The sequence below is a fragment of the Xiphias gladius genome, chromosome 11 (assembly GCF_016859285.1).
Source record: "Xiphias gladius isolate SHS-SW01 ecotype Sanya breed wild chromosome 11, ASM1685928v1, whole genome shotgun sequence".
Classification (NCBI taxonomy): Eukaryota; Metazoa; Chordata; class Actinopteri; order Istiophoriformes; family Xiphiidae; genus Xiphias; species Xiphias gladius.
The window spans coordinates 25,170,630-25,314,808 of NC_053410.1; the positions used below are offsets into that span (position 1 = coordinate 25,170,630).

General features: G+C 40.1%; 4 protein-coding genes across 10 annotated transcripts in view; all 4 read left to right on the forward strand.

Moving 5' to 3' along the window:
- Window positions 1-29,933: 29,933 nt before the first annotated feature.
- fgf8a (fibroblast growth factor 8a) lies at window positions 29,934-38,524 on the forward strand. Its single transcript, XM_040139766.1, has 8 exons — window positions 29,934-29,946; window positions 30,136-30,190; window positions 31,739-31,815; window positions 32,461-32,593; window positions 32,695-32,731; window positions 33,639-33,819; window positions 35,837-35,943; window positions 37,446-38,524. The coding sequence occupies exons 1-8, from the start codon at window positions 29,934-29,936 to the stop codon at window positions 37,728-37,730; spliced, it is 888 nt and encodes a 295-aa protein (XP_039995700.1). The 3' UTR covers window positions 37,731-38,524.
- Window positions 38,525-54,925: 16,401 nt separating this feature from the next.
- Window positions 54,926-112,736, forward strand: fbxw4 (F-box and WD repeat domain containing 4). 3 transcript variants are annotated; one of them, XM_040140070.1, is made up of 9 exons: window positions 54,926-55,296; window positions 58,017-58,112; window positions 59,307-59,492; window positions 59,834-59,966; window positions 60,231-60,316; window positions 85,832-85,897; window positions 105,708-105,848; window positions 112,215-112,356; window positions 112,537-112,735. In XM_040140070.1, exons 1-9 carry the CDS (start codon window positions 55,112-55,114, stop codon window positions 112,669-112,671), a joined length of 1,170 nt encoding a protein of 389 aa, XP_039996004.1. In that variant the 5' UTR covers window positions 54,926-55,111; the 3' UTR covers window positions 112,672-112,735. The 3 variants fall into 3 exon arrangements, with proteins under 3 accessions (XP_039996004.1, XP_039996006.1, XP_039996005.1); XM_040140072.1 differs by lacking the exon at window positions 112,537-112,735 and adding an exon at window positions 110,019-110,074 and having other exon boundaries at window positions 112,215-112,322; XM_040140071.1 differs by lacking the exon at window positions 85,832-85,897 and having other exon boundaries at window positions 112,537-112,736.
- A 16,036-nt stretch (window positions 112,737-128,772) lies between these two features.
- Window positions 128,773-136,777, forward strand: wbp1la (WW domain binding protein 1-like a). Its single transcript, XM_040140176.1, has 4 exons — window positions 128,773-128,980; window positions 130,633-130,735; window positions 131,516-131,677; window positions 134,263-136,777. Exons 1-4 carry the CDS (start codon window positions 128,918-128,920, stop codon window positions 134,736-134,738), a joined length of 804 nt encoding a protein of 267 aa, XP_039996110.1. The 5' UTR covers window positions 128,773-128,917; the 3' UTR covers window positions 134,739-136,777.
- A 5,235-nt stretch (window positions 136,778-142,012) lies between these two features.
- The window catches only part of nt5c2a (5'-nucleotidase, cytosolic IIa), a 22,568-nt gene continuing 20,401 nt past the window's right edge, over window positions 142,013-144,179 (forward strand). For 2 of the 5 annotated variants that reach the window (XM_040139050.1, XM_040139054.1), the window contains exon 1: window positions 142,013-142,123. The gene's annotated coding sequence lies outside the window, so the exon portion shown is untranslated. Of the gene's footprint in view, window positions 142,124-142,149; window positions 142,241-144,179 lie in introns of those variants that run through there. The other 3 variants (XM_040139051.1, XM_040139052.1, XM_040139053.1) reach the window with 3 other exon arrangements.

Below are 144,179 nucleotides of genomic sequence, written 5' to 3' on the forward strand. Positions count from 1 at the left end.
GTTTACCTTGAAACCTATTTGAAGTCATTGTACCCTTCAGCAGTTCATTGTGTACTAGGCCCTCATCTCAACAAGTAGTGACACTTCACAACTACCTGTAATGGTGGATCCCCCAACAACCTTAAAAGGGAGACCTGAGTGTCTGCCTCTATGAATAACAATACAACTGTTTCCCAGTTGTGGCCCCAGTGTTTAGTCCCTGGGATCCCACAGAGGGTCTATTGGGTCCTATGAAGGGTCTTTACGGTCAACTAATACATGAAACACAACAACAGCAACTTTTCCAGATGCTACTATGATTGGCTGAGCTGTGACTTGAGCCAGGGTGTAAAAATACAATCAGCTCTTTGGGTTTTGGGGAGCAGAATAGCAGTTTGATTGGGTGTTAATAGTGATTAGGTTACTAGAGGTGCATGTTTGAGGTAATTGTCCAGAATGGACTAAGTTGTAACTGGGATTTGCTGATTAGATGGCTTTGGTTTCTGAGCAGTTACGATTCATTCATAATGTTTAATGTCACACTCTACAAAACACCTTTAATGTCAGCTACTGCTCAGTTTACTGTTCCAGGAACTAAAGTGGAGCAGTGGAACTAAAACAGGGTTGAGAGTGTCAATCTTTCATGTCGATCTCTCAGAATCAGAGGGCTTCTTCCAATAGCAACAAGTCCTCCAACCTAAACCACCATATAGGTTGTTTGTCTCTACCCTCTGATACAACAGATAGGTGCATTTCCTGAAATAGCACCCCTAAGCAGCAGGCGAGCCAGACCTTTGTTGTCAGGGTAACAATAATTAACTCATGGTTAAACTCACCGAGCGGTCACAGTTTGGTTAGGTTTAGGAAAAGACCATGGTTTGGGTTAAAATAAGTACTTCCTTTAGGTTACAGGGCCCTCGTCCTCATGGTTATAATAACTATATACCTATAACTATATACTATAAATAATTAAAATAAAACATACCTATGGGTCATAATAAGCTGCTGTACAGACAACCTCTGGGCTTGTTTTTATAGGAGGACAGTCTCTCCTATCGGGAGATTACATTGACATTCGGAATGTAACCACGATCAACAGTATGTCGTAGGGTTCACTCCATTTGTCTGGACAGGAATAGTCCAGACAAATGGAGTAGTAACAATGGAGTATTGTTTTTTATTTAATATTTATGTTTTTAGTGGAGATTAATTGACACAGTTTCCTAAAAGCCCAAGACCAATGCCCGGTCACCAGCCTGACAAACTGAGGCCAGTCAAGTGGTAAACTATGAAAGTGAACAGGGAGGTCTGAACAACTTAGAGGTTTTTTGGGCAGCAGCAATTAAAGCTAAAATTTTGAGAAGAGAACATCAGAAAATAGCGTAGGAAGAAACAGCGATCGTGACATGTAGTTCCCCACTGGTAAAACTTCCAATTGCATTTTGATCCATGTATGTCATACTGGGAAATTCGTGAGCTTGTGAAGAAAAGAGCACACCACCCCCAGTAAAACATGGTGGAGGTTCTATCATGCTGTGGGGCTCCTTTGCTGCCTCTGGTACTGGAGGCATTGAATGTATCGAAGGAATGATGACATCAGTAGATTACCAAGGCATTTTTGAGCAAATTGTGTTACCCATTGTCAGAAAACTAGGTTTTAGGCAGGTCTTGGGTCTTTCAGCAGGACAACAACCTAAGGCCCACATCCAGCAGCACAAATGAATGGTTGAAAAGGAAAAGACGGACCGGTGTAAACAGGCCATCAATGAGTCCTAAACTAAATCCAATTGAAAACCTTTGGAGAGAGCTCGAATCTGCCATGGCAAAAAGGACTCCTGTAAACCTAGAAGAGCTTGAATGAATAGCAATGGAAGAGTGGCAAAAAATACCAGCACACTGGTAGTCGTTGTTGCCATTGGTTCTTTAAAATACTTGATTATACAAAATTAGTTAATTTGCATTTATATCTGAAGATATTCTAAATTCTGTGCTTAAAATTGAGGGGAGCCAATTGTTTCAACCAGGACTGTATATTTGTGGCAGTTTGTTAACAAGTGAACCCGTATACAAACACAACAGTTCCTTTTTACTTAGCAGAATCAGTTGTATTAGTGTTTCTATGGGATTGTATTTTGCTGTAACTGCCAGCAACAGTGGCTTTACAGCCATTTCACTGTGCACTCTTGATGATATTGTAGCTGTCAGAGATTCAAGACATTTCCAACACAGAATCAAAACTAGGAAGCTGACGTGAACATTTTTTTCTCACTATTATCCATGAGAACTATGATCTGTATGATAATGACATAAATGCAGAATAATACAGAATTAGCCTATCTGTCCTTTACAAGTCAAGCTAGCACCAGTAGTCCAGGTGAGCTAGTTGGCGAGCCAAATGAACATCAAGAACCATAATTACAGTCTGAAAAGGATTTTTGACCAGACTTAATTCTTTATAGGTCAGGTTACAGCTAGGTAGTTTTAATGTGTTTAGCTCCAAGCAATGTCCACATGTGATATGTGACACACAGATGCACCTCGTAAACGTACTGCAGAAGCGCACATGAAATGGCAGTATGAATGTATTCAAAGCTGCAGTATTCTGTCAGAATATTCAGTAAGGACTGTGTGACTCTGATATTTGCGTAACTCATGTCTTCTCTACAACAATCACAAGAGCTGAAGTTTAAAAAGAAATCACATTCTTCATCTTTCACTGACAAAGAGAATATTTCCTTCATCCACGTTCTTTATTCCTGATCCAGCTCTCCCAACCCGTGTCTTTCACCCTTGGAGGAGTAGAGGACATCTCATCGCAATTCGTCCAAATCACGTCACAGCCCTGGAGTAATGAGCGGGCTACCACAGCTATGATGATTACAGCGTAAGCAGTGGGTAGCAGGCCACAATAATAACTAGTGGGAGGTGGCAGGATGGGTAGGAAGGGAGGGAGAGCAGGAGAGAGTATGAATGGACAGATGAGGGAAAGAAAAATGTGCTGTAGGAGGAGCTTTACGTTTTCATGTTTTCATTCAAAGATTAGTCTTCGTTATCAATTCTAACATATTTATAATGTAATTAAGGGGGCACTGCACTGATTTTACATATAAAATTCAGTTTGTCACAAGGAGTACTACTCATTATGAGATAACAATAATTTGTAACAGAAAGGCTGAGTTGTGAAAAGGCAGAGAGGGTCTACCAAAAAGATTTTGTTGGTTGCATCATGGGAAATGTAGGATTCCATGTTTTTGGAGTTTGACCCATACTAAGGACTAAAAGTCTGAATATTGCAGCCTCTGATGTATGAATTTTGACCATTTTTTTGTAATCTGTCTCTTCAGATGCCTCCAACTTCCTGCAGTTGTAAATCCCTGACATACACCTTTATATCTTATTCTTTGTGAAACCAGTACCAGCTGAAAAGCTATTAAGTACACAATCCCGTTCCTATGAGCTTTATCCACATGCGACTATTCTATATTAGTGATTTACTGTCAACTGCAATGCTCAGTGCCATTGTAGTCCAGTCTAATGTTCGTGCAGAGCAGTGTAAGGTCAGCATAGTGTTGAAGGCAGTAACTTCCACACTCTGTATTCATGTAGAGTCCCATACTCGTAGTCAGTGTTGTTCACTATATTGAACTAGTGTTGATGTGGAGATGTGAAAAAAGAGCTTTGAATTGCTCCAGAGACACTGCAGGAGAGGAGGAGGAGGTGAGACGCAGGGCCGGAGAGGAGGATGAAGAGTGAGAGACAGAGGAGGAGTGGAAAGAGAGACAGGACAGAGGACATGGAAAATCCACAGAGGCTGGTGGAGCTCCACAGATGGGAGACAACAGCAGAGAGTGGCAATACCTCACGACAAACAAATGACCACACACACACACACACACACACACACACATTTACACAAACAAGTCAACAGCTAGTTCAGCTATGTATGCTATGCTCTGTGTCTCTCCTCCATCTCACTTTCATTCACACTCTCCCTCTCTCTGTCTCTCTCTTCTATGTCTTTCTGTCTTGCTCTGACTCTCTGCTGTTAGCACTCATGGACACTGTTCCTGATCCGACACACTGAGGCCATGATTCACAATGTATCCTTAGCACAATGACATAAATCACATAAAGTCACATTCTTCCTTGCATGGGACTTCAAGATTAGATTTCCTATGAAGCATTAGACCACATCTCATGGCTTTCCTCAGTGGATAGAGATTGCTCAGTTGTTATAGCGATGGTTCAGTTGCAATCACGTGACCTAAGCATGGAACTTTGGTCTACTGTATGGGAGAGAGAGACCACCCTAGACACTGTTGATGAGGACAGACGGGTCATGAATGAACGTACCTTAGCATGTGTTGGCCAAGGCCGAAGAGAAGCACGACTCTGATGAAAGTCTGAAATCTGGTGGAGGAAATCATAACAGCTGCTGAGCTCATGTCAACAGATTAAAGGGCACCTTTTACAAGGGGATATAACTAGGATTTTGGTAAAGCCAAGCCAACCAAAATCAAACATCTTACAGAAAAGCTCTGACAGATCACGAAAAAAGATGATTCCATCACCATCGTACAGGCAGATGACAACCTAGCTCGCAAGATGTGGCTGAAAACTGTGGAAGAAATCTAGTAAGTGGACTTTGAGTTATGAATTTGTTTCATCTCCAAATATCTAAATGTTATCACTCATGTTAAAGGCTCAGTTCACCCAAATTACAAAAAAAACATACAGTATTTTCTCACTTCCCTCCCGTTAAATCTGTCCATGCACATAGTTTAATTTGTCCAGGTTTTGAAATATCTGTCTCTGAGGCTTCTGTCTCCACCCCAGCACAATGGAGATGAAAGGAATTTACTTTGCTCAATTAACATCATTGGAAAATGACATTTAAAGAGTAAAACATAGCTTCACTGGCCTCTGCGGTTTGAAAGCTATAAATTGGTTGAACCTTTGGCCACAGTACATCACAGCCGCACATGATGTGGGAAAAGCATGTTGTCACTACTGGTTGACAATGTGGGCCAGATTATCAGACTCTGTGTAAGTTGCGCTTTAAAAATTCAGCCGTAACATTTCCCTTACTCGTACTGTGGACAATCCACAGAACAGGGTGTCAACACCTTTGACTGGAACTGTTTAACCAGAAATGTACATCGGCAGGCACAAATGGGGGATGATTTAACATAACGTTGGATGCTAACGAAAAGCAAAGTGGTGGCTAATACGAAAGGAAGTCATGTGACAGTCCCAAAGATGTTAGACAGGATGATGTTATAACCCCGTGTGGCTGGCAGAGGGTGAAACCTTATACACACCTGCAGAAAGACTCTGAGGTAGCTGAATGATAGAATCCAACAACTACTACAATGAGCTGCTGTGCCAAAATATGCCAAATAAAATCATAAAATGTAAAAAAAACCACAAAAAAAACATCTCAGTAAATTGGAAAACTATGATGATGGTATGGTGAAAAGAGTATTAATTTTACATTAAGTTTGTCTAAGTAATATTTTTTAAATTAATATCTGTATCATATTTATTCTCCAAATTTATTGAGATGAAGGCATTGTGATTCCAGGTCAAATAAGTGTTTTTCCCAACTGTCTGTAAATGAGTCGTATGAAGGGTGGGGACTACCACAGAGAAACTTCTGAGTACATTCACATTAAACCAGTTAAATCTGTAATCGCATCTTTTTCTCTCTGTTTTAGACCTCTGTCCAGACTGAAATAGCATTTTTTTTCCCAGCTTGGTGTGGCAGTGTGTATGTAGGTAAACTGAGACGTTAATAAACAATGCTGTAAGCTGCTCAGTGGGGGTCGGAGCTGTGTGACAGTAACGTTAAGAAGACAACCTTTAGTCCTCTCTAATCGCTTTTTTTTTTTTTTAAATGTCACTATACCTGAATACACAGTAGAGTTGTATGCCTTAACCTGGATTCATGTTGATTTTGTCAGACAATGCCACAAAGTCTGAAAATAATAATTTTACCACTGCAGTGGAGCAGTGTGGGAATGATGGAATGATTGGTTAGTTCACTACTTCACCCTGATTCAGTTGTCTGATAACAAAAATAGGAATATATGTACATGATAACAATTGTATGGTGAATTCAGCTGCATTAAGAGACAGCAAGGGTGATCACAGACAGCAGGAAGAGACTGAAGGCAGGTGTAACTGTCTGTGGCTATATAGCACGTCGACTATGTGACAGCAAAGTTAAGAAAACAAGTTTCTCTTGTAGATCCCTCATTGTAAACATCAATATAGCCAAATATACAACTGAGCTGTTGTCATTAACCTGGATTTATGCTGAATCTGTCAGACGACATCCCACCTATAAAATACATATGTTATCAGACAGCTGTCTTTCTCATTCCTCACCCAATGTGGTCTGTGATGCAGTTTTGTTGTTTTTTTAACTGAAAAGAGGATGAAGAAACAGAAATGAACTGTTTTTATGTTGTTCAGGTATTTCACTGTGGACAGAGACCTCTACTAAAACCACCAAGTGACACTAATGCAGATGCCAATTGTTGTCACACAAAAATAGTGTTTTAAAATTTAGATGGTTTCATGTAAATCTGAGAAAAGTTGTTAATTCTCTTAAATCACTCCTTTGTGCAGCCTTCAGGAGAAAAATGTACATACGAGTGGTTCTTGTATGTTGCCCAGTATGTTTCATAAAATGTAAATGTACTATCAATCAGATATGGTGATGAAAGGTAGAATCAATCTGATTCAATTTTTAATAAATAGCAGATGTCAATATTAGATGTTGTTCTAACCTTACTTTAGAAATCATGATGTACATTCATCCCGCAGCAGCAGCTGAAGTGTGTGTGTTTGAGTGGGTGCATATGCGTGTGTGTGTGTGTGTGTGTGTGTGTGTGTGTGTGTGTGTGTGTGTGTGTGTGTGTGTGTGTGTGTGTGTGTGTGTGTGTGTGTGTGTGTGTGTGTGCGTGTGTGTGTTTGTAATGACGCAGTAACTCCTCTCATTAGCATACAGCTTCAGCCATAGATGGATTGCTCTTCTGTTGGTCTCATCCTACAGGTGATTGATCTGTTAACAACTATTTCCCTTACAGACCTTTGATTGAGTGCTGCTTGTCTTTGCCTGAAAGGACCAGTGTGTGTGTGTGTGTGTGAGTGTGTGTGTGTGTGTGTGTGTGTGTGTGTGTGTGTGTGTGTGTGTGTGTGTGTGTGTGTGTGTGTGTGTGTGTGTGTCTGTGTGCGTGCGTGTGTGTGTATGTGTGTGTGTTTGTGTTTGCGTGTGTGGCTGGAGGCCGGCCCAGAGCAGCCTCAGCTGGGGGTTTTTCAGCTCTCTATTTATGAGCTCTTCTTTACATATTCATTCTGCTGCTGTTAAACAAAGGCCTCAGGTTGCCTTGCTCCCTCTGTGACTGTGGTGCAGTGTGTCAGTGTGTATGAATGTGTGTGTTGATGACAGAAAAGAATGAGAATAGAGAGAAACAGTTAGCCATATTTCTCTACCTTTTTGTCTTTCACTCTGTCATTCATTTGTTGGTTAAGCAGATGCAGTCAATGTTTGATTCTGATGTTTGCGGATTCATGTTGCAGATAATATTTTGGACCATAATTAACATCCCTTAGTATCAGTTCTTTTTTAATTCCTCCAGAATTATTCTTGGCAGTGTGGAATAGAAACGGAACCTAATGGGTCATTCAGAATCTAATGGGTCATTAAAACTCTCCATGCAGTGAATGATGAGTCTTTAAGATGAGTTATCAGCTTGCCACCACAACATGATTGGGAAAATAGTTTAGTTGTAGTTGAACGTCATTTCTAGGAGACAGGGTTGCATCCACTCCAGCTGTGTGAATATGAGCTGACTGGTTGATGGAGATAAATAATTGTTGGAGCTAATTCTCCAGTTGGTGACATTAAACCACGGAAGAGGACACGACGAGAATAGGTCATTAAAGGGGCTGCAGTCAACCCTCAAACGATGGAAAATCATATGGAAAACATTTCATGTATTAATGTGAGGAAGGTTACAGTCTCCAGACAGATCTGATGTTTTCATCTCTTCACTGGAAGTGACGAGTTATGTTTAGGTCACATTCTTCATATGCATCAGTATTTATTCACTAAGTCTGCTTCCATTGCACTTCGTCACATTTTGTCTTATTGATATACCAAAGTTTCTAGCCCAGCCAAGCATAAAAACCGTTGTGATTTTTTTGTCTTTTTTGTTTTTTAATTTCCACTCAGGCTTGTTTATGTGCAAATTGAAAATCTACATAACAACAGGTGGATGAAAACCCACTTACTGCCACTCTTCAGACTTGCCTGTGAGAGTAAGGTAACACAAGCTTCTACATTCTTATACAGATGGTCTGTTTCAGACTTTAAGGTGTGTTTGATTATTCTTATCCTACACTGGATGAGGGAGCCTGCAAATCATGAGGCTGACTGTATCCAAATCTTCCGGCAACTTAAGTGCATCTAGTCTTGAACTGATTCATCTGAGGAAACGCAAACAACTTAAAAAAGGACAGGAACCGGAAATACACAATCCAGATCCTTTACTTGCCCTGCTGTATCATGCTGCATCAGTGACAGCATCAACCTTGACAAGAAAAATTTAACTCAAGGTCCACTTACGAGCTGTTTTTCCTTGAGTTCTCAGCTGAATCTCGTGGCTTTTTTTTATCGTGCAGTGTTCAAAAACAGGATTTGGATGTGCTAATGTTGGCAACACAGTATTGTGACTTTCACCTCTAGTATGATGAAGTTTTGGAAATTGGAATAATTTCAAGCACAAAGTAATATACCCACAGGGTTGTGGACCAATCAGCTTTGTTGATTCATTCCCACTTTGGTCATTCTTCATGCTCAGCATCTGCAATATGTTTGTTTTTTTTTCAAATGTAGACACAAGTGGGACCGAGAACAGCCTTCCAGGTAAAAACATGAAGACACAGTTGCTGTGACAGGCCCAGAGGGAAGCTGTACCATCATTTTCTACATTTAGTTTCTTAAACTTTTCTACCCATATAAGTGTGATTCTACTCTGATTCAGATATTTCGTCCTTTTCGGGACAAAACTTAAACTCAGAGAGAGAGAGAGAGAGAGAGAGCTGACAGCTGTGTAGATAACAGAGCCTTGGTTGCCATGGTGAGAGCATTTGATTGGCGGCTGGGGGGGGGCTGATTGATAAGGACCCCCCTGCTATTCCAGTGACAGCTCCTGTCAGAGAGCCAGCTCGTCTCACATCAGATGTATCAACTGGTACAGCCCGCTCCCACCCCCAACACAAAAACACACACACAGGCGCGCACACACACACACACACGCACACAAACACACACACACACACACACACACACACACACACACACACACACACACACACACACACACACACACACACACACACTTATCTGTTTGTACTGATCTTAAAGGATTGAGGAATATTGCTACTTTTGCTGCAACAAATCAACAAACAAATATAGGCATGAACATCAATACTGTAATGCCTCAGGGCTCTAGGAAGCATTTGGATCCTTCATTTAATGAAAATACTAATACCACACTGTAAAAAATACTTCATTACAAGTAACAATCACTGAAATGCACCAAAAAAGTTACTTAAGTGAAGGTTTTTAAGTAGAATCTGGAAAATGTACAGAAAGAAGCAGAAGAAGCATTGATTTGGAGAAGAATGTCCCCTGTCAGTGTTATTATATCATTACATTATCATTATTGATGCATTCATGTGTAAACATGCAAACAGCATTTTAATATTGCATTTTTATATGTATGTGTGTATATATATATATATATATATATATATATATAGAGAGAGAGAGAGAGAGAGAGAGAGAGAGATCTTGAAAATAGTGAGAAATGCACATCACAATTATCCAGAGCCCAAAGTGATACCTTCAAATGTCTTGTTTTGTCAACCAGTAGTTTTGTAATTGTAATTACTGAAATAATCACAAGGAAAACACAGACGTTTTGTATGTAAAATCTTAATTCGAAAAGTAACTAGTATCTAAAACAGAAAAAAAAATAGTACTTCCCTCTGAAATGTAGGGGATTAGAAGTATAAAGTTACAGGAAAAGAAAATACTCAAGTAAAAGTACAAGTACTTCAAATTTGTACTTAAGTACAGTACTGAGCAAATATACTTTAATATAATTAGGTATGTATACTTAATTACTTTCTAGCATTGTGCTTCACTTTATCTTACACTCTCCAATCAACAGGTGTAAGGGCCAGTAACCAAGAATGAGGACAAAGTCAGTTTTAACACAGTCATAATGGCAGCATATGATTCTTGGTTTGCTTTGGTAAAAAAAATCCAAATGAATGATTGAATTGATTGAATTGGTTTTCACTTCATGCCTCAAGTCAAACAATTAAAAGAATGTGTGTGCACTGGATGTTCCCTTTATGTATTCATGTTTTTAGAATTGTGAAGATGTGAGTTTTTAAGTGTTAAGAAGTCATTTTTTACATTAAAGCTGCTACTATTTTGTGTTAAAATGTGTTAGTATAGTACAAAGTCCATTGTGGGACACTAATATTGTCAGTCATGTCGGATGGATAGTGACTGACCAATATCCCATGTCCAACAAAAGAATGAATTTTCCCAGAACTTACAGCACACAGCCTCTCAGTGCACTGTCTATGAGGTCAGACAGGCCAGGTGTCAGACTGAGCTCCTTGTTAACCCTGGTAACTATTTCAGTCTTCTGATAAGCACAGACACACGCAGAGGGTCCTACAATATGTTGTGAGGAGGTGAAAAGAGTTCACTGTCCAAATTAGACCACAGTTGGCTGAGTGAAGACAGACTCAGTCCCACTTGTTCTGCTATCCTCATTTAACTTATTTCTGTCCACTATTTAATTATGATGATCATTACCGGCTTCATCGTCTGTATGCCCAGTATGACAGGACCAGGGTGTGTTCACCTTAGCTCAGGACAACAAGACACAATTTTGCAGTCGTACTAGTGTCTCTATGAGGCTGCACTTTAGCACGGTGGAGTTAAATGCTAAGGTTAGCATGCTAATGTTCTCACAATGACCAAGCTGTCATGATGATGTTGAGTAGGCATAACGTAATTAATCAATAAGGACATGTTGGACCAACATTAGCGCTGCACCCTTTTCTCAATGACACCGCTATGTTGGGTGTGGAAGTCGAGTTGGTGGATGAATGTGTTTTAGTTCACCTAACTCTAAGTCTAGTTTATCTGCCATAACTGTGGGCTTTCTCTGTTATCACACTGTAGTTGCCATTCAAAGATACTGTAGGAAGAAGTTATTTTGAAAGCAATAACACTGGACGTTAAAAAATGATATTTTCACTGTGTGTGGTGTTGAATCTACCTTCTTAGCATAACTGTGTATAACGCTAGGAGTGGTTGGAGTTTCAGCAGCTTCAAAATATGAAATATCTTCATGGACCTTTTAAATCAATATAGTTGGGTATATAAGACAGACTACTGTTCAGTTTGAGCACTCCCACACTGAGAAGAAGAGCAAGATGAGAAGGTGTGTCTGGAGGAGTGAATATGCTGTCAATCCATCTAGCTGGACATTGAGGGTCTCTGCTGTGTGAGTCTTCAGGGTTATCAGCCTTGCTCAGATATGAGCGACCTCCTCTGTCACCACTCAGGGGTGATAGGCCTGCCAACAGGGAGGAGCGGAGATAATGCGTCCGATTGACAGCCCCGTCTTCCCCCGCTAAACGGTCTCCCACCCTGCGAACTTCCCACACTCCTCAGGCATCACTCCCACCACGAAGCATTCCACTGTGACTCTAGTTCTGCCTAAATAGAGACTGGCAACCGAATAGGACATGCAAGGCGGGAGGAAAAATGACTGAAAATACTGTATGCTTTTAATATAACTGAGACAGAGAGGTCCTTCTGATGGTTTTAGCACCAAAATTACAGCTCAATTTCCTGAGGGGCACACCACTGTGACGGGCTCAAAGGTCAAGGCTGTGCAGGATACAGCATCATCATCATCCTCCTCATCATCATCATTATCTTTTATTTCACTGTCATCATTTTTATTCATTTAGTTTTTGCAAAACAAGTCATATCGATATGCAGCAATGTGCCAACGAAGGCAGGGAAGAAGAAGACCGCAACCTGGTGAGCATGGATGTAAACAATCCTGGATTCAAAATATTTTTAATAAACAAGCTTTGCAAATATTTTATGAAGAATTAAATACACTCAAAAAATGTGTTAAACCTTTAGGATTCACACACTGTTTTCTGGTGAGTAATAGTGAATTTAAACAGAAAGTTTGTTAACAAGAAAAGTCTATAGACCACCTTAAATTTCATTTACCTTTGTGCAGTGACATCGCTACCTATGTTAGAGTTCTTGAGGGACAACTGTTTTGCTATTTGATTTGGACAAAATCTGTTCTAGCTGCTAAAAAAAAAAATATCTTGAAAAAAATACTGTTATATCATCAGGAAGTTTTGACCATATTACTGTGCAGGTTGTTACCTGTTGGTTGGCTGCAGTGAGGTCACAGGACTTCCTGTTGCTGTGAGTTTTCACAGTCCAGTCATTTGCCATCACCACAACTGGAGCCATGAGAGAAAGACACTAGCTACCCCCCTCCTTTCTACAATAAAAGATGAACCCAACACTGAGTGTGAAGACAGCTTAAACCCCCGATGGCTGATAGCTAACCCTTTGTGAACTTGATGAAAAAGAGAACAAGCATCTTGTACTCAGTGTTTGCAGTGTACATACGATATGCGCACCACAGAAGGTGACAGTGCGAGTCCTAGCAACGTGCACAGCTGTCAATCCAGTGTTGCAAGTGGGAAACAGCCACTCAGAGGCTTGAGGCTTAGAAGCTGTTTCCACAAATATGTCCAAAAATGGTTTTATCCTCCAGTCCTTAAATGGAAAATATGAATAAGAGCTGTAGTACCTGTATAGTTCATATTTCCTTACACAAACATGAAGAGAATTCAAATTCCAGTTGAACTTTAAAGCAAGTCTACACTCTTAAAACAAATTTTTAAGCTCCACAAAAAAAAAAAAAAAAATAACACAACAGTTTGTATCAACTTCTAATGAAATTATGCTTTAGCAAAAAACTACATTGAGTTAGGGGAGACAAGCTTTTCCTCTACCACTTATTTTATAATTGGCAGCATAAAACACAAGTTTATAAGTTACTCATAAATATTAATTTGTTCCAACTGGTTTTTCCACATTATTTAAAAGGGATTTTTTTAAGCACTTAATTACCATAACTATGAACAGAAGTATTTAAGTTGACAACTGTTTAAAAAATTAACTTTCTCCAATTAGATTTGATTCAGTAGTTTAGCTTTTTCATGTTTTTGTTCATGTAGTATCTATTAAGAAATTAAAATTATCATTCAACAATGGAATTGTTATGCAATTACCTTTTTTATTTTGAACTACAGTTGTGTATTTGAACACACAATATTTTAATTTTGAAAAAAAAATACCCACAATTTTAAATTGCCAAACAAATTATAAATAAGCAAACTGGCCATATTGCCTTTGGGAAATTAAGTAGAAGGCATACTCAATTATGCCATCACAACAAATCAACTATGCCATCACAGCAAATTTATAGGCCTTTACATATTTAAAACCACAGTGCCAAACTTGTAAAATATGTAAAATGTTGTTAACTCTAGTTTTAAAATCATTTTTAAAACATTTGTAAACACTTGGTAAAACTACAATAACAAAGTTCCAAGCAAGTGCTCACTAGATATTAACTTTCAATGGCTACCAATCTTCTCAAGGTCCTACACCTTTTTTTTTTTTAGATCAATTTTAGAAAAACCATAATAAATGTATTTTCGCAGCAGACAGTCAGTATTTGAAACAGTATGAAAAAAGTTTACACAAAGTGCTTGCTCATTCATCAGTACACTACTGTGAGAATCAAATGCTGGCACGGTATAACAGATGGAGCCATTTCTAAGAGTAGCAAAGTACATTTAAGAACACATCTAAATAAATCTTAAACAACTGTGACCCGATCAAAACCTGAGTCTCCATGGAGCCAAAGCCATGTACACGTACAATGGAACTTTCCTAAAGATGCTATAACTAAGCTACATATGTTATTACATGAGAATGCCCAAAACATTCATACAAATTTCATTTCCAAAACACAACAACTGCATTCTCTGTAGCTTACCCTGTAGCAGTACCTCTGGGGGATAAAATATGTATTTCTTTGAACATCATTTTTGCTTTGTCAAGTGTCAAGACAAGATTTGTTGTACATACAGCCTATCCAAAGCAACGTAATAATCTCAAGTTTTGTCTTGTGTTTCCTTTTCTGTTACACATCAGTTTGTAGTCTCTTCATTGGACTTCACATTACAGAACATCGTAATCTGAATAACATCTAATAGTTCTCTGAAACAAGTGGAGTCTTCAGAAAGTTCTGTTCTTGAGACTCATTACTTCTACACTGGTTCTCAGTCCATCAAGTTCAATGAACAGCTTCTGAAACACTTCAGAAGTATATCTAAATTCCTTGCTCAGATTCAAAGCCTATATTATGCCCATCTGCAAAGTACAACCCCTTGGTGTATCCTTTTCCACCAGCATTTTGGTTCCCTCGACCTCGATGGCCATCGTCTTGTGATCAGATCCTTGGGTGGATTAGTCATTGATAATGTCCCTGAATGAAAGTAATTACACAATGCAGTTGCTGGTTACATGAATAAGCAAAAATTGAATCATGCTCCCCCCCCCCAATGATTCAATCCCCAAATGAAAAGCCTTCACCAGCCAAGCAGATTTGTCAAATGAAACATTATCGCCTTAACCACTTTATCATCTTATCCACTGCTATACTAAACTAAAGCTAATGTGGCCAAATTACACTGCTACACATGACTAGTGTTAGATACAAGTAGTAGTACAACATATTCCATCAACTGTATTAGCAGGTGTAGCCTAACCTCCGCAGACGAGTCCACTATTGGTCATATCCCAATTGAGAATATGCCCTAATTCATTAGTAGGATTTATTTGTAAATGAAATGATACTCACCTTGAAATGTCCTTTGTATCACATTTCCCAGGTCCGCTAACACACAGTCTTAACTGTCTGAATTTGCCGAGGCAGGTTAAGTGGGTATGGGAGGGGATCCTGAGCTCAAGGTGGAAAATAATTTAAAAGTTACAGTTGATAAGTTATCAAGCCAATTTCATTAAGTTATGACAACTTGAATTTAGTTTCAAATCAGTCAACACAGAAATTTCAGTTGAAATTACACACAAAATTATGTTGATGTAATTACCAATATTATTATGACAAGACAACTCATCAAAATAATGTTTGCAACTTAAAAGACTCAAAACAGTGTGTAAAATATGCTGAAATGGTGTCATGCTCCGCTGCCAGCTAACCAGTCTGAGCTGTCAATTACTATGGATGCAGATTTTCAAAGCCCATTGTATCACACCTTGTCACCTCTTCACTTGATTCATTTTGAAACATGCACTTAGTTCAGTGGAGCAGCGGTCATTCAGCCTCTCTGTCGTCAGCGGGCAGCCCTTCAGTGTGCCGCATGTCTGCAGGTTCACCTGCCATACTGGAGCTGCCCACGAAGCCCCGTCCTGTAGCTGTAGTCCTGCAGGTACTCTGCAGAGCTGTGCTCCAGCTCTAACCCCCAGAGCAACGTATGGTAAAGTCATCAGGGCCAGCGTCCCTTTGAAGAGGGGAACCGAAAGAAACACAACGGCTCTGAACACGATGCCGAGTCTCCCTTTTCCACCAGCCCCGCTTTTTTTTTTTCCTCCTTGAAAAAAATCCTACAAGACCCCGTATTACTCTCTGCTTTTTCAATTTATTTCCCCTCCTGCTCACTTCCCGATCTCTCCCTCCCTCCCTGTCTCTCACTCATTCCACTTAACCCTAACCTTCCTCTGGATTCTGCTCTTGCTTTCTATCTCAGTACCTTTCTCAGATCTTTTCCTCACAGGTGACGCAGACCAGCTGTTTTCTGATGAATGTAAACAGCAAAATGCTGCACTGAGGCACATTTTTTGTGACTATGTTTTCTGAGACCACTTAAAATTATACATTTCAGGTAATGGAAAGGTAGTAAGTGATTCTTTTTTTCTCAGTTTGTTTCATTTTAAGGATTTTTAGAGAAAAAAAAATAAAAAAAATATGGAGTATTTTGCAAAATGCACCCCTCCCCCAAAACATTTTTTTCTTTGTTCTTTAATAATCTTGAGACCACTTTGGGTTACCTTGAGGCCACACTGGGTGTCCCGACACCATTGTTTTGAAACCACAGATTTAGACCATTACAGAACACTAAAACTCCAAATACAAACTGACAACATTCTTTTTAAAGCAAAGCCAACTCAAAGAAAGTTAAGGTGAGTGCACGTGTGTATTTGTGTGTCTTGCATCTGTCAGAGATGTCACACATGCTGCTCCATTCAGCATCAAGCCCATTTGGTGGTCGTCCTCTTTGGAATGTGAAGACTTCAGTCACCTGATGTTGTCCTGTCTGCTAACTAATGTCATTGTCATGGCACATGGCAACATTAGGTTACTCTTACAGTATATGTCAATAAGTGCAAAATAATGAGAAGTCGACATCAGTGATAAAATTCTGCTGCTTACTTGTGTGTGTGTGTGTATGTGTGTGTGTGTGTGTGTGTGTGTGTGTGTGTGTGTGTGTGTGTGTGTGTGTGTGTGTGTGTGTGTGTGTGTGTGCTGATATTCACTGTGTTGGAATTTCTTCTGTCGCTAGAGATTCTAGATCTGTGACTGCAAACCACCTACAGCCCCCATGATCCTGCTCAACACCACTGCTGCAATTATAATGATTATCATTACTATTATCATATTTACTTTTATTAGAATTATTATTCACCCTATTATTATAATTATTCGTTTTATTATTATTATCATTATTGTTACACATCTTTATGTTATAACCGTACTTTGCTGTTCTTTCTCCCTCCCTTCTCTCTCAGCCCAGCCGGTTGAAGCAGACGACCGCCCACCATGAGCCGGGTTTTGTTCAAGGTTTCTGCCTGTTAAAAGGGAGTTTTTCCTTGCCGCTGTCGCCAAGAGCCTGCTCATGGGAGAATGCTGGGTCTCTGTAAATATAACTATAAAAAGTATATGAAAAGTGCCCTGAGATAACCTCTGTTAGGATTTGGCGCTTTATAAATAAAATTGAATTGAATTGAAGTAAAAAAACTCACAGCATAAGAGCTCGAATCTTGCCATTTCAGTTTATTTTACTGCACAGTGAGGTGGCTCAGGTTTTTAGTTCATTTAATCTTATAGCTCAGTCAGACCTACTGAGGAAGATTAATGGCATTCAATCTTCCTCCTCTCTGCTAGATGTTTTACCCATCAGATTTTTTAAGGAAGTTTCTGTCAATTTAGCATCAGATACTTTATCATTATTTAAGTCTTTATCTTCAGGGGTTTTCCATCTTTTAAAATCAGCTGTTGTTCAGCCCCTACATGTTACCACTTGGTCGAGTCAAATTTTTATCATGACGATACACAAATCTATTTATCCATAAATCCATCAGACCTATCCTTGGCTATCTCACTCACCTCCGGTCTTGCAGACATAAGATCCGGGATGACAAGTAACTTTCTAATGTTGAATGATGAGGAAACTGAATTAATGGTATTTAGTCCTAAAGCACACAGGGGTTCTTTAAATCAACATCTAGTTTCTTTTGGTTTGCACATATTAGGTGAGAAATCAAAGATTTCTATGATTCAGACCTGACCTTCTGTAAACATTTTAGTAATATCGCAAAGTCAGTTATCTGTCAAATAAGGGATATCGCCAAGATTAGATTGTTTGTTCCATTCAGAAATGAACGAACTCTCATGCATGCTTTTGTCTCTCGCCATCTAGATTACTGTAACTCATTATTTGCTGGACCGCTCCAGGAGTCAATCAACCGTCTCCAGCTTACAAAACACAGTAACTAGTATTTTTACAGGAACCAGAAAATATGAGCACATTACCCCTATTCTCGCCTCCTTGCAGTGGTTACCTGTGGCGTTCATAATTGGTTTTAAAATTCTGCTGCTTATCTTTAAGGCGCTGGTTGGCCCTGCCCCATCCCACATTGTTGACCTTCTTACCCCTTACACCCCAGCTCACAATTTCAGATCTGCTGACCAGCTATTGCTGTCTGTCCCCAGGACAAGGCTTGAGACAGGAGTTAAGTCATTTGCTATACAGTACAAGCCCCACATCTCTGGAATAGCCTTCTGTTGGGAATTAAACAAGCAAACTCAGTGTCCTTTTTTAAAACTCTTTTAAAGACAAATTTTTTTAAACTGGCTTTTAATTAGTTTTTTTAGTTAGTCTTCTTTTATAAATTGATTTATATATTTATTTATCTATTTTTCTAAGTTTTAATGGTTCTGTTTTTATGTCTGTGGAGTACTTTGTAAACCTGTTTTTGAGAACAGTATATAACAAATGATTATTATATTATCATGATGACTGTTCAGTGTGAGGTCCATGGATCATCCAGAGTAAAAGGGTCACTGATTGTGACAACAAATGCTGCTTTTGAATTTTTGTGAATGCTTGAGCACCACAAACTACATTGTGTTCTGGACAGATAAAACCAGAACTATCTGCATGGATGAAACTCAGCAAAACAATGTTGTTGTAGAAACGTAAATGATGCTGTCACATTATGAATTTACAGTGGACGCCATTGTAAGAGCCTGAGGCCAGGGTAATGTATTTCAGCTGGGACAGTTAAAGAGAGCAAGAGCAGTAAGTGAATAAAAATATGCAGTTATGATGTATCTGAAGGTGAATAAGAGTGTACAATTTCTTAGCCATTTTGCAGTGATGTCCACCAAACTTTACCTACTGAATGATACCCTTTTCCAGCAACACACAGGAGGCATCTGACACATGTCAAAATAGCCACAGCCAGTGTTTTCTATGTTGGCCCATACAGCAGCAGAACTGACACGAGTCTACTCGTTAGGATAAACCCCTGTCCTGTTTTATGACATGATAGTCCACCAAGTAGCTGGTGTATTTTGCACTTTGGTCAGTGACCTCTGTGGTGGACGTAGAGGCCAAGTAAATCTATTTTGATATGAAATACACAGCACAGTAATCCCTAGGTGTTACATCCATATTGTACATTCCAAGATTTAATATTTTCTTTTTTCACCTTTAAAATACTGTGGTTCCTACAGACGGTTACTGTGGAAAGAAAAAAAATAACAAGAATGGCAGTGGACAAGAATAAAACATAATGGGCATACTGTAAGGACAGGTGTGTGTGGATCCAAGTGCAAGAGAGAGAGAGTCAGGCCGAAGTACAATGTCCAAAATCCAAATCTTTAATCCGAGAGACGTAGCAGAGGTCAAAATACCAGGAGTCAGTTAAACCAGGCAACAAGGCAGATCAGGAACAGGCAGAATCGAGGGTCACAAAAATACCGGAAAAACAGATCATACACAGGGAATCAAAATCGGGACTAAATGCGAGAGAGCTTGAACACAATGGTAACAAAGACAATCTGGCAAGGCATGAGAAATGAGGCGGGGTTTAAATACACAGAAAACGAGACACAGGTGAAAGACATTAAGGTGGAGACAGTAATCAAAACAGGCGGGAAAAACCAGGAAGTAAAACAAACAGTAACAACAGAACCAAGACTTCAAAATAAAACAGGAAATGAATACAGATCCTGACACATACTTCATCCTGAACTCTACCATAGGACTAAATCATGAGGTGCAAAAACATCCAATATGGATGTAATTCCTAAGAACACTGTCCCGGTATATGGATGAAACTGAGGCGTTGTAAAACTTTTTGGGCTCTTTTTTTTGTGAACCCAGCGGACTGGCACAGAGTGCGGTCAATTGCTTCCTGCCTTGCATGCCAGTATTTTTGTGGCCGAACTCACCATGCTTGCCTGGCGCACCTGCAGCCCACTTGGAAACAGGGTGGGATCAGAAAGAATACATTATCATACATTATAGGTGGGCGTGTTAGAGGCTGTGATAGTCATGGCCAATCACATTCACTGCTCTCACTCCATTTGCACACAGGACTCTCCCCATCATATTGCACTGACAGTTTGACAATCCTGTGGATGGTTGTCAGCGACATGTCTAACTGTATTCTAATTAAACATGTGGACCTGCAGGTGCTACTTTAGCCAAACTCAGTAAGAAGAGGGTGGAGCAGAGCCATTGCCTTGGTTACCCAGTGTTTTTGAATGGAGATACCGGGGGAGGAGAAAGGAACAGACAGTCCTGACAGAGTTATTAGTAGAGGGTTAAGTGATCTAAGACTTTTCATGAGACTGTGTGAACTGTTTTCAGTTTATCAGTCTCCAACAGGCCTGTTGATTTGCAGTAGAAACTGTAGAATAATTAATCAAAACAAGTTTGATGTGCACATGAGCACAGTATCTGTGGTTATATTTCAACAATCTGGTGCTGGTTGCACAAAATGTAACCAGTGGATTTGCCACGTGTACTTGTGGTTTGACAGTGAAAGTTTATTAACAGTGTGCAACATCATTCCATTAGAGACTGCAGACGGAACAGATACCTGCTGCCTTCAGACGGCTGTAGAGAGAGGCACCGGAATAAAGGAAAGGTTGCTGTATAGACTACATATAAACATTACAGAGCTGGTAGGAATCGTTCATTAATCTTTCTTCTTTCTGGCTGCCATAATCAGAATACATTTTTTTGTCTACATGATCACATGTAAGCTGGTTGAAAACATAAAAGTGGAAAGACCAGCAAAACATGAATAAAGGCCATTGTGTGATTCTAAGGAGGTTTAAATGGGTGTGATTTCACTGAAAAAATAGTATGGAACAAAAGGACACTGAGCATTTTGCTTGTCCTAAACTCCTTTTATGCCAGTCATGTACCAGCCATGTACCAGTCCTCTTTTTTATCCATGCATTTATTTGGAACCCCAGATGGAGCCCCAGATACTCAAAGATGCCTGTCAAATGCGGTCCAACTAATAGTGAGAGAAACTTTTAAGCATATGCAATGGGTGAACAGCTTCCATTAGAATGGCTAGACTGCCAGGTTTGGACTGTATTAAAACATTTACTGATCTGGAGAATTTCTCACTTTTCTTGGCACCATGGATGTATGTAGTTGTCCTGAAGTTTTATGCAAAGGAAATTGCAGAAAACGGAGTGTGGCACATTCCAAGCAGAGGAGTCTTGAATCTCACCTGTAACTACTGGAACTGCTGCACCTCCCTCTCTGGAACTTCCTCCTCACTGATAGGTTGTGCTCTGTGTAGGAGGCCCCTCACTGCTGATTCTTGATGGTGTAAGTCCTGGTTAGAGTTTAAATAAAGACGTCGGTCTGTGTAACTGTACACAGTGGTCAGCCTTTACATGAACACAGGGAACCCACCATGTGTCAAACCCATAATACATCACATCTGTGATGCCATACACACACAAGTGTTATGACGCTTGATGACCTCAGCTGCCATATGAGGTGTCCTCTCTCCTGGACCCACTGTAATCTAATTTCATACACACTACTATGTGTATTTGTTTATGCTTTTTAGTTCTATATTTAAGAGCATATAAGAGTATGTGTGTGTGCTTTAATTGGATATTAAATATCTGTGTGTGGATACAATGGTTGATTATATTTCTTTGGTTATTGTGTACAGATAGTTTTTTTTGTGTATATGCATTTATGTGTACATGTAGACGTATAGTAGTAATTTATTTAGTAGTTTAGACACGTATGTTTTTGTGCTTTGAAGTCTGTTCATGCTACTGTGCATGTGAATTTTTTTGGGTGTCTTTGATTATCCATGTTCATTCGTTCCCACGAATGTACATGTACTTGTACATGTGACATGGTATGTAAGTGTGCGAGTGTGAATGTGCCCACAGTCTGCTCGCTGCAGCGCTCTCAGCTCAGCTAATTTCTCAGTTAAATTGTTGTCTTAGGGTTAATACTTGGTTTTAGAGTTCAGGTAAGAATTAGGTGTAGGCTACAGTTGGGGTAAGGGTTGGGGCTAGGCATTTAGTTTTGATGGTTAAGGTTAGGGTTAGGGGCTTGGGAATGCATTATGTCAATTATGTGTCCCCACAAATACAGTAAAACAAGGATGTGTGTGTGTGTGTGTGTGTGTGTGTGTGTGTGTGTGTGTGTGTGTGTGTGTGTGTGTGTGTGTGTGTGTGTGTGTGTGTGTGTGTGTGTGTGTGTGTGTGTGTGTCTTAGATGGTGTTAACAGATCATGGATGTGAAAAGCAGGCCAGTGACGTCCAGCAGATTTAAGTGAAGGCAGAAAATATGGCAAAGCCTGGAGCAAATCCAGAGGTACCACTCTCACCCGGAGCCATGGTGGAAGCGCTGCAAGGCCCTGTGTAATCAGTGATCACTGACATGCATACACACAAACCATGGTACAACACACATATGGCCACTCATATATAGCACGAGTTAAATTGTGCATTACAATTTCATAGAAATGCATTTCAGCTGTGTTGCATATAAGTGCTTCTCAAGGAGATAGAACATTACAAATCAGGTAAAAGGCAGGGTATACGGTGGCCCCTAAGAACAAAGCACATACAGGAGGAAAAGCACAAAGAAGAAAAAAAACACACTCCAATTCCAGAAATGTAACAAGTACCAAAGTACATACAATTAGGGTAAACACATGCAAAAAGAACTGCTACACTAAGCAGCAAAATACAGATACTTCTGCCTGTCCATCAGACTTTAAGTACCTAACCTAACACTTTATTAACTTTTAATATTATTCAGGTGAGAAAGCAACAATTTAGATTTCAAAGTCAGTTTTTCCGGATAATGCCTGTAATAAAAAAGAGATAAAAGCCAGATAAATCATCAAGTATCATTAAGACAAAATGTAATAGAGTTTTTGTCAACACATAAAAACAAAATCAGTATGTGCGAGCTGGACAAATGAACTAATTACTGTTTCAATACAAAGGCCAGCATGAGTTTGTGGAATCACACACTGTGTCCTCCTGGTTGGTAAAACATTATTCTCCTTTGCCCAAAATATCTCCTCTTTGCTTTAGCTATGTGACCTGTTGCACCAAAGCAGCCTTTTATACTTCAGCGATGCTCTGAAATGCAAGTAATGGCAACAAATGTTAGCGGTTCTTGGAAGGTAATACGTAACAGAATTATGGACTAAATTAATCTACAATCCACTGAGAATTAGACCAGAAATAACTGGAACAAACCATGAAAACATGCAGGCAGCATGCTGACAGTTAGACAAGGTCAGTTAGATAATGTCATCAATGTGACATTATCATTTGAACAGGAAGGAAGTTCTTTATTTTCCATGTTTAAAGACTATCAGGAACTAAATGAATGTTATTGTATTAATGTTATCCGACGTTTAGCTCATCTCAAGCTAAACCCAGACAGTGAACAGTATTTTAATAAACAATGTGAATGAATCTAACTTCCGGATGAATCGCCTGGAGAGAACAGCTAGCTGCCGTAGTACTAACATATTAGACTGTCAGAGAGTGAGCAGCTCTTTTCAAACAGCCAGAGTTTGGTAGGGAGTCAGTCTGCTGTGTTACAGTCTGGTAAACAGGTCAGCTGCATATGTGTTTGTGTGTTGTGGTCTATGTCAGTGAAGCAGAAACATAGTCATCTGCTCCGCTGTGCGCTCTCACAGTGACCGCTCAAGTCATGAAACACATGTGACACCCTCTGTAGAAACTCTGAGCTGACCTCTGCTTCAACATGACCCCGTACCACCAGGTCAGAGTCAGTCCAGCTTTGGCCCAGGTAAACTGTGTGTGTGTGTGTGTGTGTGTGTGTGTGTGTGTGTGTGTGTGTGTGTGTGTGTGTGTGTGTGTGTGTGTGTGTGTGTGTGTGTGTGTGTGTGTGTGTGTGTTGTGTGTCAAAGGACAACATCCATTTGAGGCCATTGTGCAGGTCTGGGTGTGTCATTAGATGAGTGTGTGTGTCAGAGAGTCACTGTGGTGGTCCTCAACCCTCCTGACAGGAACTAGATGACACCTACAGACTGGAAGAGCATCACAAAAATTTCCGCATGCATTTTTTCCATTAACCAGCAGCCGGTTTCAGTATTACAGGAGAATAATAGTTACTAAATCAGTGGAATAAGTCTGTTATTAGCTTATTGGCTTATTAGCTTCTCTAGTTAGTTTTCCTCCTTATGATCATCCTGTCAGACTGCTCTTTGGGTGACAGTGTTCCCACCACTTCGATGAGAAAAGGACTTAACTATTGCACACAGCTTTCTAACCTGTCAAGTCACATGCTGATTTTAACAAACATAATACACATCAATCAGCCACAACATTAAAACAAGTTACTGGTTTTAATGTTGTGGTTGAATTTTACTGGACTTCATGCCTCTTGGAGATTAGTTCATCTTTTACTCACTTAACTACCACAGTAACAGAAATTTTGACCAGGGGTGCCCAAACTTTTTCATGCCACTGTATACTGTATGTATACACACACACACACACACACACACACACACACACACACACACACACACACACACACACACACACACACACATATATATATATATATATACGCTGCTCTATATGAAAAGTGCTGTGAGATAACCTCTGTTATGATTTGACGCTACATAAATAAAACTGAATTCAATTCAATTGAATAGATTTTTAGTGTCCATTAATTAAAATTTAGCAATCTGGAAAAATTTTTATCTTATATGTTGTTTAATCTATTTTAATCTATGTCTCTATATGCTTGATATATCTATAGACATATACAGATATATCTCTATATATATAGATATATGTTACTGTGGTAGTTAAGTGAGTAAAAGATTAAAATATATGCTTAAAAATAACCTTCAGTATGTTTACAAAATGGACAAGTCAACTATAGCAGCTGTGTCAAGGCAGAAGTAACATGTACCATTGGACTGAATGGTTGTGCCAACAAAACCTTTAACACGGAGATTGTTGTTTTGTTTCTGTTTCCTACCAAGAGCGAATATTAGTTTTGTTTTAACAAAGACTATGATTGTTCCACAACCTTTAAAGTGTATTCCATAAGCAGGCATACTGGATAGTTCCCCTTTAACCAAATGGTTCTTCTTTGGATCCTGATGACAAGGGTTCCCCGACCTTGACAGCTGTTTTTAACACAAACCACAATATTTTCTTCAACTTAGTTCTTAACATTAGTTTTTGTGCATAAACCTAAGCCAATCTTAACCTCTTAACAGACACTCCTATTATTTTGTACAAGCCTGAAACTAATGTATCCAAAATAAAAAGGTTACTGTTCTTCAACCCTTTTAATTACAGACATAGTCCTGGTCTCATTTGAAAGGTAACTCTTCAAATTTTACAACCAAAAGTCAGAATGAGTATAAGAAATACTGAACCGAAGTTACAGAATCACAAACATGGTAGAAATCTAAGTTTTAAGCCTCGCCTACAAGGGAATATAAGGCCTGTTGTAGTACATTTTGTGCAGCCGTAACCACAGGTCTGAACTAATTGTGTGTCAACAGCTTTTGCCGTGATATGGGGACCCTAAAATGCTTTGCATAGATAGAATCAGAAGACTAGGACCATTCAAAAAAATTGTTATTTATCAAAGTTGACCAAAACGCAACTAAAGTAGCGCTACCAAGGCCAAGGTGTCCCACGGGTTTGGACATTGCATTTTAAATTTAACAATGATATGAATCATTTTGTGACTATGATTTGTAATGGTTTTGGATGACACTTACAGGGGCATCCCAACAGAAAACGCTCATAAGTGTCATTTTGAAAAGGCAATGTGAACTGTATGGTGTGTTTTTTGTTTGGAGGACTGGCTGGCCAGTCAGATTTGGGAGAAAGATACAGCACAGCCAGACACTCAGCTGGATTTATCATGGGAGAGTATGATCTTTGGCTGCATGGAGAGGAGTTGCAACAATCCTGTATGTAGGTGTAAGTAACATTCGCCACTATAAAAGTCCTTAGACAAGGCTTTCTTATTTAAAAAAAACTCATATAACATTGTTTGAGAAGGATTCATGTACACATAAATGCACATGAATCCATCTGGAAGAAACAGCCCCAGGCAGCTGAACACTATCGACAATGGAGATGCTCTGCAGATTCATTTCCTGCAAACATGGCTTCACTGTCTGACAGCGCTGAACACATTCAGGCGTCAGAGCAGATCCAAACGGGGTTGCTCCTGAAACCTCTGCGGGTTTAAGTGGTCATATGGAATGGGTATTACTAGCATGTGTTCCTTGAAGGAGGGTATAGTATTTGGTCAAACCCAGCAGGGCAATCAAAGAGACCCTGGATTTGAGACTGGAAATGTCTGTAAGTTCATAGATGCCAGGCGCTCTCTCTCTCTCTCTCTCTCCTCTCTCCCTCTCCCTCTCTCTCCATCCAGATGGATAAACAGTTGAAGGCACACACAACTAATGACTGGGGCCTGAGAAAGTGACTGGAGGACCACAGAATTACTTGAGACTTTTGGCTCGGCTCTGTCTATTATTAGGATGGCTGTAATTGTTTTTGAGGCAAAGCAGAACAACGAAACTTAAATCAACACAATTCACCTAGTGAAGTTAGCTGACAGTAACTGTGTATTATTAATGGGACACAAGGCCCCTTTAAACAGAGATCCCACTATATTGCTGTTAAGAAGACCCCTCATTATGCCAACTTTTATAAACAAGCAAAGCTGGCATAATGAGGGGTCTTCTGGCCCAGTATTTGATTGTAGATAGCATGCCGGTGTTCTGGAATCAGAGGCGTGACATGTAACACAACAGCATCGGCATTGGCATCTGTCCCACCATGTCAACTCTGCCTTTTACATAGATGTTGATCCAGCTCTGTGACTACCTCCGTTTGAATTTGAGGCTGGACCACAGTGCTGCTGAGATGTCATAAGGTTGGACCTATATCTGATTTACACTGCTACATACTCTGTTTAGTACAGTTATTTTAAAGGTGTTCACTAATGCTACAGAATATGACATCAGTGTGTGCGTATAAATGTATATGTCTTGTCATAATTATAAAGTAATGAGGGGTTACTTGGTAACTAGTCTGTATGATGTAACACTATACTTGAGGGGGCACAAAAAGAGTAACTGATGATGAAGTAATTAATAATGAATGAGTGGTTACTGGTTTGTGGACACAGGTTCAGAGTTCATGAGAAACGACTTGTGAAGAAAGGGGTTGTTATTCCGTTTCATAGATATTTTTATTAATATGGTATCTCCCAGTCTGTTCTCTAGTAATTCATCATTATGTACTATATAGTCCTCAATTCAGAGTTATTCAGTAACTACTCATGAACGATTCATTAATTATCAGGTCATTTCTGATTCATTCCTCACTCGTCCTTTATTAACTGCTCACAACTTTGTTTACTGTCTTGTAAAGTGTTACTGATACCTGATACTTTTTGATACATAATGTTGTATTTACATCTTTAGAACAGAGAGCATCTAGTACTGTCTTGTCTTTAACTGATTTTCAATTGTAGCGTCTTTTTAGGAGAACAATAAAAGTTGGTAACCTCAAGAACCTTCACCAATAAGGTAGTGCAGCCTCTCAAAAAGTAAGCTCCAAAGCATTCATTGCACCATTCACTGATGCTCACTAGGTTCATTGGAATGGGCAGCGGGTATGGTTACAACTGAAGGAGACTCAGATGAGTGTATCAACATCGCTCAGACCTTCTCTCATCTGGACTGTGGTGTCTAAACAGCCAGAGAACGAGGATCAGAGAGACCAGAAACCAGAAACTATAAAAGTGAGAGGGGATACGGGTGCTGTCACTAGAGATGCTGCTCTTTAATGGCGCAACAGTAACATTACCTTGTCCTAACTCGAGCTTTGTTCAGTCAGCATGAAGACCCAACAGGTGGAACAGGTGCATCACTAAGCAAAGTTCACCCCTGATTATTTTCTACGGAATAAAGTGATTCAATTTTAAAAGCGTTTTAGTCAGCACTGAATGATGAATTTCAAATCGCAAGCCTTTTGTTTTTTATGTGATTTCCTGCTCACCAGAGTAGACATGTGTCTACTCTCCAGAAAAGCAACAATCATGTCATATCTCCTCCCTGGGTCGTAACATCTCAGCTACTGTACCTCGACTACTTCTTCTGTCTGCACGAAGCGTCCGGTGTGCGCTACAGACATCAAGTGACACACATCCAATGTCACGACACAGCCCGATGGAGTCACTATGTGTTGCTCTGAAAGGAGGGAGTCCTCTTGTCAGCCGTTCTGAAGTACAACCGAGAGAAATCGTCAAAGAAGGAAAAGAAAAGACAAGATATAAAGCACCTGGCTAAGCAGTGAGCCCCTTTAAGAACCAAAAAGACAGAATAAATTCTGCATTTCAACAGAATTCAGTTGAACCGAATCATTCAGTCCTCGTCTGCTCCACAGAGTGGACTTGTTGGCTGTGCTTCTGTCACCGTCATTTTCTTTTGATCTTTACATGGTATAAATGTCTCTAAGTAGTGACTGTCTGACAGTGTGCTCCCCATTTATACACAATGGGACTACAAAAACATACACAAGCCTCTTTTACACAGGGACCCCCCTAAATTGCTGATAAGAAGACCCTTCATTATTGTGGCTTTGCTTGTTTACACTGAACCAAACAAAGCCAGCATTATGCCGCCCCAGTGTGTGATTTTTGATAGCATGCCGGCGTTCCGGAAGCAGAGGCGTGACGTGTAACACAACAGTGTTGTCATCTGTCCTGCCATGCCTACTCTCCCTTTTACACAGACGTTGATCTGGCTCTGTGACTACCTCTGCTCCTGCCTTATTGCCGTAACAGCAATGCCCCCCCATTCTGTGTTCATACCTTTGATACAGAACAGCGAGGTGGAATAAAGGCCTAACATTCCCGCCTTGAACCGGCTGTATGAAAGGGGCTAAAGCCACAGAGTTGTTGGAGAGAGATGTGGGGGCAGTGGGATGTAGTAGACTGTGACGGCAGACTTTTCACCACACTTTTCCACTGTAGTTAGTAGAAACAATTTGACTTTAGACGTTGACGGACGTCAAGTCATATGAACTAGTTAAATGAAAGTACAGTGAGTCCTGGAAACTAAAGTCCACCTCAGCTTAACGAGAAGAAGGGAACAGAGAGAGGAGAGATGGTGAAAGGAGGAAGAGCAGAGGGAGGAGGGGAGGTGGCAGATGGCTGCAGTGCAGGGACGATGGAGGGAGAGAGAGGTGTAACCAAGGTGGTGAAGTGAAGAAAGGGAAGTTACAGTGGAAAAGGAGGATGATATTCGTTAGATGGAGAGCCATATGAAACTTGAGTGTGAACAAATGTCATTGGAACTATTTTCTACCGAAGAAACAGTTCCGCTGAGATGTTTTCAGTGTGTCCTGTGGATTTTTCAGAGTAAGAGAGACAGTACCTCTTGAAAGAGATGTTGCCGCTGAATTTTCTAAAATATAATTTTTCAGTACTGCGAGCACCACTAGCTAAATTGCATTCACCTCCACTGTATTGGGGTGGAGGGAAGCATCTCAAATTATGCTGTGGCGTAGATCTTTGAATGCGCTTCTCAGCCTTTGGTTTCATTTAATTTCATTACAGCGGGAAATTCAGTTTGCTGAGATCAAACTGGTTTGACTGATATCAGCCATCATGGTCAGCATTTTGTCTGCTTTTATGTCAGTTACGTATTTTTTATGTATTATTGCAGCGTAGGCTTTTCAAATCAGTCTGCACTTGGCACTGCATTGTGTTTAAAGTTAGGGCTGGCCTATCTATCTATAGTTTCAAGTTGCTGATATATGATAGCAGTGACTGCCAACTAAAAAACATGTTAGGTAAAGTAAAGCATAAATAGTTGGTATTAACTGGCTACAAACATGCAGAACACTGGTATGTTAAAGGTATTAAGCTTCACTTAAGGTTTTAGTGTCCCATGATGGCCCAAGTGTTTGTGTACATATGTTGCTGTGTATTGAGAATTCCGGAGGAAACGCAAAAATACTTATTGAGGTTTTGGCATGACTACTATCAAATATTAATTTGTGTTTTATTTCCGGTGTAAAATATGTTTTTCCTTAGCCCACACTGGCGGAGCTCTGGTCATGAGTGGAGGAACAGAGAAGAGAGAGGGAGAGTAGGAGCAGAGGGGGAAGGGTGTTTGCCCCCCGCAGGGCTGCTGATGGATGCAGGGCTCCTGGGGTTAAGGGGAGGGCAGCCAGGCCCTGAGCCAGGGTACAGAGTGGCAGCTACCTGCCGCTCATCACACACACACACACACCAGTAGCTTTTATTACCGTTTTTAGTCAAACAACAACACTTTTATGTCATCATCTTACATCCACTGACTCATTTAATGTCTCACGTGGGGGTAACGTGTTTAACTTTAATCCACACACTCTCTCACACACGCACGCAGCCACACACCCACAGAGCAGGAGATGCTAATGGGAGGGAGGGAAGGGAACAGGAAAACAAACCATCTAACAACATGCATTCTGTCGGTGGAGCAGATAACAGATGAACTGACTCGAGTGTGTGATCCAGACAGAGCAGAGCTCCAGCCACAGCTCCCACTTTGCCTTTAATACTGTCACATTACACCATCAAGGACACTGGGGACAACTGGCTCAGCCTACGCCTAGTCATTCCTCTCTGGAGCTCCCACTGGTGGTTTGATCCTGTATTACCAGCTGACACTAAAACCATCCTCTCTGATGGTGAGGAGGCTGTCGGAGACGTCGCTTAAACCAGTGAGATATGGTCTACTATGTCCCATCGAGATGTGCCATAGCCAGTATAAACACGGTGTATTCATGACTCTGCAGCATTTCAAGTCATCCCAAAGAAACCCTTGCCGATGAAAAAGAGCCAGCCCTTGTACTTGTTTGGTTCCTGATCTGCTGGCCTGGTCCTTTCAAGTCCTTGAGTGGTGGTCTCAACTCTGCAGAATGACCTCCTTTTACACTGCAGGCAGACAGAGTGATGTTCTCAATGGGCCACTCACGGCCTTTCCAGCTACTTTAATGACATTTTATAGATGATGTTTGTTAATCTGACTGTGCTGATTGTCGTGGCCGATACTGAGCAGTCTAATTAAAGGTCAAATCAATCAATAAAGTCTAACTGATAATGGTCAATAGCTATTCTGTCATAAAAGGGCGCGGTTTGCAGATAATTAATGTCTTGTGTCAGACAGAAAATGCGCCCATTGACCAGGCCGTGGGTCCTCGTCCATACGTGCTTTGGCTTAATGAATTGATGTTTCACTCTCTCATCTTTAGCCGCTTTGCTTTCCAGGTGTTCGTGTATTACTGCGGGTAAATCCACGAACACGTCTTTAAAAGCCTGTTTGCTTCCGCGGTTGAGTCACCGTTGAGGCGAGACGAGGCCGCTCTCTTTATCAAATGAAGGGAGGGGTGTTTTAAAAACGCTAATCGCCTGTAATCCTTTTAATATGTCTCACACTTTGCCCTGTCAATACACAATGCGGCTCGGGCTCCACTACACTGGAAGACTTCGAACCGGAGAAGCGGAGCATTCACGGGCATGAGAGCAGAGGAGGGATGAGCAGGAGGGCCGGCGGGGTCACCGGGTTGCTGCTAACCATTCCTCACGAACAGATGATGCGGTCCGAGCCGCGTGTCGTTAAGACGCTCGTTTTCATTTTTTTGTGCTTTTGCAGAGTTGTGGGGCAGCGCGCACAGGGCAGCCCAGGCTCCTCCTCGCCCCCCCCCCAACCAAGTGTGGCCCGCTCCTCAGGTAAAGAGATGTTTAAATCAAGGGGGGGAGGAGGGGGAGTGGGGCTGGGGGTGTCCGCTTTTGTTCTACAGAAAAGGGGGCTTGTTCTTAGCAGACCAGCCTGCCATTTTAACCGGGGGTGTGCGAGCGCCGAGCGAGAGGCTTGACACGGGAGCCGTGTGGGATGGGAGCAGATAGAGGAGAGAAGAAGCGTCCTGCCTGCAGTCCTGCCACAGCCGAGCGGAGCAGCAGCATCGAGCCACTGCGCGGACACTGAGCAACCCGAGCCTCCGCCGAAGCGGGATCGCACTCACCTGGAGGCCGCTGAGGACCACCGGGATTACAAAGCAGGGGGAGAGCCTGACAGCCCGGACCAACTTTGTAGAAATAAAAGAACCCAATCCTGCAGCGCTTTTTTTCCCACAAACTTCAACGCACAGCTCAGCTCCTGCAAGTGCACTTAGACGTTTTGTAGCCTTCTTACAGAAACAGCCGGTCTTTATCTTAATGGTAAACTATCATTAATTACAGCCTTTCAGCTATTTCAACTGAGCAGGAGCCTGCCCGCGATGGGCATTGATTCGGCGAAGAATGCGTCCGCTGTGCGCGCGTGAGCCTCTCTGTCAGTGCCTCTGACCTTTTCCGGTGGATTTCGCTGAAATCTAGGGACTCGATCCTTTGAGTCTGAACGAGAAACAGCTGGACTTTGCGGCTCCGAAAGGACCCCGGTCAGAATTTACTGGAAGAGCGCTTCACCTCCATCCAACATGCGACCCATCCCATCCAGACTCAGCTATCTGTGAGCGCTCTCCCTCCTTCTCCTCCGCTCTTTACGCACTGTTAATGCTCCTTCACGCCACTTCCAAGTCACTTAATGCATGTTATTCTTCTTCTTCGCAGGTTTCTACACTTGTTTGCATTTTGCTACTATGCTCAGGTATGTCACTTCTTTAATTTCTTTTCATATGAATGTTTTCAATGTTCCTTTTTTTTTATTATGGGCGATTAAATAAGGATTATCTTCAACAACAACAAAAAAATCTCCAAAATATATGGCAGTGAAAAAGTGTGATGCACAGCGCAATAACAGCGCGAGGAGGAAAGGTGAGGGATCATCATAACATTATGTGATACAACGATATCGGATGACTCCCACGGTGCGCCGGGCAGCGGGGCGCGCGGCCTGCTGGCAGGTTGCTGATGAAACACGCCGGCCCTGGCACACGACGCACGGGCACAGACGGGGCATCGGGGCAGGGCGAAAAGCTTGCGAGTCCTGTGAAAAGTGTCGTGGGGCTGAAAGAGACCGAGGGCCAACGTTTCCATTGCAGCAGCCATTCCATCACACAGCTGAGCCGAGAGAAATACAAAAAAAAAAAAGTCTGCTCGATATAAAGTGAACGTGGATGTCGTATAGGTTTCCATCACGAAGACTGAGAGAGAGAAGGGGCTTTCTTCTTGCGTTCGTTGTGTTTTTGCACATTCTCCTGTCCGCACAACCTGTAATCACACCGTGCGTCTCTTGGAAGCGGTTAATTTTAATTTGGCAGCAGCTTTTTTCTGGAACTTGTCGCACACTTGTCACTAGGGAAAAAACACAACAACACGCTGCTCTCGCCTCAGAATATCTTTTCCCTCCGCGTTTAAGCACTTCAGTCCTTTCCTGCAGTAACCTGAAGACACACAATTGGCTTCTCTCTCGGCATCTTGAGTCCCGATCCTTTTTTTTTTTCCTCCGTTTTGCGAAGTTTAATGTCAGTGAAACAAAAATAAATAAATAAAACACACAAAAAGACAAAATTGCACACGTACTGATGATTGTGGTGACATCTAATTTCTGACAGGTAACCAATCAGTCCCCGCCTAATTTCACGCAGCATGTAAGCGAGCAGAGCAAAGTGACGGACCGCATGAGCCGCAGGTTGATCCGGATCTACCAGCTGTACAGCCGGACCAGCGGCAAGCACGTCCAGGTCCTGCCCAACAAGAAGATCAACGCCATGGCCGAGGATGGAGATGTGCACGGTAGGAGAAGCCCTGCAGTTTAATGAGCACAGAAACTCCTTCTGTAGTAACAACAGCGAAATACTCCGCTTTAAAACCCCGCCGAGGTCGTGTCAGTGTTCGGGGAAAGTGGCCCAGTTTGATTCATTTTTTTACTCATTTTATTAGATATTGTGATCTTACTTTGAAAGTCATTCCATATTTTCCGCGCAATTGCAAAACGTAGTCTGGATTTAATCCAGTTTATGGTCATTTACGCCACTTTACCTGAAGAGAAATCGTACACCTTCAGCACTTCAATGTCCCTGCAACCGGTTGAAATGTCAGGTTAAATCTCTGTCTCCGTTGGTCTGCACTTGTATACTATTTAATTTTTATTTTCAAAAAAATGTTTTATTATTAATTTATCTTTTTTTTTTTTTTTTTTTACTATTTAGTTTCCTGGATTAATTTTTCATCTAAATTTCTTTTTTGCTTTGCGACCGAAATGATCCCCGGGATTTTTTCCTAACATGGCTCAAAGCCAATATATTAATGTCTTTAAAATTACTAAATAGGGGCTGCAATTTATCAGGGCCTGAAGTGTTTAAAGATCAAAATATCTGAGATGTGAAAAGTATAAAATAAAAGTCATTCATTTAATTTAATGTTTTTATTTCTTTCATAAAGAGATGTAAATCAGCAAGTGCAATTGGAGGAGGTATTTCAAATGCAAATCGGCACATTTGCATAATTTGTTGAATGAATTACCAGTCGTTCAGCCCTTCAAATATTTGCAGATTTCTGCCCTTTCAAAATGCTGAAATTTCCAGACAAAATGTTGTTAAGCCTTTTTCTCCTAACCAAGCAATTTGACGGGTGGAGACCGTCATTCTCTGCACTGTTTGTGATCCCAGTCTGTAGTGTTGGAGGGAAAGAGTAACTCGGATCTCAGAGAAAGCATTGGGTGGACCTTAGTTGGTGCCGGAGGTGATCCTCCAGAGATCCCGCAGGTCTGGAAGAGCCATTAGAAGTCATCTTACTTCTACCTCCCGAACATTTTCTGCATAGCTCCTTCTCTCCCCTCCACCCCCACCTTCAACCTCACTCCGTCCAGCCTCAGAACCAAATAGGCCTTGGCAGCTACTCTGGCCCATGAACTTTGGTGTATTTAGACTATACTGAATTCTATAAAGAACATCGGCTCATCTGCTAAAATACTGTATCCGTTGATAACAGAGTGTTTGCTGTCTTGCTGTCTGTTCAGGGACCTCAGATTTAGTTGTTGCAGGATGTAATTGTATGCACGTGTGTGAACCCCAGAGTGTGCAAGGTATTCAGGTCACCTGAAGTCATTTTGAATGAAATAGGAGAGAAAGTGCGAGATAGGGAATCTGCCCGTTATTCAGCTCAGCTGTAACTGCTGGTTCTGACTACGACTATAACTGCCAAAGTTCAAAAATAATTAAGTCCGCCTCCATTGTCTTGTTTTTCATCTTGTTGGAAGCAACGTAAAAAAAATGCAAGAAGCTCCATGAACTCGTGCTCTGTGAACGGTCCACATTTCCTGTGTCTTTCAGTACTTCTCGGGATACAGAGATAAATGTGTAGCTTTATGTGTGAGGTCAATGCAGATTTATTTGAAAAGGAATTCTTGATGGGCCTGCCAGGATCGCCTCTTTAGCTTTCAAAGTATCAAGAGACACGTGGTTTTATCATTTTGCAAGAATTTCAGCTAGCATGAATCCTCAGGAATGGTCCTGCAGGTTTCACTGTGTGTGTGCGTGCGTGTGTGTGCGCGTGCGTGTGTGTGTGTGTGTGTGTGTAAGGAGAGTATGCATGCTTGGAAACAAACTCAAGCATTTGCATGTGTTGTTGATGCTTTTATGGCTACATGCGCTCCGTTATAAGTCATTGATTCAGGTTTTAATGTTTGAAGAATATTTCAGGCAAATACTAAAAAAGCCATCTTTTGCTAAAATCATTTCAAGCTTTTACCAATCATCCTGCTCGCAGTTGTAGTGGCTAACAAAATTATTTATTATTTTGTTTTCTTTAGCTAAACTCATTGTGGAAACTGACACATTTGGGAGCCGAGTGCGCATAAAGGGGGCTGAGACAGGCTTCTACATCTGCATGAACAAGAGGGGGAAGCTCATCGGCAAGGTGAGGATAAAAGTTCAACTCAGCAGAGGCAAAAGTTTAGGCTAGCTCATTGTAGTTTAGTCTACACTTGTGAAAAGTAAAAAAAAAAAAAAAAAAAAAGAAAGTAATGTAGAATGATTTGCAGCCAAGTCTGAGAGGTTTGTGTTGAAGGGAGGTCAAATTTGACAGTAAATCTATCAAACTGAAATAGCTGGGACTGTTTTCCCTAAGACCATATGTATCAAAAGGGGTGGATGATGAGAGACTGTGTACATAGATATCACTCCACAGTGCATGACTACGATTCCTCACCTAAAACACCTCCAGAAATAACCCAAGGTAAAAACATTAAGGTTGGTAATATTCTATATTTTTCTAATGTCCACAAACACCATTGACAGGCCAACACCAACAATGAATTGATCCTACTAACAAGTATAACCAAGTGTAACCAAACCCAGATATAGCTATATATGTGTATGTGTGTATATATACTCATTGCCCCTCTCACATTATGACAGCTAATAAACAGAGCTGCCCCCACGCCCCCACCCCCTTCACCAATCCCCCCACCCCACCCCACCACCACAACCACACACACACTCCCCTCCACCCACCCAGCACCCTGCCTCGTACACCATCTGCCCTTAGCTACCAGCCCAGTCACAGCCTGCCCCGGCCCTAGTGTGTGTGTGTGTGTGTGTGTGTGTGTGTGTGTGTGTGTGTGTGTGTGTGTCTGTGTGTGTGTCTGTGTGTGTGTTTTGAAGGTAGAAAGAATGAACACAGAGTGTGTCTTTCAGATGTATGCGTGCACTTGGGTGCATCATGACTATTTTTAACACACTATTTTTTCCAAAAAGGTGGGAGCTTGTTACAGTAGGCTAGCACTAAGTGTCCAAGTCCAGTTACTGCCATTTCAGCTGACCTTACTGTATATTTCATCACTAATGAAAAATGTTTTTGTCTCGATGATGTCACCAACTGGAGGTCACACTTCACCCACCTTTTATTTTATCGTTTTTACCATTTACTGTTACCGTTCATCCTTGAGCTGTACTGTTGATCTAACGGGGGCCTTACCTGAACCCGGCAGTGCACTGGTGAGATGTATTTCAGGATCTATCGATTGTTATTCAATTCAAGCAGACCTGGCTGGTTACATTTAAGCACAAATGCAACAGGAAATCAAACCAGGAGTGAAAGTGACCCTTGGGGGTTGATTAAGGCTTTATGGTTGGAGGATCCGTCCTGCGGCTACTGACCCTCGAGGGCTGCTGGATGTTTGCTGAAGGGAGAGAAGAGTCATCGCTTACTGTCATCCCCCTCTCTCTGATCTGTAATGACTGTAGCATATGCTGCATGTATGTGGGGAGGGCTGTGTGAGTGTGTGTGTGTGTGTGTGCAGGGGACAGGCTGCACAGGGAAGCCTTTATACATCTGATATTTCCCATCTGTAAATCTTCATCGAGGACTCTTCTCTGAACCTTCCTACTAACTGTTTTTCTGTGTGTGTGTTTCTGCAGAAAAATGGACAAGGCCGTGACTGTATCTTCACTGAGATTGTTCTGGAGAACAACTACACGGCGCTGAGGAACGCCCGCTACGAGGGCTGGTACATGGCCTTCACCAGGCGCGGACGGCCAAGGAAAGGCTCGCGGACGCGCCAGCACCAGCGCGAAGTCCATTTTATGAAGAGGTTGCCGAAGGGACAGCAGCCCGCCCACCCGAGCCATCCCCGGCCTTTTGACTTCATCCACTACCCCTTCAGTCAAAGGACTAAACGCACACGATACTCGTCAGAGCGCTGAGGAGGAGGAAGATAGAAAAGACAGAGAGAGAAAGAGGAGAAACTGACAGACTGACTGAAGTAGCAGCAGCTGACACATTCCTCTGCTCTCCACAAAAAACCTCGAGACATTTTTTATACTGAGCATTACTATATCTTAATATGTAGTTTGTTTTCTATTTTCTCAAAGAAAAAAAAACTGTACATAGACAAAAAAAGAGAAATCTATTTTTGTACTCCAGACTTTTAGTACTGACCTATGTAAAAAAAAAAAAAAAAGGAAAAAAAAGAAAAGTAAAGTTTGATTTTAGATGCACATAACTCATTGTCTGACTTGTCGGGGATATCTTAATGGAGTGCATTGTGTTGTTTTTTATGTCATTTTGACCAGTGGAGTCATTTTTTGGACTCTCACCTGCTGCTCAAGGAGACTTGAAGGGCCCTGATTGACCGCACTGCCAGGGAACGCTGCGTTCAGAGACACAAACTGTCACACACTGCGTAGGAGAGTGCCAGGGTCAGCAAACACTGCATAGGCACGTGATGTTATCGCTGCAGTGTTGAAGCTTTTTGCTAGATGCTGCCTCCTGACTGGGTTCATTCTGTATCTTTCTCACACAGTTCAAGCAAACAGAGCTTTAACGGCTTCTAATGGAAGAATGTGGCAGCTACATTTGATAATCACAGGTTTCCTGTTCTGACTGTAATGTTGATGTGTACAAAATGTATTGAAGTGTAAGGAACCCCTCAACACACCCACTACCCCATGTCCACTTGTGTTCTTGTTGCCCCCTTAATGTCTGTTTTTATACATATATAAATATATTTTTATTTGAGGATGTGTAAAATAATTTTAAGGATGGAATATTTATTTAAAATGTTTAATAAATGTACATTAGAATACTGATATTAAACTCTTGTTTGGTAAATGCTTGCTTTGGGCCCATCTGTGAAAGCCTGAAATGACACACACAAGTGTTCTGACCAGCCTTATCCTCTATGCATACGTAGCTGTTTGTGAATACATTTTAGTTCAGTGTTAGTCTGATAGCACCTGCACCGAGCCTTTACGTAGTTGTAGAGGAAACAAGAAACTCATTTCTGCACACAAATGACTGATTTCATGCCCTCAGATGAATAATGTGTGTGCAAACACATTGCTAACTCATTCTGATAAGATTTTAACAGCATGGTTAGGGGCTATCAAAGATAACACAACCTTTTACAAGCAAAACATAAAAAGTGACAGCTGTCGAACAGTCTAATCTAAATGAGCTGTTTGCATTTAATACAACATGTTTAATGCTACGTTCACTTTATTTGTGTGCACACATGATTAATTCAAAGGCACAAAAATAGTAATCTGTGCACATTAATTGTTAAATGGAGAGAAAGACTTATTATTTTGTGTGCACAAATTATTTTTTTTCATGCCAGACCCTGTATTCCTGCTCTAGGGGTTTTGTAATTTTTTTTAAAATGTAAAATGGTTCATTGAGCTTGTCCTGAAACACGGGCTAAAAATTGTTACGAAAAACTAAAAAGGGTGAAATTATTGGAAAGTACATATGTATTGTATGTGTGTTTCAGTTACTATACCATGTCTTCACTATTTCTTGACAAACAATACCCATCCACACAGCACTTACATGCAGTGTTCCCAGCTATCGAGGCTGCCAGATACAGTATGGTTGTTATGTCAGGTTCTGGTCTCTTATATTAAAAAAAATTAGATACAACATGTTCATCAGTGAGCTCTAGAGGTGTTGCTAGGTCAATTTCGGAACTTTCTGAACAGGGCCAGAGTTTGCCTCATCGTCCAGTCTTTATGCTAAGCTAGGCCTTCCCAAAATACCAAGAAGGTGCAGGTCACACATGTGGTTTGTCCCCAGAAGTAGACAACATGAAGATCGTAGTGTTATCACAAGGCTGTTTGTTTCAATATATACCATCCTATACTGAAGAAACATTTGTACCTCCTAAAAGTGAAGTCATGAGATTTGTGTACAAGCCACCAATGGCTATTCGTAATGCTAACTATGCTAGCCTTGGCTGTTAAATACTAGTGTGCAGGTAACACCTGCACATCTGACAGAGCTCTGGTTGTCAATTCTACATCACATATCATTAATGTAATGTTTCTGTACTGTCAGCTAGTTTGCTAGTTGGTTGTATGCGATCAGTTCTCCATCCCTGTCTTCTTGTTCTTTCCGCAGAAGCTGCGATTAAAGACAGTAGCACTTGCAGTATGTTCTAGTAATTACAGGACTTTGCATTTGTCCTCAGCCTGTAAATACTGTAGCTGAAACTGAAGTATGCCCAGCCATTCAAAAAATAAAAACTTAAATTGAAGAGACCAGCAACAAGTGGACCACCGCTGGACACAAAAAGACCCAAAGCTACCCGAGACCAGAAACCATTGTTAACACTGAAAGTCTGCTCATGCTCTTGCTCCAATTAAATTGAAGCCTGAGTCAAACACTTGCTCTGTGCTTGTTCGCTTGGAAAACCTTTAATTAAAGGTTGGCCCGACTTACAAAATATATTTTCTCTTCCCTCTTGTGGTGTGGCTCTGTGCAGATGGTTTTAGTTTTATTTGTCCAGGTTTGGAGATATCTGTCAGTACAATGGAGGTGAATAGAATTTTATTTGTTGCACTCACAGTATTGAAGTATGACATTTATAAAATTTAACAGTAAGAGTTCCCATTAATCTCGTTCAGTGTGCAAGGTCTCGATGGGTCTGACTCTCTAATTAACACACTGAACCCCCTGACAACCTCTAAATCAAATTCATTGGGAGTCTCATTAATTAAGCATTTATTCCCATGGCCATTGTGCGTCCCTATAACATGACACCCCTATTTTGCCTAATGTCTATTCCAACAAAAAGTTCTGATCCTATTTCATTACAGACTGGGTTGTGGCTCTTACATTATCTATTTAATATAACTAGAAAATGCGTTCAGTAGACCACAGACCTCTGCCAAGGCCAATGTCAAAAAAACAAGAATACAAAGTCATAGTAAAGGATCTGCCTCAAGAATTAATGGGTTCTTCCCTGGGCCATGTCCCATCCCTCCACCAAGTTCGGTGCAAATGGGTTCTGTACTTTTTGCGTAATTATGCTGACGAATAAACGAACCAACCAACCAACATACAAACAGACACGAGTGATTACAAAACCTCCTTGGCAGAGGTAATCAGGTCTTAAACACTGACTTAGACAAAATCCTAATTAGTACCATTATCTACTTTTTCATAGCATATGGATTTTAATTGCAGTGTTATTGTACAGCTATTTGAATTTCTGAGTGTATTCACATTAAGACGCTTAAATTTGTAAACACATTTTTCACCTCTCCATCCAGATTAATATGATGTTTTTCAACCCCCAAAACTGAGCTTATCCAAAATGGCCTCCTGAGTGTGTAAGGTTTTGCAAAATGATTATGTAAGCTGCTCAGTGAGAACTGTGAGGCAGTGACAATAAGAAGACAACATCAATCATTTATAATTTTGATCCATCAGTTTAAATGTCGACATATCTGAACAAACAGTACAGCTGTTGTCATTAACCTGGATTTATGCTGATTTTGTGAGAGACGCTACAACGTCTGATAATACAGATGTTATCAACCAGCTGTCTGTCTCAATCCTCGACAGATGCTGACTGTGACGCATTTTTGTTGTTTGGTAACTAAAAAGTGGACGAAGAAGAAGAGATTAACTGTTTTTATTTTGTTCATTTGTTTCAGATTGGACAGAGCTCTCTCGTAAAACCACCTGGAGAATCTGTCAGTGTGGACAAATTGTTTTCACGAGAAAACGCCGTTTTCTTCTTTATACTTTCTTTATAGTTTCTTTATACTTTCTACATCCCTGTGGCCACATGGGTCCACATGGGACCATGTGACAGAAATTTCATCGCCATTGAATTATGGTGGAGACTGAAATCTCAGAGAAAAATATCTTCAAACCTGTACAAATAAAATAGCATCTTTCTGCATGAAGAGATACCACTAGAGGGAAGTAAGAAAATATGTTTTATGTAGTTGTACCCTGTCTAATAGAATTATGTTTATATAAAACTAATTCGCAACAGCAAATACATTTTAAAAGAAACACACTAACTGGATTAAATTTTATATCAATATGATGAAGAGATGTTGTTAATTAATGAATTTGGAAATTCACAAAATGTTGATACTGAACATATCATTAAAATGATTGTTCACAGACAACATATTGCATTTGTTTTTGTACATTATCAACTCTTATGATACAAAATCTACTACTGGCAACTAATGCGTGGTTGTTGGGGTTTTTTATGGTTATGTTTAGGCCCCCAGCACTTGGTTATGGTTAGGGAAATAAAAAAGTTTAATAATGCTGTAGTCACTACAAGTGGATATTGTGCTGCAAGATCAGAGATTTTTGGTGTAAAATAAAAACGTTGTCTGCAAACATTTTACCGACATGATCATTATCAACATATTTGTGACTTGCCAAATACGTAAATTAACAATATTTGCTCCTTATGTTAATATAAAAGGTAATTCGGTCGCATTTAATTTTTCTTTAAAACTATTTCCTGTTGCAAATTCGTTTAATATAAACATAATTTCTAGGAGACAGGGCTGGCCTTACAGTTGAATGTCTCTGAACTGCATGTATGTACTTATGTACTTACTTATTTCTGTAAGTTGAAAAGAACTCATAAACGTTCATAAAAAGGCCTGCTAATTCAAGGAAAAGCTCACTAGCCAGCATAGCTGCCTCCAGGTCAAATCTGTCAGTAATTTGTTGCCTTTTGCCTGAAGATGGAGCAGATGCTGCTCATGTCAGACGTATCTCCAACCAAAACTGTGCACAGACCCAGGACCAGTAGCAATTCAAGTCTGAACCTGACCCACCTTACTGATGCCATGACCCAATGTACAGTATACCTCATCTGTCTAGTATATTACTGACAGGATCTTTTGGAGTTTTCTCCTATTTTTTCTTGGAGATTTGTTGAAAAATAAACATTCTTCTTCTCTAGTGTTTTAACCTTCTAACACCAGCACATCTTAACCGAACAGAGAGGAAACGCTGTGGCCTCTGTGGTTTCTCCCCGCATGAAACCTGACCAGGGAAAGCTAACAGGGAGGGTATTCTTAGACTGATCCCAACAGGGATAACAAGGTCATTTGAAGTCATGAAGACCCCCCCAGATAGCAGCATGTCAGTGTCAGAGCACTGTGCTGTTGTGGTGATGATACCACTCTGTTTGTTTTTGGGCTTTAGCTTCTTTCAGGTTCTGTAACTCTCAGTATGTCCACTGTTATTCTTTCATCTCCCGCCTTTTAACACTCCAGCTTTTAATCTGATTGGACAATTCCAACATGCACTAGTGTTTGTGTCTTTGCAGGTATGTCTGTGTGAAAGAGAGTTAGATCACTATGTTGCTTTGCCAATATATGGATCTGATATTTGCCAGCTAGTGTCATCCACCCCTGATAGAAAGATATAATACATTTTTGATTGATTAGACATTCTTGTGCGATTGATCAAATCATATTACTATACTTTTTACCTGAACTGAATAATAGTCCAAGAAACACCAGTTCTTGTGAGAAAAACCTGTGTGTGTGTGTGTGTGTGTGTGTGTGTGTGTGTGTGTGTGTGTGTGTGTGTGTGTGTGTGTGTGTGTGTGTGTGTGTGTGTGTGTGTGTGTGTGTGTGTGTGTGTGTGACCTGTCTATCAGTGGGTCAGTTTCTCTGTGTAAGTTTGTGTGTTAGTTTGCCAGAAGGAGGGCAAATAGTTTTAGTACTGCTGACTAAAAGTTGTAGTCAACTGATTTTAGTCCAGCTACAATAAAGGTTTACAGATTTACACAAAGATGTAATATTTTGATAAGATGTAATTATACACTACTTGTTCATGTGCACATTGTAACTACCCTGGTAATACCAGATTGCTTTGACCCATTGGTTGTGTACGTTTTCCAAAATGATTGCTACATGTCCAGGAGAAGCCCCTGAATGGTCGGGGCAGTATATCAGGGTAAAAAGTAATGTCAGCAGCCAACCTTATTGCCAGACATTAACATTAATACTGGACGGACATTCAGTAGCTTTTTTAAACTTATAATAGCAGCATTTTAAAAATGATTCAAACATCCTGAAAAATGTGTTCTATGCATCTGTGTATGGCAGCTACAGTATGTTCAAGGCTTGGGAAAGGTCAAGGTTGTGGCAAATAAACGATGGTTACGGTAGTGTGAAGTTTATGAAAAGTAAAACCCTTGGTTATGGATGGAGTATAGTTAAAATTAAGATACTTAAACAAGTAATTAATGTTATGGAACAATCATGGTAATGGGAAAAGGTTTGTGGTGCAACTGGACACTTTTCTGGTCTCCTTACACTCTTGCTGCATTTACAGTGATTGTTAGCACTGGCCATAAATGGTGACCTGCAGGATCATCCAAAAAGAATGGAATTCCTCAAGTATTTTGTGGCAGCAGCTTAACAACCCACAACAAAAATGGTGGCACTGCCATTGCCAAAGATTTTTGGCACTGCAGCTTTTTCTGCTGTGATTGCATTAACAACATAGTATATATATATATAATTATATTGTAATTATGTTGTGCAAAACTGGCAATTCTTGATGAAGATGTTACTTATGTTTTTGCACATGAGCGTTCTTAGATGGAACAGACAATATAGTGAAGATTTTACTATTCTTATGGTACGCTCAGACTGGAAATTTTTCACCCTCCTTCATTCACACAAACTTTCCAGCAACTCGTATTTTTACTGTTACTGTTATTTTTGCCCAAACTCTCCCTTTTTCTCTTGTATTTGTACATTCAAGAAATGGAGTCAAACAATTCGGGATAAGACCAAGCCCCTGTGAATGTAACATCACCTCAATTCTTCACACCTAAAACAAATCTTTGCAGTCTTTTTATGGGTTCAAATTACCACCATTTTTCCCTTTGTGTTCAGTCTGAACACACGTCTCGGCAGTCATGGGATGTTTGTCCTGAGAGTGGCACTAGAAAAAGCTATGGAATCATTAAAGTCAAAAGGAGATTTAATCTTCTTGGACATATGAATGTAGTAGTAGTAGTATTAATAATACTACTACTACTACATTCATATGTTGTAGATTAATTTTCTGTTGATCCACTTATTGATTAATTGATCATGGTCAAAAATAACAAATAAAACAGGTGTCCTATGAATGTGTGTCACACAGGAGTCATTCAGGCACAGTATTTAGTTGTACCTCACCCATGCTTTGGGAGCACTCAGATCCCAATACACAAATTACATATACATACAACCATAAAACTAGACTTGAAGTGTAAAACTATGCAGGCATATAGCGTGAGTAAAACGCGAGCCATTATGTGGCCTGTGTAGACAGCTGGATTGATTAAAATAGGAGGATGGAAAAGAAATGCTGCTGAAACGGTTTCTGTTTAGACACAGTTTGAGAAGACACAGCTGAAAAATTATGAGTTCCTTCACAAATGAATCCTGACCAATGAAAGGTTGTCTAACCTAAAGCACTGAATTAAATGCTCTTGACAATACTTGACATTAATCTGCTTAACTCCTTCCACATTGGATTAACAGAGGGATTTGTCCCTGAGGACTTCCCATAGAACCTTGCAGACAACCAATCAATCATTTGAAGTCAGTGCTTTGTGATAACTCAATGATGTAACCTGATAGCAGTAAACAAATACTGATAAAATGCAGTTTTTATAGTTTTAAAAGAAGAATGTTTTTTTTCCCGGGTTTTTCCCGGTTTTCGATGTTGCTTCTCAAATCCAGGATTTTCTAACCCTCTGGAACACCAGTAGACTTTTTTTATAAACCGAATGAATTAGGGCCCTAGTTTGCCCTCTCCATTGCAGCCCCCACCACTGCCTCTAGTGTCTGCAAAGACATAGTAAACCCCAGAGAAGAACTGGCTTGTGGGAAAAGTCACACCTTCTGTGTCGCCAATGCTGCCATGCAAATGTGGAGCAATTCCAGTGCAGAAAAACGGGGGTAACATCACTTTCATCCATTTTATTGAGCCGCAACCATCATCCTTAACCCAAGATAAACAAACAGAGCTACCTTCTTCATTTGCTTAGGGAGCAATTTAACCCCCCCCCCCATGGAGGCTGTAGAATAGCAATGGTGACCAGAGAACGTGACCCTGCCTCCCTAAGCAGCCCAGAATGCCACAAGCCGACACAGAAGCTGCCCCCATCAAAAAGCACTTACAACCTCCAGCCACTTGTATTTGTATCTGGAACACTCCGTAAGATGAGGATTTTCCCTCTGGGCTGACTTGGATGTGGTGCAGACTGGGAGAAAAGCAATGAGGTGCTGGAAAAAAAGATGAGGATGGTGGGACAGTCATTTAATAATAGGTATCTGAGGGTTCTCCAAGAACCTTTGTAATAAATATAATTTGCCAGTTCAACAGGTACGGAGATATCTCAAAATTTTCTGTTTTTAATACATTTGGAATTAATGTTACCTGTTCAGAAATGAAGTGATTACTAGGTGTACTTAGACTCAGTCTTGAACTATCATGATATTATAGTATATAGTAAACATTTGTAGATCCAAATATGAACAACTGCACTGGAGTAACTTGAATAATTTATTAATAATAGACACTTTAATTTTTTTATCTGAATTAATGAACCCTAAACATACTTTAAAATTTCAAAAGGGAAATTCGAACCACATAAATTCAGATACTGTAGATTGTTTTCAAAATAAAATATTGATATTTTATTGATTAAGTTTCAAAATGAGGTATGTTTCCTTTTAATTGTTTTTTCTCTTGCTCACCGTCTTGTTTTTTCAGTTCTTATTATTGTCTTGGGGTTCATTTTCATATTCCTTCTCTCTATTTGTTGTCATGTATGTTTGGTTTTTACACCTGTGATCCACTTTGGTGGATCATTCTGGTATTGACCGTACTGTACAACTACTTATCATACACATGTGATGTGACATGTGATAACAGTGTGTGAAAAATATAAAAATCTATGTGTGTATCCATTGTTGGTAATGCTTAATGTGAAAATCAAGTGTTTGATCATAACAAAACAATAAAATCTGTATGTATTCTCAGTTATGATCAGATGTTTCCTCATGCGTCACAGTGTTGTTTTGTCATCAGCAACTATACCGTTTCCAACTGGCTGTCATTTAATTTTTTTTGGTATTGGTAACAACATGATACCTGAGTTTCATGATACCTAAGTTTTTTTCTAATATCGTAGTTTGGAAAATATAAAAATATAAAAAGCACCAAAATCATTTCCTCTCTATTTCTCTTAGACCTTGGAGGTTTTAACAACCTGAGAGGGAGTTTACATTCTACAATGGCATACAATTTACACATGGTTTTTTTTTAGGCAAATAATATATACATATATATATAATTTTTTTTTTTTTTTTAAAGAAAATTTCTCTTTTTTCCAACAGAAATGTAATACTGGCAGTGTGGAATGCAACAAGCACATCATGCAGAGAGAGAAAAGCTTTTCTTTAGAGGAATTTGGACTTTTGTCCTGACCATGGTATTTGTGAAATTCTGAAAATGATAAGATATAGGTTATTGTCCCCATAGGGAAATTTGTATTGGACTTTACGTTGCTACCCATAATACCACCATCATCAACAATTCAGACATACAGGGAACACTTCAACAAAAAATAACCAAAACAACAATGAAAAGAGGGTCTATCTTACGGTTCAAATTATATGCACAAACCCTATGACCTCATGATACTGACCTCATTTTAAACTACTGCTTAATGCTTCAGACATATTTTAGCTTGCACTCACTAATTACTGACATTCCATACCCAGCCCTAGTGTTTTGAAATGGCAGTTGTAGGGAATCATGTAGAGACATTGTTCATAAAGGCAAGTCTTGTATGGTTCTTATAGGTTTATGTCTATGACGCATTTCACACATTTAATTGTAAGGAACTAGAATTACATGATATTACTGTAGAAGACACAAAAAATTACACTAACAGTAAAATTGAAAAATGAGAAGAATGAATCCAAAGTACAAAGGAATGGACTTTCAAAATGTCCTTCTGTACTGAGTTGCTCACTAAGGCCGTGTTCAAGCAGACATTTGTTCTGAGAGTAAAAACGCAGCCTTTCCCATTCATTTGAATGAGGGAAGTGAGCTGACGCCGCAGGGGGCTATCGGGAGGAGGTCATCCAAAACGACACTGTATTGTGTGGCAAAAAAGTTGAACCTGATTCAGTTTTTGCCGTGACGTGAAGTCATCCGGCAAGGTGCTGGTTGGTCAGTCACATACATGCAAGCCTGTTCCTTCAGCTGGATCCTATTTCACTGTCTCACCGGTACATGAAACAGCACACCTCACTAAAGCAGCCCTTTGCGTTGTTTTAACACAGGGCAAATGTCTGCCTAATACTTGTCTGAGGAAGTTCAGATGTACTGAGTGCAGAAGCAGTAAGGTGGATGGATTTTCTATCAACAAGGACAGGCAGCCCATTAAATCCAAGCCCCCATTCAGCAATGTTAACAAAGCCAAGCAGTCGAACCAGGCTGGATAATTGAAACGCAAACAACTGATCAAAGTGAAGCTCCAGCTCGACAGTTTCATTGTTTATGTACAGGCCTTATGCAAGACCTGTTGACTTTTCCAATTGGAGCTGTAAACTTCTGTTTGTCCGTGCATTTCCAAGACTGATTGTCAGTCTGATCTGAACAATTACCAGCTAAATGTGTTTGCCAGCTAAGGCAGAGCCCCCCTCCCTCTTTGCTGCCCTAAAAAGATCAAAAGGAAGACCCCCCTCCCATCCATAGCCCTCTTGAAACACCCCCACCACAACCCCCAAACGTCCCCTCCATTCCCCATATCCCTCCTCCCAACCTCTTCATTTCCTTTTAGCCATGACAGTTCAGCTGGAAAACCAACCATAAATGATTTTTTTCGACGGCCCAGTGTTTGGTACATGGCCTTTTAGAGCACACAGCTTTCAACAAGGGGACATGTCTTTAAGAAAGAAAAACGATCTGCATATTTCAATTATGTGCGGTTGTGCTCAGCTGATCAAAGAGCTGCAGGGATGCCACTCGTAACTGAAGGCTTTAGGACCCTCATGATGTGAATGAGCACAAATTGATGCTACTGATGCTAAACGGTTAAGCGCCTCATAAAATGTCATAAGGTCAATCAACTTTTGTTAGTCATTTGACCGTGACACAACCTTGGCAGTTTTAGTGGCTAAACAGGCCTCAGGACTGTGTTGGGCTGGTTTCCACTTTCATTCTGCTACACAATGTCTGCATGTAGGCAATGATGCATGTGTGTGCTAGTAAAAACATTTTGATCCAACAAAACTTGGTGTCATTGTCTGATGACAATGATTCACTGGATTATCATACACTGTAAAACATCATACTGGAATTTATTGAAATCAGCTAACCTTTCTCAGAAACTGAATGTAAATTAAAAAGTCTTTTTTGTTTGTTTGCTTATGTGGCTGACTAGCGTTGCTGTTGATTAATTACTGGTACTGTGCAAGACTGTGAGTGCAGTTGAAAGCCCTGGTTTATGAAAAGGTTTAAACTACCTCTCTGCCACGAATTGAAATTCCAGGCTTATATATTCTGATTGAAAATGGAACATTTTTATTCAATTTGGTCCCTCATTTGCAGTGGCTCAAAATTAATTGGACAGTAGATTTACAATCAGTTTCATGGCCAGGTGTGGCCCGTCTCCTCATTATTTCATCACAAATTAAGCATATAAAAGGTCTGGAGTTTATTCCAAGTGTGAATTTACATTCGGTAGCTGTTCATGGGAACTCTCAATATGCGGTCCAAAGAGGTGTCAATGCAAATGGAGGCCATTATTAGGCTGAAAGAACAAAACAAACCTATCAGACAGATAGCAGTAACTTTAGGAGTGGCCAAATAAACAATTTGGTACATTCTTAAAAAGAAGGAATGCCCCAGTGAGCTCAGCAACACCAAAAGGCCTGGAAACCACGGAAGACAACTTAAGTGGATGATCGCAGAATTCCTTCCTTGGTGAAGAAAAACCCTTCATGACATATATCCCGGTCAAGAACACTTGGAGGAGGTAGACGTATCATTGTCAAAGTCTACAGTCAAGAGATGCCTTCATGAATGTAAATACAGAGGGTTTACTACAAAGTGCAAACCACTGGTAACACTCAAAAACAGAAAGGCCAGATTAGACTTTCCCAGAAAACATCCAAAAAAGCATGCCCAGCTCTGGAACAAATTTCTGAAACCAAGATTACCTTGTACCAGAATGATGGGAAGAAAAGAGCATGGAAAAGGAAAGGATCCAAAGCATACCACTTCATTTGTCAAACATGGTGGAGACAGTGTTATGGCACTGGCATGTATGGCTGCCAATGGAACTGGGTCACTGGTGTTTACTGATGATGTGACTGCTGATCGAAGTAGCAGGATGAATTCTGAAGTGTATAGGGCTTTACTATCTGCTCAGATTCAGCCAAATGCCGCAAAACTGATAGGGCAGTGCTTCACAGTACAGATGGACAATGACCCAAAACATACTGAAAAAGCAACTCAAGAGCTTCTCTGGGGAAAGGAATATGGAATATTCTTCAATGGCCAAATCAGTCACCTGACCTCAACCCAACTAAGCATGCTTTTCACTTACTGAAGACAAAACTGAAGGCAGAAAGTTCCACAAATAAGCAGCACCTGAAGACAATTGCAGTAAAGGCCTGGCAAAGCATCTCAAGGGAGGAAACTTAGCATGTTGGGATATCCATGGGTTCCAGACTTCAGGCAGACATAGACTGCAAAGGATTTTCATCCAAGTATTAAAAATCATCCTTATATTTAATGTTAGTTTGTCCAATTACTTTTGATCCTGTGTAAATGAGGGGCTATGTAAAAAAAATGGCTTTAATTCCTAATCGGTTAATGTGATATTTTTGTTAAATCCCTTGAATTAAAGCTGAAAGTCTACATTTCAATCACATCTTGATGGCTTCATTTCAAATCCATCGTGGCGGTCTACAGAATTACGTAAATTGTTTTACTGTCCAAATACTCAAGGACTTTACCATAAATCTTTAGCCTCTTTTAAACAGAGATCCTGCTATATTGTCATTTAGACCCCTCACTATGCCAGCTTTGCTTGATTGCTTGACACTGAACCCAAAAAGCCGGCATAGTGCTGCCATAGTGTTTGATTTTAGATACAGGCTCTTCCTTTTACAGAGACATTGATCTGGCTCTGTGTCTACTTCCATTGCCGGCTTATTGCATTGAACAACAATGCCCCCCTATTTCATGTTCGTAACTTTAATACAGAACGACGAGGCGGAATAACAGTGCAACATTCCCGCCTTGACCAGGCTACATAAAAGGGGCCTTTGAAAACACCTAACAAATATATAATTTCATTTATAAAAAAAGACTCAGCAGTTTCCTAAAACACCTGGTCACTATAATTTCTATCAAACAAACAGGAGGAAATAGAGAATTTGTTGGGGACTACTTTCAGCACGATTTAATCCACATTTGGTGCTCTAGTGAGTATTTGGGGCAGCAGGATGGTGTGTGTGGGACTTAGTCAAAATAAACTACAGAGTGTGTTTATGGTAATAAAGGATCATGTCACCCAGTGCAACAGTATGGCTCATAATAGTTTTTTGACAAGAACTGAGCTCTAGGGCACAGAGAAAAAAGATATATCTGGCACTTGTCGGTAGGAGACATTCATATTCATTTTCATGTTTGTTAAAGAATATGGAAACTTGTTTATGAAGAGCTGCAAACAGGACAGTGTTGTGTTCTTCTTCATCTCACATCTCATGGTCCAACCCTGTCTCCTAGAAATCGCAGTCATATACTATTAACACTTTTTACCAGTTACGCTGTGGTGGCAATGTAATCACTGGCTGGATTATGTTCTGAGGCAACAGTTTTTGTTTGTGTGGGTTTTTTTTGGATGAATGCACTACATTTATCAACAGCAGCAGAGGCTCCAGGACGTGGTTGTGGTGGATGGTGGACGTATAAAGCACACAACTTTCACACCAGAGACCAAGATTCACATCCACAGTCCTAGCTGTGGTTTAGGCACCAAACGCACTTTGGTTAAGGTCAGGGAAAGATGGTGGTTTTGGTAAAATGTACATAAAGACATTGTATCTGAAGTCTTTGGGAACTTTTTCTGTATTAAACCAGACCACAATCTTTCCCTAAACTTAACGAAGTGCTCCGAGAGTCTAAACATAACCATAAGAAAGTTTTATTGTGTAATGCTGTGGTCACTACAAGTGGAAATTGTGCTGCAAGAACAGATATTTTAGGCTATCTGTGAACATTTAACTGATAACTGATAATTGCCAAATACGTTAATTAACAACAAATATAATACAGTCGCAAATACGGTCTTTCAAAAGTTATCTGCTGTTAGAAATTAGGTAGGTAAACATAATATCTAGGAGGAGAATGTCCTGAAACAAACAATCCCCTAGGTTATCCATGCAGCCGCTTATAATGACCCTAGTTTAATTTTATTGACCCTGTTTATACCTGGTATTAGCATCTGTCTTGGTCAATAGGATCACAAGTGGACAGCGCTAAATACAAGTGTAAATGACCACCAAGATGCATTGTGATCAATTCACTCAGACCACTTACCAAGCTGGTCTGGGACACATTTGAGTACATATCTTTTGCAGTGTAAAGGCTAATACGAACTGATGCACCCCAATAAGGACGTTACAGGAAAATATGTCATCAATGCAGGACGCGGTTGTTGTCTTTGATGCACTATGCCAACGCTTGAAAAAAATGCAGAGGAAAACTGATGTATGTGGTTGGAGTGCAGATGAAACCAGATACTTAATCTCCATTTGGGCAGAAGATTCAGTCCAAATAAAACTAAACGACTCTTATTGTAGCTGGGCCGTTTACAAGGACAGAGGTTACGTAGGCAGTAACGAAATCTGAACACAAGTGGTCAGCTGGACACTTTGGAGATACATGATAGACATTGGTGTAAGTGGCGATGTGGCTCACCTGTCCACTTGTGTTCGGATCACCCAAGATGCATGTTAATGCCAGGTGGGTCACTGTTATGCGACCTCTAGCCATAGTAATTATGATAGGAGCAAAGGAGGAAGTCAGTTGACGTGGATAAAGAGCGACAAGGTTCACATAGGGAAGAGAGTGTGGTTGATGGATGGGTTGACAAAACACAGGATTGTCACACTGTTTCTTTCCCGTTTGAAACCAATAGTCAGCGTTGTTTGTTTTATCCATGACAGTTCCATAACCTTAACATCATGTTTATTATTGTTACCATGACGACAAAGGTCCTCCAACTTTAATGAAGTACTCATTTTAATCTTTTACTAAATCTAACCAAGTAGTTTTTGAAGCTAAACCTAACCGAACAATGACCATTCCATAAGTTTAAACACGTTTATTATTGTTACCATGACAACAAAGGTTTTTACTTTGCTTTAACCTGTTTTGTTTTGACTTGTCTTTCTGTTCGCAATTGTTTTACTGCCTCAATATTTTCTTATGCGTTCTACTCTGAATTACTCTTAACAGTCTTAACTTATTATTTTCACGTTTTATTGTTTCACTTAGTTGGTAGAATTAACACTAAAACTTTATAATACAGCCTACAATTCCACAACTTGTGTTATTATTATGTTTTACATAATATCAGTGATGTTAATGCCATTTTTCCTCATAGTCATATTTTCTTGGACTGTACGTATTTTTCAATACCAGTAGGAACCAGTTATACAATGATATTACACTGTAACTGATGGGCTGGATTTTAAAGTGTTACTGAGAGTTACTGAGAGTCGTTTCAAAGCGTGTTCAGATTCAAAGCGGTAACATTTTTTTATCTTTATTTACAACAAAGAGGTACAGTAATAGTCGTACAAAAATGTGCAAACTTTGAACAAGCCAGGGGCGTCCATTAAGTCCATTGAAGTCAATTTACTGATGTTCATTTTAAAGTTCAAATTAAATCATATACATAGTGGTGCAGTAGTTAGCACTGTCGCCTCTCAGCAAAAAACCAGAACCTACTTTGTCGCCTCACAAAGAGGTTCTGGGTTCGAACCTGCCAGCCAGCCAAGGCCTTCTGTGTGGAGTTTACATTTTCTCCCCATCCCCGCGTGGGTTTCCTTGCACAGTCCAAAGACATGCAGGTTAGGTTAAATAGTGATTCTAAATTGCCCGTAGGTGTGAATGTAAACAGGATTTTTTTTGTCTCTCTGTGTCAGCCCTAGGATAGACTGGCTACCTGTCCAGGGTATACCAAGCCTCTCGCCCAATGTCAGTTGGGATCGGCTCCAGCCCCCTCAAGGATAAGTAAAACTTTATAGCTAATGGACAGATGGTTGGAATTAAATTGCATTTAAATTATTAAATAACAAAATTCCACGGTCAAACCATGAGTGATACAACAGTGGTTTGTTTTTGTATAGTATATCCTTACTATGCCAGATAATAAGGATATATTATACGGCAACTGTGTGGACTGAATTTGTGTTTATACTAAAGTCCAGACTGAAGGAGCTTGTCTGTGAAAGTTTGATTGGAATGTTTTTCCACATTTCAACAAAAAAACAATGCTACTGGTAGGATTAAATAAATGCGTATTTTTGTATTTCCGCCATTTTAATACCTTGAGAGTATTATTTAAGGTATTCGCATTGTTTTGGGGGTTATTATTAAATATTACACCAGACGTCATCGAGCCCAGTGACGTGTCGCCGTCGGAATTAAATTGCATTTAAATTATTAAATAACAAAATTCCACGGTCAAACCATGAGTGATACAACAGTGGTTTGTTTTTGTATAGTATATCCTTACTATGCCAGATAATAAGGATATATTATACGGCAACTGTGTGGACTGAATTTGTGTTTATACTAAAGTCCAGACTGAAGGAGCTTGTCTGTGAAAGTTTGATTGGAATGTTTTTCCACATTTCAACAAAAAAAACAATGCTACTGGTAGGATTAAATAAATGCGTATTTTTGTATTTCCGCCATTTTAATACCTTGAGAGTATTATTTAAGGTATTCGCATTGTTTTGGGGGTTATTATTAAATATTACACCAGACGTCATCGAGCCCAGTGACGTGTCGCCGTCGTCATCAGCTGTCAGATGACTGCAGGAAGAGCTTCCTGTTTCCCCGGCGTTGCTGCTCTCTGAAAGGTTGTGCACAGGTTATTTGGTCCAACTCCCGTTGTTACTGTGGAGCAACTGGTGCTGGACAACACACTCCGAGAACCGGACACAGAGTGTGTGAGGAGGGAGTACCAGGGCCGGCTAGCGGGCTCACCATGCTCTTATTCCAGCTGCCAGAGGATGTTCTCTATTATATCTTGTCTTACTTGGACTACAGATCTCTCAGTCGCCTCTCTCAAGTCTGTAAAATCATTTACCGCTTTGTAAACCGGGACGTTGTGTGGAGAAGGATCGCCAAAGAGTTTCTAAATACTGGGATCAGGCGGGACGGGACGGACATGTAAGATGGCCCTGCTGAGAGAGCAGCTGTGTGTTAGCTCAGTGTTAGCCTGTCAGCGTTAGCCTGACACAGGGGCTTCATGTGAGGAGTAACCAGTGGCTGCACCTGTAGCTCTGGTTACATTTACCGACCTGAATATGTTGTGCTGGCAGGGCCACCATGGAACACTGGTCTCTAACAGTAGCATGGCTGTATTTACTCCCTAGGGGGTCCCGGGTTAAGAATTTTTTGCTGGGCCCCTATTGCCCCCCACTGTACATGGCAGTCTCATTATTTCCTCAGGCTCCTAGAAACCAACCAGTACTCTAGAGCTGCAATGATTAGCTGATTAATTGATTAGTATATTGAAAACCTTACCCAAGGTTCTCTGTCTGTTCCTCACTGAGGGGGGAAAACAATGGATAAAACACAACTTTAAAACAAACAAATGACCACCGTATAAACTAAAACAGTTCAGCTAAAACTAGATTTCACACAGAGTCCCTCTACAAGACCCGGGCCATAATGTGGAGCATGGAGGACCCTTCATTGTTGATAATGTACTTAAGTGGAGCAATTTTTCTAACAAATGGGTGATTAATCAAATTATGTGGACCCAAAATATACAAAGTAAACCTGGGGCATTTGGGGCCCCTGGGCAGCTACCCAATTTTCGCAGCTCGTAATCCAGCTTTGGGCAGTGGTACCTCGTTTTACAAGAACCAGTCAGACCATCAGACAGGTTGTAAACAAACTCCCAGGTTAGTACTTATTAGGCAGAGAAAATGAAGGTGCAATTGTGGAATTAGGGATGAGGACTGCGTAGTTGAAGAAAGAGTCAGATGGCCACATACACTCTTACAACTTTAATGACAAGCTCGGTTCATTCATGCTAAAGACAAAATCAGTAGCAAAGAATGACAATTTGACAACGAATGGAGCTGCCTTATATACAGTAAAAGAGTATCAGCAGAGCATCAGCTGTTCCATCATTAGTCTTATTAGTGTTACCATATACGGATTACTGCAAACTATACTAGACTTAACATAGTTTGCCTAGACAAGTTTCCTAGAGTCCATGTCTTCTACCCATATCATCCTGACATTCTCTCTGTCACCAGAACTAAGGTAAGCATGTTCAAATACGAGAGCCTGCTAAACTGATGAAAACTTGTCCCTTATGCTTGTGTAACACTGAATTCAGGGAAAAAAAACATGCTATCGAACGCGAACAGTAAAATGATTACCAAAAAATTGTGATAAGATGTTGTAAACACACACATTTCAGTTTGACCTCCAAATAAAGTGGTCTAGATAATCTAGATAAACTGTTGGTTTGTTTCCAACCTGTCCGATGGTCTGACTGCTCTTGTTTCTTGATCTGCTGGACCAGATGTTTGCACTCAACTAAGAGTGCTAAGGTTTTGTTTTTCAGGGCATTTTATGCCTTAATTATATTGCTGATAGCAGTGGGATGCTACGAAATGAGGGGGGCACCAAGGCACCTTTTGATCTTTGCGTTTTCATTACCAATAAAAATGATGGCTAATACAATGAATAAAGATCCAATTTGTTAGAAACTGGAATTATCCTGTAAGAATACTCAACAGCTTGAGCTACACTGCCATCCCTGTTTCCTCCTTCAGGCCTTTCCCCCAGTACTCTGGTTGCCTCACAGAAGCAGATGATAGTGTACTGATAGTGTAAGTCCTGCTGAGACATCCTATAGATTCTCACAGCGAGACAGCTTCAAGCTGCTTCCTCCTGTTCTCATTCCTCCCCTCTGGCATGGGCTCGCTCAACACATGCAAATGAATATGCTACTGTTCTGAATGAGTGTTGCCTGGTCCTGCACACAGGCCCTGATGCCTTGGACAAGCATGGCATCATTATCAGTATCAGAACATACACATGACTGGGCCCCAGCTTCTGCCTCTCATGTTATCACCCTTCTGCATTAGATCATTTTGCATCATTATGACAGGATTTAAGGTGCAGAAAAGTATTCTTATATTTATTAAAACAAAGATACTGTCTGATGCACAGTGAATTTAAAATTTTAACCTATTTCATGAGGTGTGTCTGCATCTTTTCATCCAAACAACCTCATAACAGAAAATGATAGCTGCTAATTTGTCCCTTGGCCACCGTTGTTTGGGTCAGAGGATCCAGAGAGGTTAAGGTTTGTTTAAGTGTTCATTCAATTACAAAAAAACATCTTTTCTCTCTAGTGGAAAGAGTCATGCAGATAGATTTGGGTTTCTTTGTCAAGGTTTTGAGATTTCTGCCTCCACCCCAATACAGTGGAGGTGAATCACAATTGATTTGCAGTGCAAAAACAAATTTAACAGCGATGTGTCTGTCCTCAATCTGAATGTTGTCTTTTTTCTCTTTAATTCTTTATTTATATATATAGATATATATAGATATAGATATATATAGATATAGATAGATATAGATATAAAGATATAGAGATATATATATATATATATATATATATATATATATATAGATCGATATATATATGCGTGTATTAGGTTCCACCTGGCATCAGATTATGTGCTCTGATTTTGTTTATTTGACTGTGTTGTTAACACTCTATGGAACAAAAAACAGATTGGATGGGGATGCTTTCAAAGGGTCAAATAAGCCTTTTTATTATACTTAGCACTATAACATTCAGCCTTCAATATTCACAGTGGTCAAAACATAGTGATGTTTAGCTGTCTCTGTTATTGCAGATATCCTCACATCCCACTGAAGGAGAGAGTGAAGATAGCTCAAAACTGGTGTGATGGGGTCTGCAAAAGGGCAATTCTTCTCAAATGGAAAACAAAGTGAGTCATTTGCTTATACACTGTTTAAAGGCTGAAACACTTTCATCTTTTTGGCTGGACCACAAAAGCAGGGCCAGCCCTACAAACATGAATGTCCGCGACTGACTGACTGACTGACGGAGTGATAAAGTTACACCATTGGTAAGCCGAATGCCAAGTTACTAAGCGCTGAAGTTGCAACATTTGTCGTTGCTCTTTCAATGAATAGGCGCAAATGGTTTCCTTTGTGTCCTCAGGGGTGTGTTTACAGGCAGTGTTGCCAACTTAGCGCCTTTGCCGCTAGTTTTAATGAATTTTAGCAACCTTTTAGTGACTTTTCTTCACAAGAGCAACTAGCAAAAAATCTAGCTACTTTTTTGGACAACCCTTAGCTACTTTTCATAGAAGAGAATATGGCACCACAACCCCAAGGTCGGGCTTTCCCTTCGCAGGCACACCTCTCTCCTCTCATTAAGTTTATCATACAGCAACTGACGCAGACATGAATGAACTCCCAACTTTCTCTCTGCGTGATCATTTTACAAGTAAATACAGGCGAAATCACAGCACAGCTGTCATCTTTAACTTATGTGTATGGTGAATTTGTCAGACAACATCGCAGTCATAGAGTCAGGATTTTTGCTGTGCAGAGCAGCAGCTTTCGAAATTATTTAGAAGTGACTACTGGTTAACATTTAGTCTCAGTGGGCCGCGATTCCATCACCATTTCATACTTACTCCATTGTCTGACAACAGAAATAGAAAAATGTAAATGAGAACAGATTTATTTGAATTTGGCTGTATTACATTACTTTATATGTGAGCACAGAGAGTATGAGAGAATTAAACAGACAAAGGGCGATCCAGCCATATCCTAGGTTTTGACTTAGTCTTGTTTACTCCTGTCAGGCCATTCCCTCTGCTTCCAGTCTGTATACTAAGTTAGGCTAACGACTAACATCCTGACTGTAGTTCTGTACTTAACACACAGTTATGAGATTGATATCCATCTTCTTATTTAACTCCCAGAAAGTAGGCAAATAGGTTTATTTCCCCAAATGTTGAACTATTCCTTAATCAAACATAACATATTCTTTGCATATTTTACTGTAGTCTCTCACTGTAACTTCATTCATGTTAGCTCTACTCTCATCATTTTTAAATCACTTGCATTTCTCTTAAATCTTGTAAATTTCTCTTATATCTTGTCTTCAGGCTATTGCCATGGTTGCAGCTGGATGGGGATGTACTGTTTTTATCTCAGGCTGCTGAAATTGGAGCATACCATTTGCGCAAAGACTCCGGAAGGCTCCAGCGTAAGCCATTTGAAATCTACTCAGGCCACACTGGTGATGTGTGTCACTTTGTTCTGACGGACTCTCATCTGATCAGTGGCGGAAGGTAACTCATGTTCTCTTTCTTCTTCTTGTGACTTTATCTGCCATAGACAAGATGCATTATTCACTATGTAACAAGAGTATGTAGTACAGAGGTACTAAAGTAATCATTGGTTTCTTCGTATTAAGGAATGATCCATAGCAACTTCACCTATAAAGATTTCAAGAAAGCTTTTACATTTGCTGTTTTAAACACAACAGCGTTGGCGTCTGTCCCAACATGCTGCTTCTCCCTTTTACACAGACGTTGATTTTAGTACCTACTGTACAGTTGCACAGTACTGTATATATTAAGATATCTTAAGATCAGGCTAGTCCTAAAAATAACTCCCCTTTGTTTGTCAGTGATGGCAAGATCCTGGTCCACAGTAGGACGAGTGACATGTCAGTGGAGTTATCAGGTCATAACCAGGAAGTCAACTGCCTGGACTCTAAAGATGGACTCATCATCAGTGGATCCAGAGACCAAACAACACGGGTCAGAACACCTCTACAGTTCAGATTAAGTAATGTAATTCACAGTGCCAATAGTGTTTATTATCCACATTTGTTTCACAAAGAATTAGAATGGGGAATGTAAACCTTATTGCTTTGAAAAATTTAAGATGTTACATTTTACTGCAGATTCAATCCACCATAAGCTTCACTGATGTTTCAGCAGTATGTGCCATATACATATCATAGTATGTCTGCCTATGCAAGGATTATAAATTGTGCTTACTGGGGACTTTTATTTCTCTAGATTTGGACTTTGACTTCCAGCTGCCCCAGAGACACAATTCCCATGTATGACAGAGTGTGGTCTGTTGCTATTAGTCCCACGCTGAGGTAAGGATTTGCTCAGAATCACTCACAAGACTTTGGTTAACAGTAGGCACGAAGAGGTCTACAATTGTGGCCGTGATTGGTCACACAGTTCAGTAAGGTTTCCCTCAGTTAAGCCCTCCTCAGGCACACCTCTGATCAAGTTGACTGCATGGCAACTGACATAAATGTGAATTAGCTTCTGACTTTCTCTCTGAATGATAATTTTACTAGTAAATATAGCCGAAATCACAGCAACACATTGCATTTATAAAATCAGGGTTTTAGCAGAGCAGAGCAGCAGCTTGGAAATGGCTTGGAAGTGACTGCTGGTTAACATGTAGTCTTAATGGGCCGCGTTTCAGTCACTTTTTTATACTTGTTCTGTTGTCTGACGAGAAACAGAAAAACATTTAAATGAGAACAGCTTAGTTGGGAATTTGTCTGTTTTAAAATACTATACATGTGGGCACAGAGAGTAGGAGAACAGCAAACAGATAAAGGGGGGTCGAGCCATTTGCTATGTTTTGACCTAGTCTTGTATATTTTCACGATTATAATTCATCCAAATGTTGTAATTAATGTCATGAAACCAGCCCAGTAGTGGTGTCTCATATTCTCACAGGTAGTTTTCATTTTCATATTTATTTCACTTAGCTGTATTTCAGCTTGTTGTTAAAACATCTTTAAAGTTTTTAATTTAACCTATATAACTTGAAGGCATGGCAATATTTTCTCTCAAATAAGAACGACTGTCTGCATGAGTAAACTTGCTCTTGCAAATCCATCACAATAAATTTTTAAAGGAATAGTTAAACATTTTGGGAAATGTACTCAGCATTCCTTTGACATCTGTTATAGGGTTCAAATGTGCTTTTGATATGGCACTGCACTAGTAGAGTACTGCTGTAGTTCTACTGCAGGTTACTAGGTCACTTGTGTTATGAATGTAAGGATTTCACAGTCAGTCTTGAGGTATCTCCAGTCAGTGCTCCATTCAACTCTGATGCATGTATACATTTTTTACATTACACATGTTTTTTTAAACTGTGTTTTGTGGCTTGCTCATTTAGCTTTCCCTTACTCGCATTGCATGCACAATCATTTCCCATAGTGTTTTTATTTGTAATTTTTTATTTATTGTTTACTGCAGTTTGTAACGGAATATTTCTTGCAAGACCATTTGGTAGAACTTAAAGCCGTATAATAAGACTTTGTAGCAATTAGAGAGATTGAGTACACATTTATAGAAAATAATAAAGGTTAGAATATCCGTAAAGGCATTGACTGAAATGGGCTTGAGAGAGCGGAACCAAATTCTTTGTAGTGGTGGTTTAGGAGTGCCTTTGATTTCTCACCCATGTTTACACTCAGACCACGTAATAAGACACACTTACACACCCTCACTCACAGCAATGATGACATGCAGGCAGACAGATGCAGAGCACTGTAAATGTATCCAGACTTCATCACCTGCTAGTCCAGCACAGAAGCAGGTGATTGTCCATCTGGCAGCAGAGTGGAAACATCACAGGTCCGGGGGGGGTTCCATCTCACTAAATAACTGCGTGTTCTGTGTACATCTTCAGGATTCATTGAAACAAATTACAATACTCAATTACTCCTTTGGTTTCCGCATAGCAAGACACTGCTTTTATAACATGTTCTTCTTTTTTAATGCAATTTGCGATTATCACAGGGATTTTGTTGACTCAATTAAGTCAGTGACATCTTTGCCTAGTCTACCTAACTGGTGAAGCAGGCTGCTCTTTTACTCTTATTATCATCTGCTTTATACTGCTACAGTACTTTTTCAGAAAACAATCTGAAAGACAAAGACAGCTGTATTCTCATGGAGTCAACATAGTTTAAAATAGCTTACGTCAGGTGCTTGGATCTTAGCAAAACTGTCCTTTGGCATACTTGCCCATGTCAAAAATGTGAGGCCCAGCCTGTGAATCTGACTTTAATGGTTGTTTTAAGCTGTCTGTTCTTCAGCAGATACATTTCCAGTACTGTTTAGAGCTACTTCCTGCAGCGGCTCTGATCGTGCGCTGCAGAGTCATCCAATGTGCACGGAACTGCTGTGATTCCAGGCTGCTTTGGAACATGTATATAGTAAGATGTAAAGATTTTAAAAACGTCTACCAACATTCATTCCAAAACCATGTTATTAAAATGGACTCTAACCCTAAATCCGATTTGAATCCTTAAAACCCAATCTTAATCCAGTCATAGCTTGGTCCTTAAGCCCTACAAATAATACCCTTCTTACAACAAAATTAGCACGTATATGCAGGTTTTTTAAAGACGTTTAACTCCCTAAAAACAGGCGATTGACTCCTTTCCCATTGCCAGTAGACAAGTTTGTTGTTCTATTTTATTTCCCGGTGTGTCACGCTCAATGTCACAGACACACCAGTAAACAGAGTTAGTAAACAGTGGAAAGCAGCATGGAGGCCAGTGACTGTTACGGCGGTTACTTTTGTATATCTTTTACTTCAGTCTTTTTAAACTAAACGCTGACTTAATGATGTTTGAGCGCTGCTTGAACGGAGAATGATGGAATTTGTGGCTGAGATAACACATATACTGTAAAAAAACAATAAATGTTCCTAGCTATGGAGCCGATAAATTCCCATGAGTAGTGCAGAGTCATTTGACCCGGCAATGAATGCCGATTGTACCCATTCCCACTGAATGCAAAAGCCTGATTTTAGTGGGTGTTAGTGGGTTTTTCGTCCAGTGTGAAAGGGGCTTAAGTGAGGAGCAGATAAAATATCCTCTTTTCAGTCTAAAACTGTTGCCCCATCAGCATACATGCATGGTGGCCTTGGCTGTCTGGTCCAAGCCTGAGAGTGTCTCTCAGATCTGAGAGGAACAGGCAGCTTATCCACATCATTAATTCTCCAATTTGCTGGCTGAAATAGCAGACTGTGCCTCAGGCCGCTGCCCCCTCATAATGGAAACCTGCTCCCTACCTCTCACTGACCAGCGGCCTGATTAATTAAAACTCTTCTGGAAACCAGGTGTCAACTCACTGATATACCTATAACCCCACTACTGCTCTGCACACCAAGTAACTCACCCCTCCAGCTGGTTCCTGAAAGGAAAATAGAGTTTTTTCACCTCAGTTGTTTAAGCATAAGCCTAACTTAAAATCACAGAGGATATGAAAGAACAAACCACACTAAACCAGACAGTTGAGAAAGTGCTGTATAGCAAGGAGTGAAAGCCCAACAAAACATAGGTGGGTCTGAACTAAAGCAGTAGGGGTAAACTTCCAACACTGTTCTATGATGTGATATCCATTGTTATTCTCTGATATTATGATGCAGTTAGAGTAATTACATGTTAATTGTAGAACTGAACACATTACTCTTACTTTGAATGGTCTTAAAATGTTGTGATCGTTTCATATAGGGAGCCATGGCAGGGTGGGTGCGAGGCCCTGTGGAACCTTGATGTGCAAGGTCCTGATCGCTGACTCGCCTGTGCATCAGTCGCATTACAACACACACACATACACACACCCAGCTAGTTCAAGTTCAGGTTATATGCAAACACAGTTGGAAGTTCTTTTAATTTACATGATAATAAAATATTTAAACAAAAGGGATAAGAACAACCTGATCAACATGAACATCTGTAGTTTTTTCAAGCTTGCAAACAGTCTTTGTGCACACTTGTGCAGCCCCTAAAGCAGCATTCTACACAACCAAATCCGCACCGTACAAACCTGCACCTATTTCAACAGCAGCTGGTTTTGCCCAGTTTCTAACTGATTTCACCTACCTCTATTTAATGCCTAATAAATGTCATGTAAACACCACAGTACCATGGTTAATGGCTTAGATTGAAGAACACACTTGTACCATTAAATGTATGAGCATGATTTACTTATCTTCATGAAAATATAAGACATTGAATACAATTTTTAAAAATTAAAATCACACTTATTTTGTTTTTTTTACAGTAAACCTACTAAAATATGAATTATAAAACATCTTTTCCTGGTTCCCACACTTTCAGGTTGATATCTATAAGTACTAAGGTTTTACTTACAGATATCAGGGTTCCTAGGCATCCTATTGTCTGCTAAACCTACGCGAAACCTCTGCACAACTGCTAAAATGTGCTTTCCAATATTTCAAGAAATAATGTTTGTTTGCTTTTTTTAAACAGATAATCTTTTGGACAAGTATATTAACTACTACAGTCCTGGTCAAAATCATTGGCACCCCTAAATTACAAGTACATAATTCAGAATATCTGCGAACCAATTTTGTATAACCAGAATATTTCATTATAATGGCCAAGGTTAGTGAGCAAAAAAAAAAAACAAAAAACTTGTATAATAGTGAAATAATACAGTTATTGGCACCCTTCACTAATATTTGGTTGCAGAACCTTTGGCAACAATGACAGCCTCTAAACATTTTTTGTGGCCATCTAGAAGCTTCTTGCACCTGTCTGATGGTAGTTTTTGCCACTCCTCCATTGCACTCAAGTTCTTTTAAGTTTGCAGGAGTCCAGATTTCAACTCTTCCCAAAGATTTTCAGTGGGATTTAGGTTAGGACTCATTGCTGGCAGGTTTAAAACAGTCCATCTTTTCCTTTTTCAACCATTCTCTTCCTTTTTATGTAAGGCAAGAAACAATATGGACTCAGGCTATTCAACTCCTCAGCAGTCCAACAGTTTACAGTACTCTCTGGCAAGCAAGCAGCAACACATCCCAGCAACATCACACAATCCCAGCTTCTCCCCATATCCTGCTTTTTTTTTTTCACCTTCTGCAGTGCATCCAGTGTGCTGCCACAGCAAGCAGTGATGCCAATCAATGGCGCTGATTACACACCGCATTATCATCACTAAACTTGAAAGGGAAATCAATTTGTGTAGACCTGATAATCTGTTAACTTAACACTACTCAATCTACCACACACATTCTGTACACACACACAGACACACACACACACACACACACACACACACACACACACACACACACACACACACACACACACACACACACACACATCTCATTCCACCTCTGTTTCCATCCCTTTATTATTGCTGATGTTCTACAGGATATCATCTGAAGGTCTGTTTGTGAGGATTATTGTGGCTGCGGTGAAATGCCAAGGCTAGTGCTGAACGGCTGCCCCCGTGCACGCTCCCTGCCGCCTCAGAAAAGAGAGAGGTCCCATCAGTACCTGTGGATCTTGGCTTTTTTTCCTAATTCAGATTGCTTTTCTCAGTAATATTCCTTTTTCCACACCGTATTGTGTGCTCAAACTCTATGCCCTCTGATGGAGCTCATATTGGACAAGGCACTACAGGAGGTAGCGGGGGTAAAATAGGGTCAGATAAGTTTTTCTCACACTGTTACCTGTGTTTCTTCTGTCTGTTTCCTTCCCTCTGGTGCATAAAATGGTTTTCAGTGGTTCCTTCAAAAACAATATTGAGAGACTCTTACAATGCCAGAAAATGCAATGATTTCTTTTTTATTTATAATTTTACCTGATAAGGTCAATAAATGAATTCCTTATCCTACTTGGCTATTATTGCATCAAGAATACTTTTTTTCAGACCAATTTACTGTTTTTTACTTTTCAATTAAATAAACCAAAATGAGTCTGAGATCGTTAAACAAAATGGAAATAACAAATAATTGCAGTGTACCATGTTTGATTACCATGTATGACACAAAAGAAATGCTAATCATACTTTTTGTTGGTCAGTGGAGTCTAAGAAAGAAATCCAAAATTACACAACTATTTTATATATAAATATATATATACGTAAATGTCCTCCATGTTTACCTGTTGTCTTGTTACATTCAATATAATGTAGATTTCCACAGCACTAATTCAATTAGTACAACAGAGTTGCATCATGCTCATCACTCTGCTGAGAACACTTTCTCTTTCTAACACAAATACTGTTTTTATTCACTCATTACTATTTATTACTTCCACTTTGACATTTTTAGATTGTTGGATGGATGGGCAAATATACCTGCTGATGCTTCTGGACACATCTTCAGTGATCTCCTTGGAATCATGTGGTGTTTTCATGTCTTTGAACATCATACACCTTCCTCCAGGCGACCCAGTTGAGGCTAATCAGACCTCAGCTTGTGTCCAAATGGCTAGCTAGCTACTTTCCCCATGATTGTCCTTTCATGAGCCACATAGGCTCTTCTCCTCCTTTCTGCTTCGATGCCCGATGTACTCTAGCCTCTTGCCAAGGATCATGCTGCCAAGCCCCGGCATCCCACTTCAAACCGGAAGCACCTCACCCTCCAGCCACTTTGCCTACATTCCCCCCCCTCATACTTGGTGAGTTTCCACTTGAAGGCATCCTCCAAGTGATCTTTCCAGGGGACTATAAGCTCCAGCATGATGACTGGCCTTGAGGATTCAGACATGACAACGATATCTGGTCTCAGGATGCTGAGTTCCTTTTAGAGGCCAAGATTCCTGCAGATGTCCTAGCTGAGGTTCCTGGCTGCTCTCTCAATCTGAGGAAGGTGATGGCCTGTTTTGAGGGTCCACTCAACTCCAGCGGGAGTTGAATGGACTTGATCGTGGCCCCTCTCCTAGTTCCTTGGGCAGCAACTCAGGATATGCTCTCGCGATGATCTCTAAGGTTCCATGTTTGTAACCCTGTATGGTTTCATGTTTGAAACCCTATGTGACATGTGCTTTCCATAGTTCAGCCCATGTCACCTTCTTCTCAAGCACATTGTCACACCATGACCAGGTACCCCCTCTGCTCCATTGCCAACATTGTGCATGACCTCTCTCCCTTCTTGCTGATCTTACCTCCCCCTGAACCCGGCACTGCTTCTCCTCTTCTTTTGGGAGTGTCAGTCTGGGAGTTGGAAGTTGGAAAAGATCTCGGCCCAACTCTGCCTCAAGTCACCTCTCCCACCAGTTTGCTGGGGTGCAACCTTGACTCTGCCTGTTGAACGGCTTCCACTGCATGCCATTTTCTCCCGGTCCTCACCTAGATTCCAGCTTTGTCCACCTTTAGGTCAGTTGACTGCAACATCTCACTAGTTTTCGTCACCTTAAATTCTTTTTCCAAGGGTCTGAGTGGCAATTGCAGCTCATTGTTATGGCCTTTTCTGGCTTTTCAGTGCTGGTAAGGACAGTAGATTAAAAACAGAAAACTCAGAGCAGCAGAGTTGTGAGTAAGACATGACTCTGTTGTACTGATGGAATTAGTGCTGTGAAAACTGACACTACATATGGAATTTACCATGTGAGCCATTACATTACACAACTGCCCCTGTTTACTTAGTCTATATTTGTTTGTGCTTGCTACTATTTGAGACTCGACCATTATTTGGATCGGCTTTATTTTAAGAATTTGCAGTATATTCAATTTGTGATGAGTCTCCTGCTTCTGGCTCCTGTTTATACTGCTCATTCTCTCCTCTGTGTGTCTCTCTCCCTCTTACTGCTCTCTCTTTCTGACTGTATACGCGGGTCCAGGCAATAGGAAGTGGGGCAGGTGGTTAGCTAATAGTTGACTAAGGTGTTTCCTGTAGACACTGCTCTCATTCAAACAAGACCCAACAGGTTGAAGTGTGGGCTGGGCAGCTGCAGAGCAGGTAGCAGCAGGTCACGGCTGATAAGGTTTCTTGGATCTTTCTGGCTTTGAGCGCAACACTTGGCTGGTTGCCCGTCCAGTTCATATTTATCTTCTGTGGACATGAAATTTGGTTTTGGATTGGGAGATCTCTCATCAGTTTTTTCTTCCAGATTGCCAGTCTGCATCCATGGTGCAGCTAGCTGCTGCTAAGTATAACAGTGGTGGAGATGAATTTTTCACTGAGAAATTATGCAATCCTTTTCATTACAATGAAGCAGAAACAGGAATTTGTATGTTAATGTAGCTTTAATGGTCACTTATGCCAAGTATCAAACAGCCAGTAATGAGTATGTTTACATGAACATTAAAAAGTCTTGTGGTTTTGCGACGCATCCTGGATTTTATTGTATTTGGGACATGGTGTTTGTATGGAACATATGGAAACCTGATTATTCATATCCTTGTTTATATGATCATAACAGTATCTATCTATTATTCTGATCATCTGCCTGCGGGTTCATTTCTTTGCCGATTTCTGTACTGTCTTTAAAGCAACAGGTAAAACGGGGGAGTGTGGTTTTTCATTACAGTACATTGTATCAACTTAGTTACCACAACAGTTGAGAATGAACTCAGTTTGGTTTCTGGCTGTTTAAACACTGCTGCCATAATTACACTGCAGGATTAACTTCTCCAATAATGCATAACAAGAGTGAAAAATGCAATTTCTGAACTCAGACTTTCTATTCAGTGTTTTGATCATCATTACATTGTTTATCATCATATTTTTTTCTTTTAAAGACTAACTAATACATAAAGCTTCTTTCAGACATGCACTCTGTTACGTAAATGTTCTGGCAATTTTACATGTTCGTGTCATATCTGAATAATTGCCCGAGTCACTTTTGTGTAAAAGTCACAACGGCAATCTGATGAAGTAAGAACCATAACAATTCTGTTTTACTTCAACACCACTCAAGTCTGAACTGAATTCTGTCAGATTACCATGAGGACCGCAATAGCACAAGGTTCAGTACAGAGAAAGATTAAATACACGTCTTGATCTGCCTTTCTGAACATCACTGTAATAAAATAAGTGTGATTCAACTATCAATTATCATCTCTTATGCACAAAAAATAGTTTACAATAAAATTATATATTGTTTATTGTTTACCTGCATTCAAACTTGCAGTCAAGTAAATTTTTTACCAGCAAAAAGTATAAAAAATCTTATGTTAATAATAGTATTATTTGATGATTTATTACTAATGCATTAACATATAAGAAGCCTTTTGAAACTGGTCAACAGGCAGCTCATTTATAATAAGTTATATACATGTGGGGATTTTATCTATAAAAATGCCACATATTTTACAAGCTGGTCATATGTTTTGCATGTAAAATCCTAATCTGTAAAGTAAATACTAACTATAGCTGTCAGATAAACGTAGTGGAGTAAAAAATACCATTCCCTCTGAAATGTAGTGGAGTAAATATATAACACAGCAAAAAATTGAAATAGTGAATGTGTTTCAGTATTTTTCAAAGCACAAAATTGTACTCAGGTACAATACTCAAGTAAAACAGACATGTCATGTAAACAAATGTAAACACCTTAGACATGCTCCAATGACCCTTAGGGCTATAGCTACTAAGCCTATCGGAAGTTACCATGAGGGGTGCAAAATTTTGCATTACTGCAATTTTCTAATTTGGATTTAAGGTTATTGCAAGGAATTACAGACTTTGATTTATACTTTAGCGTTGACTTTCCTAGTTGACTGATGTAGCACCACTGCAATACTACAGCCACTAATGACTGGACACCAAGAAACTGTCTTGACATTGGTCACTTGCAAGATGGCGCAGATGGGTTGCACTAGAATTTACTCTACTTTGTCAGAACTAACAACTTACCTTCTGTTAAACGAAAAAGAACGCAACAGTAACAGAGGAGGAGATGGTGTATGAGACCAGTGAATGTGTCAAGGCAGAGCTAGGGGAATTCACTGGCCTTGTTTGCCTGAAAACTGGAAACACGTGAGGTGAACGCAGCCCATGACCAATCACAACTCCTGTGGTCTTCACCTGGTATCTGCATCAACACTGTAGCCCCAACATGTAGTTACGCCACCAGCTACACCGTAGTCTACATCGTAATTTTTAAGCCTGCCACGTAGCTGCAGCACGCTAAGTGAGTAGCCCTTAACACAGAAACATAAATGGGCCTTAAGACTACAGATATTAATGAGCCCAGCTGCAATTCATCCATTTTGCATAATATCCTGCTAAACAGCATTTCATTCAGGGCTGTTTTGAGTAGTGTTGGACATGTCTGGAACACAAACAAAAGTGCTTCCTGTTGCTGATCTCAAAATATTGCTTCAAGAGAAGACGCTTATAAGTAAGTGTCTATTCATCTCTCCAGTGGAAGGCTGAATATGTGTAAATATTAGTTAAATTCTGAGGTTGTCAGCTCAACAAAAAGATCAGATTGAATGAGTTCTGAAAAAATAGTGGAAGTTTTTAAAGCTCCTTTATTAAATAAGGACAAACCCACTTTTGCTGATTAGTACCCAAGAAAAGGGCGACCGTTCATTAGTAAATACCGCCTTTTGAAGGCTACAAACCAGTTCATTTGAAACATACTGAACCCTTGACACAGCTCCCATCAGACACCAGGGGCCAAATATAGTGCGAGCATTGTGCCTCTTTGTGTAACAGTCTTGTCATGTCTGTATAAAGTCAAAATCAGCATTTATGTAAAAGACACCTATGTCTGTATGTCAACTAGCCATCACTTTAACAGACAGGTAAAGCGAGCAGTGTTAGAGTCCTGTCAATAACACTGAACACTGAAACCCTTCTTACAATAGAAAAGCAGGGATTTTGCTATCAGTTTCACTTTGATGGCGGCTCATGCCAAGTAGCACAGAGCCAGTAATGTCTGCACATTGCCCGGTGCCAATTTCCTGCCAGACTAGGTGGGTATCCTGATGTGGAGCTGGGGTGGGGTTAGGCGTTTGGGGTACGGTACACTGACCACTAGTGTAGAGAATGGGGGATGGGCAGAAGCCAGTGAAGGGAGAAGCTACCCTGAAGAGAGGTGAGAACAGGGAGGGGGTTAAAATTGTTTTGTCTAGAATTCCTCAAGCACAACTACAAAGATGTTGCAGGGGCCAAAAGCACTTTTCAAAGTTTCCAAAAGGAGAACATGATTGTTGGGTAAACCGTCCCCAATTCCCCACTTTCTCACCACCACTGGGGGAGGATGACCTTTGACCTCCAGTATGAAAGTAAAGGGTGACGCCACAGCAGCCACCCAGCCAGCCAGAGCCGGCCCTCTCTGACTACACCCCCCCCACCACCATCGCCGCCACCACCCAACCTCACACACTCCAATTTCACCCCCACTACTCAGCCCCACTCAACCGCAAGAAAAAACCCGAAATTCATGTCTTTCTCTTTGGTCTCTCCCGAGTCGTCCCTGTGGCTCAGGAGTCAAGAATTCAATTAGCTAAAAAAAGAGAAGAAAAGAGCGAGGCTGCAACAATGCAGCGATAAGGGGGCAGAATGTGCGTTCCCACACGCTAAATACAGGGCGCTTTCCCTGGGGCCCACAGAGCCAGAGGACCCGCACCACAGGAGGCGAGAATAATCACAGCTCCCTCTGAACCCCCTCATTACACACACACACACACACACACACACACACACACACACACACACACACACACACACACAGACACACACCTTACATTCCTTACACACACAGATAGCTTCATGCAGACACACATTACAGGCAGACATTCCCTTGAAGAGAGACACACCTTGCAGGCACGCTGCCCCACACTACACACATAAACATACACAGAGAGAAACTTCCACCACAAACACACACACAAACACACACACAGCACATAAAGACCTCTCATTACATGCTGGCCTCATACAGGTGTTCTCAGATTACCAAGGAAGAGTGTTTTCATGTATTCGCTTTGCAAGACACACTGCCTGATGTCGGACAAACAACTGTCCAAGTCTGTTTCCAAACACTGAAAACAACTAATACTTGCAGAATAACATATGGCAGAGATGTATTTTGTCATCCATTATCTTAAATTGTACACATACAGCATGTCACATAAAAATATACAGATAACATGCCTACGTGTTTGTTTGTTTTTTTATCAAAAAGCCAAGATTTGAGCTTGTTAAACTTCAGTAAAGCCCACTGTATGGAGTGAAAACCCTGAGGAGAGGGCAAATATTGTTTGTTAGTGTTCATTTGAGTTGGATTGGTTACACTTTCTAGTATTAATGTTCTGCAGTATTGCTTATTTAACTCTTAATTAATTGAATACAAATTTGGTAGATCTATAATAATTTATCGTTATCAGTTAATTTGATAAAATTGATTTTCTTTGTGCTTCTGACTGTTGGTCAGTCAAAACAAGACATTTGAAGACCTCTCCTTGTGCTCTTGGAAATTGTGACGGGTTTTTTTGACATTATTTGGGCTACATGATTAATTGATTAATCTCAAAAATAATGAACAGATTAATTGAGAATGAAAAAATCATTAGCTGCAGCCTTAATCACAATATTAACATGAATATCTTCCCAATCTCAGTATATAAAACGATATAGTAACAGTATGTAAAATCATTTGTAAAATAATCAAGTTGATGTTCAATGCAACAAAACTGTTGCATTGTTATGTATTACATGAGACAAGAAAATCCTCAGTATCAGATTATAATTTAGTTGCAAGCAGATCTAAGTGTTTCTTTATGTATTTGTCAATAACTGTAACTCCTCCTGTGGATACCCATAAAATGAGGCTGGTAAATAAACAGATAATGAATGACAATGTAATAAAAACAGCTTTAATAGTAGACCTCAAAGTTGACATTTTAATTGTTAACAAATAATGTACATTAGCAAACGCTTAACCATGTCCTTAGATCTGCTTACAGCCACATTATACAGTATGTAGTGTTTTATAAACCAATTATTAATTTTATCTTTATAAATACAAAATAGAGGGGTAAACTTAAAATAATAACAATAATAATTTAAAATAATAATGTTTTATTCAAATTTGATTTAGATTTTTTTGTAAAAATAATAATACATTTATTTAATATGTTGTTATTATTACATTCTCAGAGCCCAAAGTCACATTTTAAAATTATTGGTATCTTCAGACCAACAGTCCAAAACCCAAAGATATTCATTTTACAATGATAAGAAACAGAGAAACAGCAAATCATCACAGTGGAGAAAAGGGCGTTTTCACTTAATAAATGATTTAAATGGTTACTGAATATCACATTTGTTGTAGATTAATTTTCTGACAACTGACTAATTATGTAATCAATGAATTGTTTTAGTCCTACATTTTTGTTAAACATTTTTCTTTAGTTAATGTAGGTTTACAGGTTTAAACAAATCAGACTTTATGATGTTGCATTTGATTAAAGCTGCAGGCAGGTCTGATTGGTTACCTTTCCTACTGACAGATCTCCATTTTTTAGCGTATTTAGTATATTTAGTTCTGTAGTTAAGCAAGCTTTTACCTTTTGAATTATAAAAACAAATCAGTGTACCCAAAGTGTTAAGGTGTACATGTGTGGATTGATCCAGGAAGCGTGGAGCCCTAACAGCGTGGGAGTGTGTGATGTGTACTGGCGACAGTGTTATTCATACAGCACATTATCCTAATGAGCGTCACTCCCACCACATTTTGAGAAGGATAAAGCTCTGTGATCACTGAAGCTCTGCTTCTAGTGGATACTAATTTAAAACTTGTCAGTCGCGCTCCTTGGCGACCCCGACTATACAGACACTTGTCACAGAGACCTTCTTTCACTGACTCACACTAAAATGTCACCAAATTATTGTGGATTGGTTTAAAAAGGCTGTTTTGTCATTTTCATTATTTTATATGGTCTTTGGTTTTTGATCAAAATCTTTCTATAGCCTCCATTAATTAGCTTGTTTTAAAAAAAGTAATTCCATTATTGTTTTGCTGTCCTTTGGTCTTCATGGGGAAATAGCTCAGTGCAGTGAGGTGTGTTACATGCTGATGAAGGTCTTAGATTACATTCATCCATCAATCTATCAGAGTATCGAATTATCCATCATATAATTAATACCATAAGATTATTTATTTATTTAATAACTGGTAAATTGTCATTTGATGTAATCAAGTAAAAAAAAATGTCAAAGATGTATAGATGACATCTTCAAAAATACAAAACCAAAAACCCTTATTTTTCTGCCTTTATAGGATTGTAAAATGAGTGATGGTGGTTTTAAAAAGTAAAATCTTTAATGATAAAACACAATAAATGATATAATAAATAAATGATTTAAAAAAATGTTGTGATAATATATTCGTCTAAATGTTATAGCTATGGCAAGCCATTTTTACATATACACTAAATGGTTTCACTATTTATGATTATATTTCGATAGCCAGAATGCACAAGTCTTGACGCCTGGGTAATAATTACAGTGTGACCACTCAGAGCGAGTCCCATCTTATCATGTATGAGCCCGACAAACAAATTACAGATATCTGTAAGTAATTTGTGACAGATTAAGATATGTCTAAGTACAGTGTGACTGCTAAGAATGAAGCTCTTTTTGTCATGAATGCATGTGGAACCTCTAAAAAAATATGTACATTTGAGTTTTTATATAAATTTCAAATATTATCACTTTAATTATGTCCAGTCAAAACTTAAATTCAAGATGTTTCCAATTCACCTCTGACTTATAGATGCCTTTAATCAGAGCTGTGAAACATAATAGCAATAAGAATGTCAGTCTTCCTTGTTATGATGAAGGGGGGGGCTGATAGCTGAGTGGTGAAGGTGTATACCACATGGGTGCAAATGTCCTGAGCAGCAAGTCCATGGTTCAGCTCCCCTGGCCAACCGATCATTCCCCTACTCTCTGCCCCAACTATCCTGTCTGTCTTCACTGTCTCTATCCAAATGCTTAAAAATGCCCCCCAAAAATTTTTCTTAAATGCAGGGCGATATATCTTAAATTAATATTTTCATAAATGAATTGATGATATCAGAATGTAAATCCATTCCTGCTAATAAATGCAATGAGTTTGGTGTAGATCTGATGTTCTTGCAGTAAAGGCTCACAGGATCTGATGATTTAGAGACAAATTTGTCAAAATGTGCCAGTAGATGGGTTCAAAGTGCCGTTTAACTGTTAAACACAGACAGTTACCAGATATTCTAAAAACATCACTGTAAAAATCTAATAAATTTAACAGTGTGAAATCTCCAGTTGAGTTAGTATATGATAATCAACATTTAAGAGACAAAATAACACATTCTTCTTCAGGAGTAAATTCACATGTTGAAGATGCTATTGCTGATTTCACTAATATGGGTTGGGCTTTGACAGAATTTTACTGAATCTGAATCCAGTATCAAATCCAAATCCTTTGGAATACTTTACCAAAGCTAATAAGGGTTAGAGCATGTAGAGATTAGATAACATGGTCTGAGTTTAGCCAATCCAGATTTTAAATGGGAACTGGATCCATATACCAGCTAGCAGACCCCAACTCTGCTCACTACACTGCTGCTACAGCCGCACCTGGTCTGATATGAACAGTAGTTTATGATGGCTAATGTTAGCAAAATTTACATAGATATTGCTTTTTAACTGACTGATTTTGTGAATCTTCTCTACTTGTGACAGTTCAACCCCGTCTCCTAGAAATGACATTTCTATACAACTAAACTGCAAAAGCAAAAACGTTCTGTGGGAAACATAATCTCTGGCTGGATTACGTCCAGAGGCAACATTTATTTTATTTTTTTTAATGAATTAAGCAACACATTAACAACAATATTAACATAGGCAGAGTCATGAAGAGGTGGTTATGGTGGATAAAATGCATGAATGTTAGACCACAGACCGGCGTTCACATCCATAGTCCGACTGTGGTTCAGGCAACAAAAGCATTTTAGTTAAGGTTAAAGAAAGATGGTGGTTTTGGTTAAATGTAAATAAACAGGTTGTGTCTGAAGTCACTATGAACTTTTTCTGTATTGAACCAGACTAGGATCTTTCCCTAACATTAACCAAGTGCCGTGAGAGTCCATACATAATGCTAAAAAGTTTAATAATGCTGTGGTCACTACAAGTGGATATTGTACTGCAACATCAGACATTTTGGTAGAAAAACGAATAGTTTGTCTGTGAACATTTGGCTGATACGTTCAGTATCAATGTTAACAGAAAACCTAATCTCTTCGCAGTTCGGTTCCCCACAGAATGTATTATAGAAACAGTCACACTATGTTTTAGCATTTACAGTAACATTATCCTGTAAATGTCACTTGTGACAACAGTGGATTGCTGTTCACCAGAAGTTATATATTCTTGCTTTAACAGTTGTAATGCATTTTTACAACACTTACAGGGACATATTGTTGTTTTTAAAGTTGTCATTGAGACCAAACTTGATTCCAGAATCATTTAGCTAATAATAGCGTGGTATTGCGTCTGGTGTGTGTGTCCAGTGGGGACGGTTGCATTGGTGTCCCGGTCTGTTCCAGGCTGCTGAACAGAGCCGAGGGGCCGGCTGAGGAATGTCCTGGTGACCCTACACACAGGAGACACAAACAGAAGCCAAAAGGGCCACAGGGGGCTGGGGATGGGAGAACTGTGTCCAGGCGTGTGTGTGTGTGTGTGTGTGTGTGTGTGTGTGTGTGTGTGTGTGTGTGTGTGTGTGTGTGTGTGTGTGTGTGTGTGTGTGTGTGTGTGTGTGTGTGTGTGTGTGTGTGTGTGTGTGTCAGCAGGGATCAGCACTTGCACCCTTTGGCCATTGTCTCCCTCCCTGACCAATATAAAAGCATCATAACCCTTTGAGCTCAGACATATTTAGAAAGCAGATAAAAGCACTTTTTACAAACTAGATACACGTAAGACACAAAGCCTGGGGTCAAGCGCAACAAATTAACAACCCTCTCTCTGACGGGCGGTGGTGGGTGGGTTGGTTTGTGGGGGGGTTGGAGTCCAGAGCCAAATGCCTCCACATTCCCAGATGGGGGATTTGGGCTGTTCTCTTGCATTTATGTGTAGTTGGTCCTAGGGTCAGAGACTAAATATTAAGAGATAAATACTGACTTACGTTTTGTGTTTGTATTATGTCCTCTTAATAGAAGACTTTACTTCCCTAATTCTTTCAAATCCTAAAAAAAAACAGCCATTATTTATGAAAGGCAAGCATTTAAATCATTTGTCACTCAGGATCACAAGTGCCACCACAGCCAGGTTCTACTCACTGAAATACCAATCTTTTAAAATTTTGGGCTGTTTAGGGAAACTTGTACAAATGGCAAATATATGGCATATAATTATAATAAGATGTAGCTGGGAACACAAAAACAATTGTACTGTTACAAACACTCAAACTGGAATTCATCATCAGTGAGCCACAAGTAGGCCATATCCAAAGGATACATTTATGAAAGTACGAATGGGTTTCTTTCTTTTTCTGTCTCTAACGTGGTTCCATCTCATATACACACAGTTAATTAATTAGTTTAATTGAGTAGTCCATCAATCAGCAAAAATGTATTTTAATTAATGATCATTTATCATGCATCAAGCAAACATACCAAACATTTCTCGGTATAATGCTCAACATCCTCAACTCCATTGTTATATCATTGTAACATAAAACTCTCTGTTTGAGCTGTTGCTCACACAAATCAAGCAGTTTGCCACTTTGCAAACTGTAATCCACATTTATTACTATTTTCTAACATTTTCTATACTAAATAGTTAACCAGTCAATTGAATAAATAATCTGCAGTCACAACCTTAGTTCCATTGTTTTTACATTCTTTGCTAAAAAATGTTTAATCTCCCCTCTCAGTTGGCAAACAGCCAAATGTATTACAGTCATCTTCTGTGAAGATGTGGTGTTGGGTTGTTCTGTCCCCTCCCACTCTACCATCACTTAAACTATATTTATTTCAATAAAGCCAAATAAGCAATTCTTGTTCTGTTGCCAGACAACTGCATCAGTTTAAAATATCAATCAGGAGTCATAAACTCGACCTACTGAGCCAGGCTACAGAATGTTGTTGCTACACTTGAGTGCCTCACCCCGTCTATGAAGCCCCCATCTGCACTTCAACACAAAACCAGTGTTTTAATGTTATCCACTGTGGATTTGTGTTCTCCACTCTGAAACGATCCCCTCAACCCCAAAACAGTGAAGGTTAATTCACTTTAATTTGTGCCCGTCAAAACAAGTGTCTTTGTTACTCAGGATAGTCCACAGACCTCAGTGTTGAAAGCTGTCATGGGAACTCGTACCTAAGTCTAAAGTAGTTTTCATTTTTGTGGTGCAAAATTCTGTGTTGTCCTAAAACATTTTTTGATATTTTTGTATTTTTGGAGGGTAATGAAGTCTTGGTCAGAACAGCTACAATAGCCAGGCACCTGAAAGGGCTCTGTGTAGATATGGCGCAAATGATGCTCAGCAGGTGGGATATTTTAATGGGGTCCGTTTTGGTACAGAGATGTAAAAGCATCCAAGAGACTTGTCCTGTATTCACCCTGGGTTGCCACAGGCAGGTAGCTCACAAATACAACAGAGCAGCACTTAGTGGCAATAAAATGCTGGATATTTGCACATGCACATACATATGTTACACATGTTATATACATTTAAGTTGCAGTTTAGTTGCCCTTTTGTAGTATATTATGTTCTGCACAATATATGATTGACATTATCTTTTGATGGACTCCTTACTAAACTCTCAAGTCACCTGCTTCCTTCCTTCAGGTCCAAGTTAGGTATAATACAATATAGTATACAGTAGTTATGTTACATAATCATTTGTTCGCTGGAGGCTGGTTTTGCAGTAGTTAGAATTGTCCACCCACAGGTAAGAGGTCCTGTGTTTGAGTGGTCCTCCTGTGTGCAGTTTGCATTCTCTTCTTGTGTCTGCATGGGTTTCCTCCGCTTTCCTCTCATATGCCAAAGACATGCAGGTTAGGTTAAATGGTAAGCAATAACAGAAAATTGATGGATAATTTTTCCACTGTCTATCACACAGCTGAGAAAACATGACTTTATAGTTGGCTATACCTGAGCCCTATCTACAGCATGACTGTTTAATATCATCAATGTCAATTGTCATTTTTACCCATCAGTCTACACTCAATATTCCAAAATGACAAAGTGAAAATGTGTTTTTTGGACATTTTTGTAAATTTGTTAGAAAAAAACTGAAATTTTTCATTTACAAAAGTATTCATGTATATGGACAATTCTGATTCAGGTACAGCCCTTGTCATGGCTGGATTTACCTCCTAGAGGGCCCGGGGCAAACATTAGTTGGTGGCCCCCTATTGTCCTCCAATATACATGGCTGTTACATTATTTTCGTAGGCACCCAGAAACCAACCAGTACTCTAGACTACTTAGTTGACTGACAGAAAATGAATCTGAAACAATTATGATAACTGATTGATATTTCAAATTCACTGTTCCTCTCAAATGTGAATATTTACTAGTTTCCGCTGACAGTAAACTCAACAATTTGGGGTTTTTGACTGTTGGTCAGACAAAAAATAAAACTGATAGTATCTTAAGTGGGGCTTCAGGTGAACATTTGTCACTATTTTCTGACATTTTATACTCTGAACAGCCAATCAGTTATTAAAGAAAATAAATGACAGATGTATTAATAATGATAATACTACAATCAACAACAACAATAACAGTTGTTGGCTGCAGCCTTACAGTTCTCCTATGATGCAACCTTACCTGAGGTTTTCTGTAAATTTAATAACCTGACAAAGCAATTTGATAAAAAAAAAAAACAACAACTTTACAGCAAACAAATGCACACAATATACACTAAAACAGTTCAGGTCTTAAAACTAGATTTTGACACAGAGTCCCTGTACTACAAGAACCGGGGTCACAAGATGGCGGACGGAGGACCCATCATTGTTGATAATGTACTCCAGCTGGGATCAGAGAATGGTGACAATCTGGACAGCAGCAGTGGGTTGGTGGTGGTCTTGGGAAAGCGTGGTGCTCCCTGTGCGGTCAGAGTGTTGATTTGGAGCTAACAATGTTGGTACTGTTGGACTAAACTCCCAGCAGGGGCTCTCACACTTTATATGTGTGTGTGTGTTGTTGCTGCCCATGCCTGTGCTTTTGAATGTGTGTTTGCACGCATGGGAGAGTGTTGTGAACGTGTGAAGATGTGTTTCTTCATATCTTTGATTTGTACTTCTGTGTGTATGTGTGTGTGTGTCAGTGTGGGGCTGGGTTCCCACTGAGGACTCGGTTAGTTTGTGTGACCCTGCCACACAGGCCCTTAGATAATACAGCCAGCTGATGAGGTTACCCAAACGGCAGCAGAGGCCCAGCATGCTGCTAATGATGAGAGGCGGAGTGAGGGGGGAGGCACAGATCAGGACAGAGGAGGGTGACTCCGTTTGGTCAGAGATATGGCTGTGTGTGTGTGTGTGTGTGTGTGTGTGTGTGTATGTGTATGTGTGTGCGTGTGCATGTGCGTGCATGCGTGCGCGTGCATGCGTGCGTGTGTGTGTGTGTGTGTGTGTGTGTTTAGGGGGGACATCTGCCCCACATTAGGCGAGAGAGGCTCTGACCTTAGCAGCTATAATATCAGTGCAAGCTCTGACCCCAGATCAGGCCTGGTTGGCGCTTCAGAGGGGTGAGAGAGCTAGGGGAGACAAGGGGGTAGTCATTCTTTCATTGTATGCCTGGTGTCTCCCGCCTTGCCTCCGCCAGCACCATGGCCCAGTGAGGGGTGAGTAATGTGAGTAATGGAGAGTAATAGGGTCCAGATAGTGAGTGTGACCATAACCCTATTGTATCCTGTGTCAACGGGTCAGAGGTCACCCACCACGCATACTGGTCCCGGCCCTGCCCGACCCATTTGGGCCATAAATGAGTTTACCCAACACTAATTACTGGGGGCCTGCCAATGGGCTGCACAGCTTAACAGCCTGACAGCTGCCTCTATGCCTCACTTAGACGTCCTATCTACACACACACACACACACACACACACACACACACACACACACACACACACACAAAAACTCTGTCCTGTTCTGCCACCCTTTTAACTCCCCCAGCGTGCACATACAAACACACAAACACGTACACACACCCTACTCATCACCACCCTCCTTGGCAGTACATGTGTGTGTTGATGCCAGCAGCATCCCTCAGTCACAGCTCTGTCTGGTACTGTCTGGACTGCTGCGCGGCCTTTTTACGTAACAGTCCTTTAAGAGAACTCATCAAGAGTCCTGTTGGATGAATTCTATTTGAATTTACAGTTGTCTATGAATGTTTTATTGAGTGCAATGGTGGGGTATTATATAATAATACCTCCAGAAAGGAAACTTTGAATAGAAAATGTGCACAACAAATGACATACAACTTTTGCTCCAGAGGGTACTGAGTGGAACACAGTCCAGTCAATATCCAGACCATTCTGTTGATAACACAGGTTTTGTTGTAGAAGAGTTTTAACAAAGTTAATGTAGTGGTTCCTGCAGTTATCTAGAAAACAACACATTATTATGAAATTGGGTATTTGGTTTATGGCACAGTGGTAGCTTGGGGATTAAAGCGATGACCATTAAATGTAGCATCCCTGCTCTGGGTCTGGCCTGGGACCTTTCCTGCATGTTGTTTCCCTTCTCTCATGCCTTGTTTCCTGTTCGCACTCTACTTTCTACTTTATAATAAAGCCAACAAATGTCAACTGATACCTTCCTTTAAAATGGTAGTCCAACAAAAAGATATAAGAAATACTATGTTAATTGCCATGCTATTAATGCACCATCTGTAATTAAAATCACATTTTGTTTTAGTGATAAAGACCTTGTGTTAGATCGTGTATTTGCATGTTTACGAAAAATAGCACTCTCCTTAACTGTATCATTTATTGACGGAATCAGTCCTAGCATCTTTTTAGAAGAATACTGTAGTTTATGGAATTGGAAATACAGATGATTTCATGCAGTATTTTCTTCAGCTCTGAGTAGTATCAGTAGATTGTACTTTTAGGCCCCATCAGCCTTTATCAGTGGCAGGCACCCTGGTGGCCTACAGGTTGAAGGTGCTGACCATGAATCACAACATCCAGGTGTCCGGCCAGGGACCTTTGTTGCATGTCATTCCCTAACTCACTCTCTCCGCTCATTCCCTGTCAACTGTCTGCATTATCAGTAATCTAATAAAGGCATAAAAATAGACAAAAATAATATTAAAAACCTTTTCCAATCACAGATAAGGGAAGCTTATATATAGCCAAACCTGGAGCAAATAATTTTCAAAAACAAGTTACAAAGTGACTGATGAAAACAATCTCACCGCCAAGGTCCAATAAGTACCTCCTCTGGAGCTTTGGATAATATCAAACGTATGAGACCCTGTAAGACTGTAGACTTTCAAATTTCCATTGTTCCTGAGCTGACTTTAAGCACTTTTTGTACATTTTGCTTTAAAGTTGACACTGAGTTTGGGATTGAAATCAAAACTGATTGAAATCAAAATTGTTTCACAGAAAACCCGTTCTTATTGGTTCCTGGTGGCTAAAATAATTTCCCCTGTCCATACTGACCCAGAAAAGATCCCTTCCTGGTGATGCCTCAAGTTTCCAAATGTCAACCTCAGCCAATCAGGACCCAATTAATTAACAATGTCACTGTTGAGATATGTATGCTGGGCCCACCCAGTCAGTAAAAAAATCACACTGATGGTAACTGAAGCTACATTTTGAATTCTGATGAGGTAAATCATCATTATCATCATCATCCTGGTACTCTGAACATAAAGGAAAGCATCTCTGATTTTCCAGTTAGTAGGATCTGCTATTTTGTTTACAATACTAAATTTAAAACTTTCTAATGAAATTCACTGTCAGTGTTTAGTTTTGACAACAGGACAGCAGCACTGGATGTCTTGTTTAAGAAGTTAAATGAAGGTACAGACTCGTGTCAGATTCTGACAGGGTTCCTAACCTATGCTCCACCACAGCTGGAGCTAATAGCTTCCTTCCCTTCGCTGTGGTTTATAGGAAGGGAATTAACCCTGGGGTCAACATAAATGTGCTTTCTGGTTTGAATATACATACACTCAGTCCCTGAAACTATCTCTGGAATTTTCTTATACCCATTTACAGCTACAGAAGGCCATCTGGTTTATCTGCAGGCTGCAAATGACTTCTTAGCAATGTTATCAGTTTGTCTTTTATTCCTTTAAGAATAACAAAATTATTAATCCTTAAAAGTTTAGGGTCTATACACAGGAGATAAAGATAAATATTCAGCAACCACTGTTGTGATTAGGCCAATAAAATAATGCTTATATTTGGATGCCCAATTACTAAAAATATTATTGACTTAAACTTTTTGTGTCGAGAGCTGGTGTGTACCTGAGCAAGATGTTTATTTTTCCCTGTTACTTTCTGTGCTTAACACAAGTTTTTGTGTATTACTGCTGAATTCATGTCAGTTAATGGTTTAGTTGGATGAAAAAAATTAAAGCAATGATTATTCTCATAATTGGTTAATCATTTTTAAATCATTTATCAAATAAAAATACCACAAATTTTGTGGTTTTATAATCTCAAATTGTATCATTTCTTACTTTTCTGAGTTTCATTTCATTTAAATTAATATGTTTGAGTTTTTGGCCAGCTCTTTAGAACAACTAACAAACACATCTTTGGTTTCAAACTGATAATCAGTGTTGTCATTATACATTAGTTAATTTATGTACAGAATAATTAATTGTGTTTCAGATCAATTTATTATGAAATTAGATTCCCCACTAATCTGCCAGTGCGTTTTTACCTAATGAATGCATTGGTAAAGATAAAAAGAATAAGTGAACCAATGTGGTGAAATGTTTTCATTGTTTTGTTCAAACTGTCTCTCCTGAACCATGTTTGTATTTTCAGTTCCACAGCCCCTTTCTATTAATTTTCATTTTTGTGTCAGTTAAATTAGCTTCAGTATCTTTTGTATCTGACATGGTCCCTCTGGACTTAGATCACTCCTTTTGGCTTGCCAATACATGGGTCTTATGGGGTCTCATCTTAAAAACTGAATCCTGGATCAGTGTGGCAGTGCTATCTGTGGTAGAAATCACAACTAGTATGTTCAGTGGCTTCATAGGAGTCAGTGTATAAAACCTGCCCTCAGAGCTGCCCAACCACCTGCAAGAATTCAAAACATATGGCTTTAAGTATAAATGATGTGAAGGGATAAGGGAAGTCCATGTAGGGTATAGTGGCATCCTTGTCTTTTTTATGAGTTTTTAAGACTTTGAATATCGGGACACAATATTGGACATCATCAGAATGTATTTTAGTCTTTATTTAAAGATTTTACTTTTGCTTTGAAGAGGACATTTTCCCTTCTCCACCCACTTCATGATTGAACAGAAATGCATCTGTCTCTGTGTCTCCATCTACTGTACTCTCATCTAGCCAACAGCATTTGTCAGTAACCACCTCTCTGTTTGTAAAACGCAGACCCTCCCCCCTGTCCATCAACCCTGTAGGAGGGCACTAAGTCCTGAGACTCAGGCCCGGCCCAACAGAAGCCCCCCTACCATCAGCACCCCTGGTCACCACCCCACCCTCTATATAGCTTCTAACAGCCATACACACCCTGTCAGCCCTCTCCCACAGCGCTCCTCCCCTCTCCTTTCACCACTCCCACACCTCTCCACATGCGTGGCATTCACTGTGCATACCTAGGCTGCTAATTCCAACCTGCCACTCCAATCAAAGGATCATGAGTGTTGTAGTTTTCTTCTCTTTTTCTTCTGCTGGGAAACAATGTGTGGTGGATGGAGGCAGGGACAAGGGTTTGTCAAGTGCTGCTATGTGACAGCAAGGAGATTCTTTGTTTGATCATTCTTTTTTGACAACATTTATTTGGTTTTGTCAGGATAAACAATTTCATAAGAAAAGAACATGCTGCAGTCCCAGTGTGTCTTGCATCTACTGTCCCTGTCTTTTTACTTATATCTGTTCACAAGTTTATGAAGCTTCATCTTTTTCCAGTGTGCAATGTTAACTATTTGTACATGAAGTCAATACACTGAATACTTGGTGGGCCTTGATAAATCCAAAAATTAGCAAGGGGGACTTTTAAAAAAAGTTTTACTGGTAACAGTAAGACTGAATACATATTTAAATACAGCAGGCCAATAAACTGTAGGACGTCTGAAGCTGTTAGTGTTGAAAGAACATTTTGAATGTATGTCAGTGTCATTCTTCTCATTTTAGGTCAGAAATTACATCTTCAATGGAATATTTTGGGTGTTGCACTGTTAGTCGGACCAAACAAGTCATTTGAAAAAACTTGTGATTGACAAACTATATAGACCAAATGATAAATCTATTGAAAAAAAACGGAAAAATAATTTCAAAAATAATTATAAGATAAGATAAGATATACGGTTAACAGTTGGCCAAGATGGTCAAATTAAAACAGCCAGGTCAGGTTGTTGGTGAAAGTTTACTGATTGGTGGTAGATGGGGCTGTGTGGCAGTTAAAACCAAAAGTGAGACCTCTGTCTGTTTCTGTTTGTTTTTTAGTCGCTGTTTTGCCTTTATGAACATATCATATCTGATTTTGTTTGTGGCACATAATGAGTTTTAATGGCAGGCTACTGACTAACCTGATACCCTTTTTTGGTCACTATCAGATATCTGAGATTGAATGATAAGTTGATAACATATTTATTCTGCTGCTTTGGGTTTGATTGGAGAATTTTAGTTCAGCTGGTTTAAATACGTTTTGTGAGACATTTCACTGTTTCTCTGTGTGTCTCCCCTTCTCTCTCTTTCTCTGTGTACAGCTCCTTTGTAACAGGAACTGCCTGCTGTGAAAACTTCTCCCCTCTTCGCATCTGGGATGTTGAACGGTAAGTCAGGAAGCTGCTCTGAAATGCTAGAGCATTGCTGTACATTGTAACACCTTAGCAAACAATTGTTCACTGTACATCAGATGTTTTGTCATCCCTGGAGCTTCTACAAGTCTGCTGCTGAGTCATATGAAGTTCTGTATATACAGTACATACCCACAGGGAAAGTCAAGTTTCAGTAGGGCTTTCTTTAAATAACATTTAAGAGATAGTTTGCCATATTTTTGTTCACAATTTACATGTTACTAATTTAACATCTTTACCAATACAAGAAAAAAGTCAGCATTTCAAGAACAAACAGATGCAGCAGCTCCCTGACTCTTACTACCATTTCCTTATGTGTTTACCTGGCAGCAAGCTGTTAACAGCACATCTAATCTATTGAAAATAGTGATGCAGCACCACCCTTTTAACGCCTGAGTATTGATCTTGTAATCCCTATGGCAGGAGCACATGTTGTGCATCACATGAGATGACAGATGATGATCTGGAATGGCATAAATGAAAATTGGTAGAAAATTCCATGCATAATTTTACATTTAATCCCAGTTGTGGCTCGTACAAGCAAGTAGACTCACCGAGCACTTAATTAGGAACAAAACACTAATACTGCGTAGGGTCTCACTTTGCTCTCAAAACAGTTCTTCGTGGCATGGGTTCCACAAGATGTTGGAAACAATCCTTTGAGATTCTGGTCCATGTTGACATGATTGCATCACATCAGTTCTGTAGATTTCTTAGCTGCACATTCATGATGCCAGTCCCTGTTCTACCACCATCCCAAAGGTGCTCTATTGGATTCAGATCTGGTGACTGGGGAGGTCAGTAAATTCACTGAACTCATTGTCATGTTCATGAAACCAGTTTGTAACGACTTTTGCTGTGTGACATGGTGCATTATCATGCTGGAAGTATCCATTAGAGGATGGTAAATTGTGGCCATATATGGATGCACATGGTCAGCGACAATACTCAGATAGACTGTGGCATTCAAACCATGATTGATTGGTATTAAGGGCCAAAAGTGTGCCAAGAAAGCAAGCACCACCAGCCTGGACTGTTGACAAAGGCAAATTGGGTATTGAGTTGAATTGTATTGAATATGAGTACCAAATTCCAAAACTAGCCCCTTTAATTTGCTGATGTTCAGTAAATTGGCTTTGCCTGTCTTTGCAGCTCTTTAATGTAGATAATTCAGGCTATACACTTTTCATTCATTAATAGAAGGACAGTAGGGACAGGTCCCTGCAAGGTCAAGGGGCTGATCAATTGTCCCTATCAATATTTGTACAATCTCTCGTTTCATTTTTATTCCACATAGTGTTACTGGTAAGATCTGTGCAGAGCTGCCAGGTTTGTGTGTTTTCTACAGAAAGTGCATTACTATGATGAGAGGCAGGGGGATACCTGAGCCGATAATCTGGCAGCTCGCCGTACTGTTGGCTAGCTGCACCTCTGACAGGGATAGTAGAGTCTGAACAATGATGAACGAATGGCAGTTTGAAGCAGTTAGTATCACACTTTACACTGCAGAATTAAAATGTCTTTACCGTAGAAAACTAAAATCAGTCAACTGATATTATATTTAAACTTTAGGTGTGAGGTTTTGGCTAATTTATGATCATTGCTCAGATATGTCATTTTATCAAACAACATTAATTTTTTATGAAGAATCAAAGTGACTCTCAGCCTGAAAGCACTATAACAATAATCCAGGATAAAGTCTTGTTTCTACTGGCAACATTGTGCCTTTTCAGAGAGATCTTTACCAGTTTGTGGGTTACGGATCAATAAGTGTTAGCAAGATGTTCCATAACTTGGTTAGTGGTTGTCCCGCCCGCAACCTTATGCAGCCTTCGTAGTATTGTGAGCTCTTGATGCAGCTGGTGGATCTTGGTTGCTCTGTAGTTCTTGTTGTAGCAGGTGCTGTTTTTTTTTTTCCTCTCTGTTTGACCAAACCTCTCTGCAGCATAGCCGACAATAATAGTCTTAGTCCTGTAACTTAGTCCTAAACTCTGTACTAGCAGCCACCAGACTTTATTTTGTGTATATTTGTGTTTTATGTTGGGTAACGTACTAACTGCCTGTTGCTGTGGCTTGAGTTGTCAGCCCTGCCGGGTACAACCCCTCTGTGTTATTAGTCACTCAGTCATTGTAAAGCTAGCTCCTAGCAACTACATTTTAGCACACAACTGCTGTGGATTTGGACGCTTTCAGTCACAGTAATCAGATTAGCTGAATGATGACTAGACCTGGGTGGATCGTGTGATTGCTGGTTTGTATTGAGATGATGTATGAGATGACTAAAAGTCAGACAGAATTTCGAGTGGAAGTTAGGGCTCATGCTGTCATCATCATCAGCTCGTGTTAGAAAATCTTTTTGTGCACAAACACTTGTGTCTTTCTTTGAGTGCATGTGCATTTATATATTCCTTTATACTGTGCCCCAGTTCTACAGAGTCCAGTGCATTATCAGTTAATCACACTGTGATCAGTTAAGGACAGGTTCTACCACCAAACATTGTCCTCTTGTAAACTTAATTTAGTAGATTAATGTTCCCATGTGGCTTTTGTTCTGCATCAGTGCATGAACACAGCAACAGTGTGGCCCTTTATCTGTCCAAAAAGCAAACGAAGCACAGGTTTGAAAACACCAAAGAACACACTAGTCTTGAGTAAGGAGCAGTTCAAAATGAGGGGCCTCTGAAAATTCCTGTCTTTGAAAGGCAAGGCTTAAACCTGATACATCTTTGACAAGGCTGCTATAATTCCCAGCTTTACCTGAGCCAATTAAAACAGGCCGACACGACACAACACAGGCCCGGACACAAAAAACTGCTTCCTCCTTCCAAATGGCCTGGAAATCTGAGGAGGGGGGAAGACAGGAGACACACAGGGAGAGTGAGGGAAGGGAAGACTGGGCAGGCTATTCTGGAGTTTGCAGGTGTTGACGGAAATTGACATGGTTACAAGGTGAAGCGGACCTAGATAATGCATGTGTCCTCTAAAGTCCAAGTGATTTTATTTTCTCCCTGGCCAGACATGAAATCCTCTCTGACATGGAAATGTATCTATAATGAAATTAACATGTTCACAAAATGTTCAGAAACCAAAGTGAAATCTTTGAAAAATATCCATGCTATTGTTACCACAACTAATACATTAAGATATGGTAAAGAGACTTTAACAAATCTGGATTTGAATATTTGCCTCAGGAGTTTGACTCTCAAACATTTCTCAGTAGAATACTCATCAATTAGGGGCATTTTTAAAGAAAGCTGCATTAAATATTGAAAAAGTAAACATATGTCACATGTGACTTTTTTAAAACACAAACACATGGACACACAAAATAATTATCAGAGCAGGGGCCCGATGTATAAACAATATGTACGCACAAAAGCCATGCATATGCCATTTCTCACACATAAACTGGTAGTTATAAAAGATGAATGTGCGGTGAGAATGTGTCAGCTCACTCAGACTTCAGACCAGCATGCATACGTTTTCTACAAATATTTGCAGGTGATATAACGAGGAGGACATTAAATATAAGGATATGTAACTATATAGTAAAACATTGTTTGTTTAGTTTTTTTATGACAATTTCCCTAATTGTCTCATTATTTTCAAGTCTACACAGCATTCTGAAAAATGTTAAACAATTTCTTAAACAGATTTATAGGTTTTAGATTTGTGCGTACACAGTTTTAGTCCTGAATATTCGCTGAGTTTTACGCATGTGGCTTCGGCAGTCTTCGTCCTTGCCAACTTTAAAGAATTAACATGAGTCCCACAGCTTGTCATTCCATGTTTGGTGCTGTCAGAGGTAATAAGACAGGCAGCAGGATCCTCTAATAAATGATTATATTAATGAGAAAAAGTATCAGTGGATTCACTGTGAGAAGAGGGAGCAGGTCTCCCTCACACTCTCGATGGTCACTAAATAAGACTTCAACAGCAAAGTCAGTTTTAAAATCCATCAGTGATGTAGCCTGAGAGAGAAGTTAGGACACTCCTCTTCATTCATACTCAGCTGTGCTGCTCTGCAACAGTGACAGCACTCCCTCTGTGGACCAGCTGACTAATATGGTGCAAGCGCTGTGAACTGTTTCTGCAATGGTCCTATCATGTCTGAATAAAGATAAAACGATAAGACAGATACCTCTGTCCGAATGCCAAAAAAGACATTTCTGTAACAGATAGATGAACCCAGCAATGCTACCTGCCTGAAACGGGCTCACATTAGCAATCAAGCATCCAAGTTCTGAATCAGCTGCCTGGCAGTCATCCATCACAGAAGTCTCATCTTTTAGAAATGAAGGCATGAAATAGCCATTCTGCTTCTTTACGAGTCAGGAAGAGCAGTGTTTGTGAAAATAAAGAATGAAACAAAATATCAGCCTAACTGAAGTTGGTGGCTGAGCATAAGTAATAAGACGCATTTTATTATTACTGTTATTGTTATAGTTTTTTATTCTGAAGTTTGAAAGTAAAAGTGAAGAATATTTACTTTTATCTTTCACTTAATTTGACTTTTAGCAGTTTGATAAATATGATCCCTATTCTATGGCCCAAATAAAGGAATGTCCATCTTGTCCTAGGCTGCCTTTTAAAAAGTTGTTGCTCATCCAAATGTTAATGGCAGATGGGCAGGTTCATTGTGGTCAGGGGCTGAGGGTGAAATGACTTTGCTGCTTTTGTCCTCACATAGGTCCATAAATACAGGCACCTTGAGAGTGTCTCACAGACATACACACAGTCCCCCGCTGTGATTTTCCGTCTGATAAACAGCTGAGAGCAGCATACCGGGCTGAACGTGGCTGTACAGGCAGATGGGTGCAGGGTGAGGGCGATCGGGGTGCATTGTTCATATTTACTGTTACTGTTAAATGTGTGGGGGATTTTTTTTTTTTTTTTACTCTTTAATTTAAGGGTTTGCATAATGTATTGGATTGTAAGAATCAGGTATCACCTCTGCCAAAGCGATTTTGAATAATTGTTTCCATTCTACAGTCAGGAGAATTTAGCTGTTAGTTATCTTTTTAAAACTTGGATAATATGTTTTTAATATCCAGATTGATCATCTTTCATATTTACTACTTAAGACTGAAGGAGTTGAGGGAAGGTTTTCTAAGGACTGTGTTTTTATACCAAATTAAGTAAAGTCAAGTTTCAACATTTAATGGCATATACAATGCAAGGCAAAAGTATGTAGACGCCTGAACACAGTAAATGTGTAGACATCCAAATGTTCCAGCCATATTTGATAACCGAAGATGAGGTTGTGACCCCGTGGTCATTGATATGCTGCTCTCACGGCCTCCACTCGTCTGGTTTCAGTCTTTCCAGCAGATGTTGAAACTGCTGCAGGGATTTGCTTCCATTCAGACACCAGATCATCAGTGAGGTCTAACGGTGATGTTGCTGATGACATCTGGCATTTCTTTATGGAGCTGGGGCATTGTTATGTTGAAACAGGAAAGGGACCAGACACAAACTGCTGACAGAGTTGGAAGAACACAGTTGCCTAAAATATAATTCTTGTATTATTACCATTTCTTTTCATTGGAAGTAAAGGGCCCAAAACCAGGAAAGACAGATCCAGCGATGTTAATATCCTGTCATTTTAAATGAATATTTCAAATGAATGTATGTTAATGTCTCAGTTGTGAGGAATAAAACTTGCTTGCACTTGTAAACACACTGGCTCCCCCTCAGTTCCAGTAATCCCTTCAGACACCACAGATAGTTTCTCCTCCCACACACAACACCGTCTGCCCCCACCCGCCAGCATCAGCTTCAAACCCTGTGCATTAGCAAAACCGCACATCCCTTTGATACAAGACCCATCTGAACCATAACATCATAGAAAAGACACTGTTACACCTGCAGCACCAAACAACGGCCACAGCTAGATCATAGAAGAGAGACCGCAAGCTTCCAGGAAGGATTCCAGCAGTCACTTCCTGTCTTTGTGGAAAATAGTGGTGGAACTGTGAGGAATATTTACAGGCCAAAGACAGATGTCACTGTTTGGTCGTATTTCTTAATTTTAATCAAATCAGATCAAAGAAGAAATATTATTTTTGACAAGCTGAATTTGAACATGGTTGATGCTGAATCATAACTACTTTTTACACTGAGTGCAATTATTAAATTGGAAGAGATACTTTTAACTTTAATGTCTTAACAAACTCTAATAACTTAACTGAAAGTTTAGACAACATCCATCGACTTCACTGGCCACAACATTTTTAGTTCAAGTTAAAAAAACACGAAATCTACATCTCTAATGAAAAGTCAGCTGGGGTCTGGTTAATATGCTCTCTGCATGGGGGAACGTGTTCTATTTCCATCCCTTGAGTGAGAAATACCACTCTGTATCATGATATCTGGAAAGATGCTTTGTCAAAAAACCAAAGTTTGATTGTGGCAAAATAATCTTGATTCAAAGTTCCAGTTAATAGCTTCATTCAGAGCTGTCAACTGTATCTCACAGTTTTCCTCAGTGACTGTTCCAGAGATAAACAACGTACATGCTAAGTCTTTCCAGTGCCTCTTGAAAATCATCATACCCTGTCAAAATCCTCGCCTTTTGTCACATTACACCCTGGAAATTTTTCCAACTCTATTTACACAAAACCCTCAATATCAAAGTGAAATAGCATTTTAAAAAAGTGATCAGCCCCTTAGTGCAGCCATTATAAACTTCCTCAGGTACAACAAATCACCTTCCTGATCACACAACAAATATGGAGTTGTTTTTAAGTACAAACAACTTTTTCAGTTATAAAAGTAGAATTTTTCTCTGATATTTAGTAGATTAATTAAATTAATGAATCATCATTTAGAAGTTAAATTCTGGCTATACTAGGGATATGAGTTCCAATTAGAGCAGAGAGCACATGTGCAACTTTGGACCAAAAAGACTTCATGTCTGGGCAATCCCACATCATATGTGTATAAGTTCCCACTTCATTATTGTTACACAGGGAAGAAATGGGTGTGCAGCAAAGCTGGAACTGAATTTCAAGATGAGACAGCAACATTTTCCCCTACTCTTTTTACAATTAATCCTACCAGCTCTTTAAATCGCCATTCCAGACCTTGGTGACACCCGTTGATAAAGGTGGATTCTTGTAATTTCTTACACATTAGATACAAAGCCTTCACATTTAGATTTAGTAATTATACAATTGAGGAGCGGGTATATAGGGAGAGCATTATTCCACAGATGTCCCTAAGCTCAAATAACACCTCACCTGTAAATAAAAATAATAGGAACTTGATGATAATTGATTGTTTTTTTTGTTTGTTTTTGTTTTTTAATTTTTTTTTTAGATTTTCCAATTGTCTTAGAACTTCATATGTTGATAATATGAGAGTATGGATGCCGACTTTAGGCGGGAAAAACCATAGGTTTCCAAACTAAACAAAGGAACTAAATTTCAAAAATTGGTGTGTGAATACGCCATTTCACTTCCCAGTTTCCCAGTTTTTCAAGTTGCTGCCACGTTTGGATAGAATGAGATATAATAAGACCAAATATACTTACACATACTTTGTTTAGTCAGGAGCCATGGTGTGTTTTGTTCCTGGGAGAACCACTTCTCAAGAGGGTGGGGCATAAAAGATAAAAGATAAATACTGAATACTGAATACAAACCTCTACCATCAGGAAGAAGACTCGTGCCAAAGTGCAAATGATACTGCTTGATATCATACTTGCATACTCGTTTGTTCCAGCCTCCATCAAGCTGCTGAACTCTAAGGCTAAATCTTTGTGCAGTAGAGCAGTGTGCAATATATTCACAAGTACTTTAGCACGTAGCACTTTAATTCTTAGAGATTCTTTTTAAACCATTCTGTTGTCAATGTCAATTGTATAGTCAAATGTCTCTTTTAGGTTTCTAAGGTTTCTATTTTTATTTGAAGCAACCGTTTAGCATTGTGTCAAATGCTTCTTATGTTTATTCTTATGTTTTTATATAAAGCATCGGACTGTAGCACTGTGCCCAAGACAAATGTCCCCTTTGGTGACAATAAAGTTTATACAATAAAGGTCAAATCCCCCCTGGTGTTTACTCTGACAAAGAATTATGTTTTTCAGCTTTGGTCGCAGCCCTTTCCAAATGAATTTAGAAACAAGGCCATGTATCCTGTTCAAGTATCAACGGGGTGTGGGATGAAAGCATGCTGGATGCAAAATTAATCTTCATTAATATATTCATATTAATAATTAATTTTCGACTGCATAATGGAAATTTATGATTGAACCATCTGTCTAAGTCCTTGGTCACAGAATTGTGCAAACCTTTATAATTAGTGTTAAAAATGTTTAAAAAGATTGTACACCAAGATATTTGAATGTAGAAACTCTTGGAATTTCAGTTTGTGGTCCTCAGTAGTCCGATGAGTTACTTAAGGATAAGAGTGCATATTCATTCAAATTTATTTTATAACCTTAAAATCTACTGAATTTAAAAAAAAAAAAAAAAACTCCATAACCTCTGGCATATCATGAATTGTGTAACCCAGATAGCAAATATCGACTGCATACAGCAAAATGAAATTGTATTCCCCACCACGAGGGGGGTACGTTCGGTGACCCTCTTATTTTCTGAGCCAGGGGTTATAATGACAATGTAAATAACAACAGGGAATGCGGTGGCCCTGACGAGATCCTCTACCAATTGGGAACTAGGAAGAGAAATAATTTCCAGTATAATACTCTAGCAAAATGATTGTTACATAAAATAGAATATTCTATTGAATGCCTTTTGCACATCAATGGATTTTATAGCAGGTGATGAAGTTGAATTAGATGCAGAGTATATAATATGAAATAAAATTCTGCTAGTCATTTTTTCACAAAACCAGTTTGGTCTGGGTGAACTAATTTAGGAATAACTGGATCTAGAACTGACAACAACAATTTTATGGGAGGTTGGAAGATGTACATAACAACATGGTATATACATCTTCTTGATGATCTTCTTTTTGAATCATGTGCTTTTGGAGAGGAAACTAATACTATAATCTATCTTCCAAGAAAAAAAAGGCGTATTCTCTTTTGTGAGGGTTATGGGTACAGCATATATCTAGAAGGGTGGATTCAGATATCAATTGTCAGTGGTCCAATTTGCAGTTCACTGCTTTCAAACATCTGATTTGGCCTGGATTGAGCTTTTTTTTTTCTCCTTCTTTAATAACTGCAGTGTAGATCAAATTCAATATTGGTCCAAAAAATTGCAATTAGATATTTCTCTCAAATTGTTCAGCCCTAGTTGATACTCTCTGTGATTGTTCTAAATTTGTAGAATCATTTTCCTTTACTTGGCATCAACAGACTAACTGCAGGTAAACAAACTGGTTTGGTAATACCAAAGAAGAACTGACGGGGGGGTTCCCATTGAGCTCCTGGGGGTTTGATTTTTATTTCATTAAACACTTTCTCTTTTTTTCTCTCCTTTGCAATTAATTCCGTATTTTTTTCATCTCAGTGGCACAAAGGGGTCTTATGATCAGCCATTTAGAGGGGGATCCCACACAAGTGGCGCCATCAGAGCAGCACCCCAACTTTTCACACTGTCTTTGCTCATGGCTAAACACAGAGGGGGAAAAAAGCATCAAAGAGAAAGGACCCGGACCATCACTCCCAACTCCCAAGATTCCCCTCTGTTCCTTCAGAAAGGGACCCCTCCTTTTTTTACAATCAAATGGTCAGGCGAGGATTCCTGACATTCCTGACACTGAAAGGAGCGGGGTTAAATGTCTGCATTCGGCTGGACGCTCTGTTATACAAATTGCAGCTGTATTGTCTTTGCAGTGCACGCATGTATGTGACATTTTGAAAGTGGTCATTGTTGATGGGTCCCAGCAGCCACTGCCCCTCCTCTCTACTGTGTCTTCCAGGAAGGCTCACATTCCTGCTGCAGTTGTGCTGCAGTGAGCTCAGAGGTGCATGATAAACTGGGTGAACATGCAGCAGGTTTCGCGGCTCCCCTCTGTTTGTTTTAGCCAGTAAAAACCTCAGCGGGACTCCTTTTCTCTACCTGTCTGATGGCTTTTGACAAGAGGGCCCGTTTCCCAGTGCGTCCCCAGGCTCCTGTGTAGGGCTCAGACTTAACTTACAAGAGCCTCCTACCACTTCTGTCACAAAACACACACACTGCTTTTCTTTGGCTGTCCCCACACTAAAGGATAATGCCCTTAGCTTCTTCTATTTTTTTTTTCAACATTGTCAATTCATTAGTGATTCCTTTCACAATTTGTGTGTGTGTGGCCACTAAAGCCAACCTGACTCCTGCAGTGAGACCAGACAGGCTTAAATCAGGACTTAGACCCTGTATGTCACACAGCCAGTGGCCATCTCATAACAATCACTGTGCCCCCTAGGACCACCAGTCTACCCATCTCACAAAGTAGCTGCCACACTGCAGCTCAAACTGCTTCATTCTCAAGCAGCAAAATAATTTCCCTCAAAACCAATGATTTGAATTTGAGTCTTTATCATTTTAATGGAAGTTTTTACATCAGGCTAAAAAGAATTATTGGGGTTGAAACCTGGCTCCTATTTCAACATTAAGTCCATCAACATTAAATGCAGTGCACAACAAAACTGAGCAAACTCTTGTGTAATGTCTCTACAATGTTAAATGATTCATAATTGTACCATCTTACAATAAAATCAAATTATATTATGCTACGAATTATTTTTAAGTTAAAGTGTAGGGTATATGATTGTACGTATATTTAAATACAAGTAGATTAAATAGACTATATTGAAAATACGGGCCCGAAAATACAAACTAAAAGAACCTGTGAACACCACAGCTTCCTCAGTTTTGGCCTGGGTTGTGTCTAATGCAATATGTCTCCACATGGCAAGGAATTGCCTGAACAAGATAGAAACCAGATTGTGAAACTTCATGAAGATGGGAGAGGGTACAACAGCATCAGTACAAAAAACATAAGCCAAAACACAGCTGCAGCAGTAGTTAGGAGGTATTGGAAGAGCCATACTGCCAATAACAAAAGGTGCAGTGGCAATCCTCGAAAACTGACACAGGCCTGAGGAATGGTGGCAGCACATACTTTGGTCAGATGAAACTGAACTAAATTTGTTTGGATCAGATGGGGACTGGCATGTTTGGTGTGGACCTGGCCAGGATTACCACAGCAACTGCATAGTGCCGACTTTTAATCATGTAGGTGGGAGTGTGCTGATACGGGGCTGCATAAGGGCAAAAGGTGTGGGGGAGATGACATTTATAGATGGCACTATGAATGCAAGCTTGTTGTATTCCCAAATACTGAATGAAAAGATGACTCCCAGTCTCAAGACGCTTGGCAAGAGAGGTATTTTCCAACATGACAATGATCCCAGACACACTGAAAAAAACACACAAGAGTTTTTAAAGAGAAAAAAAAAACTAGGTCAGAACCTCGTATATGAATGGAACACCCTTTATCTGTTTGCTTCTCTCCTACTGTCTGTACTCACATATACACTAATTTAATACAGCCAAATTCACAATAAAGCTGTTCTCATTTACATGTTTTTCTGTTTCTGTTGTCAGACAACGTAACAAGTATGAAAAAGTGACTGAGACGCGGCCCATTAAGACTACATGTTAACCAGCAGTCACTTCAGAGCCATTTCCAAGCTGCTGCTCTGAACCGCTAAAATCTTAATTTTATAACCATGACGTCGTCTGACTGAATCACCATACACATAAGTTAACAAATTGGCCGTGCTGTGATTTCAGCTATATTAACTTGTAAAATAATCGCTCAGAGAGAAAGTTAAAAGCACGTCAGTGTCAGCTACTGTGTGGTCAATTGAAAAAGAAACATAGAGAGGTGTACCTTTGGTACAGTCGGTAAAACTTGAAAAAGTTGGCAACACTGCCTCAACCTTGGACTCAGGTTTGCTGTATGCTGTTGCACAATTTCTTTTCAGTATATCATACCTTGATTCCCCAAACATTTTGTCTATATTGTCTTCATCAGGGTGGTATCTGACTTTGTTTTCAGTTTTTTAGTTGATCAGTTAGACATCTCTATGACTGTAATGTTGTGTCGTGTATCTATGGTGATTTATAAGTCACATGACTAACACTCTTCAAGGTAATTGAGATCTGGGAACAGGGTAACATAGCTACAACAAAGTCCGACATACAGAAACACCAGCAGTCAGACAATCAGACAGGTTTTAGAGTCAATTAGAGTTGCCAATTAACCTGCGTGTCTTTGGACTGTGGGAGGAAGCCCATGCATGCACAGGGAGACTATGCAAAGTCCACACAGGCAGGCCCCACCTGAACCGTGGTTTGAACCCAGAACCTTTTGCACCTTGCTGCCCAATAAATGTACCTAATAACCCCTCTTTGTCAGGAAAACTGTGTGCACATATACAGTAAGTGCAGTAGGTCAAGGTTGAGGCATGAAGCTGGTCTTTAAACTGTGAGGGACGTATATAAACAGTTTGGGTGTAGACAGTCCCTCCTCAATAGAGAGGCAGTCCAGGTCCTCACCCAGGTGCTTGTCATCTCCCACCTGGACAAACATCCACCTCTCTGGAGCCTCTACGTCTGCCACTAGACCTCTGCAGCTGGTCCAGGATGCTGCTCACCATCTGCTGTTCAACCTCCCAAAGGTTTCCCACACGACTCCTCTTCTCTGTTCACTTTACTGGCTCCCCGTTGCAGCTCACATCCTGGTGCTGCCCCACAAGCATAAAGTAGGCATAGATTTGGCTAATCAATGCAATACTGAATTGTCTCTACCAATATTTTTAACAATCTCAAATGCAGAGCAATGCAGGTCAATGCAGAGTTATCATGTTTGTGTGTTTGCTGTAAAAAAAAGTATGAAGAGTGAAAGAGTGAGATATGGGGGATACTCAGTGATCTGGCAACCCTCGGGCCGAATGCTGTCGGTGAGCTGCAGCTCTGGGCATGTCCGTGAGATGAATGAATGAAATATTGGGAATTTGAAGCAGTTCGTATATATAGTTTAAACTTTTCAAACATCACAGAATTAAAAATAATGTCTTTGATAAATAGAAGTAACATCAGTCATTTATTTTGATATCTAAACTTCAGGAGTAACGTGTTAGCTTCCTGTGTTGTTATTGTAACGTTTGGCTTAAACATCCCCAAAAAAGCAAAGGATGGAGGACATCTAGTCTTTCTTCAAGAAGAGCCAAAGTATAATAAACAACCAGGGCTAAAGGAATGTTTTGTATTTAAAGCTAAGCAAACAGTTACTCTCATGAAAGAGGGTATAGTTGTTAATTACAAGCCACATCGTCAGAACCATGAACAAAGTGAGTAATATGGCATGTGATGAAACAGTAATACCTGTGGGTGATATTCAACATGTGAAATGTAAATAATATGATCACATAACTAGGGTAGAATAAGAAGATGAGCAGCGAGAAAAAAAATCTAGATATCAAAATAAGGCTAAGGACATACTGTAAATGAGTGCAGTAATCATTATAAGGCTCTGTAGTGAAGAGTGAGCTGTTTTTTTTTTGCTTTTTTGTCTATTCTGAATATGTCATGCACATAAAAACATTAAAATTAATGTCAGGGTGTTTCTGCTGCTAAAGCAGAGATCAAGCAGAGAGGAGAAGAAAAAGTAGTTGATGTCTGATGAGGTCTGTCTTACAGAAATGTTGCATTTATAATCGATGGAAATATTGAGTGTGTGGAAGTGTGTGGATTATTTTTCTTATAAAAGAGAGCAGAGGGTTTAGTTTTTATTTCCAGTTTTTATGTTCGTTTATCATCACAAAGTCTCCGTATGTCATTCTGAGCTGCAGTGATGAAATAAGAGTGTCAAGCATCAATACTGTTGGGAATGAAAGAATCGTTGTGTAGTAAAATTTCAGCTTCAATCATCATTATGTAATTATTTAGTGATGAACTCTCCCTCAGTTTGTTAGGAGCTGTTTTCAAACCAGAGTGACACATGGAAAGCCTGGAACAACAAAAAGACTCTACTGATCTATAAAAATATCTAGGGCTCTTTATTATTGGTCACTTTATTCTGTATTCTCTTGTCCCTGTCAGAACCCTGTAAGAATAATGACTCAGTTTTTCCAGTGATGTGATTGGTCAGTAGTCAGGCCGTTGACAGGTTTTGATCTGATCCTCTGAAGTTAACCGGCGATGGAGCAGGTTAGCCCATGGTTACCCTGGTGATCTACCCCAGTTAAAAGTGAGACAGGTTCATAACCCACTAATCTTACTCCATGGTACGGGCTGCAGTAACCTGTGTGGTCTTGATTTACACATAATAAAAGTCCTGTTTTTGGAAAGTAAAGCAGGAGAGCAAACAAAGAAGAAAAGAAAGAAAGAAACAAACACGTATGTGCATATTCACCGACTGACAAAAATGTCCTTGTCGATGTTAAAACCAAACCAACATCCTTGTCTACAGGCAAGTGAAGGGAACCTATCCATCCAACCTCTAAACCATGGTCAAGCCCTACACCCCAGTGCTATCTTAGCGCTCCTCCGCCCCTGGACAATTAGCCGCCCCATCACTCAGAGGAGCCTGTGGTTGCTCATTTCAGTTTAGGCTCTCCTGTGTTGTGATCCCACAGTGGTGGAATGAACTGTCCACAGAAGTAATTGCATATCTTTCACCACAAGCTGAAAACCACCTTTTCAAACTATACCAGGACACTTACTAATGTCTCATTTCCTCAAACAAACAAAAAAAAAAACTCCAAACAATTTTGGCTTTAGAACTTGACACATTATCTTTGTTTGGAAAGGATGCACTAACAATTTATGAATGTTCCTTTGGAGGTGGAATGCACTTATTGTAAGTCACTTTGGATGAAAGACTCTGCTACTTGAATGCAGTGGTCGTCATTTTACCGTTGGCCCTTGTTTCCAACTTGTATAATCGTGTGGCCAAAATTGTAAAATAGGAATTGTAATAAACTGGAATTACCCTTTCACAGATTGTCAGTGAAGTAGGTACATATGTAGAGTCGGGTTCAGATTATTTTGTCAGAGAATGTGGGATGTCTCTATTAGAAGTTAGTTTTTATATTTCTTTATTTATTGTAGGGAATCCGGATAGTTGTGGGGATATCATGCCCACTGTGGTGCTGACAGTCATGTGAGTGGCATTGTAGATCATTCATACAGTTCTTGTCCCTGTCTTCCCCTCCTCTCCTCTTTCAGCTATACCACCTGAGTGATGTCTTTTGCAGGTTGACTGTGTCCCACAAGGCCCTTTCCTGTCTGCCAGTGACCTTGGAACCTCCCACTTATCCAAATCTCATATGTTATCTCACCCTCAACAGCATGTCATGACAGTAAACCAGCCTCAGAAATGCTCTAGCACCTCTAGTGTGTTGATATCACGGACCAGAAAACTGTTTCTGTCCACAATAAACAGATAATACATATGAAAGGAAACATATTTCGTTAATGTTCCAAGTTCATTGTTTAACTTTGTTGTGCTAATGTATAGAATCTGAACAAATATACCTTATAACTAGGGGTGTCACAGTACATGTGCTTTCATCCCAGACTGTTCAATCCAGGATTTTTGGTTCCATATTCTATTTTGGGTACAGTATGCCCTTAAATAAGGTAAGTACAGATGAATTAGCCTGGTACACTCCCATTGATCTACATCTTCGCATGTCCAAAACAAAAATTCTAAAGTGCACTTTAGAAAGTTTTGACAGTAGGACTGTAAGTCAGGGTATCCCCTGAACAAACAACTTTCTAGTAGAGCAGGGGTTCCCAAACCTTTTCCAATCGAGACCAAAAGAGAAATTAGGTATCTCTGCGGGACACAAACTTTTAAAAATACATCGTAACGTGAGCAATCGCTGCTAACACTGACAAGAAATGCTAGCTAGCTAGCAACACACAAGTCACCAACTAACAGACACATGAAACAAACAATTCAAATGCTACACAAAAACATGAGTGACTTACTTTCCCGCTGTCAAATCACTGTCTCTTGAAAGTCTCTTTAAGCTCTCATTACTGAGCACTTCCCCACATAAAACACACTATGGCCTCTCCTCTGCATTTCAAATGGCTTTGGTGAAGCCAATGTTTAGAAACTCTGTGTATTTTTGTTTCGACATCATGCACACAATCAAGAGTGAGGGAGGGCGGGGGTCTATTCAGCACACAGCATCTGAGCTGAATAGATCAGCGTAGCCAAAAAGAATGCTCGTCTTTTTTGTTTAGGAAAATGAATTCACATATCATAGCCCTGTTATGTGTTTTACTCTACCAACTGGCATGCCTGATAAGAATGGCTCGGTGACCCATTCTGAGTCGCAACTCTAAGTTTGGGAAAGACAACATCTGACCTATCATTGAATCAGGTAAAACTTGCAAATAGAGTTTTGACTGAGTATTTATAACAGAATATGAAAAGCTTAAACTGCACACTGCAGGCTCTATAGCTCTATATTGTTTCATTAAAAAGTGACTATACCTGTCTTGATGGCTGTTTTTTATTTACTTCATACTTCAGCATACTGTATGTATGCTGATGATTGAGGATAATACCTTTACAGTAAGATATAGAGCTAATGAGACACAATTTAATGTATGCATTTTTCAAAATAAATGACAACATCCTCTGGGTTTTTTGTTTGTTTATTTTGTATTGGTTGGTTTTTTCCTTATCAAAAATGTTCTGACTTGTGACCCTGAAACTGAGGTACATAACGAACTACACCCCTACTTATAACATAATCCACATTAGTATGAAATTACTATATTTCACCTATTTGGGGTTGATATCTTCAACAGTATCTGACACAAGCCAACCTGTGATTTTTACAGTTTACAGTATCTGATGGTGTGTTCTTGTGAATACATCACTAACCCTATGAGGACAGACTGTGTGATGGTTATGACTCAGCCAGTCAGCTATGTTTTAGAGCCTCCCATGTGACACCTTTCAGTCAGGCATTGTCGAGGCCAGACTCAGGTATTTAACATTATGGACCCATAGGAGCACTGGAAAAGATGGTCAGATCAGAACATTGTGCCGCTGCTCACTAACAGATACAGTCATTTTGACAGATTATATGCTTACGCCTCCATCCTGTAATCACACGCGGCCCATAAAAGCCAGTGACCTACCAATTTGAGAATCCCTGCTGTTTTGCACTGTGCACCAGCTCATCGCATGGTGCTATTACTGAGTTTAAGATCCCTGCACAGATGTCATGTCCATTTTATGGAAGCCCAGCTTTTATTTTCTTCTCACATTCGGGTGTTTGTAACCTTTTCTTTTTTTTTTTAAGAAAAGTGTTAGATTGTAATCATCTTGTTTGAAGGATTTCATGGGCTAGGGTTATGAATTGATGATCTCTTTTTAGTTAGAGTGGTAGTGCTGTGATGGAGACATCATTATTTAGTTATGAATGAACAGGCTCGCATCTCTTTGGCTTGAATGAGTTTCTTTTTGTGTGGCATGTGCTAAGCTCCTTGGTTTTAGTGGTAAGGGGAAAATGAGGGGTCACTACCCCACGCAGACACAAACTCAGCCTCATCACAGACTCCCCATTGGCCCGGGCTTAGTCATGAGATCCTGGCAATGAGAGAGCTCTCACCCAATAAGGCGCCCTGTGGGGAAAGCCCTGGTCCAATAAGAAGGCCCCCTGGGGTAAGGCTGGGGGATTACCAGCCCGAGTCTGCGGATTGAGCTCCAGGGCGAGGGAGGGGGGCACGAGTCGAAGCACAGGGGTGCGCTGTCGCCAAGGCCAGCGGACTCCTTTAAATGGTTGCTACGGGGCAGGTATCAAACGTGCGAGAGTCGCACAGAGTCATGGTCATGGAGGGTATTAAATGGCAACAAAGAGACAGTTATTCTGCAATAATCCGCCCTGCTGAGTGCAAGTTATTCTCCAATAATCAAGAGGCGAGGCGCAAGCGGCACAGAGCTGTGATCACAAGAGCATGGTGCTACATGGAGCTGGACTCACACACACACAAACACACACACATACACACAGGTCACACCACATCAACCCAGACAAACTTTATTTATCACTTGTACATACACACAGTTTATGTGTCCCCAGTCCCACACTCAGAGCCATATTCACTAATTCAGACTCAGTGACACAGAGACAACACAGTGTGTCACCATCTGTACGCACGAACAGGAGGGAGCATATAATGATAAGTACAGGAATTTCAGCAATTTGACAATAACGTATATACTGTGACACTTTGATAGAGAATGATAGAGAATTATATCCACATTGGCCAGTCCTACATTAATATTTGTTCTAATTAGTGTGTGTTGATTAATTCACTTGATTCAAATTATTTATAAAGTGAAAAAAAAATTATGGATCCTAGTAGTTAAAAGGTGTACAAAGTAGGAATTTTCAAACAATAACATGAGCTGGGTTTATACTTGACACAAGGGGTTAATGAGAGTCCCACAGTAGCAACCTAGATTTAGCACAATACTAGAAGGATGACTAGATGGATGGATGGCTAGATGGAATTCAAACATGTTTTCAGTGGGTGTTGGCCTCTGTAATGATTCTGTCTGTGATTTTCATGGACAGGATCTCAAGTCACCCCCCCTTCATGGACAGGATCTCAAGTCACCCCCCCTTCATGGACAGGATCTCAAGACAGGATCTCAGGGGGGGGGTCCAATTTGGAGACATCAGAATTGCTTCTCTGCTCTTTGCAGATGATGTGGTTCTGTTGGCTTATCGGGCCATATCACAATCTAATTATACTACCCAAAGTAAATGTATCGACATTCTTTGTAGTTACTTTGATACGAGCATGTTCAGCCTTATCTCATTAATGAATATGGGACTATTCTGTGCAGTTGCCATACTCATGTTTTTTCATTCACTGTGACAGAGAGCAGGACTCACAGATAGCAGAAGGATTGCAGCTGAAGGGGTTTCACTAGATGTGTGGACCTGAAAAGCACCTTACTGAGCCTTTCTTCAATTTTCTTGTGCTGTACTCAATCACAGCAGTCTCCATTGCCATCTCAGACTTTCTGGAAGAAAACACAAGCAGCCCATGCTAACCAATCAAAGTTCTTGTTGTGCCCATGTGATCGCTCTGTAGCTACCTTTGCCCCGAGGTGGAGTTACATTTTTGAGGAGACATACATCAGCTCATGTGTTGCATATGGCAGCTACATGCACAAGCTCCATAGCAACACCATATCCCCTCAACCTACAGCTATAAATCTAGTCTGTCAATCATCATGACAGGGCCATATCATCCTCAGCAATCGATCATCTTATCTAACATTTGTTTGACCTCTATTACCCACAAAGAGCCTCACCAATTGAATAAAAAAAAATTTTAAGTTTAGGTTAAAGATATTCAAGGGGTGGGACAAATATACAAGGGCTTCAAGGCTCATTGATGAGGGACAAAACTAATCATCATCAATCCTGCCATTCAGCAGAGTGTCACACTGGGGGAAAAAAACACAGTGAAATAAATTTTAAATAAAGCCAAACTGCAGATTGAATATTTTAATGAAGTTGGAATTACATTTTGAAATAATAAACATTTTGATTTATGTCATTGAATATTGATTAATTTCTATAGATATACATTTCATCACTTATTTCACCGTCCATTCTTTAAAATAATTTTGTCACATTTATTTTTTCATTCTCAACATATCACACGTGATGAATTCACATGTAGGCATATGTGATTTTTGGACATGTTACATGTGAAAATACAAATTTCATATCTCCACTCTTTTCTTGTTCCTCCATCCTTCTCTCCTTCACCAGGTTGGAGTGTGTGTACAGTCTGGGCTCAGAGTTTCGTCGTGGGGCCGGTGTGTTGGACATGGTGTTTGAATCTCCATTCCAGCTCTTTACCTGCGGCTATGATACCTTCATTCGACTGTGGGACCTCCGACTCAGCCCAAGGTGCGCAACCATCTCTCTCTTGTTGAGTTCACCTTGAACAGTTGGATTTTGATTTTTTTGGATTTCATAAGACCATTAGTACACATTATCTTCTTTAAGTATGCAGCAATAAAATTATTTTAACCAGTGGTCCTAATACACTCTCAGCTAAAGTGTTTGCCAGTGAATGTTGGCTCTTTTGGTTAAATAGTGACACCTACAGTACTTCTTCCGTACAGTGCTTCACACTTTTACCACAATGTGCTAGAGACCAGAGCTGTTGTTGAGCTGTCCCCAGTATGTTCTCTGGGAATTCGGGGTCTTAGCAATTTTGGTGGTGTTTACAAATTTATATCTTAAAGACTTACACGTGGTGTTTTGTTTTGTTTTGGGGGGTTTTTTAATTTGTTTGTTATTTCTGAAGAACACTGTGAAAAAGTATAAATGTTTTAAAAATATTTGCTTGTGAGATGTTGTTGGCATTGCAATTTAAATTGAAGCACTTAGAGCAGTTGAAGTATAAGCATTTAGAAGGGGTTGAGGTGTCATTTGAAGTGCAATCAATGAAAGCATTTGAAATGTTAGCCTCTAGTTTAAGCCAGTAGGCAGCTGAATTGGCAGTTTGTATGTACATCGTGCGAATAGATTAAGAGGAGGAGCTGAAAGCAGATGAACTGTCAACTGATGCATAAGGTGTGAGAGCAGCTGAAATGTCAGGCAAAGTCTAAGCCATGAAAGCAGCTGAAATGTCATTTAAGGGTAAGTACTGAAAGTAGCGTAGTAAAGAGATGAAACTGATAGAAATGTTAGTTGAACTGCAAGAAATAAAAGCATGTAAAAGTGAAAGCAGGTGCATTTCACAGGCAGCAGTATTTCTGAAATGCTGTCTGCGCTGTGGCTTCATATCACAGATACTTAACCTCCAAAAACACGAACATTTATATTTATCATTGTAACTGACTTGCCAAATGGCAGGTTTTACATTTCAAGTTCCAGCCCTAATACTAGTATGCATGACCAATGTTTCTAATCTGAATCAATCCCACAGTGCCAGGTCAAAATTTTACTCTGATCCGATCGGAACATGAGGTCAACAGGTGGATTGGTGCTGCATCTGCAGTAATGTGGGTGTTGTACCAGACCATTGTAGTGAAGAGGAAGCTGAGGCGGAAGGTGGAGCTCTCAATTTACCAGTAAATCTACATTTCAACCCTGATCTGTGCTCATGAATGATGCTTTAGGGAATGATGAATGCAAAGAATGAGATCACAGATGAAAGTGACCAAAATGCATTTCCTCTCTAGGATGTCTTGACTGAACAGGGACGGGGTTTCAGACATCCATAGAAAGCTCGGAGTAGAGTCATTGCTCCTTCGAGTTGAAAGGAGCCAGCTGAGTTGGTTTGGGCATCTGATCAGGATACACCTATGTTCTGCCTCCATTTGGAGGTTTTCAGGGTACATCCAACTGGTAGGAGACCCTGGGGTAGACCCAGAACACACTGAAGAAATTATATATCTCATCTGACCAGGGAATGCTTCAGGACCCTCAAGGAGGAGCCGGAAAACTGGGGAGAGGGACATCTGGGCTAACTTGCTTAACCTTCTGCCACTGCAACCTGGCCCTGTATAAGCAGCAGAAAATGGATGGATGGAAAATACTTAAAACTCTTTAACATAGTTGGAGCTTGAATATCAGTTTTAAACATGACTGTAGCAGTGGTACCATCGTATGGTGCCACACACTCATTTAATGACCAGGACACTTTGGAGTACAAAACGTCTCCAAGCCCTCTCTCACCACAGCCAGGAAACCAACTACAGTGCACCTCTCCTCTGTCACCAAACAAATGTTCATTTCAGACGCTGAATCCAAAAAGGAAGCACAAATAGCAACAGATGTACTTTTGCTGTACAGCATTTTCCAGCAGTCTTTTAGTTGTTGCAGTGGTCTCCAGTGTTCCACAAAACAACTCATATTGTAGTAAAATGAGTTGCTCATGAGTTTATTTACTATTTCTTTTAATTTTTAATGTGGTCAACATAAGATAATTGATAATATGATATGATCATATTATTACAATATGCATTCATTAATAATCTATAAAACATATTGAATTATCACCCAGTCCTATAGTATGTAAATGCACTTGGGAATTATTATGGCTATTTAATATCCATACTTTTCAGGCATAGACAGAAATTACACAATGTTCAGTCATGACAGTTGATTTAAAGTTATGGAAATCTATTAGTCCTCAGTATTGTTTTCTTGTCAGGATGGAAAGGCTGGGGTAAAAGCATAGTGTAAAAATCCTTCCATACTACTTCTTTTCTTTCCACCAGTGTGAGCATGGGGAAATAACCAGCAGCTGTGTATGGTGTCCATATTAATGCAGCAGCCCTCACTTCAGTATATGCCGACAGGGTAACTAACATGATCGGGGAGGCCAGCATTTATTTAGGACAGCAGGGGTTAGTCGGGTTTCAGGCTGTATTTCAGGGGGATCACTCAAGTAAGACAAATCAGATGTGATTGGCAGATTGCTCTGGGGACTTTGAAAGGGGTTTGGTTGGGGTGAGGGTTGGCAGAGGGGGGTCCCTCTTTAGATATCAATAATTTATACGGTCAAACCAACCTCAAACGGCTCCCAGAGTCATCCAGGAGGTTCGGGTTGTCTGGAGGTGGGGCTCACCACCAAAGACAAATGCACTGTGATAGACTGTGATAGATAAATCAAATGCAGAGTCTGAATAGTCCCATGGTGCTGAATAGATCTAATGAATGATCAGTTTGATTGTGAACTCTTTTTTTAAGAACAACAATTCAGTAACAGTTGGAGTGGGTGATATAGATAAAATCCTCTATCACAATATATGTAATTTTATATTGGGATATCAGTATAATTTGCTACGTTGTGATATGATATAATGTTCAAAATGTGCCTGTCGGTAGGGGCTGATTGCTTGACTTGCATTAATCCAGTTTGCAGCTTTCTTGAGAGCATCATCCAAACAACTTCACTCTCAACACTGCATTTCCTTGGTACCCGAGCGATACACCTGCCATGACATAGTTGTGTCCCCTAGTAATGCTAGAGTAAACGCGTCATTTCTGGAGTTGGCTGCTCCGCTCCACTCCGATAGTGTCTGGGTGAAAGCGTAGAAAGTGTCGTCACAGTTGAGTTCCGCCTTTCTTGAAGGCATGTGCGTGCTGTAAATTGTCCGGGTGCTGCCCTATCTTCTTAGTGTACTTCTGCCTCTTTCTTCACATCAAGTAACATTTAAAAAAAGTGATGTTTGATGCTCTCTGGAGAACCGCTCCTCCAAAAAACTTCACAGTCAACACCGCACTGCATTTATTGACACCTGAATCATACTGTGACTAGATGATGTTATCATGTTATTGATTAAAATTACTGATGTCCAAATGGAGGTTTCCAATTAAGTTTTTGTTTAACACATAAGGAGCTTTGACTCATGTATTGCATTACATTGAAACAAGTTGTATTTTCTATTTATTTTTTTCATGCAGTTGCCATATTGTGATATATATCAGAAAATATCCTTATTAATATCATGAAATAAGATGAATTTGAATGAATAGTGTGTATGTATGTGTGTGTGTGTGTGTGTGTGTCTGGCAGGCGGGTGGGCGGTGGTGGTGGTGTAAGAGTGAGGGGAAGTATTTTGGGATAAGTATTTTCTGCCAATAGACATCGATCCTCCATTAAAGCAGCCTCATCAATAAGTGATGGCGAGACACCAGGGGCAGACAATGGGGTAGAGGAGATGTCTGGAGGCTCTCTCTCTCTCTAGCTCGCACACACATACACAGATAATACATACACTCTAAATTTAGCAAACTTCTATGGTTAAAGTTACCCATTGTCACTGCATCCTTGAAGTGAAAAATACAAACACTACAAAGCTACAAAAGTCCCCGATATACATTTCACCAATTTACAAACACACACACACACAAACTTCCTCGTTCACCATAGTATAGGGTTTTCCTGTAAACAAGAGATTCAGCATTGTCTCCAAACCTTCACTACACACACAGAAATATAATCTCACCTGAATTCAGATTGTTTCACAATTTTCAGTTGTTTTTATTTCAGTAATTTCAGTTGGAAGATTTTACATTTGTATAATTTTGGCAATTAACCTATTTTCCCCAATGTCTCAGATTCAGAAAGACTACTGGAGATTTTTGTTACTGGTTGGAATCATGATGCTTTGAAGGTATGTTAGGAAGTCGGACCAACATGTATAACTGTATTTCATGATCAGATTTCCTATAATTTCCTAAAAAGGCATTGCTATAAATCTGTATATTCATAGGAAGGTTCCATAAAATACCTATGTAATTTGGTTTTATTATAGGTAAATTGGAAACACAGTTCAATTGTTTTTGTCAATGCATTGACTCCAAGTAATTACTAATGTAACCTAGTTACCAAAAATAAATGTGTAATTAATGAATATTCACTTGGGTTTAAATGGATCACTTAAATCAAGAAAATTCCCCTGAAAATAATCAACTGCCTGTAAAGAAAACACAACCAAAATCAAATAACTGTCACAGACTTCAGAGAGTCATTGACTCCAAAAAATATTAAATATGATTTCTTTTTTTAAAATGTATCTTCATTTTTCAATTGCATTTTGGTCCCTTACAATTGGGGGACTATGTATCTATAAAAATGGGGTGCATGTTTAAGACCCAAAGGTACAACTCCAGCCGGGTACCTGTGTTGCATGTCATCCCCTTCTCCCTCTCCAATGTTTTCTGTCTATTGATTGGTTTCTGTCGTTGTTTTTTAATACTTTTTTCTGGCATTCTGCCTTTATTTGACAGTCAGTCTAGAGGGAGACAGGAAACATTAGGCAAGAGAGGGATATGACATGCAACAAAGGTCCCCAGCCGGGAGTCCAACCATGGACATTGCAGTTATATGGTATGCACCTTAACCATTAGGCTAGGACATGAAAGAATTACATCATACACAAACCTACAGCCATACAACAATCTTTGATGCTTGGGTTAATCACACCCAAGAGACTCATTTTAACCAATTGGAAATTCTCTCCACACCCAGGTTTTCAAAGGTGGACAGCTGAAATGGTTTCGATCATAGAAAAATTGAGGTTCTCAAGAACCAGTGCCCTGAAACAAATTATTTGCGGCCCATTCCTTGCCCACCTGGACATCCCCCAAATTTTAACTAATGATAATAATAATACATTTTATTTATAAAAGGCTTTTCAAGATACTCAAAGATGCTTTACACGAAAGAGAAATACCAAATAATATAAAACAAACTAAAAGCATAAGAACACACTAAAAGTACATAAGTAGCTGGGGATATTAAATCAGATATCTAAAACGGTTCTAAAAAGGTTTTGAGTAGTTTTTTGAATGTGGTCTAGTTGGTATAGTCTCAAATGTATTTTGGGAGAGAGTTCCAGAGGGTGGAGGCAGCAACGGAGAAAAAGCACAGTCCCCCCAGGCCCGGTGCTTGGTCCTGAATTGTGGAGATTAGAGGTTGGCATCTGATGAACGGAGACTGCGGGAAGGCGTTTGGGGGTAGAGAAGGTCAGAGAGGTAGGAGGGGCCTGGTTTTGGAGGGTTTTGTGAGTAATGAGAAGGAGTTTAGATCGGATGCGCTGTGAGACAGGAAGTCAGTGAAGGTTCTTGAGGACAGAGGTGATATGGTCACGGGGACGGGAGTTAGTGCTGTAGATATTGTCTGTTTTTATTTGGAAGAATGACAGAATGTCTAAACTTGTGAATTTGGCTTCTTCAGGCTCACTGTGCAGCACTTTCACTGTAAACTAGCTTGGCAGCCCCACTTTGCTTTGCATTGTTAGTGTTTGGTTTGTTCAGTTGTACTGGTGGTGTATGATGTAATTTTGTCATGCCCTTTGCCTTGTTCACCTTCAAAATAATGCAGACAGTTGGCACTTGAACATCAAGGTCACTGTTTCATTTGACTTCCAATGTGGAGGAGCGCAGAGTTAACAGAATTAAAAATGTTTCCCTGTTTAATAATTGTGGTCTGTACGGTACACAAATCACAAGGACTAGTTGAGTCAGACAAACACTCCAAAATACATTCCTGTGTTTTGAGAAGAGCTGCTGCATGTACAGGACAGACATCCATTAAATGAACTCACAACATTCCTTTACTCTGCAACAAAGCATCCAGTATGTCCGTGAAGATTCTTCCAGGAAAGAAGTTGCCTTTGACTTAGCACTTTTACACATCTCTTCCATACATCTTAGTCAGACATTATGTGTTCCTGCTCCAACAAAAAAACAAACCAAAAACAAAGATCCTGTTCATCTCAGCACGTGTGTAAACTCTCCCATCCTTTCCAGGAATTGTGTGATGGAGTGGGAGGAGCCTCATGACAGCGCTCTGTACTGCATCCAGACCGACGGAAATCACATGATAGCCAGCGGCTCCTCGTACTACGGTGTTGTACGACTCTGGGACAAACGGCAGACTGAATGCCTGCAGGTGTGCGCAGTCCGTACTCAGGATGAAGCAAATGACTATGATATGTGCAGTTTAAATTAGGCACAGTACCTCACGTTTAAAAAAACAAATTTAACATATCATTTTATGAGCTGAATGCCACATGTTAAACAATAATGTAATGACGTTGCAATGTGATTTTGTGTTTTGTTTGTTTTGCAGTTCTTCCAGCTGAGCTCAGACCCAGTGAGCAGCCCAGTGTACTGCCTGAGGTTCAGCAGCACTCACCTGTACGCAGCTCTTGCCACCGCCCTGCACTCACTGGACTTTAGACAGAACCCCGTCTATATCAGATGATACGAACACAAAAACAAAGTTCTAATTTATCAGTTCAATAAAGCTTTCTATTTTCACAATAAATGTTTTCACATTTTGAAAAGAACAGAATTAGGTTTGTCAGTTTGTGCACTGCTTTTGTTTTTGGAAGAACTGAAACTATGTGTTTAAAGGGGCACTCTAATGATAAAGTATTCCATAAAGTAGGGGGACTCATAAGAGACAGATAGTCGTCAAAATCAAAGTAGCAGAGGCCAAGATACAATGAATTTTGGTCCCTGGTGTCATTTGAGCTCCAGAAACACTGGATCCTACATTTCCCATGCACAACTGGATAGCATCTTTCACTGGCCCACGTCTTTCAGACTTCATACCCCTTGTTTTTAACACAGGCTTTCTGTTAGAAATTTGTAACCCTGACGACTGCTATGACATCTGCAGCAGCAAAATATATGATAAACCCAGAGTCCAACTGTCATATCCAAGCTACCTGCTGCTCCACTAACTTGTTTAACTTCAGTCGATATCTCAGTGAGAGTTCTTCTGTTTCTCTGAAAAATGAGACATGTTCCTAGGGTTTACTTGCCATATGCCAGATAAATGAGCATCTCCAGACTTTGTTTTCCCTCCATTAAAAAACTACAGCTTCAGTTTGCATTATTACAAATATCAATGTGACTCTTGAGTAGCATTTTCATCTGGGTTGATGATGACTGTGGACAGAGAGAAACTGTTACACCCTTTGAAAGTGACCTGGACAGAACTAATTTGTTGGACACGAGAAGCATGCCGGAGCCTGCAGGTAGAGGGCTAATCCATTCGCTTGAGGCACTGTGAGCACAAATGCACAACGTGTAAAAATCATGAGCACACCCTGTCTGCGATGGCCTCTGAATAAGTCCCAGCAAGGAAAACACAGCTCTTTCTTCCACAATATTTTGGAGTGGCTCCCTAGATCCAGCCAAAGCCTTTGAAGGGATTAAGGCACATTAGCCTCATGACAAACCCGTCTCATCACTGTGGAAACACACTGTTTGGGTTTACATACATTTGACCCTTGCACCTGAGATCACACAACAGAGGGGATTGGAGTGTTTGACCCCCAAATCCACTTTGTACAATGTTAGGATCCACTTGATCGACAGAGATCAAATCTACATGATCTCACATCTGGATCATCAAACCACACATAAAGTGCATCTGGTGTTTTACACACAGGAACAGGACAATTGCAGGTCATGTCCTAGGAGTGTATGGATTATGGAGCATGGATATGCATATGTGGTTTGGTGGTCAATAATACCCCATTTACACCCGACAAGATGCAATCGGTATCTGGATAGGTTATCTGGATAAGGGAAAATATATGGTAATGCAGGTGTAACTGCACGCAGAACGCATTGGGACTAGAATGCAATTAGATCGGCCAGACCACATTTGGAGGTGGACAACAAAACAGCATTTTAATACCAAGTGTAAGGGCAGAGATCCACATCCAGATAATGATACAGATTACAATACCTGCTGAAAATAGGGCCTTGAAGTGGAAAGGGGTGAAGAACCAAACTGATCAGGACTGCAGCAGTATATTTAGTTGAAGTAGCAGCAGCAGCAGTCCCTGTGATAACAGTAGGGTTGTTAATAATAATAACTTGGTTTTAATGAAAAATCTGTGTAACATTATTTTTGAAAGGTATTAATGAAATGAAATCCAATCTTCAGGAATTTTTGATTATCACTCTACAATGCCTTGGTAATCTTCTGATCTCATCATTCCTTTGAAACATTCAATACCTCCAGTACCAGATGCACCAAAGCAGCCCCAGCATGACTGAACCTCAGCCATGTTTTACTGAAGGTAGGGTGTTCTTTCCCTTATGGGCTTCATTTCATCACCTATAAACAAACTGATGCACTGCATTCCCAAAGAGCTCTACTTTGGTTTCATCCGTCCATACTACATTATCCCAGAGAGACTGTGGCTTATCTATGAAAGTTTTTACAAACAATTAGCCTTTTGTGCTTTTCTTTCAATAGAGATGTCCTTCTTGGCCTTCGCCCATGGAGCCCTACTTGGTTTAGTGTGTGGGGTATGGTTTGGGCTGGAACCACCACTCCAGATTGCTGCAGGTCAGCCTGAAGCTCTTTAGATGTCTTGCGTGGTGTTTTTTCTGCATTTGGCACGGAACACAGATCGCAGCTTTCTCCCATTGAGTTTATTCTCACGTCCTGGAAGCATTCTTCAGTAATTTTGGACATTATATTAAATATTCTGGCAAAATTGCTTAATTAACATTTATTTCTGAAGATATTCTGTATTCTGTACTTAAAATTCAGGGGTGCCAATTATTTCAACCAGGACTGTAACAGTTTCCAATACTCTATAGCTATAGACATATTTTGGTCAATACTAAAAATGTATTGGGGTTCAATACCCAGCCCTAGTAAAAATATAATAATATAGAAATGTAACACTTTCAGTTTGAACTCCAAATAAAGTGGTTTAGATAATCTAAATAAACTGTTGGTTTTTTTCTAACCTGTGTGATAGTCTGATTCATTTCTTGGTAGCAATGTTACTATGTTCCCAGATGTCAGAAAAGACTTTGGTGAGTAAAATGTTATCATAGAACTGATTGATGCAACTAAGAAAATAAGATTTCAGTTGTAATAAAGTAGACTTATTCTTTGAGTTGCTGTGTAATCACAGCATTCACATTCAAGGTGAGTGAGTTTGTGAGTGTAATTCCACCACATTCGAAGTCATAAGCCCAAAATGGATAGTGGTGTGAAAAGCCGGCCGACATGGAGAAGAGGGAGACACAATATTATTTAAAAACAGGGATAACGGTGCAATTTTTTCCTAGATGACATTCATAGTGTTGACATCACTTGTTCACATTAAAAATGTCACAAATAGTTGTGTAAGAAATTAAAAAAGAGAGCTAGAGAGAGTACAATGCCTGGTTCCTGTCTCACCTTCACACAGTGGACCAATCGTGGTATAAAGTGGGTGTGAATGTCAAATCATGGTCAGACACAGACACCCGTATCTGACGTCCGAAAGAGATGGGGGGGGGGGATCTTCTGTCGCTATCCGACCATCTGACAAGCAGTTTGAACAGAGTATAAATCACGCTTAACAGCATAAGCAGGAGAGACATACAGTAGAGCTATAATAAGGCTGTGAGACAGTTTGTGTTTATGTGTTGCTTTACCAGCCACACATGTCCCTGGGTTTCTGCTGTGAGTCTGAGTCGTGACCCTCCCTGCTGGCCATTAATGGCATATATTAGATCATATGCTGTCCATTAACTAATATGCCAGGGCCACATAAGAGGAATGGCCAGGGTGCGTACAGACATTGCACACCCATGCAGGAGATGTGACCCCTGGGGACTTATGACAGTTGAATTAATCATAGAGTCTGGGGGTGGGGGCAGTCTCCACAACAAAACACCTCACACCAGTTTTTCTGGGTGGAGGATTTTGTTAAACAAAATAAGTGGTTAGTTCTTTAGCCAGGGCTAATAATTTGAGGACAAAAGTTTTCAGTTAAAAACAATGAACATCTTAAAATTATAACTTTGTAGCTCTCAGTAATAGCGTTAGTAGCTGCAACAGCAGAAACAGTACTGGTGTGGCCAGGATTGCACTGCAGATACTGAGTGATTCATAAAATGTGATGCAGTAAAGAATGTTTAAAATCCTACTGAGTACTGATGGTCTAGTGCTTGTGATTGCACTGTCCCTGGTTCAGATCTGGCTGGGCATCTCTCTTCCCTCACTTTCTGTCGCCTCTCTACACCTTCAAATAAAGGTAAAAGTGGCCTCAGGCTCTCCAGTCGGGGGGAGATCTCCTGAGCCATTTTTGTATAGGGTGGGAAAAAGCAGCATCCAAGGGTCATTAAGTACAAAGCTTAGATTTAAGTCGATACAAACCATGTACCATCAAAGTCTGCTTTCTCCCTCACTGACTGCAACAGAGGCTCGTAGTGAAACTGCAACTTCTGGGTTCTGTTCCAAAAGTAAGATAAACCTCATTTAAAATCCCAATGATATTTGCAACTGCGCAAATAATTAAACATCTTTCCTGTTTCGTTTAAAAATACTTAACGTCATGCTTTAATCAATATTTCTGTGTTGGGAGCCTGGAACAACCACCAGATCCCTTTAAGTTCTAGACTTTTGCAGGCTAAATGTCGCGGCTCGAAGGAGGACGCGAGTCTATGAGCAAGAGGGCATTTTTAAAAATGTCTTAAACAGCGGAGGACTGAATGGTCCAAACGTTTTGAGGACAGCAGACAGCACAGCTAAAAAGTTGGAAAATTCGACTTTAGCAGAAAGTGTTTGTGAATATCATGGATAACAATGAATAAAAGTTATGATGATGTACTGTAAGCACTCAAGCTACCACACTGGTAAATGTTGATGGGAGCTGTAGTCTTTTTGTATGCTGAAAAATATACGTTGTTGCTTTAGTGGGTGCTATTTTGTCCTACGATATGGACAGTAACCCCAAGACCACTCTATCAGTTTCTCATACTGATGGAGAGATTGTGTTAGTTATAGAAGCTAGCGGAACAGACGTTGGCCTGGACTTCAGCTCTCTATGCTTCTCAGCAGCAGTACACTCACTCACTCCCCCGCAACTGGTGCAAAGAGCTATATAACAGCAATACAAATTATTAAGACACTAATCCTATATATCTTCCATCGTTGTCACTTGAAACCCGCCTAACATCGTTTCTTCGACCTTCCGTGTCAGTAAGAAGATGTCTTTCTATTTTTAGCTCCTCTTAACAAATTTCATGAGCAAGTGACCAAATGATCGAGTTGCAGGATATAACACTGCTGGAGTGGGTGTGATACGAAAGCAATATAGACATTATTGATTGTATTTAGATGACATTGAATGAACTGTCTTGCTTCAAAGTTAAAAACCTGCGCTCAAGCTGCTGATGGACATTAGCTCATGATGATGATCTGCCTTATTTGATCTTATTAGTCTTATTTTAGTCAAAGGGTCTCTTTACCAGATGAAGCACACTGCTGCTCATGCAGCTGCTAATCCAGACACACACAATGCAGTTCTGTTACAGAATCGCCAGAAAGACTCCTACTGTCATACACACACACACACGCGCGCACACACACAAACACACACAAACACACACACACACACACACACACACACACACACACACACACACACACATACACACACACACAGCCTCGTTCCAGTATCCCCATGGGGACACTCATTGACATAATGCATTCCCTGGCCCCTTACCCTGACCTTAACCATCACAAATAAATGCCTAACCCCAACCCATACTGTAACCTTAACCTAAACCTGATTCTAACCTGAACCTTAAAACCAAGTCTGAACCCTCAAAAAGCAGTCTCTAGCCATGGGGACCTCAATTTTTGTGCCCATATTGACACAAGTCTCAATGGGTTAGTTTGAATTCAGTTAAAGTCCCCACTGGGATATAAGAACAAGCATAAACACACACACATGCACACACAAACACATTCTGACACGCACACAGCAATGAACTTTGTTCTTTTCTAAGTGGAGGAAATATTCAAAAAGCCTTTACACTAACATTGGACACTGAAACATGCATGCCAACATGCAGAAGAGAAATAATTTGGTTTTGAAAACCAAAACCAAACTGCTAGTCCTAGAGACTAGTGATCCTGTAGACTAGTTGTCCTATAGGCCACTCCTCTGTGGGTAGGTATCACTTTTAAAATGAATACGTTATGAGTTAAACTGTAGTTGGAGGTGGATGAGTGAGTGGCTGATAGTAGACGTTTGGGTATCATTATCAGTCAGTGGTAGTGAGCGATGTGTTTTCTTGTCTGCACATGTCTTTCCTCGTCTGTAGTGTCACTCAGGTTTTGGGTGTTTAGACCACCGTAGGAGAAAAAAAAGCTTCCTGTCTTGCCCTCTTATCCCTGATACCCATGTCTTGAGTGCCACCATCCATTTCAGAAGGTGCTACATCATGTGGCACAAAGCCGCTGTCGAGCATCAGGCCTGTGAAACATGCCATACTGTTCATCCAAACACTTAAAACAAGTCTGGCTTTTAAAGGACTTATGCCGCTGCAACTGTTTTGCCTCTCTTTAATTTCTCTCCTTTCCAAACACCTTGTCGATTATTTTATGCCCACTGGAACATTGTCGAGCACATTACCTAACTTTGGAAATTAAGATGAGTGCAAGCCACAAGCCAAAAATATGAAACGCATATATAATGTGTCAGCTTCAAATTTGGTTGGATATTGCAACTTTTACAAGGATAAGTAAATAAAAGTGATTACGGCTATTTTAATTTATGACATTTTGGTCTACACAATCTTCATCAGATACACAAACAAATATTGTAATTATACCTTCGTATCCAACACCAGCTCTATATGTTTGGCAACTATAGTCATTTAAGTTTAGATAAACAGCTACAGTTAATAAAAAGGCAGATGTTGACTACAGGTCTTTGATTAAACAGGAATTCTAGTCTCCAGTATGAGGAGCTGCTCCTCCTCCTTTGTAGGCAATCAGAAAATACTACCCACAGAGCATAGAAGTTTCAGCTAGCCAGGAACTATGGCCCAGGAACTAAATTTAGGCCCTGGCTCCTCAGGGCAGTCAAGTTCCTGAGTTCCTATAGGAAGTTCCTGTTCCCCTTGGAAAGTTCCTGCAGTGGAAATTGGCTAGTAGTTGTTGGATCTAATCAGAAATCCATAAAAATGTACATCAGTTTGGTGGGTGAAACACCTTGAGAAAATACACACATTGCCATCCAGGTAATTCAGTAGTTTCATTTTTAAAAAATCTATAAAACAATTCACCTTCCAAAAAATGAGAAAGAGGCAAAGGAAGGACAAAGGACAAATATTTATGATAACTGGGAATCTTAGCTATTTCAACATGCATAAAGAGAGCATTCTGGTAGTCCTTTTTTTTTAATTACAGGACTGTAGAATGCCCGAAATAATCTTGGTAATGATCTAACCAGACGACTAAGTGAGTACCTGAATTCTGAATTCTGAATTTGCCCTAAACAACAAATATTAATATTATACAAAGCGACAACAGATGATAAAAGCACATGTTATATGACCAAACAAGTCCTCCAAATTAGATGAGAAAATACCTTATTTTTCCATGTTCTCCGGAGCGACACAAAGAAGTATTTTCTGATCTGACGTCTCTATCAGAAGGACTACATCATCTGTCTATGTCTTCAAAACTGTTGGAAAATAAATCAGCTTGTGTAAACCAACCTCAGAGGAACACCTTCAGGTTTCTGCATCCCACACTGGAATCTACCGTGATGTACGGGTTGTCAGATGAATGAATGCATTTAAAAGTTTCCAGTTTTTTAACTGTTAGTCAGAGGAGGCAGCATTCAAATCAAACATATCCCTGCAGACATTTGAGTGGACTAAATGTGCTGGCACTGGATGCTGTTTGTGCAGCAGCTGCAAAAGGTCAACGCTAAACAGGACATCTAGCAACAGATAAATCTACAGCCGGCCAAATGAGACTGGGCACAGTCACTGTGGAAAGTATACAAAAATCATGGCAGAGACAGGGAGATTGTGGTACACAATACACACACACACACACAAATTATATATATATATATATATATATATATATATATATATATATATATATACATATGTACATGTACATTTGAACTTTCGACAGAGCCAGGCTAGCTGTCTGCGTCTGCTTCCAGTCTTTATGCAAAGATAGACTAACCACGTCCTGGCTCCAGCTCTATCCTGAACACAGACATGAGATTAATCATCTTCTCATCTCACTTTTAATGAGTAATGAGTGGAAGACATTCTCTCCATGTTCTTCTGTCCTGCAAAAAATGTTTAAAACACTCAAGAGGGTCACTGTCAGGGACCCCTGAGAGTTCCTCAACCCTACTCTGGTCACCACTCGGTTAACCCTCACCTCTGAGGTTGAGCCTTCAGTGGGATTTTCCACAGTGTCAGTTCAGAATGCTGCTCCCGCCAGCCTGAACAAACACAGAGTAACCACTGTAGGCACCTGTCACACATGGAAATCCACCATCCTGTGACTCATTCCCTTTCACACAATGGCTAACCTGTAATTTACCCCCAGCACTTAACAAGACCCTCACGGTAACATGAGGAGATGTGAAGAATCAACCGCTGTTTTCTTTGGCCACGTTCACTGAAGCTGAATGAAGCGGACAGCTTCTCTTTTCACTGGACGTGAAGCTTGTTTCCTTTAGCTCTGAGGCCTGGGGCGGGCTCCCGGCTGTAGCAATGGCAGAGTCAGGCAACTGGATATCAGAGGCACCTCACTGAGTGTTGGTGCAATGAGCAGTCCGTGTTTTCTCTGACCTGAGGAACTTCAGTTTGGCTACAGAAGGCCCTCTTACCGTGAGAGTCCTGCTAAAGTCATATTAGTACCAATAGGGCCATCTGGTGTTCATCAGGGGAAGTTCACATATTGATCATGGCAGTAGAGAATTAGCTGTTGAAAAGAATGGATATGAATATACTCTTTACCTCAAGATTATAACATCGATTTTATTTGTATGTGGGTTGTGTCATTGTGATACAAACATTTTGATACATTTTCTCCATTTTCATTTCTAGGTTATTTTTCTTTTGCTGTGTATTATTTTCTGCTGCCACAACAATTCTTTTTGCCATTGGATAATTGAATACATAGCTTGAACCGACATATGTGCTGTTGGCATGAGAAAACCCTGATGCCAACAGCCCATATGAAATTCATACACATGTCTAATGTTATGCTTTACATCTGAAATATTTCATGTTTGAAATGAAAGATAACTACATGTGTTTGTATCATAGATAGATAGATAAAAAACACAATTAATGGCTAAATTGCTGACAATGACTAAACAAGACTAGGTCAAAACTTAGTATATGGCTGGACCACCCTTTATCTGTTTACTTCTCTCCTACTCACTGCAGTCACATATACAGTGAGTTAATACATTAGAATTCCCAATAAAGCTGTTCTCATTTACATGTTCTTCTGTTTCTATTGTTATACAACAAAACAAGTATGAAATAGTGACTGAAACACAGCTCATTAAGACTACGTGTTAACCAGCAGTCACTTCCAAACTATTTCCAAGATGCTGCTCTGCTAAAATCCTGATTTTGTAACCACAACATTGTCTGACAAAATCACCATACACATAAGTTAAAGATGACAGCTGTGCTGTGTTTTCGGCTATATTTCCATGTAAAATTATCACTTAGAGAGAAAGTTAGAAGCTCATTCATATCTATCTCAGCTGCTGTTTGGTCAACTGAATGAGACGAGAGAGGTGTGCCTGAGGATGGAAGGCCCGCCCTCACTCTCGCGCTGCAATAGTGGTGATTCTCTTCTACAGAAAGTAACTAAGGTTTGTCCAAAAAGTCACTAGATTTGTCGCTAGGTGCTTTTGTGATGAAAAGAAGTTAAATGGGTCCTAAAAGTTGCTAAATCTAATCACAAAGGCGCTTAGTTGGCAACGCTGCCTATGAACACTCCTCTGGCGACATTATAGAAACTGCCAATTCATTTTGAAAGAGCAACAGCCAGTGGGGAAACTCCAACACTTGGTTGGCTGACCAGTGGTGTAACTTCATCGGTCAGTCAGTCAGTCAGCGACACTATAGTACATATGCTGCTGCCTACTTTGATGACATTACCCTCGACAGTAACAGCTGTGGAGAGCATGTGCGGCAGAAGTCTGCGGTTGGACGGAGGGAGGTACAGCAGTATCTGAGGCACCCCTTTGGCAGTGGGCAGGTGCATCCACAGGGAGACAAGACAGCAGCAATTGCAAGTCATCATTACATCCTGTCCAGAAAACAGGTGAGGCGGTTCTTGGGGCTGTCGGGCTTCTACTAGAAGTTCATTCACAATTTGCGAACGGGGGCCAGCCCCCTGACTGACCTGACACGAAAGAGTGCCTCTGATCTGGTGCAATGGACGGAGCAGTGCCAGCTGGCGTTTGAGCGGGTGAAACAGGCCTGCTGTGGGGAGCAGCTTGTATACACGCCTAAATTCTCTCTCCCTTTCATCCCGTAAACTGATGGATAAGCACCCATAAACGGATGCTAGGCCAGGGGAGGGATGTGTGGGAAGGGCTCGTGGGAGCAGTGCCAGTGTTGTAATTGGCAAAGGTGTTACCTGCTGGAAGATTTTGACTGTAATTTGCGAACGGCTCCCTGGTCTAAGTCAGGCAGTGGGGGTGTGTGGTAGTGGGGTATGCTTTGGGCTCAGCTGCAGGGGAGAGATGTGTGGGAGTGGCTTGATGGATGCATTGCCAGTGTTGTAACTGGCACAGGTGTTACCTGTTTATGGATCTGACTCTCTCTTGCGCAGCAGTAACACGCTAGACCTGGGAGAAGTCACACACGCTGGAGCCAGAGGAGAACAGCTGTCCTCATCTCGGGAACATTTATACTTGGAGAGGCTTGACTATAAACCCTCTGGAGTTGCCAGGCAAGGTAGCTGAGGAGTGGAAGAGCCAGAGGAATGTTTGTGTTTTAGAAGCGTGTGTGTGTGAGTAGTAATAAAAGGACAACCTAATGGGATTTAACTGTGTGTTCTGTGCTGAGTAGAACCCGTGGTAACACTGACACGTGTTACAGCAGGATTGTCCATTAAATCTGTTAATGTGCAGTTAACGGAATTAACTGTACACTGAATATATATAATATATAGCATCATGCCATTTTCTATCACAAGTGAGATGTCCCAAAAGACATGTATGCCCATCTATGTGAATTGAAATGTTATATGAACTTTTTGCCTCCTTTTGAAAGCACCTGTCAAATGTGAAATTGATGTTCTCATGTCTTGCATTCTTACATTTTCAGATATTTCACATATGATGTGAAAGAGCATCAAATGAGTATTAGTCCATCACTGGAAATAGTCCTGAACAAATTCACTATATCCTCCTGTTTGTCCTAAAACGGGGTCCAATTGGTTTGCTGACTCTTTTTAAAAAAGGAAACAATATATTTGTGATGTGTTGTATAATGCTTCGCTTATCAGTAGTTCTATTTATTTATTTATTAATATGTAAAGGGTTGATGTGCCTGTCTGATTGCCATATCTGTCTAATGTGTTAACACCAGCCTTCCTCCTTAAAAGGGAGATTTAAGAAGGAAAATAGCTTTATCTATGCTATCTATCTATGCCACAGTGAAAAAAGGGTGTGTTCCTACACCTTTTAACCCATGAAAAATACACACAGTCATATTCCTACAGTATCTCTACAGAAATGTGAAGAGAAATCAATTGTATCTGTGCCATCCCCCACCCCACACCCCTGGATACAAAATTTCCCAGTCCTCCATAACAAACCCTCCCAGCTCTTACCACTCACCTGTCAGTCATTCCTGGTTTCCTGGTGCTCAGGGGATGACAGGCCTGTCAGACCTCCAGCAGCCTCTCAAAGAAATAGCCTCCCTCCCGTCACAACCCACCCATTTCTCCCCTACCTCACCCCCATCCCTCTCTGGCCCGCCAAACAAAAATAAAGTCACATTAAAGAGAGAGTGGCTGGGGCTCCTGCTTTGCAGATCAGTCAGTGGATAGCCTACCTGATTGTCACTCACAGGGTTGGGCCCTTAATCCTATTGTTTCTCCGACAGGATTACTCTCTGTGGTCCCCCTCTCCCTGTGGCTGCATGCAGGAGAAAGGCCAGATTAAGGGGATTAGCTTGTATCCTCCCGACTTGTCAAACTAGGATGTAAGGAACCATTGACTTTCTTGGGAACCCTGAATGAGGAGAGGCAGAGAGGTGCCTAAAGAAGAAGTCATGAAAGGCATTGAACAAGCCAAAATTCCTGAAAGGACAATGTGATTTGTTTGCTTTTGTTCTCTCAAACTGGGCTGAAAGGTTCAAAGGGCCAGCCCTGAAGTGAGGAGAACACCAAGCCGAGAGAGGTGGAAGGAGAGTGCATCAGGGGTGGAGGGAACTTAACCTGACGTTTGGCATACTGATTTTATATCACTAAAGAGAAGGTCATGACAGTCAATTCTTAAATGTACATACAGACTACTGCTGTACAACGTGTTTCTGTTCACAGTGACAGAGATCCCTGATCGTGGTGAGCAGAGGGTTTGCAGTGGAGAATACTTTGCTTAGTGTGTTTCAGTGAAAAGCAGCGTCTTTCTACAGCCTGCTTCGTGTTATCGTCACTATCAATGATCTCCACCATCATCTCGTAGGTAAAAACACATGCAGCCCAAGGTGACCAGTCACAGTTCTTGTTGTCTGTACTTGGTATCTCTGTAGCCATTGTAGTCCTGAACATATTAAAGGAGGTGATTGTCAGGTAGGTTGTAGCCAAATTCATCCATCCATTTTCTGCAAACCCAAGGGATTAATCAAGCCCTGCCCTAGTTGGAGTCTATGACAGATGTAGAACAACACTTTCTCTGTCACATTCCTTTAAAAAAACAGAGATTTAGGTGGAAGACTTGAAGATGGCAGTCTTGATGGACCAAAAAAAGAGCAAGGCTAGGCTCAGAGTACAGGAATATTCATTCTGAGGACTCAAAAGTCAGATGGAAGCTTCTTGTCATCCATATAGCTGTCATAGCTATTGTAATTGACTTCGGGAGACCCCTCAAACTCCTTGCTGAGGTGTAAGTTTAGCATTTCACACATCCCCATTGCGGTCAACACTGTGTCACTCTACTCTTGCACTGGCCTGTGGGAAACAAACACAGAAAACAAAGTGGACCAGCACTTCATGATGCTCATCACAGCAAAGAAAAAGGCAAATATGAGACCAAATGATATGGTACATGAGCAGGCCATAGTACATTTACCAGGCTGTAAACCATTTGTAAAGCATCTGTCCACATTGACAAATCACGGAGATTGGGATTTTCTTGGCTTCTGGCAGGTATCCACATACTGAGCACTTTACTAGGAACACATGCACACCTGCTTAATAATGCAATGTATAAGTGCAATGCATAAAATCATGCAGATACAGGTCAGGAGCTTAAGGTGATGTTAAAGGGCTGGTTATAGTATTTCTGTAACTGCCGATCTCCTGAAAGTTTCACATACAACATTCTCTATAGTTTATGCAGGATGGTGCCGAAAACAATATCCAGTGAGTAGCAGTTCTGTAGATGGAAACTTCTTGTTGATGAGAGAGGTCAGAGGAGAATGGCCACTCTGGTAGGAGCTGACAGAAAGGCTACAGTAACTCAGATAATCACTCTTTACAACTTCGGTGAGTAGAAAAGCATCTCAGAATGCACAACACGTCCAACCTTGAGGCAAATGGGCTACAACAGCAGAAGACCACGTCGGGTTCCACTCCTGGCAGCCAAGAACAGATATCTGAGGCTTCAGTAGGCACAGACTCACCAAAACTGGGCAGTCGAAGACTGGAGAAAAACATAGCCTGTTCTGTTGAATCTGGATTTTTGCTGAGGCTGAGGCTGATGGTAGGATCAGAATTTGGAATCAACAGCATGAATCTATAGATCCAAATGCTTTGTTTCAACAGTCCAGGCTGGCATTTGTAGTGTGATGGTGTGGGGAATGTCTTCCTGGCACACTTCCTGGCCTTTTAATACTAATCATTCATCATTTGATAGGCCAGAGCCTATCTGAGTATTATTGCTGACCATGTGCATCTATTTATGGCCACAATTTACCATCTTCTAATGGCTACTTCCAGCATGATAATTCAACCTGTCACAAAGCAAAAGTCGTCTAAAACTTGTTTCATGAACATGACAACATGACTTCAGTGGCCTCCACAGTCACCAGATCTGAATCCAGTAGAACACCTTTGGGAGGTGGTAAAACAAGTGTTTGGCAGCATGTGCAGAATGTGCAGATGACAAATCTGCAGAAATGATTTGATGCAGTCATGTCAACAATGACCAGAATCTCAAAGGAATGTTTCCAACATCTTGTGGAATCCATGGCACTAAGTACTGGGGCTGTTTTGAGAGCAAAGGGAGATCTTACCTAACATTAATATGGTAACCCTAATAAAGTGTTTGTTGAGTGTACATACAGGGCACAAAGGATGTTATCAAGGTTCTTGTGAACTTGGCAATCAATGACATCCTATAGTCTAAACCTAATCGGTATACTTTCTACAGAAGTTTCCCTAAAACTTTCTACTGTTCATAACATTTTAGGTGCATTATGCCAAGTAATCAGGACATTGTGACCAGAAAGTGGCATTACCACAGAATTTTTTTAATATAATTTTTCAACAATTTGAGCACCAAAAACTTTATTCTATTCACCTCCACTTTATCGGGTGGGTGTGCAAAAATATGTCATTAATATATTATATATTAATATATTTACTTATGGGTAAGTTCAAATATACTGTAAAACAAACAAACAAACAAACAAAAATACCCTAGCCAGGCTGTGTCCAAATTACCAAAATACAACTACTAGCACAACTGAAAACCCTAAGTGATTAAATAACTGTTATTAGTGGTAATTATATTGGTAATGCCAATGTTTTCCATTCTATCTCTACACTTCATTCCTTTGAAATTAATAACTGCTGAATACTGAAGTGAAATTGACCCTGCCTGCCTGGGGACGGATGACACACACGCCAACAAAACCACCATTTTAGAGTGACATTAGTTCATTGAACATTAAGGGTCTGTATTCTTCAGCTTTTGGACTGAAAAGCACAGACCCAGAATTCATCTCTAGCATTAAAAGTCAAGATATTGTCATATTATTAGACGACACAGACACCCGCTGTGCCTCAAATCATAGAGATATATTACTACCATCCCTCAAACAGAAAAACATACATCACAGTAGAGATTTAGGTGGGGTTATTGTGTGGTATAAAGAGGACTTATCATCTCATCTAAAAATAATTTAAAAAGCAACAACAGACACCCAGCTTAAGTTAAAAAAAATATTTCCAAATGTGATAATGACCTGTACATACATGCAGCCTACACTCCCACCCTTGAGTCGCCCTATTATGATTAAAACTTTCTTGAAAATCTCTACAAAGAATTTCGACTACGGGGCCCAGGGTGATGACATAGTGGACCCTGCTGGCAACAGCTACATCTCTGGACAGTCGTGGGACAAAATCGGGAAAGAGCTAGTGCATCTCTGTCGCTCCCTAGGTCTGTATACGCTTAATTGCAGGATGAAAGGCTTATCTTCGGAGAGGTTCACATATTGCTCAGCTCTCGGGACTAGTACAGTCAACTACGCCATCACTGACATGGACCCCACCCGCATTAGTGCATTCACTCTCACACCATGAATGTACAAAAGATGCCCATCTGGAACATTGGAGAAATCAACCAAAACTCAGAACAAATTTCATTGCTATATGGCCCTAAACCATGATTATAAATTGGCAGAGTTTCTCTTTACCGACAGAGAAGCAGAGCAGATCCTGATCCTGACCAAATACAGACTCAGTGACCACAGTCTAACCATAGAGACAGGACGACACAGGAATTCCTGGCTACCAACAGAGGAAAGAGTCTGTGGTCATTGCATGACAGGTGAGGTAGAGAAAGAGATGCACTTCCTATAAAAATGTGACAAATGCAGTGTTACTGGAGTGGTTTACTTTTAAGAGATTTGATTTGTTCATCTCAAACGTAACAGAGCTCGATGACAGGGCAAAGCGACTGATTCTATTAGGAGAGGGACATGCAGTATACTTAGCTGCACAATATGTGACAGCAAGTCACAAACTGAGGAACACATAATTAAAAAATCACTGAATGTAACGAATAATTATCTTGACATAGCCTATTATACATATGGAACACACACGCAAAACACGTGTTTACTGTTTTTTTTCTATTTTCTTTTTCTTTTTATCTATTTATCTATTCTATTTTACTCAATGAATTTTATTCTTTTTTTCATCTCATTATTTAATCGTATTATCCTTGACGCTCTGCTAATATTGTTCACCTGACATTCGTGCCAATAAAGCATACTGAATTGAAAAAAATTGAATTGACAACAAAAAGAGCCAATCGTTGTCCGGGGAACGCCTACATTCCTGAATGCACCAATGGCAGAGAGGCAGACCGATCTGGGGGAACAATTGTCTAAATATAGCTGGACTTGTTTTGTTTTGGTTCTCCATCGAGGCCGACGTTTAGTTTAGAATACAATGGTTAATAAACAGTTTAATGGTTAAGAAATATTAGTCTCTAACTTTTTTGGCAATGGGGTCAATGAAATTCGGCGTTGGACAAGAAAATTCAGCGACGATGACCACAATGGCAGAGGTAGGAGCTGGCCGACGTTCTTGTGTAGCAGTTAGAATGCTAGCTACATTAATTTAGCTAGCTTGTTAGCTAAAACGTATTAGCCAGATTTTGACTCGCCAAATAATCTTTAATTATCTGGTTGCTGGCTTCAGGCTTATGGGTTGAGTTTTAAAAGCTGTCGTCCTTGTAGGCCAGTTTTCGTATTCGTTCCAACAGTCACAAGCATGGATACTAAAGTTAGCAGTGCTGTTAAAATAGCAAGTTCGACAAAGCTAATTTAGGTAACGTTAGCAGGGGATGGGCACTAGCATACATTTTAGTTTCTGTTTAACACCAAGTAATGATGAGGATTAACACTGGCTGATATCCTAACGCAGCTAGTTCCTGAGCCAGCTGGACTGTCAGAAACTATGTATGAAGCTCCCGAACCAAGGCTATAAATATTGACTGATATATATATAGCCACAATGATTGCCAAGATATTAGAAAGTCATTATTTAAAACAGCTAGTTACGTGGCACCTTTTTACACACAAATGTCAGCAGCGAATAAACTTAAGCACATTATTAACACCCTTTTAAATGAATAAATCAGATGAGATTTACGTTTTACTTTAGGGATAGCTGATAGGTGATAATTCTTGTACCAAAAGACCCTACTGAGGTATTGACAGGTCTCCTGTCAGGGCCAGACAGACATACAATATGCAGTACTGCTCACGGCATCTGCTCTCTCCCTATCTAAATATGTTCAGCTACAGATATCTAAATATTAATAATATACATTCCTAATCAGGTCACAGAATATGCTGTACAAACATCAGGATTGGCGATATCAATAAGATGTATCCATTCATTACTTACGGTACCCTTAATGAGGTCAAACCCATTCTGATGGTTCAGACTGTAAAATGAGACATGTAAGTCTGTAAGCACTATGTATAAATCAGGAAAACAGTGATGAATGAAAGTAACACATTGAAATCCAATTATACACGGTGGTTACTGGTTGGCTATATAACTTAAAAGACAGAAATCAGCAGAATTAGTCTTTGCTTGCATAGCATTACAGTTTGCTGCAGGTAGAAGTGGTAGTGCAGTGTGTCAGCAGTAGAGTCCAAGCGATACTGGGTTTTTGGGGCAGAGAGAGAGAGACATAACATATACACACACACATACACACACACACACACACACACACACACACTACCATCGTTTGACATCTGATTCCACTGGCTCTGCTCAGTTACATCAAGGCAGTTTCATTATACACTAGCCTTGTGTATGCAGCACAGAAAAGCTTGCTTTTAATGTGTTGATCACCCTACAACAGTTGTTTATAACAAAACTTTACTTGAAAAGTAAGCACTTTATGATCATATGGTAAATTTAAAAAAATAACTAATAAGGGTGTTTATTATTAAATAGGGTGATAGATCATTTGTGGCTAGTATCTCATTAATGTCATGATGGTAAATTTAAAGTCATTGTCAGAGGTTAACAAAAAAATTAAACTAAGTGGTTTATAATGTGCTTGCGATGCAGGAAAGTATAATGGTAAGTAATGTAAAATGCCCAGCTCATGTTATCACTGTGAATAAATCAATTGTTGTTTCAGTAGCTTCCGCAAACCAGTGTGTGTCTCAGAGTGGTATATTTGTGTATTTACAGGCCAAGTTGGAGTGCCAGGGAGTAAATAACCAGACCTATATCTGTGAGTCTGGTCACTGCTGTGGAGAGACACAGTGCTGCAGCTACTACTATGAACTGTGGTGTAAGTTACCCGCCTTTACTTTATTCTTTCTTAGAGTTTGAATCGTTCCACTTCATGCCACTAATTAATCGATATTAAGCAGGAATACACAAAACTAAAAGCACAGAAATTTGTCCATAAATTCATACTGCACTAGCTCATGAAATTTTGCTATAATTTTATCCTGTCAAACAAATCTTACACTTTAAGATAAAGAAAGTCTAAAATGGAAAAAGTGGAGGAAGCAGAATGAGGAGCAGATGCTTGATAAAAGTCAGGAGTGCCACCAGTTAGGCGAATGGAGCCAGGCCCTGAGTCTAATCTTTGCTCACTTGCTCACATGCTCAACTTGTTTACTGTTTGTGCTGCTGCTGCTTGGCCACCTAGTTTTCTCTCATGTTGCAGACGCACCAGTATGCCATATAATAAGAACTCCCAGCCTTTCAGTACAATCACTGCTATTTCTTTAATTTAAGGGTGCACTTTGTGACTCAAGCGTTTCGATACAAAGCATATCAGAAGTAAAAAAAGAATAGTTTAAACTTAATCTTATACAAGTAACATTTCTGTATTGCTTTTTGCATCACAATATTAAGAAGTGACGCATTTGAGAATTTTGGCTTATTTCTCAAAGAAAAAATTAAATGTGTTCACATGCAGCAAACTAAGGTGTCAAAAAGTATAATTTTGTTTTGAAGCTCAGATTTTAACAGTGACATAAAAAAAGACCTTTTACTTTGTACCATTTATCAGGATATATATTAAAGGTGTTTTGGCAAATGTACTCTGGGCTCCTTGTAGGGTTCTGGTTGGTGTGGACTCTGATCATTATCCTGATATGCTGCTGTGTATGTCAGCACTGGCGCTCCAAGCAGCGCTTCCAGCAGCAGCGCCGGCAGAACGAGATTAACCTCATCGCCTACAGAGAGGCTCACAACAACTCTCAGCTTCCCCTTTATCTCAGTAAGTAGCTGTGTGACTAGAGCTGTGTCTGGGATGCTTCTGCCTCTACACATTGCACACATCTCCAATCTCCATCTCTCACACATTACCAGCCGAACAACATACATGTTGGTAAAATGAATGGGGAATTAAAGGTTTGAGCCTTCTGAAGATGTCAAACTTAACTACCATCCACTGAGTTGCTGACAAGTAGAACTTCACTAGTAGAATTTGTAGTATTAAGACTGGAGCTGATCCATCTCTTAATACAACGTTCACTCATAAACTCCATGTCCAACACACAAGACTGAACATGCATTTAAATGAAGGGTTCACATTTTTCCAAATCTTATCTTAATACAATGCTCAAATGCCCATATGTACGAAAACCTTATTGGTCCCCATAATTGTTCCTCCTATCCATACTGGTCTCAAAAAGATACCTTCGTAAAGCTTCAATATAAGGGTTAGGGGACACAATCCACAGTCTTTGATCTGTGTAAAAATACATTCAAAATTTCAGCTCAAGAAAATATGAGGCTTTAGCATTTTTAGTACAACAAATTGAGTAGGTATCTTCCAAAGTTACAATCTTTTAGTGCAAATGTCAGCCGAACTTAAGAAGTCATTTTGCACAGAAAACTGTGGATTTTGTCGTCCATCACTTACATTAAAATCACTTTAATAAGGGACTCTTTGCAGCCAGTATGAACAAAAGGAATAATTACAGTGGCCAATAACTCTTTCAATGACCATTTAACTATTGGTAAATTACCAAGTCTTCACTGTTCACTCAAGACCCAAGTCTTTCACTGTAGATCCACACACATTTGTGTTTTTGCACATATTTATTTCATCATTAAAAAGGTTTGATGAAATGTTTTTTTGCATGCAGATGGCAGTGCAACACTATCTTAATTTCCTTTTTTTTGTCAGTCATGTGAAGGACCTAAGGTTACATTGTTTGTTTTGTTTTGGGGTTTTTTTTTCATTTTTATATTAAAATTTAAAAGATTATCAATTACTTGCTTTTGATAGTTAAATCAATTAAAAAGTATATCAACTGACAATGCAGAAGTCAAGAACATGCAATGTAACCGTCAAAATACACTGTAGTATGCTGTAGTACCTGATTGGCAACTAGGGGGTGCCTCTTACTGTTTATTGAGATGGAGTTACGTTTGCTGACCGCCCATAAGGGCCTCACAAATTATGAAACAAACGCACCTCCTTGCTATCCAAGGAAGAAATAAGTGTTGGCGTGGCTTTCTGTGCTCACTGTGGTAGTCATGTTGATGAACACTGCGGCATGAAGTTTTGTCTGGTGGCTGTCCGGTTTAGCTAGCTACCTGAGGCTCATGGTAACATCAAACTGGACAGGATAAAGTTTGGCATTACTGATAAAGTTGGCGCCACAATATTTTTGCATCCCTCCAACATATGTCCCAGCTGAGCAGGTGTTCCCAGCAGCTGTAATAATGGTAGCTATACTGAACAATGCTCCCATCATGTAGATAAGGTAGAAGTATTATCTTATATAAAACCAGTAAAACGTCTCTGTGGGGAGACTTTGTCTTGATTGCTAGATATGTCCAACACATATAGTCTGATCTTATCACAGTCTGATATATGTTCTCCAGTGAAGCTGCCAGTCCTACCAGTTTTTGATCAGTGACGGACAGAAGTGGAAGCTCTGCGGTTTTAAATGAAGTTATTGTTTTGTGTTGTTTCATTTAGAATTCAAGTAACTTGGTGTTTTCTTAATCGGTTCTTTTAATTCCTAATATACTCTGAAATTGGGGCCAAAATATAATAGTTCACGTCAATATTGAAAAACAATTTATTGTGGAAAAAGAGCTTTAAAATCTGCATCTCCAGCTATTGTTCTGTATTGATCTTGTTGTAAACACTCTGAAAAAAAGGGTTAGTTTCAGTACTTTCTGACTTCCCTACTCTATCCATGGCTCTCAGCTGTAAGCCCAGTGGTTCCTACGGAAGACTTAAATCTTTAAAACTGAATTAAATGATTTTCTGCTAGATACTTGAGGTCATTATAATAAGCTTAAAAAACAACATTTTATCACTATTTAAAGTTTTTATGTTCAATATGTTAACAAACACTTTCTTATTTCCTTATCCAGCATTTACACGACATGATGATTGGCTTTGAGTGGTGTTTGTGGCTATCTGATGAATATAAGTCCAGTATTCACTCTTTAGTCTCTAACTGTGTCTGTTTGCTGCTGGGCAGGTAGTGTACAGTGGCTGCCTTCTGCAGCTGAAAACCAGGTTGTTGAGAGGGTAGTTTGCAGGTTAGAAAACAAAAAAAAAAAGGCTAAAAAGCGCTGCAGAGTTGTAGATATTTCTCTCTGGGTTTATCACGACAAGTGACCCCTTTTCACTTTACATATGTCATTTGACCTAGTATTAATGTAAAAACATTGATTAGTGCAGCTTTAAACTCTATAATCATATGTTGATTGGAAAACCTGTGAGTGGTTTAACGTTTGGTACCTTACATGCTGTCATTTCACTTGACTGGGAATGAGTGAGACACGGATGTATTTGTCCTCTTTCATACCTGTCTGCATTGTGTTATTCTCCAGGATTCTTGCCCACCTATCTGCTACCAGCATATGAAGAGGTAGTTGACCGCCCAGCCACACCACCTCCTCCCTACACCCCTCTCCAGCCAGCAACTTCACCCACAGACCCACCTGAGGAATCTCCATGCCCCCACTCGGCTATCTTTGTCTCCAGTGATGCTGATGCAGTGCTCTGTGCTACTCCAGAGGCCACGCAGACCCACCTACACAGTGCTTACAACCCTAACAAGGACTCAACGCCGGGCAGGTACCGGCGCTTCACAGGGGATTCTGGGATTGAGGTATGCGATGGTCAGGAACTGTGGGATCAGCACGGCTTTTTAGAAAGAGAAGAAGAGATAGAGGAACGGGGAGTAGGGCAAATGGAGGACCCATGTGATGGCTGTGGTCCCAGGAACTTTGAAAACAGCCACATTAGTGAACCAGTCATTCAGGAAAATACAGATGGACATACAGAGCCACCATCTCTTAGGTAATCCAGAATGATGACTTTAATATCTGCAGAAACAAAACTTTGCAGCAGTCACTGATGCAGTATACCTTTGGTGCTCAGGGGTTTGGTCTTTTAGTACATGTGTAACTTTGACACCAGTGTGACAGGCCTGGAGACAAATGAAAGGTATGACTAAATTTTTCAACAATTTCCAAAAATTTAAAGCTACATTATGCAAATTGTGATTTGAAGTAGAAAGTATGTTGTTAGCCAAGCTCTTCTCCTCCTCATGTTCTAGTTTAATTTTGGTAAGTTGCTACTCATGTTGATGAGCTGTTTGCATTGAAATATTACTTTGATATATGCAGCACTAATATTCATGTTCACTTACACGGTTCTTTTCTTTAGCCCCAGTTAAAAAGAGATCCCACTACACGGTTGTTTTTAAAAAGACACTTCATCATGCAGGCTTTGCTTGTTTACACTGAACCAAGGATTCAGTTTCAGAGGTTTAACGCGCCGCTATGTTAGGTGTGATTCCTCGTCCAAAGAAGGACAGGTTCAACTGGACTGATCAGCCAGAACACTGTCCTTACAAACAGGCACAAAGAAACGCCACATACCAAAATTATGGAGCAATGCTATACACAAAGTTTTCTCATCATTAAGCTCACCTGTCAATTTCACTGACAGACCAGTAAAACAACAGGTCCTCTTTGCATGTGGGGCTCTGGGGTCTTCAGCTGTTTCCGGTTTTTATATATCATTTATACTCATAACCGTCTTTGTCTACACATTTTGAATCTTCAACCACAAAACATTTACAGTCGATTCACACTTACCACACGTAGGCATTGCCACCATAATGCCACATGTGACAGCATTCAGGTTCATAGGAGCATGTGATTTGCTCCAGACAAGTTTACCTCTGAACTGCAGCTGAGCTGATGACAGAGCCACATTGTTCATCAATTTAAGATGCACATTTTAGCTTAGGACAATTGTCGCACGATTGGAGGTTTCGAAAATGTTCTGCATTTGATTCTTTCCTATGGATGCTGACAATTTGAACATGTTTGCTCTGATCAAAAGTCTTAAATCAAGTCAGTCAGTGTGACTTACGAAAGAAGAGAGTGAGCAGGGATACATTTACTAAATACAGCAGATTACAGCTTAATTTAACACTATTGCAAATGAATTGGCATGTTCACCAGAACCAACTCATAATATCAAGGTTAATTGCAAAATATTCTCGTAGAAAATAGGTTCAACAATATGTCTGTATATGTATCATTCAGGAGTTCATACAGAAAAACTCCAGTTGTGCTGAAATGTTGTGTATAAAATTGTTTAAAGATTGTTTTGAAGGTATGTTGAAAAGCATACTCTGATTGATCCCTTGCATGTTTGTACACTGCATCGGTTTTTCTCATGCAGGATCATTTTAGTAAATGATCATTAACCCTTGTATTCAGTCTCTGGTCACCTGTTACACTGGTGTTAATTAAAGATTCTAATGCCATAGTGCCATATGTGTAGCCTTATGTAGCCTTTGAGTAGAAAACATTAAGTGAACTTAATCAAAGCTCTGGAGTCTCTCTTAGAGCTGATAACTGAATAACCAGTCAGTGTACTCAATAACAGATTTTTCATCATTTAATAAATGTTATAGTTGTGTTTCCCTGTAGTTTGCAAAAAAGTTCTGCACACATTGAACCTGTGTTAAATGCTGCACAAACAATTATGAATCTCAATATTTGGATAAGAATATCTGGTTATTCTGACAGCATACATGAGTTTGTGTTGGAGGAGGTTGGTTGTAGTCCATAAGTGTGTGTATACCAAGGGAATGACTGGTGCAATTGGACAACACACTCCGTGTATAAATGTGTCCAGCTGTTGGGAAGCTGACAGTGAAACCCAAACCTTACAGTGCACTGAGGAAACTTTGCTCCATTAGAGTCTTTTGAGCACTTTTCCACATATGCAGCATTGAACAGTGGTCTTCAGCACCTGGTGCTACACTCTGTATACTGTATATGCTCTTTATTATCTGCTGAATAAAATTATATTTTTCTGTTGCATTTTGTATAAAATATAGTTATTAAAAGTTATGGAGAACACAGCACTGTTACAGCACTTTTTCTTTTTTTGTCATCTATCAGGCTGCAAACAAACAAGAATATATCTGACTGGAATCACTAGAATCATCTTCATTGTCTGCACTTGTCAGTGTGGAACTAAATTTCCCTTTTTATATGATTGCTCTAGCGTACCTCGTCTCCTAAAAGAACATCAGATTTAATGTTTACACTGTCAAACTAGATCAAACAAAATCAGCACTCACAAGTGTTAAGACAGGTACAGCACTAACCATCAGGATCTGTTCTATGGACTCTTGTTCACCAATTCAACAATAGTTCGTCAAAGAAGAAACATCACATTCATGTGGGTGCCAGCACATTCTGGTAATCTCTGGAAATGAAAAAGGAGCCTGTCCAAAGAAAAACCTGGAAAAAAATTATCACAATTAATATTGGTGTGGAGGAAAAAGGACCAACAATGGTAAGAGTATGGAGTTGGTGCAACAACAAAAAAAGACATCTATACTCAACCCAAAATAAAGTAGGTATGGTGAGAAGTAGTGGAGCAAACTGGAAAGAAGAAGTAACAAGCAGACTCATAGCTGGACAGGGCATGTTCAACACTATACTTTTCATTATGGCAAAACATCCATCAGGTCATTGAGATCAGTGTAATGAAAGAGAGACAGTAGAACATATCTCATATGGACTAATTACTTAAAAAGAAATGGACACTGAGGAAGACTTAACCCAAAAAGAGGCAGTAATGTAACATCAAGGATGTTCACTGTATTAAAACCTCAGAAGGAGATGATGGAGGAGGTCACTACTTCCAGCAGATGGTAGTAAAGTAAAATGATACAACATGAAGGCTGGAAGGGGAGGGAGAAGTAGGAGAGGCAGAAGGAGGTCACTACTTCCAGCAGATGGCAGTAAAGTAAAACAATACAAAATGAAGGCTGGAAGGAGGAGAAGGTGGAGGAGCTCACTACCTCCAGGAGATGGTAGTAGGGTAAAACAATAAAAATTAAGGATGGGAAGAGGAGATGATGAAAGAGGTCCCTACCTCCAGCAGATGGCAGTAGAGTAAAAAATAGAAAATAAAGGATGGCTGGAGGAAAAGTTGCAGGAGGTCACTACCTCCAGGAGATGGTAGTGAAGGTAAAATAATACAAAATGAAAAATGGAAGGAGGAGAAGCGGGGCTAAGAAGGGGTGACAGCAGAGGGGTGCACCCCCCTCTGCTTTTACCCCTTCTTATCCTGATGCCATTGATTTCATCTCGGGGCTCAGGTTGTTTCTTTCCTCTTGATCGAGAGCCAAAGACTTGCCTGTTCGGCGGCACTAAGGCTTTGATGGCTTGACATTGGGCTTGGCCTCGGATACCCATGTCCTTAAGCAGTTGACTTGCCTTTGCAGCCGACTTAAACGGAGCAAACCTTAGCTTTCCAGCCACGTTGTTCAGCGTTGGCTGCCAGCTCGGCGCACTCAAGGGACTATGTGTTAGTAGGCCTCCTCCACTGCATCCTCCCAGGGCACAGTAAGTTCTATGATATACACGGTGCAAAGTGAGGAGGACCAAAGCACGAAGTCTGGTCTGAGGTTTGTAGTGACGATCTCAGGTGGAAAGCATACCGTCTGATTCAGGTCTGCCGATAACCTCCAGTCTTCTGCCTCTCCTAGCTGCCTCGCGTTCGGTTTTGTTGGACAGAAACTAAACCAATGTGGATGTTAAGTATTGAAACGGGAACTGGAGATACAGAAAGTGAGAGTGGAGAGAAAATTGTCTAATGCTAAGGCTGCAAAACAGGTAAAGGGACAGGTCTTAGGTCAAAAAGTACATCCATGGGCTCCAACGGGGGGTTTCAGTGAGGTCTCAAAGGAGAATTTAATGGATGAAAAGAAAAAGCTGGTGACCTTTCATCACATCGCAGGAGTAATCAACAGTACAGCTAGGGTGGAACCTAAAACTCAAAACATTCAGTTGATGGTAAAAGCAGCAGTACACCACCTCGGCCTGGTAGGACTGACAGGGAAATGGAGATGTTATCATAAATTATCATTATCCATGTAAAAGGTTTGACAAAGGTTGCTGGAAGTACAAGGTCAAGATAGACACAGGATAATATGGTGTGGGGACCTTAATGCACACAATACACTTTGCAGTGGGAGGCACATACGGTAGATGTTAATGGTCAAGTAGTAGAAGCCCTGTGAGAGGAAAAAGAGTTGGTATATTTGAATGATCGGAGGGGCACCAGGGTAGATATTTACAGGGGATGGGAGTCTCCTTTGGACTTTACACTGGTGCCTAATACTTTGGCTAGGAAATGTAATTGGGAGCTATGGGAAGAGTCTTGCATTGGCAGTGATCACTATCCAATTGTTAGAATTTTGGATATTGAGGCAGAAAGGGTATCAGCACAAGGGGGCGGAGGATCGATGTTTGAAAAGACAGATTGGGATAAGTGTGAGGAAATCAGCAACAGAAGAGTAGCAGTAGTTGATGAAAACCAGAATATACAACTTAAATGAGAGTTTGTGCAGGTATCCTGGAGGCAGCATCAGAGTCAATCCCAAAAAGTAGAGGGAGGATGATAAGGAAAGTTGTACCATGGTGAACAGGTGACTGTAGTAGGGCTGTAAGAGACAGGAACAGGGCCTTTAGAATTGTAAAGAGGATGCATAATTAAAACCATTTAACTGCATACCAGAGAGCTAGAGCTGTGCTGAGAACAATAAGACAAGCAAAAAGAGGAAGTTGGCAGATTTTCTGATAAGATTGGAAGGTCAACTCCAAAAAGAGAAGTTTGGAGTATGATATAGAGAATGGGGAGAATGGGAACGGGAGTATCCAGTATTAGAATCAGAAGGAGTAATAGCAGTTAACAGACAGGGTTGAAGCCTTTGTTCAAATGCCTGGTTCAGGAAACTTGACCAAGGAAGGAAGAAGAAGGAGAGAAATAACAAAGAGACAACAAATAGGTGCACTGGAAAGGAGCAGGGCTATGGAGGTCCAACCAATCAACTGTCCATTCACTCTAAATGAAATGAAAAGAGCTATTTGTAAATCAGGGAATCTCCAGGGAGGGACCAAATATGTTACATAATGTTGAAAAATCTTAGTAATGGGGCATTAAGGAAACTTATGATTCTTTATAATAGAGTGTGGGAGGAAAGAAGACTGCCCAAGGCTTGGAAAGAGGCTATAATAACTCCTATAAGGAAGCCAGGAAGGATCCATTTTAGCCCTCTAATTATAGGCCAACAGCCCTTACATCGAATGTTTGTGAAATCATGGAGAGAATGTTAACTGAAAAGTTGGCATATTTTGTATGGGAATATTATCATATCATTTAAGTGGGTTTAGGAAAGACAGGAAATCTGGATCCTATCGTTTGAAAAATGAGATTAGAAAAACTCAGATTATTAAAGAGTCAGTTAGAGCGGTATTTTTTGACAGTGAGAAATTGTATGATATGATGTGGAAAGAGACTTTTGATAAAGTTAAAGTTGATGGGCATAAGAGACAGCATATTCAATTGGATAAAGGACTTTGTGGTGGGGAGAACTATTCAGGTTAGGATAGGAAATTAAATATCAAATAGATTTGTGGTGGAAAATGGGACCCCACAAGGGAGTGAACTAAGTCCATTAATTTTTTCAATAATGATCAAGAAGTTTTCTCTCAAATTCAACCAGATATAGATGGATCTCTTTTTGCAGATATGGGGCACTGTGGAAAAACGGAAGGAATATTTTGCATATTAACGGGAAGGTGCAAGAAGCAATCAATAAGGTAGAACAGTGGGCATATGATTGGGGATTTAAATTTTCAGTTGAGAAAACAAATGTAGTAGTCTACACTATGAAAAGAGTTCTCTCTGAAATGATCCTGCAGATGTATGGAAGAGCGTATGTTTTTTAATTCCTAAGATTTTTTTTTTTGATTCAAAGTTAACATGGGCTGATCATATAAATAAATAGTTGGAAAATGTCAGAAGGTTCTAAATATCATAAGGTGTCTAAGTGGGTTGGAATGGGGGGCAAAATTGTCTTCATTAAAAACTATTTATGTGGCAATAATCTGGTCTGTGCTTGATTATGGTAGTGTGGTATATGTTTCAGCTTCAAAAAGTCAGTTGGAAACTTAATAAGGTACAACCTTAAGGTCTGAGACAGTGTTGTGGAGCAGTAAAATCAACTCCCATCCCTTAAAAGATATAAAGAGAAACACCCCACAAAAGTGGTAACGCAGGAGTGCCGAGAACAAGGTAGTGGGGAAAAAGTCAACTTTGGTTGGGCTAGCAGAATATATGCAGAGGATATGGGGATAATGATAATATCAAGATGGGCCTAGCAGTAGTATATCAGGAGATTGATTGCAATAAAGCACACTTCAAATTATCTGGGAGTCCAAATTAGTGGAGATGCTGGCAGTACTCTTGGCTCTGCAGTGGGTGGAGAAAAATAAACCAGGAAACACTTTAATCTGCTCGGATTCTTTTTCAGTTCTTGAGATCCTTCATCTCCAGCCTCCAAGATATCCTGTTCAAATTGTTACAAGTACATTCAAGACTCATCCAGCAAGGTATGTCAGTCAGGTTTATGTGGGTTCCAGCAGATGTAGGTCTGAGGGGGAATGAGGAAGTGGACAGATTATCTAAACAAGAATTACTTAGAGACACCATAGATTTACAAGTCCCATTAAGCAAATCAGAGGTCAAGGTAACAGTATGGCGTAGAGCAGTAGAAGAGTGGCAAGGGAAGTGGAACACTGAAACAATGGGTAGATTTGGGTACAGTTTAAGCAACAAAGTTAATTTAACATTAAGAAATATAGGTAGTAAAAGGAAAGGAGAGGTCAGTTGCAACAGAATAAGGCTAGGTCATTCCAATTAAACAGCATACTCAGAATAATAGGAAAGCATCCGACTGGTTTATATGAGCGCTGTCAGGCTGGGGAGACTATAACTCATAGATTGTGTTATGTACGACCAAGAAAGACAACATATGAAGGAAGAATTTAGGAAGACTGGAACTCATCATTAAATCTTTAATGAACCTGCCAAGTAGGTTGAGCAGAAGAGTTCTCTTTGATTTATTAGACAGACTGGATTAATGGGTAGGAGCAGAGGGTGGCGGTAATGCACCTACTACGCAGTTTGCCAAACGCCGGTAAAAACCGAAGAAGCAGAAGAAGATGAAAAAGAAGAAGAAGTTGCGCACATACACACACACACACACACACACCCATATATCTATATGTATATACATATATATTTGTAAATATATGCGCATGCTCCGTATGTTAAAGTCTCCACCAACGAACCAGGGTAAAGACGGTAAGTGTTGTTGCAAGTGTCTGTATTTTCTGTGGCTGCTGTGAGACGTGTTCGCTAGCGGAAAGCTGGCTGCAGCTGTGTTGGGTTAGATAGTAGTTAATGTGCCGTTTCATGCAGGTATGTGAACTTACTGAGCGGCGGTTCGAGGTGACTTCCGACAGACGTCAAATTATTTGGTTTTATTATTCTGTTAATATTATTGTTTCTTATAAACAGAGACACGGCAGTCCCTCATTGAGCTGCTAATTTTTAGCCGTCACTGCCTGTAGAAGACACCGAGCTAACTTTAGCTTAGCCTCCATTTTCCTTCACCCATGTCCTATATGTAATACAGGACACCCAACTCAAACCAAAACCTTTGTCACCATGACTGACAGCGTTTACTACTTAACTAGTTGAATTATGAGGTGAAAAGCAGTAAATCCAACCACTGCAGCAAACACACTGTTTTATCATTTTTAATATAGAAAAAAAAAAAAATCCTCCAAATTTCACCACATCTTTGTTTTGCACTCCTGTCGTCCAGCTGCTTCGGTGGAGGAAGACTGCGTCACTTAGGCAACCCAGCTCTAACATGTGGGCAGGGTTCAGAATTAACTTAATTTGTCTATCTGCCAGTGGCTGGTAAACTGAAAACATTTACTGGCCAAAATATTTTTCAATCCCCCGTAGAACTTCATACCATATGATGTCATTAAAAACAATGTAATTGCTAATTACCCATCGATTTCCCTTTTTTTTTTAAAGGGAACTATAATAATGAACATTCAGGTGCTATTGTAAGGACACTCAACTTTTATTTTAAAATGTGCAGTCTTTTTGACTCTGCAAACGTAGCAAAGGGTAATGGTCAGCTGGATAATGTTGCAGCTGTTGAAGTGTCGACGCAGCTAATGTTGGCCTGTGAGCGTTCGTGGTCTTTAATCGATTCGGTTTTCATACAGTGAGTTGCGACCACAAACGGGCAGGTCCTGTTTTGTTGAGTACCTGCGGCAAACACACTGTTTTATCATTTTAATATAGAAAAAAAAAATCCTCCAAATTTCACCACATCTTTGTTTTGCACTCCTGTCGTCCAGCTGCTTCGGTGGAGGAAGACTGCGTCACTTAGGCAACCCAGCTCTAACATGTGGGCAGGGTTCAGAATTAACTTAATTTGTCTATCTGCCAGTGGCTGGTAAACTGAAAACATTTACTGGCCAAAATATTTTTCAATCCCCCGTAGAACTTCATACCATATGATGTCATTAAAAACAATGTAATTGCTAATTACCCATCGATTTCCCTTTTTTTTAAAAGGGAACTATAATAATGAACATTCAGGTGCTATTGTAAGGACACTCAACTTTTATTTTAAAATGTGCAGTCTTTTGGACTCTGCAAACGTAGCAAAGGGTAATGGTCAGCTGGATAATGTTGCAGCTGTTGAAGTGTCGACGCAGCTAATGTTGGCCTGTGAGCGTTCGTGGTCTTTAATCGATTCGGTTTTCATACAGTGAGTTGCGACCACAAACGGGCAGGTCCTGTTTTGTTGAGTACCTGCGGCAAACACTACAGCTCGTTGTATTGTATAGAAAAGCCTAGCTCTCCTCGCCCTCTTATCTGTAAAACACAACTTCTCGTTAAGTTTCCTTTTCGCATTCCCTCAACCTTTTTGGATGCGCTGCCTCAACAATGTGCCGCCACAATCTTGCAGACGACGGCGAACAAAAATAGACAGGGGAAAGATCTGTTGATAGTCATATTGACATCATACCAGCAACAATACATAAAACTGAAACCTCTCACTACAATTTCAATGTCTGGGCTATATCTGATTGTGTCACGGACATGAACAAAAGCTTTGGTGAAGTAGGCCTATTTCCGTAACCCGCCAATGGTGACTGACATCATTTATTTTGTTCGCCAGTGTAGATTTTTACTCGCATTTGGTGAGTGGTGAGTGCCAATGTTGGACCCTGCATGTAGGATTTTGTTTGAAGAAATGTTCCTTGGTGAATCACGTTCATGTCATAGTTGTTTACTTCAGCTTCAAAGTGTCTTTTTTTTTTTTTCA

Bases quoted from the DNA above. Each gene is read 5' to 3' on its own strand.
- fgf8a (XM_040139766.1), top strand. The intron at 30,191-31,738 runs GTAGGAGCAGAG...GTGCTTTTGCAG, and splicing joins ACAGAGAAGAGAGAGGGAGA to AGTTGTGGGGCAGCGCGCAC. The intron at 33,820-35,836 runs GTAGGAGAAGCC...TGTTTTCTTTAG, and splicing joins CGAGGATGGAGATGTGCACG to CTAAACTCATTGTGGAAACT.
- fbxw4 (XM_040140070.1), top strand. From the start codon at position 55,112: ATGCTCTTATTCCAGCTGCCAGAGGATGTTCTCTATTATATCTTGTCT. The intron at 85,898-105,707 runs GTAAGTCAGGAA...CTCCTTCACCAG, and splicing joins CGCATCTGGGATGTTGAACG to GTTGGAGTGTGTGTACAGTC. The intron at 112,357-112,536 runs GTGTGCGCAGTC...TTTGTTTTGCAG, and splicing joins GGCAGACTGAATGCCTGCAG to TTCTTCCAGCTGAGCTCAGA.
- wbp1la (XM_040140176.1), top strand. From the start codon at position 128,918: ATGGGGTCAATGAAATTCGGCGTTGGACAAGAAAATTCAGCGACGATG. The intron at 128,981-130,632 runs GTAGGAGCTGGC...GTGTATTTACAG, and splicing joins CGATGACCACAATGGCAGAG to GCCAAGTTGGAGTGCCAGGG. The intron at 130,736-131,515 runs GTAAGTTACCCG...GGCTCCTTGTAG, and splicing joins CTACTACTATGAACTGTGGT to GGTTCTGGTTGGTGTGGACT.